At 38.0% G+C, this 130,339-nt stretch overlaps 10 protein-coding genes across 29 annotated transcripts; 6 read left to right on the top strand and 4 right to left on the bottom strand.

Moving 5' to 3' along the window:
* The first annotated feature begins 10,142 nt into the window (after nucleotides 1-10,142).
* Nucleotides 10,143-16,713, top strand: amigo1 (adhesion molecule with Ig-like domain 1). Of its 3 annotated transcripts, none has more exons than XM_056773312.1 (2): nucleotides 10,143-10,269; nucleotides 10,983-16,713. In XM_056773312.1, the coding sequence occupies exon 2, from the start codon at nucleotides 11,092-11,094 to the stop codon at nucleotides 12,568-12,570; it is 1,479 nt and encodes a 492-aa protein (XP_056629290.1). In that variant the 5' UTR covers nucleotides 10,143-10,269; nucleotides 10,983-11,091; the 3' UTR covers nucleotides 12,571-16,713. The 3 variants fall into 3 exon arrangements, with proteins under 3 accessions (XP_056629290.1, XP_056629291.1, XP_056629292.1); XM_056773313.1 differs by lacking the exon at nucleotides 10,143-10,269 and adding an exon at nucleotides 10,386-10,494; XM_056773314.1 differs by lacking the exon at nucleotides 10,143-10,269 and adding an exon at nucleotides 10,467-10,558.
* A 187-nt stretch (nucleotides 16,714-16,900) lies between these two features.
* atxn7l2b (ataxin 7-like 2b) lies at nucleotides 16,901-22,097 on the bottom strand. Its single transcript, XM_056773528.1, is given in 11 exon segments — nucleotides 16,901-17,017; nucleotides 17,393-17,960; nucleotides 17,963-18,120; nucleotides 18,667-18,788; nucleotides 18,961-19,132; nucleotides 19,232-19,509; nucleotides 19,584-19,615; nucleotides 19,927-19,991; nucleotides 20,077-20,386; nucleotides 20,473-20,541; nucleotides 21,804-22,097. Coding segments are annotated over 11 exon segments (1,992 nt in total). The 5' UTR covers nucleotides 21,931-22,097; the 3' UTR covers nucleotides 16,901-16,926.
* An 813-nt stretch (nucleotides 22,098-22,910) lies between these two features.
* On the bottom strand, nucleotides 22,911-25,745 carry sypl2b (synaptophysin-like 2b). Of its 2 annotated transcripts, XM_056773379.1 has the most exons (6): nucleotides 25,680-25,745; nucleotides 25,323-25,397; nucleotides 24,538-24,656; nucleotides 24,198-24,402; nucleotides 23,549-23,734; nucleotides 22,911-23,331 (listed from the first exon to the last, which is right to left on the bottom strand). In XM_056773379.1, the coding sequence occupies exons 2-6, from the start codon at nucleotides 25,389-25,391 to the stop codon at nucleotides 23,221-23,223; spliced, it is 690 nt and encodes a 229-aa protein (XP_056629357.1). In that variant the 5' UTR covers nucleotides 25,392-25,397; nucleotides 25,680-25,745; the 3' UTR covers nucleotides 22,911-23,220. The 2 variants fall into 2 exon arrangements, with proteins under 2 accessions (XP_056629357.1, XP_056629356.1); XM_056773378.1 differs by lacking the exon at nucleotides 25,680-25,745 and having other exon boundaries at nucleotides 25,323-25,519.
* Nucleotides 25,746-27,528: 1,783 nt separating this feature from the next.
* sort1b (sortilin 1b) lies at nucleotides 27,529-41,962 on the top strand. Its single transcript, XM_056773251.1, has 20 exons — nucleotides 27,529-28,126; nucleotides 29,263-29,322; nucleotides 29,677-29,750; nucleotides 29,875-29,977; nucleotides 30,566-30,727; nucleotides 30,941-31,014; nucleotides 32,397-32,443; nucleotides 34,719-34,870; nucleotides 34,958-35,102; nucleotides 36,092-36,247; nucleotides 36,936-37,042; nucleotides 37,190-37,292; nucleotides 37,527-37,698; nucleotides 38,020-38,207; nucleotides 38,306-38,495; nucleotides 38,626-38,742; nucleotides 39,090-39,198; nucleotides 39,456-39,568; nucleotides 39,651-39,771; nucleotides 39,902-41,962. Exons 1-20 carry the CDS (start codon nucleotides 27,875-27,877, stop codon nucleotides 39,914-39,916), a joined length of 2,460 nt encoding a protein of 819 aa, XP_056629229.1. The 5' UTR covers nucleotides 27,529-27,874; the 3' UTR covers nucleotides 39,917-41,962.
* Nucleotides 41,963-42,031: 69 nt separating this feature from the next.
* Nucleotides 42,032-43,728, bottom strand: ngrn (neugrin, neurite outgrowth associated). 2 transcript variants are annotated; one of them, XM_056773368.1, is made up of 4 exons: nucleotides 43,658-43,728; nucleotides 42,925-43,146; nucleotides 42,739-42,849; nucleotides 42,032-42,644 (listed from the first exon to the last, which is right to left on the bottom strand). In XM_056773368.1, exons 2-4 carry the CDS (start codon nucleotides 43,143-43,145, stop codon nucleotides 42,050-42,052), a joined length of 927 nt encoding a protein of 308 aa, XP_056629346.1. In that variant the 5' UTR covers nucleotide 43,146; nucleotides 43,658-43,728; the 3' UTR covers nucleotides 42,032-42,049. The 2 variants fall into 2 exon arrangements, with proteins under 2 accessions (XP_056629346.1, XP_056629345.1); XM_056773367.1 differs by lacking the exon at nucleotides 43,658-43,728 and adding an exon at nucleotides 43,457-43,591.
* Nucleotides 43,693-50,397, top strand: nfyal (nuclear transcription factor Y, alpha, like). 8 transcript variants are annotated; one of them, XM_056773326.1, is made up of 10 exons: nucleotides 43,693-43,948; nucleotides 44,592-44,677; nucleotides 45,092-45,175; nucleotides 45,898-46,044; nucleotides 46,837-46,968; nucleotides 47,117-47,216; nucleotides 47,339-47,493; nucleotides 48,023-48,196; nucleotides 48,283-48,390; nucleotides 49,532-50,397. In XM_056773326.1, exons 1-10 carry the CDS (start codon nucleotides 43,723-43,725, stop codon nucleotides 49,592-49,594), a joined length of 1,275 nt encoding a protein of 424 aa, XP_056629304.1. In that variant the 5' UTR covers nucleotides 43,693-43,722; the 3' UTR covers nucleotides 49,595-50,397. The 8 variants fall into 8 exon arrangements, with proteins under 8 accessions (XP_056629304.1, XP_056629303.1, XP_056629309.1 ...); XM_056773325.1 differs by having other exon boundaries at nucleotides 47,339-47,511; XM_056773331.1 differs by lacking the exon at nucleotides 45,092-45,175.
* A 278-nt stretch (nucleotides 50,398-50,675) lies between these two features.
* Nucleotides 50,676-67,155, top strand: ahcyl1 (adenosylhomocysteinase-like 1). 7 transcript variants are annotated; one of them, XM_056773294.1, is made up of 17 exons: nucleotides 50,676-51,157; nucleotides 58,117-58,231; nucleotides 59,412-59,555; nucleotides 60,134-60,234; nucleotides 60,313-60,415; nucleotides 60,518-60,612; nucleotides 60,698-60,804; nucleotides 60,923-61,039; nucleotides 61,170-61,233; nucleotides 62,475-62,563; nucleotides 62,925-62,995; nucleotides 63,630-63,724; nucleotides 64,344-64,442; nucleotides 64,590-64,658; nucleotides 64,766-64,844; nucleotides 64,923-65,043; nucleotides 66,199-67,155. In XM_056773294.1, the coding sequence occupies exons 1-17, from the start codon at nucleotides 50,975-50,977 to the stop codon at nucleotides 66,203-66,205; spliced, it is 1,659 nt and encodes a 552-aa protein (XP_056629272.1). In that variant the 5' UTR covers nucleotides 50,676-50,974; the 3' UTR covers nucleotides 66,206-67,155. The 7 variants fall into 7 exon arrangements, with proteins under 7 accessions (XP_056629272.1, XP_056629273.1, XP_056629270.1 ...); XM_056773292.1 differs by having other exon boundaries at nucleotides 50,677-51,157; nucleotides 58,114-58,231; XM_056773296.1 differs by lacking the exon at nucleotides 50,676-51,157 and adding an exon at nucleotides 54,414-54,589 and having other exon boundaries at nucleotides 58,114-58,231.
* Nucleotides 67,156-68,325: 1,170 nt separating this feature from the next.
* On the top strand, nucleotides 68,326-70,213 carry hspa1b (heat shock protein family A (Hsp70) member 1B). The gene is given in 7 exon segments (XM_056773349.1): nucleotides 68,326-68,374; nucleotides 68,377-68,811; nucleotides 68,814-68,903; nucleotides 68,906-69,304; nucleotides 69,307-69,630; nucleotides 69,633-69,933; nucleotides 69,935-70,213. Coding segments are annotated over 7 exon segments (1,701 nt in total). The 5' UTR covers nucleotides 68,326-68,340; the 3' UTR covers nucleotides 70,053-70,213.
* A 551-nt stretch (nucleotides 70,214-70,764) lies between these two features.
* On the top strand, nucleotides 70,765-88,329 carry kcnc4 (potassium voltage-gated channel, Shaw-related subfamily, member 4). Its single transcript, XM_056773279.1, has 4 exons — nucleotides 70,765-71,979; nucleotides 80,957-81,893; nucleotides 82,335-82,529; nucleotides 86,430-88,329. The coding sequence occupies exons 1-4, from the start codon at nucleotides 71,380-71,382 to the stop codon at nucleotides 86,495-86,497; spliced, it is 1,800 nt and encodes a 599-aa protein (XP_056629257.1). The 5' UTR covers nucleotides 70,765-71,379; the 3' UTR covers nucleotides 86,498-88,329.
* Nucleotides 88,330-95,241: 6,912 nt separating this feature from the next.
* Nucleotides 95,242-115,364, bottom strand: slc6a17 (solute carrier family 6 member 17). 3 transcript variants are annotated; one of them, XM_056773263.1, is made up of 12 exons: nucleotides 115,187-115,364; nucleotides 110,271-110,692; nucleotides 107,928-108,085; nucleotides 104,753-104,879; nucleotides 104,194-104,375; nucleotides 103,667-103,777; nucleotides 102,577-102,818; nucleotides 102,247-102,439; nucleotides 101,921-102,113; nucleotides 101,651-101,810; nucleotides 101,374-101,536; nucleotides 95,242-101,269 (listed from the first exon to the last, which is right to left on the bottom strand). In XM_056773263.1, exons 2-12 carry the CDS (start codon nucleotides 110,563-110,565, stop codon nucleotides 100,901-100,903), a joined length of 2,193 nt encoding a protein of 730 aa, XP_056629241.1. In that variant the 5' UTR covers nucleotides 110,566-110,692; nucleotides 115,187-115,364; the 3' UTR covers nucleotides 95,242-100,900. The 3 variants fall into 3 exon arrangements, with proteins under 3 accessions (XP_056629241.1, XP_056629240.1, XP_056629242.1); XM_056773262.1 differs by lacking the exon at nucleotides 115,187-115,364 and adding an exon at nucleotides 113,892-114,212; XM_056773264.1 differs by lacking the exon at nucleotides 115,187-115,364 and adding an exon at nucleotides 113,892-114,212 and having other exon boundaries at nucleotides 110,271-110,588.
* Between the last annotated feature and the right edge of the window lie 14,975 nt (nucleotides 115,365-130,339).

Genomic DNA, 130,339 nt, shown 5'->3' with positions numbered 1-130,339 from the left:
CCACATGATAAAAACACTGCATGCCTTTGGTTACAGTAAGGGATTTAGTAAGAGGAACTCAAGGAGAAAGCAATGAATTGTGACTTGACTGCATGTTAGATGAACTGAACTCTCAACACAACTCTGAAGGCTACTGTAAGTCAGTCTTGTGGAGAAGTTTGCTATACACATCATTACTTGAAATGTTATTTTATCGGCAGTATTTTTTAAGTTGATTTTTACAAATGCAGTGGAGGTCGTACCAATGCATACCACACACAAGTAAATTTCTTATTAAAAACCTTGACAAACGTTTTAGATATTTTATTTTTATTCAATATAGGTTAAGATTTACTGTGCGTTGAGTCCATTCATAAAGCCTTTATGATATGATATAATCGGACACCTTTAAAGTATATCTTATATTTAATACTATAATAATATTAGATGTAGATTATTATTTGGATAATGTCAAGGTTTGGATGATTTGTAACCTTTACTTCGCGTCATGTTAACATACCCTACAGATAATATGTGTCTCTCTTATTGAAATAACAGGCCAATCTCAGAGCTACAGAGCACAGACACATACGGTTTTAATTTTTCCAATTGGAGCCAAAATGTTTAATAACAAATACTATTCAGATATTACAAAATGTAAACGGTTAACAAAAAAAAGCATTCCAATTTTGTTCCAGCATTTGACCTTGTATAACATTGTGTTTTGAAACTGAAATGTGAGTGTATTAGAAGTGTTTTGGAAAAGAGTATTGTTGAAAAAAAGAGAACCCTTTATCCAATAACATAACAAACATAACACAACATAGCATAACATAATATAACATAACATAACATAACATAACATAACATAACATAACATAACATAACATAACATAACATAACACAACATTATGTTAGAAACATGCTATTGGCTGTCTGTTATGTTAACTTAACTTAACTTAACTTAACTTAACTTAACTTAACTTAACTTACTAACTTAACTTAACTTAACTTAACTTAACTTAACTTAACTTAACTTAACTTAACTTAACTTAACTTACTTAACTTAACTTAACTTAACAGACAGCCAATAGCATGTTTCTAACTCAACTGCTTTAAGCAACACAAATGTCACAGGTTTCATTCCCATGCTGACAAAATGTACTCCTCAAATGCACCGAAACTTTAGATAAAAGCATCTGCCAACAGCATAAATGTAATAATGTCAATCACAGAAGATTGACTGTCCCAATAGAACCAATTACGTGATGTAAAACATCCACATAATGCACAACAAAATTGCACAAAAAAGCGCTGCACATTTTATTGGGGTGTGTGTGTAAGAGAGAGAGACAGCTATGGCACTTTTCACTTCAGACGGATGTTTGCTTGCTTAATATAAACACCACACCAGCAAAAGGTTTGAGGAGACCAGCTGTTTCCTCTCAGGACAGCCTGCCTGTCACATCCATGAATGTTCTCTCAGACCATAAATAAGGACATTGCAGAAGAGTTTATGTGTCTCTCAGAATGTGCCTCTGTTTGACAGCTGTACAGGACATAATAAAAAGATTAGTGTGGAAGAAAGGATGTCCCCAAAGCCCTTTAAATCTCACCGCAAGGCTGTGTGACCGAGCACAAGATTACTACAGCTGAATAAGAGCTTTGCTTAACACCATGAAATGAATCCGTTTAATATAACTGAGTGGGTCGATGACAGAAGGAATCATGCCATATTTCCTTCCATTTTCCATTAAGATAAACAAGAAGTCATAGTTTGTTCCAACAGCTGTAGTGCTGCATTCTGTCACTTCGTCCGAGTGCAACGTCACACATTAACTTTCTCTGGTATGATTCACACTTCAGGTATCATAAACGTTTCAATATAAATCTTTAGACCATGCAATGTTTTTTTAAATAAGTGTTTATCATGGCAGTTCCGAGCTTAAGCAAATCTGTATCCTCTGTTTGAGTTCTGCTAAATGATTATGTGGAGGCATTGCAAGCAAATAAATACTTCAGTGCACAGTCTGTGTTCTGCTTATATAATGTCAGTTGCCGGGGCCTTCAGAGACACACAGCCATCCATCACGTGGAGCTCGATCTGAACGGACTCTATTCTTGAGTTAAGAGCTTTTATGCCCTTCTAAAAGATAAAGTCATCCATTTCTTGCCTTTGTGAGAGCCTGAAGGAAACGTTGCAGAATAACTGTAAAACCAAAATGAAATACTTGTGTCATTTAACAATATGCTGCAGTGTTATTTTGTGGAAGAGATGTTTAAATTAATTCAATTAAAATATTATTTAAATTAGTCTAAGAGGGTATAAATCCAACATTATCTTGTCAGAAATTTTACATTTTACAAGGTAACTAATTCATATTAATTATTTTCATCTTATCTGTAAATGTTATTGCTATTTGGTTTTAGGGGTGGGATAAGGGTGGGGCTTTAGTATTGCTTTATTTCTAATAATTGTATGTTTTTCCCAAGTTGATTTAACCCATTGTTGGGTTAATTTAACCCAAAATCTTGGTTTTGCAAGTATGTGCTCTACAATATCAGCCTTCCGGAGCCGCTGCCGGTCCAAGCTCTGGTCATATCAAGACTGGACTACTGCAATTCTCTACTGGCCGGCCTTCCAACCGATGCAGTCAAGCCCTTGCAAATGATCCAGAATGCTAATGCACGTCTAGTTTTCAATCAGCCCAGAGAAACCATATAACACCCCTCCAGATTTCACTTCACTGAATGCCAGTTGCCGCCCACATCAAGTTTAAACTTTGCCCCTTTACCTTAACTTACTGCTTCAGGTCTCCATCCCCTCCCATCATCTTGGGAGATCAGCCTGGTTGTTCCATCACAGCGAGGCAACAAATCACTTGCAAAAACCTTTACTCATTGGAATGAACTTCCAGCCTCCACCTGAACTGCAGCATCCTTCACAACTTTCAACTTTCAGCAACTCAAAACATATCTGTTCCCCATTTATGTACTGTGTCTAAAACAATATTGTTGTTCATTCTCTCCCTTGCTTACTCCAGCTTTAATCCTTCTAATAGCTTGACCTTGTAAACTAACGTTACTTTTTAGCGTGTTGACAAAATGCCATATACTCTCTTACGTTCTTTGGATAAAAGCGTCTGCCAAATGAATAAATGTAAATGTAGAAAATCAATACAGAGCCTGAAAAAAGGTCTATATAGGTCTGACAATATATATTATTTTGACCTGTTTCTCCAGTTTTAATTTACTACAAATAAATGCAGATAGACAATTTTTATTTGAAATTTTGGATAAATATTGTTTGTGGTTCACAAAATGAAACAAAAATCTAATTTACATACAGAAAACTGTTTCAAGGACTCTTCATTTTTTTCAGCGCCTGAATTTTTTTATTCCGCTCCTAGTGGAGATCTGTACATATCATTGCTGCAGATGTATATGACACACTGAAAAGAAAATTCATTGTTTGGTTTCTCACACCAGTACCACATGTTTGTTTATGACATGTTCAGCATCTGCTGGATGGGCTTCATTAATCCTGCAATTGGTCGGATAATCTTGTAAATCCACAGGAATCTGAGCCATCCGTCAGTACACTGCTTTATTATGCAGTAATCAATATAACGTGTCGACTGTGATCTTCAGTCATCACACACTTGCAGCAGTTTAAATGTCATGCGTGTGAGTGATGCATGCTGGGAGGCAAAGAGAGACAAGGGCTCACTTGAACAAATATACACTTGCTCTCTCTCTCTCTCTCTCTCTCTCTCTCTCAGACACATAAGTGTAACCCAATTCCATTCACTTCTCATGAGTATTACTGGACACAGCCATTGCGTATCTGAATAAGACACACAATCATTATGTGGGGGTTGAGTCCATGTAGTCACAAACAGCAGGAGAATATCAGCTGGCTCATTGCTCTGTAACTTTTTGGCAGCAGACCATCTGCCATTGTTAAGAAGAACAAGAAGGAACGGAATGAAAAATGAAATGATGGACAGTCAGTCATGGATTTAGGGGTTATTCGACGGGTAAAACAGATTAAATCTAGAAGACGTCTAGATGAATTTTGATGATTTTTGCAGTGATGTAGTCCTAACAAAATAAGTGGTTTACTCTACTATACAACCATAAACTCAACCTCAAATGGCCATAAAACAGGGGTCAGTGTGTTTGTTTGTTTGTTTGTTTGTTTATTTGTATGTTTATCAAGTAACATATGACAATTGTTACAGTATTCAATATTTATGCATAATTCTGCACTTATGCGTTGAATATAAAGTTTTGGTGAAATGGTAAAAAATAAGTTGGTGCAAAAGGTTGGAAAAAACAGGTCTATGCCACTAGGCCTACCGTTGACCACAATGCAATATTTTTTACAAAGCATCATGTCTTTTTAACACAAATACAAGATTACGTAAAATCATATGCAAGATTTTAGAGAATACATGTCACTTTGTCACCAATGCCATCTCTGTGTCAATAATTAATCATTTAGTTGGAAGATATTATTGTATGAAGTAAATGTTGTGGTAAAAAACAGACTAAATTTAGATTTAAAATGACTGTAAACGGAATAAGGATTTTGAACGATTTGTATGTTTTTAAACAGTAGGGCTATGAAAGTGCTTTGTTTCATTTAATCGCTCGTCATTTAAAGAAAGCTAGTATTAAAAGTTGTGACAGATAGGCCTATCAAAGATGTGCGATGCACTGCAATATGTAGAGATAAAGCAGCGCAAGAGAACCCGTGAGTTCAGTGTCAATCTCTCTCTAACCGGAGGCCCAGAACAGATGAGAAGAGCCACTGCCGGTGAGCACCCTTTAAACAAGCTTCGACTAAAAGTGAGCAGTTTTATCAATGTTTCCTTTCATTTCCTTTCCACTGCCCCGACTGCACCACAGAGTTCTTTTGATGTTATGAGAAATCTAGATCCTGAACCAAAGACTGTATCATTCCTTATTAGCTTATATTTGTGTCTAGACCTATATTGCCACGTTATATTTTTCATATCAATAACCTGTTGAAAAGAATAACAACTACCCTAAGTAAAATATGAAATACCAAAAAATGATACAAAAATACCCTTTAAGATTACCAAGAAGGTGTGCAGCATGCAGACTTACACAGTATCAATTGACAGACAACCTGCAACTACTAACACCTCGCTGACGTTAGCATTGTAGTCTGTTGATTCTTCAGTAACCATAAACCCCCTAATGCTGAGTGAACGGATGAGATATTCTGCACTCTAAGACACTCCCTGCTTGTCTCAAGTTTCCATCTGTTAATCTGCCCACATCTGCTTCATTATTCAAGCCTGGTTTTAAATAAATAAAGAGCACCGAGAAACGGCGGCTAGAAACAAAACACTGAACACATGATTGAAACCATCAGGACAAAGTATCAATGTTTTTCACATTTGTTTGTATCTGTCAAATTAAGCACCTGCTGAACTCATAGAGGGTTCATACATTTCCAGTTGTTATGCAGGTGAGGCTCTTTAACCATGTGCACATGCATTGCACAATATACAAACGGATTTAAAGTACATTTGACTCTGGACCACAAAACAAGTCATAAGGGTCATTTTGAAAACAAGTTGGAGTGGTCTTAACTCGATATAACTACACAGAAACATCGTAAAATAAACCCTTGCAATTTCTTGGTCTCAAGATGCACAACAGCAATGTATTTTTCTAAGACAGTCTTTATAAAAGCCATATTAATATCTTACTTCAACTAGGCTTAGTCCTGGCTTAAGCTAAACAGTTTATGTTATACCGGCCATATATTGGCTTACCGCTGAGATAATGTTGTGAACCCTAAGCAGAAATTTTAAGCTGTATACCAAACTTGAGTGGGTAATTCCCAAAGAGCGGGCAGCAGCGAGTGAAGTTTGTAGCCGTGTTTCCTGCCGTTTGTGTTTATGATTTTGCAATCCACTCACAAAAATGAAGTTTTCATATGTTTACGTAGGAAATTTACAATATAACTTCAAGGTACACAATCTTAACGTAATATCCTAATGGTTTTTGGCCCATACAAAGTATTATTGACTATTGCGACAAATATACAGTGTGATATTTATTCGCAAAAATGTGACCCATTCTGTAAAACACTGACTAAAATCCCCAAATGAAATTATGATAAAAGGACCATCAAAATATGCATTCAATAATTAATTTTGAAATGATTTCAATCATGGACTTTAGACAATCAGACAATATCATAGAAAAAGAAAATAAAGATATCAAGAATATATTTTCGCTACATTATGTAGGATGGTTTTATGCAGAAAACAGTAAATCACAAAAAAATACTAAATCTAGGTTTTCACATGCAGAGTCACAAATGTTTTAAAGCAGCTCTCTCCACCATCTCTCTCTCACACACAAAAAATCCAGCTACTTAAAAATGTAAATAAATCCTTAAGTACCGTTCACCTCTGATGGCCAGTCAGAATTCATTTGCTTAGTACAAAATGTACAAAAGTCACGGCAGTCAGGTAGTAATATGTACTGTTTAGGTACATACAGTATATGTACACATTAAGTACCAAAAATGTACAATTGAGGTATTCTAATATGCAATCTTTAGGAACAAAAGCCTACTTTTTAAAAGGGTACCAGTGAAAGCTTTTGTATCTTTTTTCTGAGAGTGCACGATAAAGAGCATTTCACTACTTCCGAAAAGTGCTGAACATTCTACCCTGTAAATTACCAAACTAAAAGCAACAGCCTCAGCTCAGAAATATCCTCCTCATGCTGACCTATGGAGAGTGGTAGTCTGAGTCCGAGTATTTTCACATATGCTTACAGACCAACCCCTAACTGAACCAGAGATGAGTGGGAGAGGAACTAAATCTAGCAGTACGCATCTCTTTGTCAAAATGTTCTGGCATCATGTCTTTGAAGCAGCCTACTCGAGCAGAGGACCAGTGATAACAGCTAGGTCCAAAGAGCAGGTGCACAGCTCTCTCCAGCTGCTTGAACAAATCGCAGTTATTAGCTGAGGGTGGAGACGACTCTGCCAGGCGGCTGCTGACTTCCTGCTTGTCCTAACTAATGGTCCCTCATAGAGCTAATCATGCGGAAAACAAGAACAAATAAATCAAAAACAAAAACATGTGTCGACATTTACCGCTCAGCGTTTGTGCGACAGAGTGCTTATTCGTTCATTGTGCAAAAACACAAGGCAAAAAAGCCTCAAGGGTTCACCTCCATCCTGAAAGCCCTTAAAACCAAGCAGCAATCGTTGAGAAGTGAAAACTGCCGGGAGATTGGAGTACAGATAATCCATTAAGCATTTGCCATTAAGCGTTAGCTGCTCCTTGAGTTCCTAAATGCACTCTGAACCGAATCCACAGCTTTGAGAGATATGTAGCTTCAGCGCTAGTTCTGCCAGGAAGACTCAATCTTGTATCACTCATTGCCAATCAACACCCAACCAATCACCTTCCGACATGAAACATAAAAGATCGCCACTTACCCCTTCCTATGTCCGCAGTCGGAGCTATGTGATTCGCCCCCCATCCTCCCCACCACCACCAGGAGGTCCCTGTCAATATAACCCCAAGGGGGTTGGCTACGCCCCCGCCTTACCATCTCAAGGCGGGAAGTGGAGGACTTCTTGGCCCTCTGGATGCGAGCCACGGACAAGGCCTACTCCAAAGAACTGTTACCATCTTATTATATCCATATATATTCTGTCTATCAGCTGTCAAATAAATGTTGTATACTCAACTTTGGCCTCCGAGTCTTTCTGGTAGAACTTGCAAAAGGCGTGCCATTAATGAAGACGTCTCAAAAGAGCCGGCAAAGCCACAAGCTTAAACCAATAAAGAAATAAAAATCCCCACATTTTTGTAACAAATAATTCTGGATAATTTAGCAGTTTATTGACTGATCTCTCCCTTCTTTTGTGAATACTGCAGAAGGGGAACTGCCTCCATGAATAAAGCACCTGCTACACTATTGTTACCCTCGTCAGTATAATTGTGTTATAAATAACAACCATTAGTCTTTTACATAGGAGTTATGTATTATTCCCACTGTTTTGACTGTTGTTAGAATGCAAACTCTTAACAGCTAAATTAATGTAAGAACCAGAACGAGATGCACCAGATTTGCTCATGAAAAAGGAAAATCTGTTCAATAGTCTTATCTAAATAGCTGGCATTTCCATAAAAAACTCATATGAATATAAACTTATGTCACATATTTTCTCTTACACACATGGTCTAGCAAAGCTTGATTTGTTATTATACTGCAACGGATATCGAATGCACCTGTCAGAGGCCAAAGAATGTGTTTACTATGTGTGTGCCTGCCAGGTGGGGAACAGATATTGACTAAAGCTCTGTTTACCAACGTGGAGAGATCACAGGGATTCAGTTGTCGGTTCAGCATCACAAGCTATTGTTAGGGGAGTGAGTAATTGTTGGAGTGCAAGAATGGAAAAAAAGACAATCTCACAGTTCTGTATTTCAAGGCTAGTTTATAATCGAGCATCTTTTAGAGGAGTTGCAACGTTAAATGTTTCAGACCAAGTTCTTATTGTTGTCTTATTGTATGTTTTGTTGTCTTCCTTCTAAACCCCAGCTAATCAGACATCCCAACAACAATCAGAGGGCACGCAACCCAGCCGCCACGGCTCATGTAAAACCACAACAGTTGCCAGGCAACACTGTTCCCTCCACAGCAGGAGCAGGAGTCCAATAGAACATTAATAATTCTGTGCACAAATGCACTGGACTGCTGGAGTCTGCCAGTATTTTACTGTATTGGTGAAATTACGCATGAAAGGGACTGCATGAAATTCTTCAGTTCATCTGGACCAATGAAGGGGTTAATGGAGGCTCAGTCTCTGTCTGTGAGGGGGACTACGATTGGATCTTGCAGAATATTTCCCAGGCATAACTATAACATGTACTCAAATAATTCTACTGACAAGTCTAACTCTTCATGTCTGTCCTGATCTTGAGTACAAATTTCGCCTGTTTCACCTATAGGACTGACACACGAGGACAATGAAGTAGTTCTCTCTAGGTTGGAATGCATTTATTTTAGTATGACAAATTACACTTGGCAAGAAGAATGTGATGAATTATCCATTTCAATTCCTCACTGAATCTATAATCAATAAAAGCAGTTTATTCGGATTCAACTGTAATTTTAAGTAATGCGAGATTGATTTATTGAGCATCATATGGATTTTTCCTTTAGTGTGCAGCATCACTTGCCCACCCACGATGATCACCTCTGTTCTCTGGCTTGTAATTTATGGAACAGTTCAAAGGCATCACATCCACTGGAGAGAGAAACTGATACAGATAGAGCCAAAGAGAAAGAGAGAGAGAGAGAAATAGAGGTAAACTTGGGATGCTGTACTGCAGAGGTCAGCTGCTATTCTTTACTGTCTAAAACACGAATAAAGCTCCCTTCCAAACAGATGCTATCATAAATCAAACAAAGTCATACTATTGATACGGGCATAAAAAGAGGATAAGTGGATTGGATCACATCACAGTACGGGATGCAGAGCTGAAACACCCATATCAGATATCGGAAAGAATGAAGATGTGTGCTAAATTAGTCTTGCTGGATTATTGCTGAATCATTATTTATATATGGCCGTCAGACTGCATTAATGTACATTTATTTACATTCATAATTTTTATTCATATGACGTTGTTTTAAAGAGCAGGCCGACATTTGTAAAATTCTCAATGAGCTAATGCAGTCATCCAAGAGTGCAATAACAAACCTGCAGTCAATGTCGGCAGTCCGTACAACTGTTTGGGAAATAAGTTTACTGACTCGCTCAAAAGATTTGATACAATCGTCTTCGTCTAGTTTTGTGCCAGTTGAATTGTCTTTAGCATCGAAATCCACAGCATGACTTTGTATAAAGTTATATGAAGCTATACATTAACATGAAAGCGTTCACTTAAAGGTGCGCAAAAGGCGAGAAATGGATTCGGAGTGCGGACCTTTGACTCATGATCTCTGACACCAGCAAGGCTAACACACATCAGTGATGATTTCAAAGGTGCGTATGTGAGATATTATGTGCTTTCTCTTTGCAGAATCACACTTGAGTGTTTCTCTGAGCAGGTCTGCTCATGCGCTCCTGGCGGCTGATGTATATGGAGAGATGCTGCTGAAATGAGGTGCGCGCGTTGCGGCTGCTTTATTTACACCCAACTAGCACCGCATCGTCTTAGGATATGGACTTTCCAAAGGGATTGTTATTGCTCCTCGGTGATACATCTCAAGGTTAGTACTCAGACCTTGAGCGAGTCTGTTTCTTTACGTAATCTTTACACTTGCGCATTTTATGTTCTATCGGCGCGTCTGTCGTCATTTTCGCTTCGCGCTCGGGCTGGAAGCGTTTTATTTTCACCTTCGGAGACTACACCTCTTCTTCGTCGTTTCCGTTTTTCATGTTTTCTAAATGGGAAAAAAACATGACATCAGGATGTGATGTGCGGCGGACAAAATGTATGTGAGCGCTGGATTGAATTTTTGAGGTCTTAAAATGGGATGGTTCTGGGGACGCGATACGGTGATGTATTTGGCAGTTTTTGTGAATTGTGTTTTTTATCCCAATGAAATCATTGGGGTCTGCATGCATGCATACGGTAATGGTGCAATGCTACAGCGTGAATAACACGAGTCCGTAGAGGCCATAACACGGATCTCACCACTTAAAAATACTTTTCCCCGGGACGGTTTATTCAATTATCATATAAGTATTCAATTTCAATTGCATTTTATTTAAATGGGCAAAATATATACCAGTTTTACGTTTAGATTTTGCGCTGTGCGCCAATGTGAATGAACAGGTTTGAGCTTGTTTGTAAACCTTTGCGCATGCATTAGATTAAGCGCGCGCTTGTCTTGACAATACAGCATTCGCTTTCATTCATGTTATCATAACCCTGTTTGTGAAAAGTATATAAAACCCCTTGTTTTTCTTTACATTGCAGCTTTAAATGTGCAACGGGATTGTTTCCACAAGCTGTTCTTCCAAACACTGTGAAAGGATTTAAACAAAAGTGGATTTTTGTGACTTCACATTTTACCTGCGTGTCAGAAATGCCCCCTTCTAATAAATGGTGCGTCAGGTGGGCAGTTTGCTTGTCCTTTGTTCTTGCACTGATCCCCTGGACAAGGGGATCACTGAATTGTCATAAAATGTGCATATGCGCCAGTAACATTGTAAGCTGCTCCAAGGTGAACTTGACCGGAGTCCCGAACGACCTGCCCAACTACACGTCTGTGCTCGATCTCAGCTTCAATAATATAAGCGGACTGCGCGCACAATGGACCAAGCACAAACTGCCTAACCTCCACAACCTTTTACTTAGCCACAACAGGTTGAATTTTCTCTCCTCCGAGGCTTTCGTTTTTGTAAAGCAACTGCGCTACCTTGATCTCTCGTCCAACCTCCTACGGCAGCTGGACGAGTTCATCTTCGAGCCCCTGGTCCATCTGGAGGTCTTGCTGCTCTACAACAACCACATCTCGCAGATCGACCGCACTGCCTTCAGCGGTCTTAATAGCTTACAGAAGCTCTACCTGAGTCAGAATCTGGTGGTGCGATTTCCTTCGGAGCTGATCAAGGACAAGAGCCGACCGGAGAGGATGAGCCTTCTGGACTTGTCTTCCAATCGGATCAAAGTTCTCCCCATCGCGGATCTGCAGGCCTTATCGGCCTGGGTGAAAGATGGCATGTACTTACACAACAACACTCTCATTTGTGACTGTGAGCTGTACAGTTTAATGGCTCACTGGTATATCCGACGGCTCAATTCGGCTGTGGACTTTAAGGACGACCATACCTGTGTGCATCCTAGCCCTGAAAAGCGAGTGCTTCGTGTGTACGATCTGAATACTCATATGAACTGCAGCACTTTTAAAGAAACAGATGAAGAGTTTTATTTGGACCAGACAATCTCCCTCAGATGTGATACTCGACATCGGGACATGTCCAAGACCTGGATGCTACCCGGAAATATAATACTCACCCCTGGCAATAACCACAGTTACAATGTTGACAAAGATGGAAGCCTTAAGATAACATCAATAAAACCTGAGGAATCGGGTGTGTACACGTGTTTCGCCGTGAGCGAATACCTCAATGAAACGCTCTACGTGGTGGTGAAGGTTCACAACTTCACCCTCAATGGCAACAATGACTCCCTCAACACAGCTTACACCACGCTGGTCGGCTGCTTGGCTAGCGTGGTCCTTGTCCTTATCTATCTCTACCTGACACCCTGCCGCTGTTTCTGTTGTCCAGATCAAGGCAAATCGAAGAACCTTCAAGAAGACAGCATCCACTCCTCTATGCTGAGCGTGACTCCGACGCACGAGGACATGGCAACCAAAGCAGAGCTCAACAGGCACGTGGCCTTCATTGACCCCAAGGACCTGCAGGGACAGAATGGGAAGGTGAATCCAAACGGCGAGGAGGAAGTGGATGAGGAAGCCATGCAGGGAAAAGGAAAACGAAAGAAATCTGTTGCAGACTCAATTAGTTCAGTCTTTTCTGACACTCCCATTGTAGTCTAAGGAAAGGCTGTTTACGTAAGACATAGCCAACTGTGATGGATGTGAATCTCGGATGGACAAAGAGACAGATACAGTACTGCCTCAGTTTTTTGGCTGTTTCTGCAAAACCTTTCCAGCATTTTGATCTGTAGCACTTAAGTATATACTGTGAAAAGGTCTTGCCATACTAGTGGACTCTAAACGTTTAGATGTTCCTGGAAGTTTAGGCCCAACTGGCTGTAGTCTGAAACACATGAGGTCAGAAATTTCTCAACCATCAGAATGAAGAACTGCTAGGTTTCCAATTGATAATAGATTGAATATAATCATTAACATCATAAGCATGAGCTTTGCAGACTGCTATTGTTAAGAATAGAACGAATGCCCTTGTAGCTAATAGATCATATTTACCACTTGTAATGCTAACTGACCAGCCTTATCACTTTATGTAAGCCATATCCAGTTGGTAATTGCAGGAGGAGACTAATGTACTACCGCATTTGAGACTCACAAGACTTTCGATGGAAAAACAAATAGACAGTTTTTCTGCTTCTATGGCGGATTAGAAGGCCGTTTTGAAGGAGTCGAACACTGAATAACCTTTCTGGTCATTTTAAACCTGCTTGCATAAATATATCCCTTCAACTATGTAAGACACATACCCATAATTCCTTCATTCATTTGAGAATTTTAGAGAATTCTTATAAATTACTTTTTCAAATTATTTGTTGAATTAGCCTTTTAACATATGTCTATTTGCCACTATTTGACCATGACTGAAGAATCAATATTTGTTTTCTTGTGCAAGTGGTTTGGCTCTTTGAATCTAGCCTAGTATATAGGCGAGTATTTTAGACATGAACATTCATTATTATTATTTAAATGTTGGATAGCAGTTGCCATTTTAAAAGAACTGATATCTACAAGTTCAAAACCATTTTTATTGCTGCCCCTCACATGACGGGGATAGTTCACCACAAAATATCAACAAAACCTCTATATTCTACTGAACACAAAGGAAGATATTTGGAAGAATGTCAGAAAACAAAGAGATTTTATCTCCCATTTCATCATACCAGAGTAGGTAAAATAAATATGGCAGTGAATAGGAGATTTGATTTGTTTGGTTACTAAGTGACATTCTTCCAAATATCTTCCATTGTGTTCAGCAAAACAAAGGAAGTTATTCAGGTTTGGAACAATCTGAGGGCGAGTAATTCATTTTTTGGGTGAACTATCCCTTTGAACATGTCAGATCTGCTCACTCTCAGCCACTTAATCTGTCATGACAACCAACCAGTGACATATTATCAAAATGCTAATGAAATCTTTAAATAGAATGAGGTTTCCATCTGCCTGTGTTTTCTTCTCCAAAGCTAAGATGATTTGAGGCTGGATTCAAAAGCAAAAACCATTTCAGACCTCGTTTTATTTGTGCTGCAGTTTGCACTTATGTTAGTCATTGCTGAATCATCCATGGTCAAAAGGAAAGTAATTTTTCTGGAATCCATGAAGAGCCGATTTAATTTTCACCTGATGACAAACCAAATCCAGATGGAATTAATTTTTTAATTCATGAAATTCTGCAGAACACAAAAGAAAATATTTTGACAAATGTTGGAAACCGAACAGTGGCTGTACCCATTAACTTCTATCTATGGACACAAAACTATATGCAAGTCAATGCATATCACCGTTGGTCAGTTATATGTTCATATAATAGCTTCTTTTGTAGAAATCTTACAGGTTTGAAATGACAAGAGGGTGAGTAAATGATCACAGAATTTTCAGTTTTGGATGAACCATCACTTTAACAAACGTCAAATATTTTGATGAGTTAACTCCCCAGTTTTCTCTCCTTCTTAATTATTTCAACAGGCATGCAGAGGGCTTACAAAGACGCTTTATTTGCATAACCAATATAATAAGAGAATGTTATTAATCATGACTTACCAATGTGTAAAGTTTTCTGGCTGTATTTAGGGTGTGACACCCGCTAGATCCATCCCAACGACAACAGATGCGTTGTCTTAATACACACACAGTGGATGGTTTACATATATTTCTCAACCAGACCTGGTGTTCTCGGTCGTAATCCAAGAACACTATTAGACCAAACAGTGATGTCACAGGAAATCCGAGAACCATACATGGATTTACTGTAGATACGCTGTTCCATACATACATTCTGCTCTCCTAAAATGATTTGTTAACCATATCCTATTATGTCTAAAGGCTCTGGTTTGGTTGAGACAGTCTTTCTCCTCCGACATCTTTCCCTTGTTAATTACATCTTGTTTTCTGAACAAGAGAGAGATTTGGTGAAGCAATTAAATGTTTGATAGGTGGATGAACTCACAAACAGTATTAACTCAGGGAGTGGGAATGACAGATAATAACAGCTATGGCAGACTGCAGTTATGGGCAGTTACGGTCCCTTACAAGTCTCTCCAGCTGCGATCCAAAATTAGTGTAGAGAGGAGGGAAAGAACTTCCCATCACGAGCCCTGTGGGAGGAGGGCCAGAGATCTGTGCAGTCGACTCGCTAAGATCTTTCTAGCAAGAGATGGAAGAGCAGCAGCTTTCACCCCCATTGTGTGTTTTTCTAAACTGTGCGTCCTTGGCTATTTTGCTATGAGTTCTCGTGCAAGACCAACGCTCATTACTCAGCATTTGACAGTTCATATGTGGAAACAGTATTTGTTTTTACAGTGTTTATGAGGTTGTGTCCTTTTGGTTAACTTTTTCCCTCGAGGTTCCAAAGAGGCTGTATTCCTCGTGGTTCTGTGTATTGTTGTTCCTATACAGTTGTCTAGATTCCAGTTGTGGCTATATTGGTAAACAAATTTTAATGACACCGACTGTAAAGGTCTTTTTCTGTCATGTTGTATTTTGAAATCTGATCACTATTTGTCTATATGTTGGTATTTAGGGACATATGTTGAGAAGTCTGTAGATTAAAAGTCATAAAGCCAGGATACAACGTTGAACTTTCAAAATACTTAACAAATAGAGAATATTAGATATTGTGTATCCGTTCATCATGTTGAAGGTGACATGTGTAATTGTTTGATCCTAAAATACTTAAATCTCCAATATAGTCATCGGTGAGTTGATTTCCCTAAAAAAAAGTAAACATTGTTGTGGTTATAAACATGCTCCGTTTTTGGAGCATTTTGACCAGCCCAACACGGTAACATTGGCTCAACCAATAGCGTGAGTTTGGGGCGGGACTATCCGAATGACTGTCTAATGGCAAATGGGGGAAACTGCACACTTCATCTTCTGCATATGGACTTTTAGAAGATCATTGTCAGAATTGAAAACAATTGACTATAAAAACACTGATTCTTGTTTTGTTTTTTTCTAACAGTGATTATACTCTAGATTTGAGTATTTAAACCCAGAAAAAATATGTAGTTTTGTTTTGTAGTTTTTTGGAACAGAACAAAATATCCTAGAAGATGCCTGTTCTTGATATACTTATTACATTAACTGTTTGAACCATGAAAGCTTTAGACTCCTCTACTCTCTGAAAGCAGAAGGGAAACATTGTTTGTTAGGTTACTGTAAAATCTTGAATTTTTGGGTTGAAACTTGAAGAGTTTTGGGTGGCACATATTCCTGGGACTGAATGAAAATCCCTTCCTCTCAATGTAAGGTTCTTGTAGAAAAGTATTATTTATGAATAATATAAAAAACCTTAATAAAAAGTGTATTATACAAATTTTGTGTTGAATGCTTTCTGTCCAATGTCATACATTATATGTCTGTCAAACAAATTAACGTACTGACCATCAAGTAATGGTTACTACAAACTGTTTTTGCATGGAAAAATGAAACCTAAGCATTTTTTTAACAACTCTTACATTCCAATAAAAGATAAACAGCATACAGGTTTGGGACCTGAGGGTATTACAACGACATAATTTAAATGATTGGCTTATATGTACCTTCAAAGGTATAGTTTACCCCAAAATAAAAATCATTCACTCATGTCTTCCCAGACCTCGTATGACTGACTTTCTTCAGCAGAACACCAAAGACAAAGAGGATATTCTGAAGAATGTTATTACACACAAATTCATAAAGATATTTCTAAAAAATATATTTTGTTGTGTTCTACAGAAGAATTATATGCAGGTTTTCAATGAATAAATTGATTTTCCTTGTGTTGCCTATGTACAATTAGAATGTCTAGTGCCATCTAGTGGTGGGATAAATAATCTCCATTCATTTACAACGAGAAAACAAACATGTTGGACTTTAGCAGCATAAAGAAGATCATGAGGCATTGAGTTGCAGGTTACCCACCTATTCATTCACTCACAAACAAATTCAGGATACAAAAGCATATAAACAGTCCTTTATAGTCCATCATGTGCATAATGTCTGTGGCAAATACATGTCTGTAAGCCTGTGCTTCTGGAGCAGTTTAAGGCAGACTCCCTCAGTGAAGAAGCTTTGGCTGTCAGGAGAAAAGAGCAGATGGTAAGAAAAAAGATCTAAACTGAGCAGAGCCTCCGAATTAAAGACTGATATTAAACCTTGATGATTCATATTAACAGACTATCAATCTGTGACTTCCTATGCTTGCCATTTTTCTGAACACTGTATTTTCATTCTTGCTTCAAGGATTTTTTAAAAGTTTAAGACTCAAGCTTGCAAGTTATCTTTGAATTTCATTTCTCCAACGTCTGAGTAAACTTCTACCCAAATCTACCGGAAATTTTGTGAAAGGGCAACTTGCAATAAATCTAATAATAATTCTACAATGATTTAATTTAACAAACAAGGCTTTGGCCTCTAAAATAAAGTTAAATGTGGAGCGTGAAACACATACCTTCTGTGCACCAAGTTTTTTGGCACAGTGTGAGAGTTTGAACCTTGTCTGCCATCTCCACCCCAGGATACCAGACTGGAGTGAGTTTGGGATAGATAGAAGAGGATGCTGGATTTTTGGGCACATGAAATGTTTTTGGGAAGAGAGGTGCTCCTGGTCTTATGTTTCCTGCTTTTATGCTCATACCCCAGTGTCCTGTGATTCGGTCCTCATGCTTCTCCTTTATCAGATTCTGAGGGAGGAGGAGGGGTCATGTGGGTGGGCATATGGTTGGGGTTTTGCTTGATCAGCCCCTTTATTTCAGTGGCATATACCGATGGATGTGGTTTACTGCTAGGCATGTCATTGAACTGTCCATGTGGAGATGACGTCGCAGTTCAGTACAAGATTTTGCCCTGTCTAGGCAATTCCTCATCCCCTAGGGGAGATTTCTGCCGCTTACTGACTGTGGGACTATCCTGAAGCTTCCTAAATGTGGCCTGCAAAGATTGTTTGCTGGTATGGTCCACAGTGTTGCGTGGCCGACCAGGACCTGAGACTGACTGGGATTTTGTTGGTAGTCGGTTGTTAAATTTGTAGGCTGGAGTTCTGATTTTCCTGAGGCGCAAGTCCTAAGAGAAGGGTTCTTATGGCTGGGACGTGAGGCGTTTGTGGCATTATTAGAATTGTAGGTGTTTGTGGTGACAAGGGGTTGATAAGAACATAGTTCTGAGACCTGAGGCATTTTCCTGCAGATTAAAGTTTTTTTATTAGAACACACTTAATCTGGACGATTCACAGAGACAAAAGAGGAAATTCTAAACAAAATAATGTAACCCTTATATGGTGTTTATGTTTTTTGTTACTCATTTAATCCTTGTTAAAAATGTACTAATAAAGAAAATCTATCATATGGGTAAAAGACAACATGTTTATCTTGAATAAATAAAAATGTGGGGTTGAAAAAAGAATTAATCACATGTTTTTTGTTAACACCAACTCACAGACCTGAACCCCATGACAAAGGTAAAAACAATTTGTAATTCACAATTTGACACTTTAACTCTTCAGAGCTTTTTCTCAAAAATAATTTACTTATACTTTACTTACTATTTATTTATAATTTTTATATGTATATCTTTGAAAATCCTTATGATTTATTTTCTTATAGCTTTGGAAGGACATGAATGATGAAGGATGAGTAAATAAAAACTGAAATTTAATTTGAGTGGACTTCAAATATTTACAAAACTTGCTAAAGTTAAAAGCACACAAAATGTCGTGTAGCATCTTACTTCCACAGATAAGCTCTGAGGTGCTGCTCAATCATGGCAGTGAAAGCTGAGCGCAGGTGGAGCAGCCTTCTGTCGAATGCTAACATGCTACGCCCAAGTACACATGCTCCGAAGGTACAAAACTGTGTGGAGTGTGAGAAAAGGGACACAGATGTGTTCCATGTTTCAGAATGTGAAAGGCTAAATTATTAAACAAAAACACATTTTACATCTAGTTCCTGTAGCTCATTTGGTAGAGCATATAAAGAGACGTATAAATTTCGCATATTAGGACAAAAAAATAAATAAACGTACCCCTAGGGGTTTCGGGTGGCAAGTGCTCATAGGCAGATGAACAAATTCTTTACGGTTCTCATCATCATTCTCGTCACTGGAGAAACCCGCTGAGAGAGACTCCACCTGCAACTCCTCAGAGAGCATGACCTTCTGCTCCATTTCTACAGCACTGCCTGATGGAGTCATAGACCTGTAAACTCACATTTTAAGCCCCTGTGAAACCTTATAAATAACTTTAATTCATGTGTCATATAGCAAGAAAATCTTAAAATGTTGTCTACTGTCAGACCTAATTTGGCATTTGGAGTGAAAGGGAGTGCACTGAGGTCCAAGCTGAGCAAAGCCTTCTTCAGTAACCTCTTTGGGCAGATGGGGGCGCTCTCGAGGCTTTGAGTTCATCTTTAGTTCTGTCACAAGTTGGTCAAAGGCTTTGCTCCTTCCAACGACCTTTCGACCCCATAACACTGGCCCATCATTGACCTCCGACACATTTCCTAAAATATCTTTTGTGGTCATATACAAGTTTTGAATGATTTTCAAATGTATATGTTGATGTTGTATATATTTCTATAAAATGCCTTTATGCTTACATTACACGCAAGCAGTCTTGTGCACAGTTTCTTTCTCTCGGGATCCATCACCCCACAGTGCTTGTCCAAATCACAATCTTTCTCTAAAACAAACAAACAAACAAAGCTCATTTGAATACTGTTTAAATCATGACAAAAATAGCATCAAATTATATTTAACTCTATTTGCAAGATCCAAACAAACTCACAAATACAGAGAGCTGTCATGTCACCTCAATTTTGTTCCCAAAATGACTTTATGTGAGACACTTACTAAGGACATATTTGTATGTTCTGCTGTATGCTCTTGCTCCATGATGTGGACTGTGAAAGTCCAAACTCTTCTGGAGAGGTTTCTAAGCTGGTGGGGGTGCTTTTGATGGAGTGGGTCCCCGATGGTGTGGGTTTCTGGTACCGGGGTTGGAAAAATGCAAAGGCGATGCAGGATTTCCATGGAAAATGTTATCCACCTGCTGAATACTGGAAGAGGGATGACAGACAAAATGAGAGTTTAGAAATTAATTAATGTGCGTGAGATTTTCCAAGAGCTGGTTTTGCTTTGCACCTTTGTTCTTCACGCTGTGGTTTGGAGCGTCCCTGGTGGGGAGAGCATAGTGGTGGGTCTCGTGGGGCTCTGGCATCCTGGTGCCTCCTGTCCTGACCCTCACAGAGGCTGCCGTGCTGGGAAGGGGGTTCACCTTGCTGGGACCGGTCTGGAGAGCAGTTGAATGAAAGGCCGTAGAGCTTGCCGAAGGGACCATGTCGACTCTCACAATGTCTCTCAAAAGCTTGTGGTTTCACCAGCCGCCCACAATGGATACACACCACCAGGAAGAAGTCATCATGTGTTGGGCAGTGACCATATATAGACATGTCTGTAAGAGGAGTAAAATGTTTCTAAATGAGATGACACAACGTTCCATCTGTAGTTTGAGTTTATATCCTATTCTCGCTGCAGTACCCTCTTTTTTAAGAGGCGTCGTCTCCATCGTTTTCTTCACATTTTTGTCACACTCTTCCAGAAAGGTCCCTAAAATAAGCAGTGAAACAAACAGGAAGTGAAACTAGATCACACTCACATCTATGTTGAACGGCTTTCTTAAGAGTTTATTCTGTCAAAATGGAAAATGTAATTATTCATGTGTGGGAATTTAATTGTTCAGAACTGGCCTATTTACTCAGAGCTACCTAGAAGCGTTATTCATTTGAGTGAGTCACGATGTCTCACTCAGTAACTTAAGTGAGTGAAGATGCCACCAGCATAGTTGTACAGCGAGGGCAAGCTAGTTGTAGGCTAATGCAAAGTGGAACTTCAATCTAGCATTTCCTGACACTGCTATTGTTAAAATTGTACACATTTACACACGACCGGTGTCTTTAAAGTGACTGTAACGTTAGTCTATTTATTGTTAGTTTGCTGGCCAAATTAAACTCCACCTCCATGAAAGTGTCACATCACCTAATCGCACACGAACATTGAACTCATCACAACCTCACACTAATAGACATTTTCATTCAATATTTATTTAACCATATAAAACTCATAGAGATTAAAATCTCTTTTACAAGAGGGACCTGGCCAAGAAAGCAGCTTGATATAATACATATACAAGTACAACAATCATAATTCACAACAACAAACTTTCAAAGAACAAAACACATAATTTGTTAAAAGTGTCTTGAACTTATTTAAGGACAGGAGTACAGTCAACTTTAAAATGTTTAGTAAATTATTCCAAGCAAAAGAGGCATCCCGAGATCGTGATCAGTATATTGTGTACATGGGTGCCGGAGATGTTAAGGACCCTACGGCTCCCTCCCTTCTTCTCATCGGGACCTGGGGCCTCATGTATCAACGCTGCGTACGCACAAAAACGTTGCGTACGGTAGTTGTCACGCTCATTGTCGGATGTACTAACAGTGAAATTAACGTGTGAATGTGCATTTACAGCTTTGTCCGTACGCAATGTCCTGACTAACGTTGCTGAACAAGGGAGCTGATCGAGACACATGGAATGTCTCTCTTTTGGCACATTACAAATTCGTTTGCGACTCTGAAGCTTTTAGGTAGGGGTCTATATCAGTAGGCGGTGCGCTAGGACCTGGGAGATTTCCCGAATGTACCGCGAGTCGAGGGTTGAAACCCACAAGGCTCTAGGACCCGGTTGGTCCTTAGATTGGTTCCCGGCGTTCGGGGTCGGCTTATTTCGAAACAAATCCATTTCCTGTGCTCACAAGGGACGTTTTGTGATTACAGACGAAATTATCAAGAGCGGAGGTCGTTTCACTCACCTTCCGGTGTGGATAGGGCCGCTTTGTCGATCAAAGAGGTCCAGCTTTGCCCTACAAAATCAAGAATGGCAAACCGGCGATCTAGGGCAGCCATTCCCGTTTCAGCGCGTGCAGGTTCCGCCAACATCTAACTTAGAAGGTTGTGGATAGAAGGGACACAGCTACGGCCAGAAAGTGGTGCAACATCTTGCCATATATTTACAATTAATAACATCTAACGCCAACACTAAACCTAACCCTTACAATAATAATAAAATATAAGTCAACAGCGTCACAAAACGTATGCGGTGTTGAAGTGCGCATGCCCAATGGAGGTAGCTGCGTGGATCCCTTCTAGCCAAAACATCTAGAGAGGTGATCTCACATTAATTTCCGAATTCGTAAAGATTTAAACCATGCAAAACATAGCATAATTTGACAAAGAGTCCCCCATATCTAATTTCATGAGGCAATAGCAGATTGTGCCAAAACCCAATTTTATTGAAATCAATATTCATAAAATAGTATTTGAGTTTACAAGATTTAAAAATCCATTCAATATTTAAGTGTAGACATGCATACTGAAGAGCTGTAAATTCGTCTGTATGTTTCATCAAAGAAAAAAATATATCATAGACATATTAATGTTGATTTAGGAAAAAATTTATTGTGCACTCTCTCGTCCGTACCATCTCCCTTTCTCATATAGGAAATAACCAAGGAAAACCCCCACTGAAATATTTTTGAAAATAACATCATCTGTGTGTGAACTACACAGAGTATAACACAACCTCATAATTATTTCAACAAATATTAAATCCTTTATGCTTTTAATAAATCCGCTACTCTTCTGTAACTCATACAAAAAAGGATAAAACATGTTGTGCCTGGTTTGACATGTAAACATTTGAACAATTTAACGGAGTTCAAGGTGCAAACAGAAATTGCATTTAAAGCAAAATGGAAATATATATAAGATGACAAGGTCAAAGTGGAATAAAAACAGCAATGAGAATACGAGAACGTGCAACAGCAATTTCTATAAAAGATAACACAACAATCACAAAATCAGGTTAAAACCAACTTAATACCATTCAGTTAAAGGTATTAAAAACACACAGAGTCAAGTAATTTCAACAATTTAATAGTAACATTAAAGAGATGAAACGTAACATTTTAATGACAGCTGTAACAATTTACTGCGTACATACATGTTTGTGCCCAGGTGCAATTGTACCTTTAAAATATAACAATGCACATTTTCCAAATATACAGCTTTGCTGTAGTGTGTGCAAATTGTATAGAACAGTATAGAAATAGGATGACTGCTTATAGTGCTTTTGTGACATGAGTCATCTTATGTATATCCAGGATCAATCGGCAGAGGTGTGTTGCATCAACACCTGCTTGATGAATGTAGATGGGACCTGCCATTTCATTACGGTTGTCCTGTTTCCTCTTGCAGATTCACTGACTTGTGGAATGGCGTCTCTTTATAGATAAACCAGAAGTTTCCTCCCCACAGGATAAGGTTGAGGAATCCAAAAATCTAGAAATAAGCGATGACATCAAATAATAAGCAAAGCATTTTTTTAAATGAAAAGGATAAAATACAGTATACAGAAACATACAGTATGTGGATCCACTGGTGAAAACATGACTTGCATTATTAGCCTCATTTGACCTTTTATTAAATCTTAAAAATTCATTAGAAAAAGATGTATAACGTCAGTTGATAATTTTGTAATATGTCATAATTCTCTTACCACTGAGGAATCGAGACGACCCATTAGGGGAACATGCCCAGCAGTGCAACTGTTGAGTTTACAGACTTCAGGTATCGACACTAGTGTATTTGGACTAGTTGCATGTTTCACATCAGTGAGGCCTTTCCCCCAGGCAGAAGATGAAACCAGCCACAAAAACACGAAGACCCCAGTTATCAGCAGATCCTGTAAAAAGTTAAAGTGGTAAAATAAAATATAGTTTTACTTCACACAATTGGTCCAGCATGTCCTGTTATCCTTTTGTTTAGAGGCAGACGAGTTTAACCAGTTGAAATAAAGACCATTCAATGCATCTTCTCAAGCCTCAAGCTTTCAAAAACATTTGTAGCGGCTGTCAGAAAAACTCACCCCTCTGTTTCTTAATTTACACACCAATGTGAACGTTTCTCTTAACACCCCACACAAAAGTTTGCAACAGCACAGAAAAGTTTCAGAACTCAGTTTAACTCAAAGGTGGTCATATTTCGTCCCAATTTGTCCAATGCAATGGCAATATGTAATTTCCCGTACAAAAGGGTGAATCTGTGACTTAAAACAGTTTAACAGCCCACATATCATGAACACCCAGTGAAGATTTACAAAAGCAAGAGATATCTAAAAATAGGTATTGGTTCTTAAACACACTTACAACAATGGGGCCACGTGGAGACTCTCGGTAAAGGTGCTGGTAACCCAGGTACAACACAAGCGTTGCAGTGCAGTAGAAAAAAGCCAGAACACCAACAGCGACAAAAAACTCAGCCGAAGATGAATAATTTCCAATCAAATTCATGGTATCAGACTTTGTCTCATTGACCTTGCATGTTGGGACTTCGTAACTCTGGGTGTTAAGCCTGTGTAACATAAACATTGGATGAAAAAAATCTGTATATTATTGAAAGGAAATGAAGGAAGAATGTATTGGCCGGTCTCTGTCAGTGTATTCTATAATCTTAAAATCAGTATAACCCAAACTTAGTGACGCTCACCTAAAAGGGTAGCTGAAGGTAACAAGAACTTCATGGTTTCCCTTGCCTTTACACTGGATGTTAAAACTTGTGGAGCCAGAATACCCTCCTATTGTAGCAAATACAAATATGGCAAATATCTGCGGCAATAAAAGAGAAAGAACAAGTGAACAGAAAGAAATTGGTTTCAGGTTTGGATCTATGGGGGCTACATATTTTGTGGCATTTATGAAATATAGAAATCATAAATGTTACGCAATCAAACATCCGAAATTAAGCCCACCAACTAAACTTAACTGTTTTACAGGAAATACAAAAAGCAAATCATGCCTAATATTATACGGTATACAAAAAATAACACAAAGAATTATGAGCATAGTACACCAATACGTTATGTAAATATTTGTATAATAGTGAGCTATGTATTAAATAACATCATGATAAGATTAAACAAGAGATTAAATCATAGAGAGTAACAAAAATGTAAGATCTTCTCGGCAAATTATCATGATTCTTTGCTTTGTAATAAGAGTGTAACCACTTATTACAAAGGCAGGACAACAATTAATAGGCTTTTTGACTCACAATATGACTTAATCACGTATTGCACACGTTGCATCATTAAACTTAAAGATTGAAAGCTGTTTTTAACATGTTTCTTTAAATAAAGTTTTTGTTTAAGAAGCATGTGACTCAAATTATGAGTTTTGACTTATGAAACTTCTATAAAGACATGTCTAGGTGCTTTAAAAAGTAATGCACCTTTAAATGCCTTAAACATAGGCATTAACTTTTTAACTACTTACCCATTCCAGTACACGTATAAATCCCAGTGGTTCTTTCAACGGGCCGAGATCAAGTTGAAATCCGCTCATCGTGCTCTGCAAATAAGGCATCAACAAGGACACGTCAAATGATTGTTACAACTGACAGGAAATGGTGCGATAAACTCAACTGCTGTCGGAAATGTGGTGAAACGCTAAACGAGCTGTGGCGCGAGTGTCAGTCAGCACTTCGCAATTTTTCCTAAATAAGTTTTTACGCTAATTTCATCGTATCTGAATAACATACTCCGGTTGGCAGATGTGAATGAACGTTCGTATGGTGGAGAACATACAGTTAATTTCAGTGATTATAAATCAATAAAGACTCCGAAATAATACCTTGGTAAGTCCACAGTCAAATATCTAAAAGTTGTCAAAGTTTTTTTCCCCTTTCTGCTTAATGATTTTAACACGTGACTCGTGACGTACTACCCACCCAGACGTATGACCGGAGACATAGCGGAAACTTTAAGGAAATTCGTATATTCGTTTATGATCGTTTAACACGTTAACTTTTAATGTTTCTTTTAAATTGCACCATAGTAATTCACGTTCATACACATTCATTATACATCATCAGATACATAGTATAGTTACAATAATACAGTAATACGTTTATATTTCATCGCTAATTTCTAAGTAACTGTTACCTAAATCTTGTGCTCGTTTAACCAACTTTGTAGCTTTTTAAGATAAATTTATACAAAAAAGAGCTTTTTATAAATTTCATAAATTTACTTGAACTGGACACTATTAAAGAGCACGTAAATGACATATGAGTGCTACCTGTGCATACATAATTATTAACTCAAATGAGCTGACTACACTAATAAAAAAAATATGTTTAAAATACTGTACATCTTCATCTGTTGAAATGAATTTACGTCTTAAACTAAATCGACTTTGAACAGCCTTGACGTAGTATGACCATAAGAGGACGCCCTTATCACGTTGTATTTCACGAGAAGGATGCTTTGGTTAAAGGGATAAAGTCCCTCTTTTCTATGTCACATGGTTTGTGGTCATAGGATATCCCATGTGCCAGAGCCTGTGCCATTAAATCACATGTGTCTAATGTGCACCAAAAATAATACATTAAATGTGTGCTTTTGTACATAAATAACTCTTAATGTTGCTGATAAATGCAATGGTAGTATAAAGTGTCCCAGAACTGTTTGCTTTTTTACATTCTTCGAAATGTCTTATTTTGTGTTCAACAGAACAGAACAAAAATGATAAAGTAATATTTCCTACTATAGGAGTCTGTTTGGTTAAAAGCATTCTTCATAATATCGTTCTCTGTGTTCATCAGAAAAAATAAACGTATTTCAAATCAAATGTGAATAAATGATGACAGAATTGTTGGGTGAAGTATCCCTTTAAGTTGCATGTGAAATGTAATTCAATTTTAGCCCAAGGAATGCTTATTTTGTATAATCAGTTGTGCAGAATCTTGCAAAATGAGAAGGAAAGTTAGGGGTAAAAAATCCAATAATTTCTAGAACTTTCTTGGTCATTTGTTCATATTTCATTATCTTAAGTACACTGTGTAACTGAAAACATCTTTTATAATACAAAAAAAATGATAAAAAAGTTAATCTCTGTGGGAAGGTTGGCTAGACTAATTTATTATGATATGAGTCACAGAAATAATCCACAGGCGTGTGGTAAACCGTAATGCGCATCACGTGGCCCCTTTCTACTTCCATGAGTCATACTTACTGTTGCAAATTTAACTTCCCTCTGAAATCAAAGAGAATAAACTGACAACATAAGTCATGCACTTTAATACTGTGAGAGCACTTGAAAAAATATAAAGAGGACTTTATTTTGTGCAAACCTTCACATATGAAAGGGCAGGAAATGGTCTTGGGCTGAATGCAATTTGAGAATTGCATTTATTAATATATGCAAAGATAGAAGCAAAATAAAGACAACGTTGCTAGTTGCAACATGCATTCACAATAAAACATTATTTTATATAAATTAGCATACAGGACAATGGAGTTACTAAGATCGGGCAGATATGAGAATGAAACCTACAATTTTACATTTGTAATTTAGGAAGAGTTCTGCTGTTGTCTGAAGTGTGACATGTCAAACTACCTTGACTCGCACAGGATCACAGAAACCTTGCTGACCAATCAGAAAATTGCAAGTCGCTGCAGCCAATCACTAGAAGGACTTGCAATTGCAAGGTGCATTCGTTTCGCCGTTATTGATTCTCTTTCAGTGCATATCGTTATTGAAGTGGTCGGTACAAAATATTGTGTTATCTCGTAAACTGGGGTGGTCTGCGATTTTTTACGGTCTTTGAAGTTGTACAGATCACATAAAAGGGGATTGATATCGGAGCCTCTCCGTGGAGGCTGCACTAAAATGTGTAGCAGCGATATCACTCTGTCACAGCCTATCGGTTTTTGTGTTGATCGTCGGCAAGGACAGGAGGGAGACACAGCTTACTAAAGGAGTTCATGTGTTATTTTTAATACAACAACTATACTGTCGTGTTTGAAATACGTTAACAACTAGAAATGGGTTGCCTGGGACACTTGATCGCTGTGTTATTATTTCCCATGGCTTTTGGTGTGGATTTTCTTGTGGATCCAGGATCCAATAACGCGCACCGGGTGTATGTAAAGACTGCTGTATCCGCGAAAAGTCTCACCGAGATGGGACCAGATGTCGGGCTTTCTCTCATCCATCATCACATGCAGAAGAGAGATGCGGACTCGTGCAATCGTTTGGAAGGATATGAGAAAAAGTTAAACAAGAACACGAACGAAGTAAGTTCACATAGCAAACATGCATTTGTGCACAGATGCGGAACCCATAATTCTTTCTCAGTAACGTTACCTAGTTGGCTGCACTGTTCATCGTTTTTTTAATCGAAAAGTTTATAATGTATGCTGCACAAAGGTGCTATTTAGGTAACGTTAGGCAGGTGCGTAGATGTTATAATGAAGTGTAACTTGATAAGTTAAAACATTATCAAATTCGGTATTAATTACAGTAAATGTAACGTAAAACTTAGTGAACTTTTTTATGTTCTGGGTTTCTGTCATTACCCATTTTATTTAGGAAATATTTTGGTTTAAATCTAAAATCTAAAGTGTATTTGAGTTGTGTCGTTCTTAAGTAAGGAAATGTAGTTGACTATTTGGGGTCTCAGCCGTATTACGAGTCAAACTGGTATGGCAACATGCATGCTTAATGTTTTCCACAACCAACTATGAATACTCGATGCTTTTACAAAGGATATGCATTATAACACAAATAGTTATTACAATCATAATTGTAATGACGTTTTCAGTGACTTCCTTATGAAAACCCTGGTTGTTTCGTCTGAAATGAGATATAATGACAATAAGGTTCAACACCTTAACCTGTTTCTCACATCGGCTCTGTTCCACCAGTATCATCTTTAAACTCAACAGCCCCCTGATAGACGTCTTTCATTAGTCACAAATGTGTCTGTATCTCTGTGGAAAGTGGTCATGAATTCAAAAGAAGTGGCACGAATTTGCAAGAACCTCCTCACCTTTGTCAGACAACAGTAAATGCTTTGGAAACAAAGAGAGTTGCGTTTTCTGAAACTTACCTTTCAGCCTATTCACCCATTCAATTTAGGTGCACTGTGGAATTCAGTATAATATTCTATATGTGTCAAATGATGACAAATATATGCACCAGGCCTTATTTATAAGCAACAACACATGTTCTTTATATTTTTGAAATTATAAACATTGATTTGTATCAGTTTATGTTTATTATAAATGCAGTTGCTAGGTTTCCAATTCACTCTTTTGTTTGAGGTTAGCATGTGTTTTGCATAGGCTGGTAGTCTCTTTCTAGGACTTGCTGTAGAGTGCCTATTGCCCGTGGCTTTATTTGATTTGTTCAACATTTATCTTTTTTCCAGTTTACGTTTCCTCACATCAGTGGATCTGTGTCGCTGGCTTGGGTGGGGGACGGAACTGGGGTGAGTTTTACTTTCAATTTATGTATAGTAATGTTTGCACATTTTCACACGCTTGCAAAACGTTCCATTCAAGGTCGCATGACAATGTAGACAATTTTAGGTTCTGTTTTTTCTCTTTTTTTCAGGATTAAATGTAGAATTTACTGTTTCAAAACTTTGTATTGTTGTAAAAAAACAGCTCTTAATATAGCGCATAAAGATGTCATAACCAGTTTAACCTCTCTTATGCTCCTGCGGACATTCAAGGCCATTCTAGTGTTAAGAGACTCTTCCATTTTCTCTGACCACAACTAATGTGGTATTTACTGCAGTTTAAACATGACTTGTGTAGCTTACTTTGTGTCTCGGTCATAGGTTGTTTTGGCCCTGACAACATTTCAGATGCCATTAGTCTTCCTGAATCTTGGTCAGTCTAACCTCTATAGAAGGTGAGTGCTATATGATTGGATGGCTAGAATTTTAAATGTACCTTTTCTCAATATTGACGTTGTTTTACCTCCTGTTTTTCTCTGTTTCTCATTCCCTCTGTCTTTCAACCCACACGCTGTGAAGTGAAGACTATGGAAAGTCATTTCAGGATATCACAGAGCTTATCAACGGTACCTTCATCAACACTGCCTTTGGGATTGCTATCAGTCCTGAGAACTCTGGCAAGGTGGGCAGCACTGTATTTCTGACTCTATAGACAGTTTCAAAGCAACAACATAAACGTAACTACGCATGCGTGCATTTGTGACCGACACATAACCTCAAGTACACATCTGCAAAAAAGTCCCTGTAGATTATTTCTGAAAACAAGCAATAAAAAACACCTAAATTAGATTAGATAGCTAGTTAAAATTATGTCTAGTCTTAGACCAGTAGAAGAACCATTACTAAGGTAATCTTACTACAAAGTTACCCGACTCATTCAACAAATTGTTTGATTAATAAAATTAACATCAAATAAAATTAGACAAATTGTTTATTAAATGCAATTATTATACAATAAAATATTGATATTAATTGATATTATAAATTGATTTATACATAAATAGTTATGTTTTCTACTAGCCAGAATATAAACAAACATACACCGGAAGTTAACTTCGTGCCCGGTACGATCGTCAATTGAAACGGACCTCGAACAAGAACTTAAAAACAGAAGTTCGACCTTCATATTCTCTTTTAATGTTTCAGCCATACTTTTATACAAAGTAAAATTTGTAACAGCACTTTAGAGTCCTAATTTTCTATCCCTCAGGTGATCCTCACGGGAGATGCTTCTGGAACTAGCGGTGCCAGAATTTTCCGTTCAGAGGACTTTGGAAAGAGTTTTATCCACACAGAATTGCCCTTCCATCTGCAAATGCAGATCATGTACAACCCTCAAAACCCTGAAGTGCTTGTGGCCATCAGCAGCAAGGTGAGAGCCCACCAATCCGTACAGCTTTTCAGAAGCTCAGCTTGTAGAGGGTGGTGCCTAGCAACAGTAAGGTCATGGTTTCGATTTCCATTAAGTGTGCATGCAGATAAAACGAACGCACTGTGAATTGTGTTGCATAAAAGAGTTTACAATAAATGTATAAGCGTTTGTTGTAGAGATGCATGAAACAACGTAATGTCATATTGCTTTCAGAATGACCTCTGGATCTCCAAAGACTTTGGTGCAACATGGACGAAAATTCACAAGATGGTGTGCGTTGTAAAATTGTGAGTATTTTATGATCATTTATGATTGTTTAACTTTGAGGAATGAAACTTAGCATTTGAAAAGTCACACGAGGATTAGGGCGGAGTCACATATTATAGCAGGAGGGTGTGTTTTATTGTTTATTAAGTCCAGCCAGTTTGGGAAGTTCTGGATTGTTCTTTTCACAGCCTACAGCTAAACGTCCAGGATGATCACAAAAACACAAACATGCAAATATGGCCGCCGTGGCAGCAAGTTGAGACATTCTGTGCTGAGTCACCCTGTTTTTCCACACGGCTCAGCTTTCAAACATCTGAGGCCAGCTCTCCTGCTCCAGATAAACTGCTGCATCAAGCCTCCATAGGGTTCTTTGATATTCTCAGTCTGAACGCTTCCGTCACTCATTCTTAATTTCTCTGGCCCATTTTCACGCTTCAAGAGACTTGGTTCTCTTGACAAGGAAGCTGAGCGTGACTTATCGTTTCCAACTATCAATATTTGACCAAAAGAGATATGGTTGAGTGCTCTTGGGGTTTGTATGGGTATTTTTTTTTTTCATTTCGTTCCTAACCGTGGCTGGGTGTTCAGAGTTCCACATGTCCCTCAGGGTGGCCTAGTTTTAAAAAAGCACAATATCCCACATTATTTGACAAAAACACCTGTGGGAAAATAGGTCAGATTGTGCTGGCTTCATTTTAGGAGCTTGACAGATACAAAGTTTCTGCACTGGCAACGTGTCTTTAAAAAGGGTACGTCACATCCATTTAAACATGATAAACCTCTTGTGTGACCTGAGAGGTCTGGAAACCTAATCCTGGTTATCTGACCCGGATGGGTAATATTCGCAAAATTAATAAAAATCGCAAAATCTACTTTTAAAAGGTATGCAAGAGGTCTGGAAGCATGCAAAGGAAAGTTTAGGCATATATTTAGATTAAAACTTTTGTGCACAGTGACAAGAAACAGGAGGAAGAAGTCTACGGTTAGCTAACTGTTTATGATAAAGATGGATTATGTTTAAGAAATTTGCCAACATCAAAACTTCTCAACATCCCTCAAAGCTCATCTTAAAAATAATAAGACATTTGATCTGTGACATCCTGGATATCCAGTTACAAAAAAAGGCAATTATTTTAAAGCACCACGATTCTCGGTTCAACCAACTTCATGTTTGATCATTTACAAACATGTTTTTCATAATCAAGCAATAATTTCGGTTCATGTCATGTCATGAATCATGTTTCTTTCCTTGAAATCTCAGTGTGTATGATGTTTTTACTTGTTATGCAAATGACTGACTGATCTGCATTGAAGCAACCTCAGACTGCTGTTGTTTTATGAGGTCTCCAGAGTTTAATCTCACTTATCAATTCTGGCATCTCACCTCCTCTCTTTCCCACAGGGGACTAGATGCTATGTTCTTCTCTGCCAACCTTAAAGGATCCTGCTGTGAGTAATATTTATAGCATTGTTGATGTAAGGTGTGGTGAGTGAAAATCAACTGTGTGTGTACGAGTGTGTTTTGTGTGTGTCAGTTTTATACCAGTTTTAAAGCGTTTCTGTTTGTGTATCTGTGTGTACTTTTCTGTTTCATGTTAAGTCACTTGAATTCTAAAATGAAAGATCTTCAGCAATAGAAGTATTCAGCAGCAAAAACATCCACAAATGTAATGGGACCCAAACTGAACTTCAGTTAGACCTCTCCAAAGAATCTCTTTAGTGGTTTTAATTTAAAGGTGTGATGAACTGGGCTTGTGTATTGTTTTATTCTGTTGTATGAGGTCTACTTATGACGTTCGCATGGGTTTTAAATAAAAAACATCAAAATCAATACATAATAGGCTAGTTTCTATCCGGGTTTTGAGGCCGGCTTGGCAAACGATCGAGTTTAAATGGGCGTTACGCATTGAAGACTTGGAAGTAAACGCCCACTGCTATGATTGGATAGCAATCGGACAGAAGATCAGCGCGATCGCGAATCTCAAATGTTACAAGAGTTTCCATGATAAATAAACAAACAGGACACACCTGGTATGGATACTACCCTGCACCCGAAAAAATATATCAAAACACTTTCCATTATTTGCAAACGGTGGGTAAAAAATGTAATGAGCCCGCCAAATCACAGAGATGGCGATTCGCACGGGACTAATATTATCACAGGACCTAGGTGTTCATCAAAATATGGTAGGTCATTTGTGGGGGAATTTTTACACAGATATGATCGATTCACACGGGATTAAGATCCCAGACAACCTCTGCAATTATTATACAGGACAAGAGATCCCCAGGGTATACTTATCTCGTGTGAATAAGGTTATCAGGAATATCAAACGATCTCTAACAAAGTAATAGTGATGCATAGTTACTCCCATAAGGACTGCTTTTTAATTTTAGTCTCTCTGCAAATGCATCGTCGACCTCTGCCTTGTTCACAGAGGAATCCGTGGTAATGTTCTGCCCACGTGAGCTGGAACCTCTTTTAAAATAAACTATGGAACGAAGGCTATGCAGCGACTGTGTTCTTTCACTACCAGGCACTGACTGCACAATATTTTACGATCATAATATTTTCGATATTTATCTGTGGAGGCGGTGTTCAACCTTTCAATGACGTCATAGATAGGTGCATTCCAGGACCCACCGTTCACGGAACCTGGTGTCAATAACAGTTGTAATTTCAGTAACAAGGGCTTTTTCAGCCTGACAGAATGTTCGCTTAAGAATCTTATATAACAAAAGGTCTGGTAAAAATTTAGGTCTTTAATACAATAAATCAAATCATATAAAACAAATCTTAAATAAATTGTTATATATTATAAGCAAATACAGACCAGAAGTTAACTCTGTGGCAGGCACATGCGTCCAATGAAACCATCTATAAGTATTAAGCTCTCCTATGGTGATTCAGTTTCACACTGCTAACCAGATTTTAAATTCCCACCCAAAAACAATACGTTTTTTATATACGAAAATAATTCAAAGAAAATTAATTAAACTATGAAAAAAATAAGAGACAGTTTGTGATGTTTGTAATTTATAATATAAGAGGGAACTTCTGCATCTATCATGTCACTTCATGCAGAAAATCATAAACTTGTTATGAAACGACGGGACATTATCTCTTTCATAATTATAATGCAAACAGTAAGTGTAATTTGGTGAGAAACTTTAAACAGTCAAATTTCCTGTTTTCTTTGTTTAGTACCTCAGGTTTTTAAAATAAATAATAAAAACACATAAATGATGTTAATGGTTGACTAACGATTAACAAAGTTCATGAGAAGCCAGAGCATATAATTAAGACCGGCTAGCACATAAATAGACAAGGATTCTTACCTGAACCCATCTCTAAAGGATTGCACATCCCACCGGCTCCTCTACTTGAGCTTTTTGATAGCAGGACTCTGGGGGGTGAGTTCTGGGTTCAGCCGTTCAACTATCCCTTTAACTGGCTTGGAAGTCTCACACCTGCCCCCAGATGATACTTGGTAACACTACTTTTTTGCAAGTGGTATGTTCTGCAAGGCGATTGCACAAATGTCAGAGATGATGATGCAGCATGCTGAGCGTGTTGCTCATTACTAGTGTTTAAATGATGCGTACAGATGCTTTTGAATTGAACATCTCCCAGTGGAATTTGAGTCAGCAAAAACCACTGCGGTCCATGCGATATCAGCAGACCAGTTCTGGTTTAATGTTACTGTTGGTTTTGTGTTTTCAGATGATAGAGGGATGCTGGTGCTGAGGAAGACCGTTGACCTTGGCGTTACCATAAAGACGGTTGCCGAGAGAATCTACTCGTTTGGGATCGGCGGACGTTTCCTGTTCGCCTCGGTTATGACTAAAACAGGAACTGTTATGGAGTCAGCAGAGGTGTGTGACCTGCTGTGACCATAAGAAGTGTTACAGACTCCGTTTATGTCCACTATTAAGTGTGCTAATTGTGTGTTTGTTTCATAGCCTGTGATGCGTTCCATACATGTGTCGGTAGATAAAGGTGAAACATGGAACATGGCCCAACTTCCTCCTGTCAGTCATGAGCAGTTTTACTCTATACTTGCGGCCAATGATGAAATGGTTTTCATGCATGTGGATGAACCTGGAGGTCAGTGTTTCCTTTTGCCCAATCATTTATTGTACCATAATATTTGTTTAAAACAGCAAGTATGGCAATGCAAAAGCAAGCAACAGTTTGTGCTTCCTGTCTTTGTGGGCGACTTCCGCTTCATCAGCTGCTTTGTAAATAACTAGAAAAAGTAGTGTTTAATGGTGTGACATCTCACAATAACAGGATGTATGTAAACATGATACTGTATGTGCATCACAATGCTACATTATTTTATTAGATTTAGCATAGAAAAATTAAGTTTTTAGGCCATTTGAATGTAGTTTTCTTTATGTGTAGCAAAAGAAAGTCTTCACATTTAGTGTAAAATTTATTTAAACAATTATTATCAATTTATTATATGAAGATATTTTTTTGTATTATACATTTATTTAAAAAAGATTCTTACAAGAAAGAAGATTGTTATGTTGATTGTTTTGTTAGATGCGGCCTGTCAGTAGTCTGCTCACATGCTGTAGAGAGAAACCTGTACACAGCGAGTGGAAATCTTGGCAAGAAAGCGAGAGATAGAACTTGTGTGAGGAAGAGAGTAGAGAGAGAGGTCATTTACTGGTGTTTGGTATCAGTTGTTTTATTGTCCCATTTAAGAGCAATCCTTGGTGGGAACAAACCTACTTTAATTCAAAAGGCTGTAAAAGCGTTTACACTGTAAAACTATCTGAGCTCCTCAAGTGATAATGAAAATGTGCCCTAACTCATATTGTGTGCCTGCAACTTACAGCCGATTTATAAACAATTTGTAAAGAGGCTTAATAACTGGAAATAGCCGACTGGACTGAAGTTGTATTGAAAAAGTATTGTATTGAGAAGTATTGAAAAATGTCAAGGAACATAGAAGTTTCTTTAAAGGCAGCATTTCAAAGTAATAGTGTTAGAGTAGTATTGCAAAGCGATTGTTATTGTATTATATGATGTAAATCGGAGAATGTGTCTCATTGAAACTGCATTATGTGTTTGTTTTTCTTCAGACTCTTGGTTTGGCACCATTTATGTGTCAGATGACAGGGGCACTGTGTATTCCAAGTCTCTAGAACACCATCTGTTCACGACCCCAGGAGGCGAGACAGACTTCACAAATGTCACTTCCCTCAGAGGAGTTTTCACTACTAGCGTGATTGCCGATGGTACGACTACATCCTACACAAGACTTACTTAAAAACATTTGAGTTGAACATTTTAGGCATACATTAGATAGTCTGAATATAGTGAACTTGTTGAAAATGACTTCTTTCAAGGACCGTTTTACACCAAGATCGATAACTAAAAAAGATTAACAATTAATGTCCACACCAACAAACAATAACGTTATATAATGGTCGACCCTCTTTTATGCTTGAATGGATTTTGAAATGCCATTAATGTTTGTCGTTCATCATCTGGAATAAAACGCTCTTAAAGTAATCCCAAAGATATTGTTCCTCTGTATTAAATGTAATCATGAACATGACTTAGTTTGCAATTATATTAATGTTAACAGATAAAATCATGAACATGACTTAGTTTGCAATTACATTAATGTTAACAGATAAAAAATAAAAATGTCTGTTTTGGTCGGAGCCTGTGGCCGTGTGATCAGTGCTTCCGTCGAGACTTGTTCAATTCTCGGCTCGTGGTCCTTTCCAGATCCTGCCCTCTCTCCCCGATGCTTCCTGTCTGTCTATACTTTCCTATCAAAAATGGAAAAGCCAAAAATCAGTTTGACTTGTATTTAAATACAAACTGTCCTTTTAATGTAAAAAAGAATAGAAACTAAACGTTATAACAATTCTACATGATCAAAGACACTTTTTGCTCTCTCTCCCCTTGCTGTAGATGGCTCGGTGCAGACTGTAATATCATTTGATCAGGGAGGAGAATGGGCTCCTCTGAAGAAACCAGAGAACACAGAGTGCGATTCCACTGCCAAGGATCCCAAAATGGTAAGGATCACGTTTAAACCCTGTTCCAGTGGTAAAAGTCTGTTCCAGGGACTTGCATTGACTAGAGCAAGGGAACACATATTGCTAAAAACTTTGAGTCCTCGATTACCTTTGATGCTCATCTGTTATTGTCTTGTTCTCCCACAGTGTAGTTTACACATTCATGCCTCATACAGCATCGCCATGAACATGAAAGTGCCCATGCTGCCTCTAAGTGAACCCAATAGTGTGGGACTTGTTCTAGCTCATGGTAATGCACAGACACTTAATAGGAACAATAAGAACATTTATACACATGCTGACATACCTTCACATAAATTGTAAATTACAGTCATTATGCTGCAAAACACCTTGATATGTTAATAATAAGTCATGAAAAAGTAATATTAATTACACTGTTTAGCATTCTGAAACAACATGGTATTTTTAAAACATTCATATTTCAGACTTTCAAACAATGACCCGTCACACTCTTCTTTCTCAGGTAGTGTAGGCAGCGCAATTTCGATGATGACGCCTGATGTGTATGTGTCGGATGATGGCGGCTACACCTGGCTAAAAGCTCTGAAGGGTCCCCACCACTACGCCATCCTGGACTCAGGTGGTCTGCTGGTAGCTGTGCAGCACAACCCAGATACACCCATCTCTGAGATCAAGTAGGTGTCCATATGGCTTATACGTCATCTTGGGTCCAGATTAGTCCTTTAGACTAATAATACTGTTTAAAGCTGCAATACTTCATTTGAGCCACTCTATCACCATCTCTGTTTGAAACTGCAGATTAGTTATTATGCTTAAGTGGGATGACAGCAAATAAAGTCACACAAAATAATCACTTTTACATCAGTTCCACTTTTAATGAAAGCTTAAACATTGTGTTTAAATAGAACAAACATTATAACAGGCTTTTATGTTGCACATTTTTAATAGCAAGTCAGTCTGGCAATCTTTAAACATGTTTTTTGTGTCTCTTTCAGGTTTTCCACAGATGAGGGACAGTGCTGGTACACTTACAATTTCACAAAGAAGCCTATGTACTTCACAGGGCTGGCCTCGGAGCCTGGTGCCCGGTCGGTGAATGTCAGTGTGTGGGGTTATGAAGATGCCATGATCAGCCACTGGGTCTCTTACACCATTGATTTTCAGGACCTGCTGACACGGAACTGTGAGTGACTAGTTGTGGTTGAACTTCACAAAATCAGAAGCATATTGCACTTCACGTAATTCATCTCGCCCCACTGTTTTTCTCTGCCTGTCTTTCAGGCAACAAGGGGGATTATGTCCCGTGGCTGGCACACTCTGATGACATCAGCGATCCGAATGATGGGTGCATGCTGGGTTATAAGGAGCATTTACTGCGCTTGAAAAAAGACTCAGTGTGTTGGATTGGCAGGGAGCACATGCTCACCAAAGAGCCTTCACTATGCACCTGCACTCTAGATGACTTCCTTTGGTAAGTGGTTATGGTTTTATATAACATTCCTACTTTCTATTGTTATAATTTTGAAAACGACCTTTTAGTCTTATTAGTCTTTATTTTCATAAACACAAACAGCTTTACTGTTGTATCTTATGTCTTGAAGTGACTTTGGATACTACCGAAAAGAGAACAGTTCCGAGTGTATTGAACAGGCTGAACTCAAAGGTCATGATCTGGAGATCTGCATCCATGGGAAAAAGGAACAGCTACAGACCCTTGGGTAAAGACCTAATGTCGATTGCTAAATGTTTCTTGTGTATTAACGGGCGCATTGACAATAGACAAATTGTTGTGCACAAAATAACAAAATGTTATAATTTGTTGTGTTTAGTAATACATGCAGTATAGACTATTTAGAGTCATAACATTTATGCCTTTTCAGGTGCTTTCATATAAAGCTACTGACGGAACATTAAAGTATACATATTTTTGTTTTTTGTGATCCTTTGGAAGAGAAAGATCCTGCAGTTTGTAGCGCAACGCTATGCTTGCATTGTATCTGATTGACAAATGCCATCCTCATGTACAAAAAAGCATCTTTGTAAAGCGTTTTCTCTCTATGAACAGCTATAGGAAGATTCCAGGTGATAAATGTATCGGAGGGAAGGATCCACAAAGAACCATGATCGACCTGACCAAAAGATGCGTCAGCGATCAACTGGAACCTCAGCTTCTGGTGAGACCCTGTCACATTTTATTAGTCATTACCTCTCTATTGGACACCCTTGGTTTCTGTGAACAGAGATGCCCATGCAGTTTAAACCAATCGAAAGTGCTCTCTGTCTGTCAATCATATTGCACATTCAAGTTTTGGAGAGAGCATTATGGTTAAGCTTGACTAAATGTCAGAATTTATCAGTTAGTCTTGCTGATATAAACAGCTTAAACCTTCTCTGATCATTCGGATGCACTTTTTGTCTCTGTCATCCACAGACAGATGAACCTACCTCACATTTGGGCCCTATCTTTGCAATTGTCATAGCCATCCTGCTGGTCACTGCGTTGTTTGGGGCTTTTATTTTAAAGAAGTACATCTTTGGTGGAAGGTAAGTGTGTTCTCCAGACGTTTAATGGTGTAAGCTAATGTAAACGTTCTGACTAACCGAACTCTTCTGCTATATTTTGAAGGTTTCTGGTGCACAGATACTCACATTTACAAAATGATGTGGCAGCCAATGACATAGATGAATCAGACGAACCACTGGACATAAATGTAACATCTAACAATAACTCTGAGGGCTCGGATGAGGTATTAAATTCAATAAAAGTATTGTCAAAATTGAACTGGTCTTGTTTAAAAGATTTTGAAATCCTTGTGGTTGAAGATGTGCATGTGAATAACCTCATGTATTAAATGTATCATGTATTCTGTTTGGTAGGAGCCTCTGGAGTGAAGACGAGCATTAGAGTGAGCAGATGAAGCTACATTTCATGTCATTCAGGCATTGTTGCTGCTCTCTCTCCCTTCTAAAGCACAAACCAGCTGTCAGCTTTCTTAACTTAATCTGTCAGATCATGTCATGCGCCTCCTGCTTCTCGACCAATGGGAGGGAACCTTGTTGCTTCTCCACCAATAGAAGGGGATTCTCCTGATTACGACTTGTGAATGTAGCTGTAATAATACAGGTAAAATGATCTGATAAAGAGAAGGAGTGTTTAAATGACTTGTGAATGTCTTCTTTCGTTTGAAGTTAGGGTATTTTGGGCTTTCTTAAAATTCAGACTTTTGTTTGATGAAACTGTCAAAGAGGTACTTGTAAAATACTCGCTGTTGTTTTTTATGTACGTACAAATTCCCTTTCATCAGAGCTATACATATAGTTCAATCTTACCGTGATATCAGATTTTCAGCATAAGACTTTCATTAGAATTAATTTAATGTAAGCAAGCATACGCTTATTGTCCCAGAGATATACGATTTAAAATACTGTGTTTGTTACTGATCCCCAGCTGTGTTTATTTCTAAAATGTGATTTTTAGTATGTTCGCTGCAAGTCATCAGGTGTTTTAATAAATATAGCAATAAAGAGCAGAGAAACATGCAATATATGTTAAGTAAAAGGGAGAATATTCAAACGTAAGATTAATGGACATAATTTACCTGAAACTGTGCAACTGTGTAGGGATGTTATTTTTTATCCCGTGAGTTTGTGATAAAGAATGATTGTTATTTAGACAATAACTGTAGAACATGGAGAATTTTACCATTACACTCCTTGTGGTAGTTTTATAAATAAGCTTCTGTCACACTTATTAATAAGTTAAGCAAAGTTTTTTTAATGACAGATATTTTTATGAACTAAGCGGTGAGATGCAGATGCATGTTAAAAATAGTAAAGTTGTCGCTTGTGTACAACCTTGCACATTTTGCCCATATCAGAATTTTGTAATGGAAATAATGGTTTTCGTGTGACATTTTGTGGTGTTATTGTTTTGACAGCAGGAAAGTCCTATGCTATCAAGCAGATGTGTGAAAGTTGCATATAGAAACACCTTAAAGCGATTGCATAGCCAAGCCATTAGTGGCAATAATTTTGCATGTTATAATTATTTTTATTTGTATCCAGCGAACATCAACAGAGCTGCTCTTATCTAATGGCCCAAACGTGATTATGTAATTCAGTTTTGAATATTCAAATGCAATAGTCTGACTTTAGATAGGTACTTTCTGTTTGCATTGATGTTTGACGTCAAATGCAGTGGGTGTGTATTTAAAATTCAGTACAACCGTAATTTCATTGTATTTCATTTTAAGTCTCATTTCAAACATCTGAAGTATACATTTTAATTATTTAATGTAAACGACACCAAAATGTCATCTACTTAACAGGAAGACAATCTCCTTTACAAAGCCTCTTGATTCTGAGTTTACTATAGTTTATTTACTATGTAGGGGACATAAAAAACAGTGTATGATTTGATTCAAGTGCCTGGCATAAAGGCATGGTTTGTGCCTTCCAACGAAACACAATGCTCATCTTCAATAATTAAAAAACAAGACAGATCTTATTTCCGAATGAATTACCACTGTTGGTAAGATGAGCTTTAACAAAGTTCATCGGTCAATTGTTCCAACTGTCCAAAATATCTTTATGTAAACATTTTCTAATTATTAATATTTGTATACAACAAACATGCCCCAATATAGATTTAGGCATTAATGACTTCATAATTCTCTTACTTCAGATAAATGGGTAAGTTGCTGTACATGCTTGGGGTTATAATAATAATGACTTAAGAATGAAGTTTTATTATTTTTATTGTGACTGTGATTTTATTTATGAGGGGTGTAATGTTCTTCTTGCCGTGCAAAAATCAATGTACATACTGTATTAGTTACCTAGGTTCTGTACATATACAGTAATTCCAACTTGATATCTGTTATTTGCTTTGTAAATTTGGAACATTATTGTTTGTTTGAAATAAACAGATTAATTATGTTCATTTAGTTTTTTGTTTTATTTGACAAAGAGTTTGTCTCCATGGGGATTATATATATATAAATATAACCACTGACTGGTATCCATTTAAATTCTATACAGGAAGTTGCCATCACAATCAAAAAACTCGCGTCCTTTCTGTTCCACTGAACTGGGCTTTCCTGGCACTGTTAGGGCGATCCGCTCCAGCTCTTCTTCTGTCAAAACAACCCCATCCCACTCCTCTTCCAACTTTATTTCATCACCCGCATCTGTTTCAAAAGTCTTTTGCAAAGAGTCATCCAGGTCCTGTAAATTGGATGTCGCTTTTTGTACAGTTGAAAGTCTAGATGTTACTGTGGATATTGATGGGATGTTGCCACCAGAGGGCATCAGTCCTGTCTCATCCTTCTTTAATGCAAGCGATCTGTTGCTTAGTGTTGCTAGGGCACCTGTGTTTCCTGGGGAGAGCATAGCTGGTGTTTTACTGTCGGCCATTGGTAACCTGGACTGTTCTGATTTGCCATCTCTGATTGACAGCTTGCCAGTAGTGGACAACACTTTTGAGTCTTGGTTAAGTTTCCGCTCTGGGGTTGGTGTGAACGTCCCGCGAAGAACTCGGGAGATGACGTCAGAGCTTACAGAGAAAGCCTCTGCTAATCTCTCCAGAGTCCATTCCTCTGGGGATTCCTGCTTTAAATATCTGTTCAAAAAGACATGTGACTGGTCAGTGTTTGGAAAAGAAGTATGATTAAGTATGTAAAATGTTTACTACTTATGTGACCATGATACTGTACCTTATCTGCTCAATGGCATCCCAGCTAAGTCTTCTCTCGGGTGCTCCAGGTTTATTCATTTGCCTCTTCATTTTGTGGAATTTGACTGCTTTATGGTGTCTCCTCTCTTTACTGCACATGAAATAACATTAATGCATGAAGACAGTCACAGAAGCATTACTTTTGTGTTTCTGCACAGGGACTTACCTAATAATAGAGCTCAGTTTGGCTTCGACAACATCCATGTCATGGTCATCCTCAAACATGTCTTCATATTGTTTCTGTTTTGGATGCGTATCAGAACGCCTTTGAGACATCCACTCAAATGCTTTTCGGCTAGCAGGGCGACAAATCTGGCAGGCAGAAGGTCCTGGTAGACTTGCCAGTTTGCTGGCCAGCATGTGGCCCATTCTCAAGGGTGTGACCATTCTGTACAGTGAGAATAAAAACAGTGATATTTGATTTAAGACAAAGACTGCTACATTTGCAGGGTTCAATGATGTCACAAATAATAATAACATTTGTGACATTTTAACTCATTTGGATCAGGTAAATGTCTTTTATATTTTTTAACATATTTGTTTTTGATGTCTTCTAAGCAAAATCATTTTCTCTCATTTAAATTCTTCTTTATTTTTAATCAAAGCATTTAAATTGCAACGCTAGTAAGCATAATAAAATGTATTAAATAAAAAAATCACTTTGAATTAAAGAAACATTTTCAATTGTGGTTTCATACATTTGTCCCTTGCATGTCAATATTCATCTAATAAATGAATGTCCTCTAAAAAAACAAACAAAGCTTTAACTCAAGATGCCTTTTAAGAACATGAAACTCCTTTAAATGACGCCCCAACAAAACACCTTTCGAAGCTCTTAAATAGTTTAAAACAACAATATAAAATTCAAAACATAGTTCACGCATGTTATAAACACTCACATGTGTTTCTCGCTCGATCTTCCAAACCCGTGACATGAAACAGGAAGTGCTGTATTTGACCACGCATGTGCGACCCCGCCTCCACCTTGAAAGAGTCCTTCGCCTCCTTCCGGCTCAGATCGTTTTTATCCGGAGAACCTCGGGTGTGTTCGGCGATCACATGCTTCAAGCCTGCCCCCTTTCTTCTCTGTGTGGCTCATTTTGCGCCATTTTGTCCGCAACACTGTGTTGATTGGGTTTTTGAGATCAGTAGTGGAGCCAATCAGAAGGGTACCGGACAACGGAGAAACGGTAAAGGGTTGCGCTTGCTCTGAGGGAAATGGTAGCTGACAACACGGATTGGTTTGTCAGTGACCAACCAAATGACTAATTCCGCAAAAAACAGAAATCAAATCGGTTAATATAACAGGGGGGCAGCGATAAGTAGACCTGTGCGAGAGTGATGTAGCCGACAGCGAAAACAAAGACATACCTGCCAGTGTTTGTGAAATAATGGCTGTAAAGTTACTTGTTTCAGTAGAAGCAGGTTTAATTGTACACGCATGTATTTAAGTTACCAAGGTTTCTCTCAACTTGGAGGAAAATGGTTTGCCAAACCAAACGGACTCGTTTAACGTGACATGCGGCCATATCATTTTGTAAATGCAAAATATGTGAGATCTGCTAAATTATGTAACGTTAGAGCCCTGATGTGAATTTGCAGTTAAAATATCAGATGTGCAGTTTGTAGGAACGTTATTACATTTGCCTAATGCTCGATGTAAGCTTTGCTAACACTTGATGTAAACACGCACTTGGCCTCACGCCCGATCCGGGAACTTTCGTGTGCAAAGGTTGTCCTTGGATTTTTATTTTATAGATATCCACTAGGTGTGTTTGTACTTTATATTTTGTCAATATTCCTCATTGAAAAACACGTGTTTTGTCTGATTAGGTGAGGAGGGAAAGATGGAGCAGTATACTACAACCAGTGGGGACCAAATTGTGGTGCAGACTTCTAATGGGCAGCTCCAACAACAGGTAAGATGTGATTCACAGTGAACAGGTTTGTGGTTGGTCAGTGATATACTGTAATATACTGTCAAGCAAGACCATGCATGCGTTCAGTATTTCCTTGGATTTTGCAAATGTTATTTAGCTTGTACTGTAGGCAGATCTTTAAGGATTAAGGGGGAGCATCAGTCAGTGTTATTTGATGCTACCTACAGTGTCTGCTGGTGAAAGGAATTGCACACCAAGATTAATGTGGCAACATATTTGCCATGCATATAGCTTGATTTGGCCTATATACTTAATTTTCAAACAACCTCGCATTAGACAAAAATGCAAGCCTGCTCGATTTCACGCTAAAAAATGACAGAATATCCCTTTGCAGTCTGGAAAAGAGGGTTTAAGTAAACGTATGTGCAAGTTGTGATGTGAAATTATCCACAGGCTCAGGGTACCGTAACCGCAGTACAGCTGCAGACAGAAGCACCTGTCGCTACGGCAACGGGCCAGCAAGTACAGACTCTCCAGGTAGTTGTGTGAACTCTTACTCTGACCCGAAGGGTCATCGTGTTGCATTGTCAGATGTGAGCTCATCCAGCATGCATTGCATTTACTTTGAACACATTGTGATCAAAATCAAAAAGTGACCTTCCATGATGTCGACCATCCTCCATGTTGCCGTGGTACCAACTGGTCATGACACATTTCTCATGTCTCTGGAACAGAATTTCAGGAGCGGATCTTGGAAAATTCGCACTCCTGTTTTTGTCTGCAGTGCGTGCTGCATGCTGTAAACACTGTACAGTATGTGTTACAACCAGATACCGTTGTCTTGGATGCTTCTGGAACGTCATCATCACCCACAGGATGTTATGTGTCTCTGCTTGGATGTCGTGCTATAGGGATTTGAATAGAATGCATGGTTGTCTGAATATTATCTCTCCTCGCTAAACATGTTTGTGTACCAAACCAAACATGTGAAAATGCTCATTACTGTCATTATTACCTGTCCAGAGCTTTTACTGAAAAAATAAGGGCCTTTTAGATCATGTTTTTCACGTATCTAAATAATCAAAGCAATGGTAATGTATATGGTATAAAATCTTGATCAATGGTGGCAAAGGTTGTTTTGCACAACACATCACTAAAATGTGTCCCATTTATTGCTTCGAAACAGCATGCACAGGTCTAAGATTCTGCTCATTAGACCTTTTGGCCCCCACATTAACTCTGTCTGTGTGTATGCTCAGGTCCAGGGCCAACCCTTGATGGTGCAGGTGAGTGGCGGGCAGTTGATTACATCCACGGGTCAGCCCATTATGGTGCAGGCCATGTCTGGTGCTCAGGGGCAGACCATCATGCAGATGCCCGTTTCTGGCGCTCAGGGCCTTCAACAGGTAAGAGAACCCCCAATACGGTATATAATTGTGTAAGTCTTTAGACATTGTGTTTTTTTAATAGCACAATTTTTTTTATCCTTAAAGCGGGCGTAACACAAAGGATTTCTGCTAATCTCATATTAATCCTGAGTACCTATAGAGTACTAAATTATTACTAAAGAACTAAAGCACGTGCACCCACTGTCAACAAAACACAGACATCAGTTTCACTCACTGCATGTCTCGCATCTTTAAGTGCTGGGACGGTGCCATATATCAGTTTCAAACGATCTCCAAATCCAGCGTTGTATCCATAGTTTATATAACATATATCACCCAATTGCATTCAAACAAACAGCTGATCTTCGGAACATACGCTTTCTCTCTCCTCCACTCAAGTGAAAAAGACGTCTGCACATTCTCCTGCTCTGGGCATACCGCATGCTTTTCCGGGAGAATTGTCCGATACGGGTCTGAGAAAAGTTGTTACAAAACAGTTTCAGATGTTCTAAAAAAACTTTCCGAAACCTGTACGATCACTGGGGGAGTATATCGAGCACAGAAATACTGCGTTATACGCCCAACACTATTTGACAAGTTGACCATGCTAAGCATGAGAAGACAGCACGTTTAACATTGTAAAGAATTCAAAATGCATGACACATTGTTGCACGGCCCCTTTAAGGATCAAAATGGACAAGTGGTTCATAACTATTATGATAAGAGGACATTTTTATGTTTATTATTGCAAATGTGATTCATATCTGTTGGTGTGGTTCATGATTCTGTGTGTTGTATGTGTTTATGTAGATTCAGTTGGTTCAGCCGGGTCAGATTCAGTTGCAGGGAGGTCAAACTATTCAGCTTCAGGGTCAACAAGGTCAGACTCAACAATTCATCATACAGCAGCCTCAGGCAGCCATCACTGCTGGCCAGAACCAGGTCTCGCACACACCTTTCACTCCTCTGTTAAAATTATTATGCATATTTTATCATACGTGTCATACTCAAAGTGTGTGCAACCTGTACAAGACAGGATTGCTTAATAAAGCATGATGTACTGATTATAAATGTCTTCTGTGTTTTACAGGGGCAAATTACATTACAGGGACAGCAGGTTGCCCAGACAGCCGATGGACAGACTATTGTATACCAGCCTGTGAATGCTGATGGCACAGTTTTGCAGCAGGGTATTAAAATCTGCTTCATATCAGATATACTTTTACCGTATTTACTTTAATCTATGAAATACCAGCATCATCAGGACTGTCACTTGAATTAATGGTACCTGGAACACTTTTTTCTTCCACAGGCATGATCACTATCCCAGCAGGCAGTCTGGCGGGAACTCAGATCGTCCAGGCAGGGGGGGGCACTAACACTGTCACAACCAACAGCGGTCAGGGAACAGTGACCGTTACTCTGCCAGTATCTGGCAACATGGTGAACGCTGGGGGAATGGTCATGGTAAGACCTTCTGATGAGGTACCTAACCAAGCGTTTCCTTCATTAACTGTCACAGGTGGAGGGATTGCATGCTTGCTTATGGGACTCGCCATTTCAGCCTACTGAAAATGTATTTAATATGTTTAGTAATGTCTTTAACTTCCTAGTGTCTTCCAAGAATTTGATGATTTTTACACAGGCACGTTGAAACGGCTGACTTCCCTCTGCTTTGTGTTAATCTTTAGCACAGATTAAAGTGTAACGGTGATATATATCAGCCATCTCATCACAAATGATCCACTCGGCTGTTCTCTGGGTTTCCTTTTCTCACGCAAATAGCGTGTCATCATGATTTCAACATTTCCTGCACATATTAGATAAGCTGCTGTATAATCGAGTAATAAATTAATATATGGGTGCTTACCTAGAATTGATGTTTAATTGATAAGTGTTTTCGTAAGCAGATACAATTCATATATTGTTTTAAAATGGATGACTAATTTAATTAACTAGATTAATTTGTTAACTCTTCTTGTACACGCTCTGCCAGATGATGCCAGGCGGTGGCTCTGTGCCCGCTATACAACGAATCCCTCTGCCAGGTGCCGAGATGCTTGAAGAGGAGCCGCTTTATGTTAATGCCAAGCAATACCACCGGATCCTAAAGAGGCGCCAGGCCAGAGCCAAGCTGGAGGCAGAGGGCAAAATCCCTAAAGAACGAAGGGTGAGTTATTGTTTATCTCTTGAATATCACAATAGTGAATAGAATCATTTCTGATAACCAGACTGATTCCCCGCTGTCTCCTGCAGAAATACCTTCATGAGTCACGTCACAAGCACGCCATGCAGAGAAAGCGCGGCGATGGGGGGCGGTTCTTCTCGCCTAAAGAGAAAGAAGAAATGGCCTTGGCCATGCAGGTGAGAGAGCAGGGCTATGTCAAGCAAGAAGACCTCCACAATGCCACTGAACTCATGAGCTCCCATTGGCTTAACGAGCACACCCAGTCCCTCGCATAGACGCTCATCTCTGCCCTCATTGAACTCCTTCCTGCTATGATTCACTGTTGGTGGCTGCTCTCGCATGCTCATGTTTCCTTGGCTGCTTTACTCTGGCTTGTTGGCGTCTTGAGTCGGTGTGTTGTCCCATTGCTAAAGCATTGTTCTAAGTGAAACATTTCTGCCAAAAGATTCAGTGTCAGGCCTGCTGTGGTCTGTATAAATGATGTGGTATCTGTTTTTAATTCTGCAGAATTTAACAAAAACAAGAGAAGGTCTTGCTCATCTCAGTCTTTCAGGATAAAATGTTCTTTAACATCTTATATTATTACAAGCTGTATAGACCACAGCAGGTGGAACAAATCATTGTCACAATGTCCGTATCATTTTTGTATGAAATCACTGCCTGAAAATATTAAAATGAATTCAAGGGACAAGTAGTTCAAAAAATGTTTTTGTTTTATTTTATTTTGCTGTCCTTTGGTTATTGTTCTTATTGACAATACTTTTTAGTTTGATGGATGAATGCTTTGTGTTGTCCTTCGCCTTGCTTTTTGTATGCATGCATGTTGTCTCTGTTTTTGGTTCATGCCTGTCACACATTGTGATTTTTATGGAGAGTTAAAAATTCTGATTAAAACCATACTTTTGTTGCGACTGACTTCCAAAGTTTGGAACCAAATTAAACTTTTGCTTTACTGTGGATCATTTATTTGTGCATGTTATTTTTGTTTATCAAATCTTGCCACCTTTTTATTAAACATTCGGGAGTTATTTATAGATTATTTTCTCATCTGCTATGTCTGGTAATGTTAAATAATTGTGTGGGTCAAAGTCTGAATGGCAAAATGTGAGTGCTTGGTAAATATAAACCTTTTCTTACCTTTAACTTGTTGCTGGTTATTCAGTGTCATGCTATAAATCACCGTCTTAAGTGCAGAGTAGACAGGTATGAAATACTTGCTAGGGAAATGTGTTATAGAGATGCTGAGTTAAGCATATCTGAAATAATGAGCAAGGATAATGATTGATCACTTTCATTCCTTCCCTCATTTCTCTGCAGGAACAGCAAGAGCAGAACCAGGCGGAAGATGACACTGTGACTCAGATGATCCGAGTCTCATAGCAGTGAAGTGAATCCAAAGGCCTAAAAAGGACACCTGTGTGAAAAACATCCAGCCTCCAACTCAATACTAACAGACATACTCATAATTCATGTTCGTCAAGACTATTTCACCTTCCTCGTGTCTTCCACTATAAAGGAGGGGGCTGTTTGTTTTCTCTCCCAGGTCTGATGTTTCTCTAGAGAGGACTAATATTGAGAGCCATTACTGCTTGTGCAAAGCGTAATGAATTTAGCTCGCAGTTTTAAAACCTATTAACTGTTAAAGCAGAAATTGTCCACCAGAGAGGAGTCCATGCACGTCTAAGTGCTAACCAATGGATAATTTAGTGACGTGACTCAAAGGTGGGAATAGAATGAAAAACGGGTACAGTTTGTAAATGAATGCATGAAAATTGGGATAATATATTTGGTTTCAAGTTTGTTGTTTCAAGTCGGTGGTGTAACCACACATGTGGGAAACTAGTGTATTGCACAAGTGCATGGTAGTGTAAAGTGTCTTACATGTTTGACATTGTAAAATGAAGGTTGGGGAAACCAAGCAAAAGGGCCACATTTTTTGTATATCAGCCTTCATCGCCAAGGGAACTCTGGACTTCCTTGTCTCCTTAGCTTTTGTACACTTTTCACTCTTGAATTATTTTTAACATTAGTGGTTTGATGCCAGTACTATAACTTCTTATTGGAAGTGAATTGAGAATTTGTGGCTGTTCCAAGTATGGATTTATGGCTATGGGAACTGTTTGTTCATAATTGTTTGAGTTTTGTCTTGTAACATGTATTTTCATTAAATTGTTTGAAGTGCATCGCCAGTGTGCTTTAATTTGGATGAACTATCCCTTTAAGCAGGTCAGCATTTTGCTTATATAAATGCGTTGAATCTAGATTAAATAAAGGTTGTTAAGCTTCTTCGTGTATAATAAATAACATTAATCCGTATGAAATTGAACATACATGATTTACAAACCACAAGAACAACAGCTCAAATGACTAAAACGTCCTAGAATGGGCTACGCAGCATGCAGACACGTTAAGCCGCGGTTCTCCCATAACTTCCTCTGCGTGCAGGTGTTTGACTCTACGCCCCGCCCACCGCAGATGCTGCCGCTGACCGTCAAACGTACAGCCAGATATTTTAATCTGTGATCCATTGAGGATAGTGCTAAAATGTCGTTGTTGTAAACTTCAACCGTTCGCGTTTGTTTCCTTTTCTTTCACTTGACAGTTTAGCTCCGACTGTTTGCGCAATCTCCCCTTCCGCTTTCGAGACACCCGGAGCATTAACGTTACAAACGCTCCGGCAGCGTAAAAGGACGAATCCAAAGGTTACGCTAACGGAGCTGCCGCGAAAAATCATCCACAGTCGCGTAGATTCACACTGCCATGACAGACACTTGCGAGGATGCGAAGGTGGAGGCGAAACAGGCCAGTAAAGAGTTTAAAGAGAGCGAGAACGTTGCTGAGAAATACTCCGCGATCACGGGCACCAAGAACGACGTGAACATGAACGCCGGCGAGCTGCCCGCCGCATTCACTGCGCTCCCGACTCACAAATCTGTCAAGAAGGTAAGAGGGGTTTACTTCGCTTAACGTTAGCTGATATGGGGTAAACACGCATCGTGTGTGTATTGAAAACATCGCATAATGCCGCACTGGCTGGGAACATGTCACTCCCAGGGATCACGAGGAAAGATTATCCTTGACAAGAGTTGAACTAGTTGTGCGCTTTAGTCTGTCACGTGATATATAACCTGTCTCTGCGCAAGTATACTGTTAGAATTTGACTAATTCTCAAAAGCACGATTCCCAGGCTAATTTGCCATATATGGGCTGGAAATATATCTTGCCTAACAGATTCTCATGGTAGCCTATGTGAAACCGTGGAAACCATCACAGAATGTCTAATGGATTTAATAGGAATCGTATAAAAACTGTGATTTGTGTCTTCTAATCATGTGTTGGGGTCTATTAGGTTATGGAACCAATGGACACCATTACAATCACAACATGTAAAGGAGTTTTATAATGGTTAAATGAAAGAATTAATACTATCTTTTCAGCAGGACAATGATGTGAATTATAGTATGGCACAACTGTAACAGGACTGACATACAATGTGTTGAGTCAAGGCACAGATCAAAGAGTGATTATCTATCGTTACAAGGTAGGCAGATAGATGGACTGATGGATAGGCATGACCGATGATCCAGGCCAGATTGTGAAAACGGATTCGGTGTGGCCCTATGAAGTTTGTGTGTGTGGGTGGCAAAAGAGGCACACAACTCTGCCCACTCTCATCAGAGTTGTCAGCTGGTTATGCAACAGAGCCAAAGGCTGTTCTTCTGCTTCTCTTCAGCTGCATCCATCGAAAAGCCAGATACAGTCACAAAGTTCACATTGACTCTTTAATGTCTATAATCTAAATTTGGCTTCGTAGCGTTGCAGGACAGGGTGGCATGGAAATATATGCATTAGTCAGTGCTTTACGTATTATATTGCATGAAGAATTCAGGGCGATTATTTGAGTTATCTACTACTGTTACTGCTGCAGTGTGTGGAACAATGTCTGCATTGTTACACCAGCAGGACACAGATTCTTCCTTAGTTATACATGCATCATTAAAGAGGTCACCCAAAAATGACAGTTCTGTCATCATTTACTTGTGTTTAGCAGCACGAAGAAATTCATACCGGTTTGGATCAATCTGAGGGTGGATGAATGATGACATCATTTTATTTTTTGGATCAAATATTTCTTAAAGGTTGATTCACCCAGTAAATGACTTTACGTCTTGTCACTCGCAACCACTCGAGTTACCCTGTCACAAATCAAATCTCTTAGCGATGAACAATGGTTGAAGTATCAGAACACATTCTCTTGTAGCGTGCTATTTTCCCTTCTGATCTTGTGTATTTCTCTTTTGTATGTGCTGGAAGGCCTTCCTCTAGTATTCACAGTTTTCAGTGCAATCGTATCCTTTCTCTTCTCACAGTTTGAGAGTGTGAGAAAGTTTCGTTCTTAGTACAAATGCTGGCTTTGAAAGAGAGGTTCCGATAACATGGTGAAAAGAGGCTGCATTGACTTTGAGAAATATGACACACGTCTACTGAGTCACTCTGGAACATTTTCTTCAGAGTTTCTCAGACAGAATCTTGGCATGGGGCCGCAGTCGGGTCGTACCTGCTGGGAGACCCGCACTGATCTTGAGTTCTTCCCATTGTTTTTGTTCTCTGTGTTTTCTCTTCAAACATACACTCTGCCTCGTGTATGACAAAAACACAAAATGAAGAATTTAGATTCTTTGTCTTTATGAAAAGATCTGTTTCTCTCACACAGCATTTAATTTCACTTGCTTTTGTGAATTTTTTTGGTGGTACATTCCTTATAGGGAACTGACTCTTTCTGCTAGTGCAAGGACACAGAATTGCTTTTGTTCTCTTTCTTCTTCCTGGCTTATTATACTATATGTACATAGTTCTGAAGATTAGATCCAATTTCAGGAAATTTTGGAAAGTCACAGCTTGAACGTCCAGTTCTCTTCAATGGACGTATTGAAGGTTTCAACTGATGCTGCTGAGATTTTCTTGTCCATTAGAGTCTCTTTAGATTACAATGATTAGTCATCTGAGAGAGCTTAAGATCTCATCTCATTTCATTTATTCATGCTAGAACATCTACACTTCAGAGCCCAATTATTTCATTCACTCGAGGGTTTTGTGCTGGATGATCATTTTTGTTGAGGGGGTTGGTGATGTCTTTAACACGATTCGACCAAGAATGTAAAAGTAATTGTCATTTCAAAACCTGTATTTTCTTTCTTCTGCAGAACACAAAAGAAGATATTTTTGAAGAATGTTGGTAACCAAACAACGGCGATACCCATTGACATCTTATGTAGGGACACAAAACCAATGCGAGTCAATGGGAAACGTTGTTGTTCGGCTGCCAACATTCTTCAGAATATATTTTGTTCTGATCTGCAGAAGAAAGAAAATCATACATGTTTGTAATGGCAAGAGGGTTAGATAAATGATAAAAAATGATAAAGTAAGGACTTAAGGCAATAGTTCACCAAAAATGCAATAGATATCATCAGTTACCAGGCTTTGTGCTTTTCAGAACCCACAGGAGTAATTTAAAGGCCAATCCCAAACACTATTCCCATACCACAAATGATTATCTATTGTATTAACTATCACTGGGTCAAAATCCCTGTAGAGGGAGTATCTGTAAGGACTGTTGACATATTTGTTTCTGTTGACAATCATTATGAGAGTAAGGTACATTGTGTGACCTCGGCCTGGGATTAGAGACTGTGGCTGAAGGCCAGGATGGTAACATTAGGAATACAGTGGCAAGTTTTGGACAGAAACATTATAAACGGCTCAGTGGTGTTCTTACCGGATTGGGTCAGTTTGAGCTCTAAATCCGAATGATAAAGAACTGTGTGGATTTCCATGGCGTGTGTGTGTTTGTTGCGAAATATTTTTAGTTTATTTAAGTCTCGGAATAGAGTTGACCTGCGTGACCTATAGTGGATTCTGTAGGAGTTTAGAGAAACAAAGTTTAATTCCCCACAGATCCAGTTTTTATTATGCGATCTGGGTAAACTCAGCTGGAGAGTCGCTTCCTTACGCCACTAGGAAAATCCAGTTGGATTAAAACGCTTCAGGACAACAAATTTCCTAACTTTATTTTTTTACTGCAGGCAAGTCTACGGCGGTTTTTATTGTAGCTGTAGAGAATAGTGGACTGTAGAAATAGAGAGAACAAGGAGGCTGGTCTGATTGTAAGTGGTTGATTTATTGGTTGCCATGTCACCTCCCATACCCTCATGTCTGCTGTAAGAACTCCACCAGTCTACATAAACCTCCCCCTCTCCACCCTCCCGTGGGTTAAACTACGTCAAAACTCAGGTCGCAACAATGCACATGCACACAGGCCAGAGGCTGCCGCCACAGGCAGAGACCATGAGCTATGGCTATGACTTTCCCAGGGTAAGTTCCATACTGTCTTCCATCCTTTACAACAGGACATTGCATAATGATTTTTTAAATGATGATATTGGGATTCATATTTTTGGTGGTGAAAATCAGCTGTTCAGGAAATATATTGATGTAAGTACATTTATATTTCTAGTATGTTCGAAAGTTTGATTTATTATAGCAGGAGTTTTCAAACGGGGGCCCGGCCCCGCCAAGGGGCCTCCAGAAGATTTTAAGGTGCCCCCTGAAAGTCTACTGAACATTATTTGTTTCATTTTCATTCATATCTGTATTTATTTCCAAGTGTTTATATTTACTTTCATGAGAAAACTTTTCAGAATGGCTTATTTTGTACCTTTGTAGTGAGCACAATAGTGAGTTTAATAGTGGTCTTTATTTCATTCACTGGGGTTTGTAAGTAGTGTTTTTTGTAACTCTATCATGAAACGAGATTTATTGAGAAAGTTTCGATAGTACAAATTTATTTAAACGGGAAATGTTTCACTGTATGTTTATACCTCCAAGTGTATATAGATATTTAGATTTGGAAACCATATGTTGTCATTGTAATAACACTATTTATCCAACAAGCATAACATCTAAAATGTTACTTCATACATAAAAATATATAGATAGATATGCTTTTTAGAAAGTGGGTCCCGTACAAAAGGTGGTCCTTGGCATCATAACGTTTGAAAACCCCTGGTTGTATATACTAGTGTAATTTTGTCCTAATTATTATTATTATAATAATAAAACAATAATTGCAAAAAACAAATAATGGCTTTTTATAAAACTCTAAAAGCTATTAAATGCTGTAACTTAAACTCAGTTTATCTTTAACATGCGTTCATACTTTTTAAGGGTTATCACCCTGGGGAAAGTTATTTAAGGACATGTCAAGTTAGTACTTAATATAATAATGTGTTTTGCTGTACCTCATGTACATTTTTTGAACAGGAATCACTGCCAACATGTTGATACACTGGAAAATCTGAAGGAAATCTTTAACAATATTTAGTATATATTGTTCTCAGTTCCTTTTTCTTTGTGTAGGGAGATTTGAGACACCATGCTTCCAAATGACTGATTAAGCCTAGACTTAGACTAAAATAGACCAGCAGTGAGCACAAAGTATGAAGGTAAAACCAGAGAATCCGACTCCTGCTGTGTGCACATGGAGTATTTGGTGTATGGTCAGTATTTAATAAAACAAACTTTGTCAGAATCACCAAACCGGTCATTTATTAAACTGAGTGTTTGTGACTTATTAGACTATCCTCATATATAACTTTGCTCATGCATTAGATCTTTGATTTATCATTCACAGCACTTAGGATTATGAAAGTGCATTGCCAATGTGTTAAAAAATATGCAATTTAATAATTAAATGGAGTGGGTGATGAAATGAACCTCCTGGAATGTTGATGCCGTTTTGTATTTTGGTAACTCAACTGGAAGAGTAAAGCTCCGACTAATGGGTTTGAGACCCATGCACTGACTGAAAAAGTAGCTGATTTTTTTTGAAGAGTGTTAGCCGAATACATAAATGTAAATCACATCATGTTCCAACAATGTCTTTTTATTTGTCATTCACCTCAAGAATATCAGTATACTGTGGTCATTGTCAAGTTATTTCAAGCACTTTCAGTTCAAAGCTCTGCCTCAGGTCACAATGTCGCCTCGCAATGGAATTTTATCACTACAATTTCCTTGAAACATCATGTGCGTGTTGTGTCAACTTCACCTGAATGTCCTGGAGTTTTGTATACAAACACAGCTAAGCTCACAACTTGTGTGCTGTCTGGGAAATCATGTTAGATAACAGATTAACATATCTGCGGGGAGTAGATGAATTATTTGGTGATCGTAACTTCGATTGTTGACTTTTTTGAGTTCACTCACTGAATATCAAACTGATATCTGAATGTATCTGTATGGACTCTTTCGTGTTTTAGGAAAATCGTCCTATAGGAAAGGTACATGCCAGATTACATCTGTTTTAATATCACAGTTGCTTCTTCTACAAGGCACTAAGATCAAAATGAGACTTGTTTTGGTCTCCTGTCCGTGAAAATGTTCCTAATATTACATGTTCTCATAAGAGAGTTCAGCAATGTCACAGATGGGCCAAGGTACAAATATTCCCAAAGTCAATATGAACTAAGAAACATGTTGTTATGGCATATATTAATCTGGGTCTGATTGTTGCATGATTGACAGTTGTTATTGTGATACCTTGTGTGCGTTTTGTGTGTGGTGAGGATGATGTTTTGCTTGGGGAAAGGATCAGATTCATGAGCGCTGTTGAACTTGTTTAATCTTACACGGTATGTGCAGGACTGTTGAATTAGGATGCTTCATGATGTCCCCAAGATAAAATCTCATCTTTTTATATACTTCACGGTCATCTCTATCTGTCTCTGGGCTGTGCTTGGACAATAAATATTTTACAGATGATCTGATAATTTCACCCCTTGTAAATGCATACACAAATAGCCCTTTTTGTGTATGTTCTCCCCCCTCTTGAATTCACAATTAGATGTCATTCGTGAGGGTCACGGGGCAAAGTTTTTTTAATGAAAGTGCGTCTGCCAGGAAAATGATAGAAGAGTGACAGGAAGGAGGTTAGTGCTGAGAACAGACGTTCACGCTAGACTTTTGGTTACATATCAAACCAAATGGGTTTGTAATGATAAGCTCTGTTTGCTAAAGGACAGCCATAGTCATGTTCCTGTTCCCAGTAAATCTGAGTCCTCGGATGCTTTGAAGCTGAGCCAATCGTGATCCGTGGAGTCAGATGAGACATCTGTGTATGAAAGAAGCATGAAAAAGGAGTGCCGCAGCTATGCTTAGTGATTTATCTGCATATTACTGTAAAAATCGAATAGTCCAGCACCGATGCCCTACCCTTTTCCTCTTTTACTTCACATTACAGACATCATCAGTCTGTCACACGTACAGTGCTCTAAGCTATTATGTAAAACAGTTTTTCCTTTACAATTCCATCAATGATTTTGTCGCACTATGTGTGCTGTGAGATTGTAACCTCCAGCCGGATTGCTTTGAAGGAGCATGTGTGTGTAGACACAAACACAGCAGTGCACAGAAAGCAATCACAAAACATATAAATTATGGATGTGCATTAATAAAAGTGAATGAAATAAAAGTCCCCTGGTGATTTTTGTTATGTAATTGTAAAATCTGTCAATACAGCTGGGAGCAAATGTTTTTTATAGCTCCCTTTTAGACTTTTCATGTTTGAAGCTATGCTGTTCCCCAGAGTATTTTAGTGTACTTAATATTCTGTAATTTTGTTCTTAAGTTATATTGTACCTAAATGGTGTAAATCACAGTTTGATTGAATCTGTACTGCTGGAAATGACCTAGAGGTGCAGAGTCCCTAAGCATATAGTGTTGTTGTATGATGTAGTATTTGCGGTGAAGCTTTACAGTTAAGTAGTTATAAATTAAGATACAACAGTAACACATCTCTCCCCCATTCTGTACTTTTCTATACCTTTATCTTACTGCAGCAGATTCAGTTTGCCAACCAAGAGGAAAAACAGGAGTTCAGCAAGTTCCCAACGAAGACCGGGCGACGTTCTTTGTCTCGCTCCATCTCTCAGTCCTCTACAGACAGCTACAGCTCAGGTCCGACCCACATCCACCCTTGTTGCAAGCCAAGTCGAGCTTAAACGTTCATACACAAACACACACAAATATACAATCAAACCAAATATTATTCAGACATATTATCCTTCAACGTTTCTCACATTATCACAGTTTATTGGCTATGGTTTAGAAAATGGTAATAGAATATGACTAGTTTGTTCTGACACTCGGAGTTCATCTTGATAACTTGAAAGATATGTAATGGATTAGGTTGAATAGCTGTCAGCCGTTAAATTTAAGTACACAATTAGATGACACCATTTACCAAGAATTCCAAAGTGTAAGTTAGCAATTAAAGAAAAACACTAAAGCAAAACATGGTAATGTCAAAGTGTCTGAATAATTTGGTCCCAAATTGGTAAATACTGGAAGTCCACTGTAGGAAGATTTTTTTTAGCTAGAATATGGCACACTTTACTTTATTTTGCTATCCTCACTTACATAAATGAACTACAGTGTCCTGCACGGCTGCACCCACTAGTAAAAAATATAAGAAATGATATCTGGTGTCTGAATAATTTTTGGTTAGGCTGTATGTCAAATATAACATAGTTCTGTAGTAAATGCATTTACAGTAATAAAGGTTATGTTGTTTGAACTGTAAAATCAAGGCCAAAGAAACATATTTACTGTTTTAATGGTTTATTTTAAGTTCTGTTAACAAGAGAATAGTTATAGCTGAAATTACTCTTTGCTTGTTCATGTTAGTCTGTGTTTTGTGTAATATAATCCCAGACCAGTTTAAACAGAGAACTACAGACTTTTAGCAGCATCGGCTCTAAATCAGACAAATTCACATGCTTAAATCTTTCATTATATTGAAAAAGTAAGGGATAAACATTCTTGCATGTTTGTGACCGCAGATGGATCCCCTTCACTCCAAACAGATTGCGCCAATACTTTTTCACTTTATTTGCTTGATCAGAATAAAAAAAGTCCTTTAAAGCACATGGCATGAATAGGGTACAAAATATAGTCATATTTCGCATTCATAAAATGGTCCGTGAAAGAATGTTCCTTACTTTAAGATCAATTTTATACAAAAGGGTTTATTTCTGTTAATTTTATTTGAGGTTTGCAATTGTGATATGCCGTCATCAGTTGTGTGCACAATTTTTTTTGTCTCCAATTTAAACTTTGTGTCTCTGTGATATTATAGCTGCCTCATACACGGACAGTTCAGACGATGAGACGTCTCCCCGTGAAAAGAGCCAGGTCAACTCGAAGGGCAGCAGTGACTTCTGCGTCAAGAACATCAAGCAGGCCGAGTTTGGCCGGCGGGAGATTGAGATCGCAGAGCAAGGTTTGGAATTGCCTGATTTGTACCTCGTGTCAGGTTTTCTCAGTCTTGGCATTAAACGGCACGTCCACAGACCACATGCTGTCTCGCTGCTGACTGTCAGATGGGTCTTGCTCACGAAACTGGCAATGTCTAATCAGATTGTCTAGGACCAGACCTTAAGTCAAATATATTTTGGTCAAAGGTCTGGCTACATGGGGCGCCTCCATCTGCGTGGGAACATTTGTGCTCCCATGTTATGTCATAGTTTGCTAAAGCATTAAGATGGCTTTTACAGTATGCAGAGCATTAGATCTTTTTCAGGTTAAACACATCGGCCTAACTGGAGATTAACCATTATTTTGTCATCTATTGTATCTCTGTCAGCTTTTGTTATTTAATGTTAACAGTATACGCAGAGGACTGTTGACTCAGGGCATCAGTCTCAAGTTCTTGATTTTCTTTAAGGAATAATAATCAGCGTTGCCACCACAATCCGCTCACACCAGTCTGTTCACAGTTTTTCCCACTTAACTTCATTTTTTGAACATGCTTAATCCTGGACTTGAATGTAAACCAACAACACATTTGCCCATCCACAGATATGTCTGCACTCATTTCCCTACGCAAGAGAGCCCAGGGGGAGAAACCACTCGCTGGGGCTAAAGTGGTCGGCTGCACTCACATCACCGCACAAACCGCAGTATGTTGTACTTGTAATATTATAAGCACATGCTTATGCTGCAACTACGGTGTTTGAATTGAAATTGGTTTCTCTCAGGTCCTAATCGAGACACTAGTGGCTCTGGGCGCTCAGTGTCGATGGACTGCCTGTAACATTTACTCCACCCAGAATGAAGTGGCAGCTGCTTTGGCCGAGTGCGGTAACCGAACTTAAGCTGTCTAATGATTCACCATGTGCAATCTAACTTGACGATAATTCGGCGTGCTCATTTCTGAACTCATTTCTTATTTACATTTTAAAGGCGTGTCTGTTTTTGCCTGGAAGGGAGAATCAGAAGATGACTTCTGGTGGTGCATCGACCGCTGTGTGAACACGGAGGGCTGGCAGGCAAACATGGTATGCGCAGCTCTGTGCTGTTGTAATGAGATTGAGAGTTTGTAAGGATCCCTGTGTGATCCATCGTGACTTTTGTTTCTCATAGATCCTGGATGATGGGGGAGATCTGACCCACTGGGTGTATAAGAAGTACCCCAGTGTGTTTAAGAAAGTGCGGGGGATCGTGGAGGAGAGTGTCACAGGCGTACACAGGTAAAGGTGGACATAAACACACGCACGTAAAATGGTATATTCATGTATTCCACCGTGATCTTGTGGGGGATTACAACTTTGAAAAGACATGTTCTCACAGCAAACTTTTTTCATTTAGGCTGTACCAGCTCTCCAAAGCCAGCAAGCTCTGCGTCCCTGCTATGAATGTCAACGACTCTGTGACCAAGCAGAAGTTTGATAATCTTTACTGCTGCAGAGAGTCTATCCTGGATGGGTATGAGCCTGTGATGTGATTTCCTGTTTAGATTAGCATGTCACATAATCCTCTGACCCATTATCATATTTGACTCATGCTTATCTTATTAAGAGTAAGATCATCACACATTTCCTCTTTTCTCTTTTAGTTTGAAGAGAACAACAGATGTGATGTTTGGTGGGAAGCAGGTGGTGGTCTGTGGTTATGGAGAGGTCAGTCAACATGTGGTCTTTTTTTTTAAATGTAGTAGTTCATCTGTATCATGTAACTCTACGCTTCCAGACCTCAAAGTTTGAAGACATATGCTGTATGAACAGCGGTCTAAATAATAACTCACAAAAAATATATTTTTGTCACCTACTTACCCTCATTTTGCTCCTAACCTACATAATCGTTTTAACCGATACAAATTTAGCAGATTTTCCTTGCTTTTTTCCATCAAAGAAAACTGTAACTGGGGCTGTCAAGGACAAAGGATAAAAAGGTGCTATAAATGTAGCAAGGATGCACCGATATGAAAATTGTGGCAGAAACGATAACTGATAATTATTTAACATTGGAAGTCGATAACCGATATATTGGCCGATATAGATTATCTAAATATTAATATAAAATTCCCCTACGACTGAAACAAAAGGCAAAAAGTGGATGACTGCTTTTATATACAGAAAATAAGGTAACCATTGGTTCTCATTTTTTCCCTCTGAAAATCATGTACCTAGCCAACTTTACACTAGTAAACGATTCTTTAACCTTCAAACTTTTTTGGTATATGTTTAATGTAATAAACAAATTACATAGAAGATGTTCTTCCAGAGCAACCCAGAATTTTTTTCATAATAGCCACATATCTAACAGGTCAGAGAGGATTTAGAAAGCATTTAGACAGCAGTCTGATTCAAACAATATGCTTTTGTACCTTTAAGTAAGTGAATGATCATGACAGAAAACAATACTGTACTGAATTTTAACTGTGGTTAAACTTCATTAGCTGCATGCTGCTCAGAGGAAATTATTTATAGGCTATCAGCTATAATATATCGGCCTACATTGTATTATCAGCCGATAACATTAAAAATGACCATTTATCGGCAGATACCGATATGGTCGATAATTTATCATGCATCCCTAAAATGTTATGAATATAATGTGCTTGGCATTTAAATATTGAGTCAAATTGATTAACTCCAAATTTTATAGTTGTTTAATTGTCTTTGGTGCTACTTTAAAAAAATGTCTTGTCTTGACTTTATTTAGAGCTTGACTATTTACTGTCTTTATAGGACAAAAAAGAGCAATGTTCACATAAATTACTGTTGTGTTTCCACAGAAAAGAAATAAAGTAATTTAGATTGAGCAACATGATGACAACATTTTCATGCTGTTCCTTTAAGGAGAGATTTTGAATAATTTTTCATATGTAATTGTTCCCCTTGTATTGGCCCTGGTGTAGGTGGGAAAGGGTTGTTGTTCTGCCCTGAAAGCGCTTGGAGCCATCGTGTGTGTGACAGAGATAGATCCTATTTGTGCTCTACAGGCTTGGTAAGACACACACACTGGGAAACAATAAGATTACTTGAATCAAAAAAAGAGTCTCAGAAGCCCTAAACAATCAATTGCACACAATACAAAATATTTCATTTATCAGTTTAATTTATTAAAACCTTTAAAAATCAGTAGAAAAGGTCTCATTAATAGTGTGTTTTTGTGTCGAACAGCCTCCGTATACGAAACTCTTTAGGGACATGCACAAATAACATTAGAGTTCCCCATATTGACCTACCATTTGCCCACAGGAAGATTGCAAACAGGCTAAAGTGCACATTTATCAAGAAGATATAGACACATTTTCACTCGCTGTCTAATACGAAGTGAATTTGATCTTGTTGTATCTCCTCAATAGCATGGACGGCTTCAGAGTGTTGAAGCTAAATGAGGTGGTGCGCCAAATGGACATGGTTATCACCTGCACAGGTGAGTCTGGTTACGGCTGGCTCAGTCGCATCTTAAATTCATTTCATAGTATACCCTTGCATACAGAAATTGACACCTGCTGCTGAGACCTGCTGGGAAAACCAATGGCCCAAAGAAGTGGGCCGGGAAAACCAATATTTGCTTAGCGTGTGATAAAATATGTGTGTCTTAATGGAGAGTTGATGGGGTTGTCTAAGAGTTGGGTCAGTCTTTATACGGCTTGTGAAAGGCACATATGCATCATTTGTTTCAATATGGTCCTCAAGACCAAAATAAAAAAAGGGATGGTTAACCTGAACATAAAAAATATGTCATCAATTATTCACCCCCATGTTGTTCAAAACCTGTATAGGACACTTTCTTCTGTGGAACACACAATACAAAATATTTTCAGTTTTTTGTGTATATACACAACAGTAGTCAATGGGTGCTAGTTTTGCTTGGTTACCAATGTTCTTCAAAATTGAATTTGTTAAAATCGAGGTTTAGAATTTTCATTTTAGGGTAAACTATCACTTAAAACACTTATTTACATGCATACATTTTCCTCTTAACAATCCTCAAATAGATTTTCTGCACACACATAATATGTTATGAGGTGAAACGAGATTAAAACCAATTTCTGTTTATACAGGGAACAAAAATGTGGTCACCAGGGAACAGTTGGATCGAATGAAGAATGGATGTATTGTCTGTAACATGGGCCATTCCAACACTGAGATTGATGTGGTGAGTTATTTAAAAGAGCCATGCTGACTTCAGTGCTAATATTTTTGTGGTTTATATGAAGTGGTTAGCTTGTTTACATCTAATCTAATTTTAGGATAGTCATTTATGCTACTATATTAATGGGATTGTTCACACAAAATGAGATTTTCTGTCATCTTATGGTTTTACTTTGTTTTAAACCATTATGACTTGACAGCACCAGGCATCATTGTCCTAAAGATGCAATGAAAGTGAATCGTGACTGGGACTCTCTGTCCATCACTACTTTGTGTCCCATAAAAGAACAGAAATCTACAAGTTTCAAACAGAAAATGATGACGGCATTTACATTTTTGGAACTGTCCCTTTAATTTTATAGGTGAATGCTGGTAGTCTAGTCAACAGCTGTAGATGGTACACATGAGCAGCAGGGTCACTTAATCAACTTGAAAGCCTCTTAGCCGGATGTTTCTGACAACACAGTGAAGTGTGCTTAATGTGTACCTAGAGAATGTTAGGTGTGTGTGTGTTTAGACAAATAGCTTGTGAAAGGAAAAAGTGTCTATGTGTGCGAGTGTTAAATTATTTGTGTGTGGGCAGGTGTGTATGTAGCCAACAGGCTGTTCTTTCTCTGTTCTAGGCGAGTCTGCGAACTCCAGAGCTCACCTGGGAGAGGGTGCGCTCGCAGGTCGACCACGTCATCTGGCCTGATGGGAAACGAGTCATTTTACTGGCGGAGGTGCTTTCACTCTCTTATTTTCATAATTGAGTCCTAGTTTTCTGCTAATGTAATGTGCTATTTGGTCTCACCGTGATTAATATCTGTCCTTTGTGTGTTCTTCTGCTGCATTTTGCTGAGTCTTTTCACTTGTGTGCTGTCTTTTAGGGTCGGCTATTGAATCTGAGCTGCTCGACGGTACCCTCATTTGTGCTGTCAATCACAGCCACAACTCAGGTAATACCAATGTTAAAAAATATAAGTAGAGTACTGGGTGCTGCAGAAAAGCTGTTTTATTATGGCCGATTTAACATCTCTAATGTGTTTTGTTCTTTTAATGTTAGGCTTTAGCCCTGATAGAACTGTATAATGCACCAGAAGGACGCTACAAACAGGATGTGTACCTGCTGCCTAAGAAAATGGGTAAACATCACTCAAACCAGTAATCATAGGTCAAATAAATTATTGATGTAAGTTATTTACCTTGGTTGTGTGTTTCAGATGAATATGTGGCCAGCTTGCATCTTCCCAACTTTGATGCTCACCTAACAGAACTGTCAGACGAACAGGCCAAATATATGGGTCTCAACAAGAACGGACCATTCAAACCAAATTACTACAGGTAATAAAGGGACACTGAAAAACCTTATATGTGACCCTGGACAACAAAACCAGTCTTAAGTAACACTGGAACATTTTTAGCAATCGCCAAAAACACATTATGAGGGGAAAAATTACAGATCTTCTTTTTGGATTTAATCATTAGGATATTAAGTAAAGATAAATTTCCTACGGTAAATGTATAAAAACTTTCTTTTTGTGAATGGATGGGCTGCTACATTGCTTCAGGTTTACAACTTCAAAGGGAATTTTGTCAATATTTAGCTTTTTATCAGTGTTGGGGTTAACTAGTTACTAAGTAATTAGTTACTGTATTTTAATTACTTTTCCCTTGAAAAAGTAAAGTAAGGGATTACTCATATGTTTTCTGTAATTTAATTAGTTACTTTTGATGTACTTAGACTAAATACTTTATACTTTAATATATGCGTGTACAATAGTGTAATTGACATCAAAATTCAAAGTCTTACTTTAAAATCTGTGCTCACATTTGTAATACTTTGGTCAGTTAATAATATTATTTATTTGAAGGAATTAAATAAGCCATTTCATGTCTATCCTTGAATCACTAATCAAGGTCGATGTAGGATATAGAAAGTAATTAGTAATGAGTAACTAAATACTTTTTGGACAGAGTAATTTGGACAGTAATCTAATTACACCATTGAATATGTAATGAGTAACTAGTAATTAATTACTTTTTCAGAGTAACTTACCCAACACTGCTTTTTATTTACCCTCATATTCCAGCTTTGTGAACAGTTGTTGTTCCGCCAGAAAGTGTCCAAAGCATATATCAATAGAAAGCTTATTCCTTAGGTTTCAGATGATGTAAAAATCTCAATTTGGAAAAATTGACCATCAAGACTGGTTTTGTCGTCCAGGGTCACTCACATATTATTTATTGGAAAACAGTGGAAATACTCAAGAACAGTATATTTAGTCCGTAGTGCCCTCTGCTGGCTACCATGATATTCTCGCGATGACAACATACAAATTAAATCTTAAATTTTTTAATTTAATTAATTGCTAAAAATAGTTTGTTTTTGCTGAAATTATTTCAGTTACTTGAAATGAATAAAGTGTGAATATTATTAAACATCATAATAAACATGTATGCCAAAAATGTATTTGTTTTCCATTTTTTTATTTTCAGATATTAGTGTGACTGGATCAATTCAGCCTTCATCACAGATGGACCTGCATTAACCAGTGAATAGAGAAATTTATTTTCTATTAATATTAATCATTTCGTAAAGTGAAACTTGATTTTACTGAATGTTACTCTTATTTAATAGTGTTACCTACATCCTGTGACAAAATATGTTCATGTCACTATTAGAACTTATGTGTGTTGTTAGAATTTATGTATTATAACATTTGTTGTAAATCATCTTTTAACCTAAATATGAAAGGATCACTGTCTATGTCTCTAAATTTGTGCCAAATCGGTTATAGTTACTGATCTTATAGGATAAATAATAATTTTTATGTTACGTTTTTACATGGTTATTCCGTTCACCCACTATAACGAATGAAACGTCGTCTTTGTGGCTTGTTAATATAAAAATGGTAGTCATAGCATAATATATCTTTTGCATAGGAAAATATTACAGCATTTAAAATGAATGTACTGGGAGGTACTGCTGAAAGCTAGTAAAAGGATGTGTTTTCTGGTAAATGATACACACCAGTGTGTGTAGAAACTTCTGTGACCCAGTTGGGCCTTCTGCTAAATATACCTCGATAAGAGGATTTTTCACCAATAGGGATTGTTCTCCCGTTCTCGCACACTCATCTCTGTGGCCTTTACAGATTCTAATTATAAAATAGCATAGAGCATTTTATGCTCTGTAGGCCAGTCTTAGATGAGAATAATGCAATGTGTTAATGAGTAAGGTAATATTTTGAAATGTTCACACACATTTATAAGATCACTTCTGAAGGACTATAAATGTCTTATGGAAATATCACTGTGAATGCTGTCATTAGAATATTTTCCTCATGTCCACTGTTTGTGATTGACAAATGTATTTCCTCAGCCTCGATGTCATCCACTTTTCATGTCTGCATTTGGAACAATATTATTCGATTAAACAATATTCCAAACGTTTGTATCATTTTCTAGTGAGTTTTTGTAACACTGACATAATTTAAACAAAAGAGAATACTGTTTTAGTAATAGGAAACCACTAAGCAGCATTTAAATCTGTGGAATTATTTATTTTACTGCAGACTTTTGTACTTTTGTAAATGTATTAAAGATTAGAAGATGAGATGGGCTACCAATCGAAATCCGACCATGAATATTTGTTAAAACTCCTGTATTCACAAACGCCTGTGTTTTTTTTTTTTTTAACAGCGGTCAGAAATGTAACAGACATAATGGCTTGGTTTCACATATACGGTTTAGGTTAAGTCAGGACAAAGCCTTAGTTGAATTAAGATAATTATGTCGCTTTTATAAAAATCCCTGAGAAGAATACATTACTGGTGTGCATTTTGAGACAAAACAATGGCACTGGTTTATTTTAAGATATTTCTGTGCAAGTTATATTGAGATAAGACTCGTTCATTTCAGTTTGGGACTAGCCTTAAGCCTTGTCTGTGAAACCGGGCCAATGTGTAGCCCAACACGTTGTTTACGTGACTTCAACACCGATCTGTCAATTTACTCTTGAATCTTTCATATTAATAATTTGAATGAAAGAACAAATAAAAACATGACACTAACTTATAAAGTTAAAAAGATTAATTTAAAAAAATTGTTAGTCGTACCTTACACTCTTACAGCGTAGAGGGGACTTTTATTTCAATTCCATTTTTGGACCTGCTACTCCTGCGCCAGTCGGTATGTGCGAGATCATCAGTGCACGTCTGGAAAGTTCAAGGAGGGTCAAGAGAAGTTTAGTGTTTCTAGAAACAACATGGAAGGTATAAAAAACCCAAAGATCCTCTCTGGCAGAGGCAGTCGAGTACAGACAACTCAAGCAAACTGAGAGGAAACTCAGAAAGAAAGCTGAACTAAAGAGATCGGTAAGCCACTCTTTAAAGCATACTTTTTTGTGCGTTTGTGGTATATAATATAATATCATATTATAAAATAAAATTATTTTAAATTCAGAATTCATTATACTGAAGTCGCATTAAAAATGGACATATTTAATGATTTATTTTTTATTTATCCTTACCTCTGAATGCATTTTTTATTTTTACAAACAAGACGTCTAAAGGTTGGTCCATTGGCAGTGATCTAGGAACCAATTACTCTTGTGTGGGGGTGTTCCCGCATGGCAAGATGGAAATCATCTCTAATGATAAAGTAAACAGAACCATCCAGGCTACGTTTCCATCACAGAAACATTCATTGGAGACGCCGCCAAGCATCAGGTCGCCATGAACCCAAACAACACCATATTTGATGCCAAGCATCTGATCGGAAAGTTTGACAATCCCATGGTCCAGTCGGACATGAAGCTCTGGCCCTTTAAGGTCATCAAGCAGGATGGTAAACCAAAAGTTGAATTGGAGTACAATGGGGAAACGAAAACATTCTACCCTGAGGAAATCTCCTCCATGGTCCTGGTCAAAATGAGAGAAATTGCCAAACCCTACCTGGGTCAGAAGGTTAATAACGCTGTCATTACAGTCCCAGCGTATTTCAACGATTCGCAGTGGCAAGTAACCGAAGACGCCGGGGTAATCGCTAGTTTAAATGTGCTGAGAATTATCAATGAGCCCACAGCGGCCGTCATCGCTTATGGCTCGGACAAGGCAGAAGAGGAGAGAGAAATGTCCTGATCTTTGACCTGGCTGGCGGCACCTTTGACGTATCCATCTTGACGATTGAGGATTTTAAGGATAGGCTAGGGCAGGGGACATCCACCTGGGAGGGGAGGACTTCGACAACCGGATGGTAAACCACATTGTTTAGGAGTTTAAGAGGAAGCACGAGAAGGACATCACTCAGAATTAAAGAGTGGTGAGGAGGCTTCATACGGCCTGCGAAAGAGCTAAAAGAACCCTCTCATCTAGCACTCGAGCCAGCATAGAGATCGATTCCCTGTTTGAAGGCATCGATTTTTATACTTCCATCATCCGGGCTCGATTTCAAGAGCATAACTCGGAGCTCCTCAGAGAAACGCTAGAACCGGTTGAGAAGGCATTGAGAGATGCTAAAATGGACAAGTCCCAAATTCACGATATCGTTCTGGTCGGCGGTTCCACCAGGATTCCCAAGATCCAGAAGTTTTTGCAAGGCTTTTAAACGACAGAGACCTCAACAAGAGTATCAACCCAGACGAGGCAGTGGCATACGGGGCTGCAGATCAAGCTGACATCCTAATGGGCGACACCTCAGAGAACATTCAAGACCTGTTGCTTCTCGATGTAGCGCTGTTGTCACTAGGTACTGAGACCGCTGGAGGAGTCAAGACTGCGCTCATCAAACGCAACACCACCGTCCCCACCAAGCAGACACAGAAATTCTCCACCTATTCTGACAACCAGCCAGGTGTCTTGATTAAGGTGTTTGAGGGCTTGAAGAGGGCCAAAGATAACAATTTTCCCGGCAAGTTTGACCACGCAGGTATCCCCCTGCACCACAAGGCGTGCCCCAGATTGAGGTGACCTTTGACATTGATGCAAATGGCATGCTCAATGTATCCGATGTAGACAAGAGCACCGTAAAAGTAAATACAATAACTATCACCAACGACAAAGGTAGACTCCACAAAGAGGAGATTGAACAGATGGTGCAGGATGAAAAGTTGAAAGGAAAGATTAGTGAAGATGAGAAAAAGGTCTTTGATAAGTGTACGGAGGTTATCACTTGGTTGGAGAACAATAGGCTGGCAGAACGGGAAGAATATGAACATCATCAGAAGGAACTGGAAAGTGTGTAATCCAATCATTACTCGGCTGTATCAAGGAGGAGTTCCCACCACAGGCAGTTGTGGGTTCCAAGCCCAGTCTGAATCACACTGTCCCAAAATTTAAGAAATGAATTAAAGAAAGAGACAATTCTGCCTTGTTTTTATCATATCAATAGTGAAGTATTAAATTCTATGAAAAATATGGTTACCCTACTTCGTGACACTATTAGGTTTATATGCAATATTATATTTTTATCTTTCTCAAATGTGCCTGAATGTAAATAGGTGTCTTTCTCTCCTAAAATATGTTTTATTATATGTGATGTATTTCTTTTTTCTAATAATGAAATAAAAATTACAAGTATATACCAAAATCTAGTCATTTTGTCTTTAAAAGGAACGAAAAGGAGACTAAAAATGACTTTGAATTAATGAAATTATTTAAAAAAACGGCTCTACCTTCATCTGCACACTAGATGGCGCTGTATGACAAATATCTATACATTAATCCTAGTGTTCATACCCTACTATGAAGACTTTACCTAAAATACTTATATCATATAATGTAAGCATATTATTATTATAATTATGTTTTGTTACATATTGAAATGAACAATAATTATATAAGTAAACGAATTGCTACCCGTTGATTTCCTTTATACCAGAAAAACATTTTCTTTAAAATGAGGATATAGGCACAACTACTAAACCCAAGATTCTCCCCTATGGTTTATTGGAAAGGAGCTCACATGCAAATGTAATTCAGCGCTGTAAGGGTTACTGCAACCCTGATGCATCGTCACCCTCATCATCCTCTTGGATCGTATCGAGGGACGCGGATACTTCACAAGATGCAACAGATCTTTCCCAACAAACTGATTGAGACGATTTTTACCGACGACTCGTGCTTAATGTGATCATGTTACGATTAACGTCGCAAAGCGTATTTTGACGAGGTCTGTTTAACAAATAAAACTTGTGATCATGACGTGCGCGCGCAGATGTCTGATCGTTAAGAATGACTGCTTCAACGAAATGATAACGAGATATATTAATAAGTGAAATAGGGCTTATTTTTTAAACATGCTTGACTTCTGTTTTTAATTTCATCGAGCTGTCAAATCGCGGAGCACATGCACGTTAAATTGCTTAAGCGCTGAATTGTGCCGTGAAGGTCGCGCTCCTCATTTGGACTTTTTCGTTTATGGAGGCCTGTTGATTTGTTTACTTTTTATGTTTACTATCATGCCAAAAATCTCGTTGTTTCACACCCACAGACTGAGCATCCGAGAGTTTCTCTTATAACAGGTGGTTCCTCGCGTCTCCAAGGCTGAAGGATCATGTTGACGGCGGAAACTCTCTCCAGCTGTTTGACTTCTTTAACATATGACAACCGCAACACTATAAGCGCGGGTTTAGCAAGCCAAGAGAGTTACTAAAACAAAGCCTCTCCATCCAAATCTATGATCAGCTCCGTGTGTGTTTCGTCGTACCGCGGGCGCAAGTCGGGCAACAAACCTTCTTCCAAAACATGTCTAAAGGAAGAGATGATCAGAGGAGAAGATTCGGAAAAGATCATCATCAATGTCGGCGGTACGCGTCACGAAACCTACAAGAGCACCCTGAGGACCCTACCGGGCACGCGGCTCGCATGGCTCGCAGAAACCGACCTCCCGGACGCTGACACGGGGCAGACCAACGAGTTCTTTTTCGACCGGCATCCTGGAATATTTGCTTACGTGCTCAACTATTACAGGACTGGCAAGCTCCACTGCCCGGCTGATGTCTGCGGCCCACTTTTTGAGGAGGAGTTGGCATTTTGGGTCATCGATGAGACGGACGTGGAGCCCTGTTGCTGGATGACCTATCGCCAGCACAGGGACGCAGAAGAGGCGCTAGATATCTTCGAACCCCCTGATCCGGAGGATGCTGAGGATGACCAGGACGTGCCCAGGCGCTTTGGCATCGAGGACAACCCTGACCGCTCCAGGGGATGCTGTGAAGTTTGGCAACCAAAGATATGGGCGCTCTTCGAAGATCCATATTCTTCTCGTGCCGCTCGGGTGAGACACATTGGCTTTCTACATATTTTATATTACCAGGTGGAGCATGCCAACATGTGATGCATTATGGTAAATAAATAGCAGCTACATTATTTAGTTTTGGATCCCCTTAAAATCTTTGTTTTGGATATGATTTTGTGCGTGTTGCAACTGGTTGAGATCACCCTTTTTCTGGTTACCAATGGAAACACAATCATCACAGCTGTTTATTGAAGTGCACCTGTCTCGCGCTGTGGCAAACAGATGCCACCTGTTCCAGTGTTATTGTGTCACACGCTTATGTCAGACGTGTGAAATCAACTCTATATCTGTGATGGATGAATGTCACTCTCAGAAGTTGATGCCTCAGAGAACGAATTGTTCAAATTGAATAACATCATTTTATCAGAAATGTTCAAGTGTCAATCAAAAGATTTGTAATATGTGTGTGTGTCTGCTTTACAACATTATAATCAGTAGAATAAATAGAGACGAGGGATGTCTTTCTTTAAATATGTCTTCATTTATCAGTCGCAAGTATGTCGAATGATAGTGATATGATAGACATCATAGACTCTCCGATATTATCGTGATGCTGTTAGTATGCAGAGTTTTATAAAGTGTCACCGCTTACCTTCTGCTTGTTTTCTTTTTGATTGATCAGGAGAACATTGTAGACGTCCATGGAAAGCATTATGGGTACTATAAACCTGCAGTACATCAGATGCACATATATAACGTCTCTCTGTATTTTATGAAGGATTTTTTCCTCTCTTTATCGACTTTTCTAAATTTCTCAGATTTTGTTATCACACTCATTTGCTTTCAGTTTGCATTTCACAGCATAGCTTCTGCTTTCATATATTTGCCAGCAAGTGCAACGAGGCATATTTCAAGGTTGGATGCAATTTTGTGAAATTACACCACACTAACCCGACTCAGAGAACCGTTGTCACAGCATACAGTCTTTGCTTTAATGTGCTGTTTACGCTGGTAATGTGCAAGCTTGTAGACTTTAAATCTGTTTCAGACGACAGAGACATTTGCCATTGAACATTGTGGCTATATTAATGGAGAAATGTTTACCTCCCCTTAACTTATAGAAGTAAATTATTGCTTAAAATTAATTGGTTGTGTGGTTCAGATGTAAAGTTTATAAGTGATTTTACAATGTGACTCATTTTATTACACAATTTCTTTACATTTATTCTCTTCCCAAGGGCCTTTCCTTTTTTTTATGGATTTTGTTTATTAACTGAGCTGCTTTGGTTGACAATGACTTCACTTGACAGGTCAACATTCCCATTTCTTTTAGATAGCTGTTTCTCCTTTCCTAATTCATTTAAAGGGCATCCCACAAACAAGTGAGCAAGCAGAGAAAGGGGGTATAAGACGCCATTAAATTCCAAACGCTCATAAATGGCGAATGGTTTGCTTTCTGGTGTCACGTTTCTCTTCAGCTCTCTCGATCTTCTTTGCCTTTTAACTCCGTAGAGCATCATGGCCCACAGGGCTAATGTTACGTTACTGACGGCTGTTTGGGCCGGCTAATGTAGTTAGAAAGAAGAAGGATCCATGTACTGTATGAGAGCTTTTATTAATCACAGGGTACAAATAGTTGAGAAAAAACAGAGAGAGAGAGAGAGAAAAGTGTCTGGTTTTCATAATCAAGGCATGAAAGAAAATGCACATCTTTGAGTATGCAAGTCAATAATCCGACTGTTGATACAGATGTTTATAGTTTAGTTTTTGTTTCTTCATCATTAGTGGCAGAAAATGAAATTGCAGTCTGCTTTTTGAGGTCTGGCCCTGACTGCGCCAGACATAACAACACGCTTGGCACATAATTCTATGTCCTATTTCCTCACTCTCATGTTGTTCCAAACCTGTTGCTTTTCTATGGAATCAAAAGTACCAAGAAATAAAAAGCCGGCAGTTCATAATGACCACTATGCTCTGTAAAGACTACCAAATAGCACCTTAACAGTACTCCACTACTGTGAAATACAACCTAGTGGTAATTTCTTTATTCATATGTATATAATATGTCTTCTAATAAATTATTATTGCGTGTGTTGCTTAGACAATATTTTGTGTTAGGCACAGCAGTTATACATTTAAAGAGGGAATGGGAGAAAGGATGCTGGGATTTTTTTTTCCATTTCTTCTGAATATGGCAATATTGCAACCTTCAGTTTTAATACATCACCAATGTCGCTTTATTTCTTGCTTATTTGTATTAAAAACGCTATAAAGCCAAGATTGATTTGATTGACAGTTCTGATATTTTGTGAAATCATGACCTTATTTCTGTGAGCTGTTATGTTGCACAGTTTTGTATGTTTTGTCTTCTGGTTTGTTTTCGTGTGTCCGATGGTTAAGCTTTACCTCATAATCATGGCATTACGTTCTCACCGTCATGGTAATTAATCACTCACCGGGTTATTGAGCGAGGGCAGACGCTGTCTGGATGTGTGCCGTGTTTGGCATTCTGGAGGGACTGCTTGGTTGTGATATTAAAAAGCCCTTAGAAACGCTCTTCGGTTATGAACTTGCTCTTAAGAGATACAGGAGCAGAAATTCCTAACATGAACGATAGTGTTATGTTCAATGAATTTGTGTTATAGTTTTCTGTAGCTTTTCTTGTAGAGCATGGTCAGCAATGCCAAGGTCATAGGTTCGAATCCCATCGTACTGATAAAATGCTTTTGATAAACACTTCCACTTCATGTGCATAAAAGTGTGATATGAACAGTGTCTGTGCATTTTAGAGCTCTGTCAGTCACATACTCCAAAAGATAATGTTCTCTACCCATTAACAAAGATGTAACTGAAAGATGAGCTAATGGAAGGGTCTATATACCGCAAGAACATTTCCGGTCACTAACAACAACTTAACGATAATCCATTGTGTATTGTAACTGTTAAAGTGAGGCATTTTTCTCAATAATTATTTAAATGGGTAGTTCTTCTACAGAACACAAAGAAGATCATTTGAAAAATGTTGGTAACTGAACAACCTCAGTAACCATTGACTTGTATGGGTTTTGTGTCTGTACTATAGAAGTAAATGTGAACCACCATTGTTTGGTTACCAACATTCTTCAAAATATCATCTGGTGTGTTCTGCAGAAGAAAGAAAGTCATAAAGGTTTGAAATGACAAGAGGGTGCTGTGCGTTAATGATGACAAATTTTCATTTTGGGGTGAACTATCACTTTTCAAATTTTCCAGGAAACATTACCATAGATAAAAGTAATACTTTTTGTTCTGAATACTTTTACAAGTCCTGAATTTGAGAAATAACTGTAATATTTTAAAAGAAAACTTGCACACTACAGGAGTGAAAATGGGTTTTCTGTATTGCACTGTGGATGTAGTGGCTCTCAAAACCACAGCTTTTGCCCACTTCTCATAGGTTCTCTGTGGGTGGATTACATGACCCAGAATGATTTATTATTGAAAATTATATTGTGAAGCCCAGTAAGAGTTGAGGTAAAAAAACATTTTGTGTGGAAATAACTTTGCTTCTTTCAACTGTGTGTGATAAACACCCTTGTAATTTTTACAATTCTTGATTTATTGTGATATGACATCCTGCACCTTTTTAAATGTGTTTTCCTCAGTCTATTAACATACAATATAACATATACACTGAGCAGTGATTCCTCCAAGAAGCATTTTACAGCCAAACTTCATTCAGCCAAAATTCTCAGTCGTAATTTATATATCATGTCAAAGATTGTGAATATGAGCAGATGCTTTAAACATCTAAACAGAGACTCAGAGACATTCAGTTCTGCTCATCTCTTTCTAATAAACCTTACATCAGATTTATACCTGGGTAAGCTTGACCAAGAACTGTATATAATGTGCAACCGCGAGCGTCTTTAGCGTTTAACAGAGTTATGTATCCATTAATCCATTCATCATCGGAACAGTGTATGAACAGGTTTCCCCCTCTGTTTATATGTGCAACAAACCATTTGAAGTTTAAATAAACTACACTGGCTAAACTCACACAGTTGACTCCTCTGATGTTTAAGGCAATAATTATTTCATGTTATTCCTTATTCAAATAGAGAATGTTTGTTAACATTTTAAAGAGTAAAGTTAAAGTTGTAAATTCCTCACCGTTATTGTCAACAAAAGACATAGCAAGTGTGACCCTGACCCAAGTGCAGTTTCCCCTTACATGCTGCTACAGTAAGACAATGTGCTTTGTGATTTGGTTCAAGCATTTGCAATGAAAACTGTCCTCTGTGTTTTGCTTGCGCTTACAAAAGAGCATTCATAAACAGACACACACAAAACTAAACCAATTCATGGGAAACCTTCAAATGTACAAACACTGTTCATTAATGAAACAGACAGTCTATTGAACTGTCTCTTTGGAGAAATGCTTGGCACACCAGATCATAGGCGTTTGGCTAAGAACTCAAAGTTATTTCACAGGCAAAATGATGCTGACTTTATTTATCCCTTGTGTACTGTATGCTATTGCTTTTGCTTTCTTAGCCTGCTTTATCAGCTTATAGTATTAGCAAAAATACAAAGCACAGAGCGAATATAATTCTGTTCAGTCAAAGCTATAATCATTTCAAGGTTCACCTGACACATTGCGAACAATTACTGGTAATAGTACTACTGCATAGTCTCAGAAGTTTATCTAAAGCAAGCAGTACCGGATTGGGGGTTAGTTCACCCCCAACATACTCCGATTTTCCTTTTAATTTATTAATTTATTATTAAGTATTATTTTTAGATCTTTTAATTTGTTAGTCCAGTCAAACAAAAAAGCAAATGTGAAGTTATAACCGATCTCTGATTCGGCGACTAGCATTAGCACTCCTGTGAGGACTGAGAGTTTTTATTGTATATTTTGAGTCTTTCGAATATCGAATGTGTATTGATATTGTTTTCCGAGTGACAGAAAAGGCTTGTATTTTTTCCATGGAAAGTTAATTTTGAAACAATAAGGTTCATTCTGGTGGAGTAGAACGTAACAGCTGCACTATGTGTGTGTAAATGTCTCTATCACATGCAACTAATTGTGAAATGAGCCGGAGGCTGTTGTAGTGAACAGCTGGTATGACAAACAGGCCACGGATATAGATATAAGCACTTCTTAGGAGGTTATTCTTATTTTCTTATTTTTCTTATTCAAGCTTAATTAAGATTGATGTTTCAGGGCCAACAAAAGATGTTGAGCCAAGAAGTGATGTTGACCCAGAGTGATTGTTTTGTTTTAATTATTTATGGACACATGGACATGTCATGGCTATAATGGGGTACTTAACTGTTTTTGCTGACACTACTCACTAAACAATCTTAGAAGTGGACCACCCAATTAATAATTGATTAAAAATAAAAACGACACATCAGCTCTGTTGAAATCAATGAAATTGCAGGGTAACTTCTGTAGGAGCAGGGGTGGCGCTAGGGGTGGGCTAAGGGGGCTGAAGCCCCGAAAGTTTTCAGTAAAGTCCTGAATGTTTTATCACCATGCAGGGGCCATTTACGTTTTCCGTCTAATACGCATCTACCCATGGACGTGGCTTTAGTCTCTCAAAGAAAACAAGCTCATATAAATGTTTATGAAACACAATGATATTATTTTTTTATGTATTTAAGGATCTGGAATAAGCCTGTTTTTTTCCCCCACTTTCAAGTGTCTTTGAATTTTCTCTGTCTTTCACATTGCTTTCGAGTGACTTGATGTCATTTCGGAGGTTTGTTTCTGTTGAAATGCTGGTTAAAGGCAAACATTTTAAAAGGCAAAAAAAAAAGGCAAAAAAAGGTTAAAGGCAAAAAAAGGTTAAAGGCAAAAAAACACAATCCTAACCGAGACATTGTGATGGACTCGGGGTCATTCGGAAAGTCCGAAAGCAACTCGCCAAGAAACAGCACACAGAGTGACACGTGCCCCCTGGCCGCTGAGGAGAACATCGGAAGAAACCGATCAGGTAGACCTTCAGTTATTATCGTCAACATTTTGTGAGACTAAAGGAACAGTTCACCCAAAAATTGAAAACATTTCTTACTTGTTTGTTTGGCTGTAGGTCGAGATGCTTTTTACTTAGCGCCAACATTATCAAAAACTCTTCAGTGTTGAATACAAACTGTTTAAATGGAGTTGTAAATGGCTGACCAGATGGGTTGTTCTGAACATTTCTCTGTCGGACTCTTCTCAGGAACATTATATCACTTGACAGGACATAGATTATCGAAATCTTTTTGCAACAGTTTATTAGGACTGAACGAAGACTTGATTTAGTTTGTATTCATTCATCCATTTGTTTTCATTCTTTATTCACAATATTTATTTAAATTTGTAGTGACTAGAAGTATCAAGATGATAAAAACACAGTGAAAGTTCATATGTGCTCCTGTTTGTTCCAGGTCGTTGTATGGCAAGAACTGGTTAAAGATTCTTCAAAATATTTCTCCTTTTGTGTTTCATGAATTAAAGAAGAGGAGGTATAACAGGGGTTCTGAGTTAATACTGATAGACCTTTCTTTTTGTTTCTTTATAATCTTTAAAATCAGCCTGTCAGATCAATGAATTGTACAAATGTTTAAATGTTTCTGTCACAGTAGTCCTCATTTACAGTTTACTACCCTGTGAGGATGCGTCTAAACATAAATATAATTGATCACATCGCTCTGGGAGCTCTGTACTGTTGCCTGTGCTTGTACTGTATCTCTCTCAGCATGACGACATGTCTCCCACAGTGTCGAGCTGGCGTGACATGGTCGTCATGGCAACCCCCCTTTCTCTTCCTCTGCCTGCTTTTCTGCCCTTATACTCACCTTCATCTGCACTGACCCAAATCCTTCTCTTTCACTTTATTACATTATTTTAAAGTATCACTCACACTGAAAACTTTGTCACCCCTAAGTCATCTTACTGGAAACTTGCTTCCCCTCTGTTTCATTATCTGTAAGTTTAATCGAAGGTGTTGATGTTGTCTTGAGATAAAAGCTCACCTGCTGGTTTCCACTGAAGTCCACTTGCGCGATTGTTATAGATATTGGAAATATGTTTGCACACAGCAGGATTCAAATATACTTGATACAACTTTGATGCATTTGATTTGGAAAACTCATGGGGGATGTGCCTTTATTTGAGCTAATTAAGTAATTGATAATAAATTATCATCTATTATCTAACATCTATTATTGATGAAGTCAAATGAAGTTTTTCTGAAGCAGGTCTATTCAGCTGGCAGCTTGTTTGAGATTGAAACTTAAATGGCAATGCTGACCATAATGGAAATAACATTAAAGTATATGAGGATAAAAATCTAAATACATTTGTAAAGAAAATTAAAGTCTTATTTTGTTTTCCTCACAAGAAGATAGGGTGGAAGGGCAGCAAGCAAAACATTACGTGACAAAAGAATTAAAAAAGATACAGGACAAGCTAAGAAGACAGAAATACTAAAGATAAACTATTCACAAAAACAATTTGTCAGTTTACAATATAAGAGAACCTGTATGCAATAGAAGCAGTTTTTAAATAAACAATTTCATAAATTGTAGTTTTGTAATATAACTTTTCAAAATATGATGTTGTGCAATTAACCAAAGTATATTTTATTTATTTGTTGTAGAATTGTGACGTTCACCACCTAGCAATAACACAGTCAATGTGCCTTAGGTCTGTCAATCGTTTCGTTTAAAATCACTGTGATGCTTTTGCATCATTTTTTCACCAAGTCAAGAAAAGAAACAAAGTATACAACGAAAATAGTTTTTTGTAGCATGGACTAAAAAAGTACTATACTTGTCAAATCTACTGAACCCAGCAAGTACATGACCAATATTTGTATTATTTAACAAGGCAGCAGTGAATGAATGTGTTTAGAGGCACAGCTCATTTTCAGCCTATTTTTCAAAGCGGTCAAAAATAAATCACCATAATCTATTTGTTGCTTTGGCACAGAGCTGGTGTTTGTGTAGCTTGAATTCTGGCTAGAGAAAGGAGGCCTTTCACAAAGTGGGTACTAAAGTCTGTCTGAGGCAATTCCTTTTTATTTAGTCATTACAGATGTTAAGCCAATTGAACTCTTGATAGATTAATACACCTACTTATTATTTGTCCTGAGTGTTGTCTAAAACAGTTAATTAATTTTTAAAGCTAATTGCCCATTTGGGGGACAAATTATCAAAGCACTTGGTTCATTTAACTGCAGTAAATTTGCTGGAGCATACTTAATGTGCACTTAAACTGAATGCAATGATGTTAAATGTATATTGCTTGAAAAAATGTAATGTATGCGGTTAGTTTTTAAAATAATATAGCTTATGTCAAAGAACTGTTATATTTAAGGGCCAAGTGGTGGTAAAGGATGGTTGAAGGGATAGTTCACCACAAAATGAAATTTACTCGCCCTCATGTCATTCCAGACCTGTGTGACTTTCTTTCTTCTGCAGAACACAAAAAGCAGATATTTTGAAGAACATTGGTGACCAAACAACACTGGCCCCCATTGACTTCCATTGTATGGACACAAACCAAAATATCTTCCTTTGTGTTCCACAGGATAAATCATATACATGTTTACAACCACATGAAGGTGAATAAGTGATGATGAAATGTATATTTTTGAGTGAAATATCCCATTTAATAGGCTTGTGATAAAGATATTTGAATATAAATGCTATAGATTTATACTGCATCTAAATGTATTAGCCATTACGTTACAAAGAAAGGGAACAAATCACAAAGCCATTACATTTGTGCAACCTATATTTAAATTGTGCAGCAATACATAAATTAAATTACATTTGCATAATTAAAACAATAAGCCATGGGTAGATACATATTTGTGCTGTTTGTGAAGCATCAACTTTCTTATTGTCAACTCAAATTGCGAAAATGCTTGCTGTGCAAATATTCATTAAAAATACATCGCTCCAATGCACATTGATCCTATAAAATATGTTCTTATTTACTGTCCCCTCTGATTACATATACATTTATCTCTTTCAGATAATTGCCTTCGTCTCCCTGTTTTTCATCTTGGTGTCCATCACAAACTTTTGCCTGGAGACCCACGAGGCCTTTTATGAGCTTCACAATCGCACGGATGTAGTAACAGAAGGCAACAAAACTGTGACCAACATCGTCCGAGTGGTGGAGACCAAACCAGTGCTCACATTGGTGGAGGGATTTTGTGTGGTGTGGTTTACCTTCGAGTTCCTAGTGCGGATCATATGTTGCCCGAACAAGATTCTCTTCATCAAGAACACGCTGAACATTATCGACTTTGTTGCCATCCTGCCATTTTATCTGGAGATGAGTTTAAGCGGGCTCACATCTAAAGCCGCCAAGGATGTTCTGGGCTTTCTGCGCGTTGTCCGCTTTGTCCGTATTCTACGGATTTTCAAGCTTACCAGACACTTTGTAGGTCTCAGGGTTCTCGGCCACACTTTGCGGGCAAGCGTCAATGAGTTTTGCCTTCTTATTATCTTTCTCGCCCTCGGAGTCCTTATTTTTGCCACCATGATCTACTACGCCGAACGTATTGGTGCGGATCCCGATGACCCTAGTGGCAGCAACCACACCCATTTCAAGAACATTCCCATCAGCTTCTGGTGGGCAGTAGTCACCATGACGACGCTAGGTTATGGAGACATGTACCCTCAGACGTGGCTGGGGATGATGGTTGGAGCATTATGTGCGCTAGCGGGCGTGCTAACCATTGCCATGCCGGTGCCTGTCATCGTTAACAATTTTGGGATGTACTACTCACTGGCTATGGCCAAGCAGAAGCTGCCCAAAAAGAAAAAAAAACACAATCCTAACCGAGACATTGTGATGGACTCGGGGTCATTCGGAAAGTCCGAAAGCAACTCGCCAAGAAACAGCACACAGAGTGACACGTGCCCCCTGGCCGCTGAGGAGAACATCGGAAGAAACCGATCAGGTAGACCTTCAGTTATTATCGTCAACATTTTGTGAGACTAAAGGAACAGTTCACCCAAAAATGAAAATGATGTCATCATTTTGTTTGCTCTGATGAACACAGAGAAAGGTCTTTGGAAGAAGCATGATCAATAGTTCCTTGACTACCATAGTAGGAAAAATAACTTTAGAAATGTCTTTGTTCTGTTGAATTTGTTCTGTTGAACGCGAAAAAAGATTGTTTGAAGAATGTAGGAAAGCAAACAGTCCTGGAGCTCTTTTGACTACTATGGTAGACAATGATGGCTGGAACTGTTCGGTTACAAGCATTCTTCCAAATACTGTATCTTTGCTGCACATGTTGAGTAGGTGTTTGTCAGTAATTGAAATGATATAGAAAATTCAACCAGGTTGATGGCCGACTGTTGACACAGTGTTTTTGTCCTTTTTGTCGAATCATCAGATTCAAAGCAGAATGGCGACGCTAATGTGACTCTTTCAGAAGAGGAAGGCTGCAGTCTGACCCAGCCGCTCTCGCCGGGCGATAGATGGACCCTGCGATGCTCACGTAACAGAGACAAGTCTATAAAAGAGGCGACATGCTTCCTGCTGACCTCTGGAGACTTCTCCTGCAGAGCTGAACCCACCATCCACACAGGTAATCTGAAACTAAAGATTTTGTCATGTCTTCAAAGGACAGTTCACCTCCGTTAAAAACTTTCTGTCATCATTCACTCACCCTCGAGTTGTTCCAAATCTGAATACATTTCTTTGTTCTCTTGAACATAGAATAATATATTTGGAAGAATGTAGGACAGTTCTGGGGCACTTTTGACTACTGTTGTAATTTCTCCTGCCATGGTAGTCAGTGGGGGTCCAAGAAGTGTGTGGTAACAATCATTCTTCCAAATATCTATCTCTGTGTTCAACCAAACAAATACATTTTAGTGAGTAATTCATGACAGAATTTTTATTTTTGGGTGAACAATCCCTTTGAGGTAATCTGCACAGAAAAGTTTTTTCTTTGGTAAGATACGCTTATTTCTAGGAAGCCAGTAGGAAGCAAAAACTTAATATAAGATATTTCATATATTTATTAAAGATGAGGTAACACACGCAGTTTCTGCCAATCTCATATTAATCTTGAGCACCTATACAGTAGTATTGCATACTTCATATCTTCAAAGAGTATTTAGTTTGATCAAATTTTTAAAAGAAAGATACAGCTGTACAATTATTCCCGGAAAAAGACGAGTGCCTGGAGGCATGCAGGGGGGGGGGCAGAATTACAGCACGTTTACATTATGCACGTACACGCTGATTGGTAAGAAAACACAGACATATGATTTAGTTTGACTTACCACATGCGGTTCATGTACCTTTTCTGCATCTTTTAGCGCTGGGACCAATCCATCTATCAGTTTCAAACGATCTCCAAATCCAGCGTTATATCCAACGTTTATATAACATTCATCACCGATATGCAGTGAGCAAAAGCAAACAAAAAGTAAACTTCCGTCAGCCGAGTGAAGTGGCATTGATGGGCGTGCTCTTTCTTTCACTGGCTGATGCAGGGGCGTGCTTTTCTGGGAGAATCGACCCTTCGCAAAAATCCGCCCCCCTTCGTTCCTGTTGCTATGTCTGACCCCATGCGCTCGCAGTGTACATGTGTACTGGGGAAATAGTGAAGAATTTCTGGAGAAATGACACGCTGATTTCAAACAGAAAAGTCTGCAATATGCATCCGAGGGATACATTCAGGATTTGAGATAACTGTTCCAAAACTTGCGTGATTCAGTAGGCTACTACTTTCACACAAAGCTTGTTGCCTTAAAACACCACTTTGTGAAGGGTCAATTGTTCATGAACCCTTGTTGCGAAACAGGAATCTGTTTTTGAAAAAAATGTTCAGAATCCTGTACGAACCCTGGCGGAGTAAATTGAGCACAGAAATACTACGCCATACGTTCAACCCGTTTTTTGACAAGTTGACCATGTTAAGCTTGAGAAGCCAGCATGTGTAAAGAAGTCAGACTACATAGCATGTTACCTCTGCTTTAAACACATTTTATAAAACATACTGTATATGCATACATACTAGCATAATTATCATTAATATTGATGATCATCTTGATGTTTGTTGTATAATGTCAGTATTGTTATTGTAAAGGATAATATACAGTCAGCCACTCCTTATCTCAAAATAAATCCAACAGGGTGATGGGGTCTTGAATTCTTCTTCATTATTTTGTGATAATGACCAGCTGACTGTACATAGTCCTGCTTTTTTTGTGGAGCTTTACAACATAAATACAGTATTAAGTTGAAAAATGAAGAGATCATTAAGTTACACAAAGAAATGACTAAAGATTTGTAGGAAACTTTTGGACATTTTGGAGGTGATTACACTAAAATATTTGTCTGTAATACTGACCAATTACAATCAAGAATTCTTAAGAGTATTTTGGATTTGTTGCGTATATCATAGCTGACACTCCAAAATGGTAACAATCAAACAGGGTTATAACAGAGCAAGCGGCGGATGACGTTAGACAAAGGATTCCACAAACCCGACATGTTTCATTACTGGATGCTGTCAAGTCAGACTTCTTTTCTTGCCTGACTGACTTGCACCTCAGCCCCCAAATTCCCCGAACCTCTGACAGGTTGCTGGCAGTCTATTTCTGGAGATAATCGCTTTATCACGGGCTGCTTGAACAAACATTTCACATTTTACATTCTCCATCTTCAGATGTAGAAGCAAGAGGAGCCCTTTAATCAATGCTGCTGATGTAAAACAAGAAGTTTTCAGCACCTGTTGCTGAAGCGAGACAGCTGATTGGTTAAAAATCATTACCTGGAACCCTTAACCGAACAGTAGGCTATAGCAGAAAGCTTTGGGAGACTGTATGTTACAATAATGCATCAAAATCTGTATTTTTGCCATGGGTTTTTTATTCTGTCTCCGCTTTTAATAGTATTGTAATACGACTAAAATTATTTAGGAAAAATATTACAGCAGTTTAGATCTTTTTCCAAATTACAATTTCCAGAATTTATTCAATCTTGTGATCTTGTTTATGTCAGATTTATGAAAGCAAGAACTCACAAAAAGAAGAAATACAAAGAACTATTTGAATTACACCAGAAGCACTTAAGATGTGTGTTTGTTTTGTTTTCCCCTCATTTTGAGAAAAACTCAAACAAAGGTCATTTCAGCCTTTCAGCCAATTCTGTGACGGTTGATTTGTCATTTGTATGAAAAGCCATGCAATTTTTCCGCCCTGATGTGGAGACAGATGCACTTAGAGAATCAATGAGGGGCAGAGCGACAATGACGGCAGCAGCTGCGGTCCTGTCAGAAAATGAGCGGTGATTACAGGCAATAATTCCCTCACGAGACACAGCAAAGATGCTGCAGCCGTGGAAATGTCATCGCTGATGTTAAAAATAACAATATGAGAAAGACCTGTAGTCCGCAGAGTCATGGCATTTCTTCTGTTTGCTGTGGAAGAATATGATGCAGTACCTTTCAAGCACAAAAGAAGGTGAAGCAGGCAACAGCATTTGAAAGGAAGCCTTCTTTTATCTCATCTAATCAATTTAGGCTTCTGTTGTGGTTAGCTGTAAACAGATTAGCCGGGGGAATCGCTCCTCAATATATTTCATTAGTCCAGGTGTCAACGCTTGTTCAACAAATAAAGACTGAGGACAGAAAGTAATCAACCAGAACAACAAATAAAACTGGAAATGTAAATACAAAGTTGTCATTATTATCATCAAAGGTATTTGGACATTGCAAACGATGATTTTCAGTATACAATAGCAGTATATTTAGTTAATCAAAATTTTTATCACGTTTATTACGTATTCTAGTATCAAAAATCCAATGGAAATATTTCTCTCATTTAATAGTAAACGTCACTAAATGTAGTAAGATTTATGTTTAAAGTGTTTAAAATTATTATTAAATTATATATATAAAAAACCTCTATTAATAAATATATTTCATTTATATTAATTGTTTATTAAAATAATTGCAATATTCTCTGCAAAAAAGCCTTAAAATTTACATCATATTTTATATTATAATATCTAATATTGTCTGTTATTGCTTTGTATGTATTACCATGTATTCAATATACAATATTTCATAACTTTACTGTTTCCCTAAATTTCCCTTAAATGTCCCTACTGTTTGTACTATAATGTGTTTTCTGTTAAGCTTCTTTGCAAAAATGAAAACCACTATAGGAATAAATAATTAAAATGAAATCGACAAAATCCTGAAATGCAGTAATACAGACTATATTGTCTACAGCAGTCCTGATGTGAGTTATTAATCTGCTTCTGGTCTCAAATGGCAACTAAACTTAACTGCTGCTAATAGGTTTCCATTAGCAACATGTGTAGATCCACAGTATCCCCAGAGTCTCCTGGTTCATTACAGTGCCTCTTAAGGCCAGAAGCTCTCTTGTTTTAACCAGTCAGGATGTGTTTCTGAATATATGTATTAGTATGTATATTTTATCTCTCAGTGTTGTATATTCTTTTTCAGAATGCTGTAAAGATGCACTCACATCCCCTTCGAACTACACTCAAGCAGAAGTCACCACACTGACCTGAAGGGGTTTGCAAATCGGTTGAGATCCTGACTGGATCTCCGCTTATTCCCCAACAGGCATCTCCTATGTCGGTCAAGATGGCGACCCAATGACTAGTAGAATGCGTATGCTTCTAGTCATCATTATGCACACATCTGTCTATTTCCAGTCCATTTGCATGACAGAGCTTTGACTCCTTTGGTCAAAATGGAACATTATAGCACTTTAAATTTGGGGTGCATCAAATCTATTGAGTATTACTTGAAAGATATTGTAAAAATGTTGACATCATTGTCGAAGGCCCCAGTGCAAATTGACAATGCTTTTAAAATGTTTCTGACCAATAAAATGCTCTCTAGAATGAGACTGTCTGCCCCAACACCTCCTGCCAACAGAGTGAAAAATTCTGTCATTATTTCCCCCATTCGAGATGTTCCAAACCTATGTACATTTCTTTAAGGTATTGAACACAAAGAAATATATTTAGAAGGATGTTTGTTACCAAACAGTTCTGGGGCACAATTGACTACCATGAACTCCCGAAAACTCCTATGGTAGTCAATGGCGTCCCAAAACTGTTTGCGCATTCTTCGAAATATCTTCTTTGTGTTCAGTATAACAAATACGTTTATACAGGTTTGGAACAATTAAAGAATGAACAAATGAAGACAGAATTTTGGGATGACTTCAGTAATTTCTGTTGTTTGAAACATGTCCCATTATATCTTCTTGTTTCAACAGACAATGTGAAAAATACGGTGTGTGCTTTTCACTCTTTGTAAGTCGCTTTGGATAAAAGCGTCTGTTAAATGTAAATGTAAATGTACACCATGTCATAAGGTTGTCAAAGCTTGTATTCATTTTTCCCTCAGTGTGTTAGCAATATTTCTGTTTATACACAAACGTTTGTTAAGACTGTCTTTAAATGTGCAATATCAGAGTGACCATATCTTTTACAACCATTGTGTCATAATGAAGTGAAACCGTTATATGTTTAGTTTATGATGATGTAATGTGAAACGTTTCTGTTGGATAGGTCAAGATCATTTCTCTCTTCATGATAATGGGAGGCCTGACTTTATTTGGAAAGAAGTAGAAACCGGGCTGTGTCTGTACAGTGTTATACTAGAGAGGCCACAGACCAATAAACATTACTGTAAGAAGGACCCATGTGTCATTTTAGAAAGAACCTTTGAGACAATTTTGAAGAACGTTTTTTTGTAGTGGCTTTAATAAGTAATGTCAAAGACCAAGGGGAAAAGAATTTTCAGTTTTTTTGACAGCATATTCTACAAAGCAGCTGGAGGCTTTTCCAACCATCATTTTCTGAAACTCAATTTACATGAAGTCCTACTCCATTTAATATCATCAGCCATTGATATTCATAGCAACGCTGGTTGAGATGGGACCAAACTCAGATTTTCTGTTCCACAATGTCTGTTTACTGTTTTAGTAATATGTCCAAGTTGTGCCTACTGTCTTGTACTAATAATTGTTATACTAACTCTATCAATACAAAAAAAACTTTGTTGTTCTCAGAGAGGCTCATTTTGGTAAGATGTCAATTATTTTTGCAAACAAGAATTGTCTGTATGACTTTTTCTGCCATAGTTGCCTTATGTTTCATGACCACAGAAGTGCAACACATCGTATTTAGATCAGAAAATGAAACCATGTAAATAACAGTTTTATTATATGTAGCAGATTATCACAATTGAGCAACAGATGCATTTAGTGTGTAGTTACACAGTTTTCATATCATTCTATGGTGTCTGCTTTTAGCCAGTATCCGTGCGTATGTTTGTGTATTTCAGGGATCTGTAACATACTAAAAAGATGCTCTTAGATTACATGGTACAGAACTGTAACTCTGAAATGAAATTGTGTTATATGTCTAAAGAAGACACAGTTCATATAATGTATTATGTACGCTGTGTTCATGCATTTCTGGAGGAGTACAAATAAAATCTAAATATTATAAGCAAGACACTGTTTTATCTCATGATGACCTCTTTGCAAAGTGGTGCCCAGCAGAGATCTCTGGTACGGTACATTTTGGAGTTTTGGAACATAGTCGTTGTGTTTTGTATATTTGATTTGAGAAACAGGAGCCTATCAGTCTGATGGCAGTCATGAGCTTGTGCCGGCTCCAGCTTTAAACAGAGAGAAATATACATCCATCTCCATGGCGACAGTGAGAGATAAGCCCCATTAATTATTGTTTAGCTCCTTCGCTTCTCTCTTTTCTTTCTCCCTCTCCCCTTCCTTCTTTTCCACATGTAAATGTAAAAACATTCTTTCCACGCAGATCTCTTACACAACTTCAAGTGTGATAGCCTTAGTCTGGATTTTTTCCTGATTTTTTTATTGCCCTATGAAAATAGATTCAAACTTTTTACATACTTTTTAGTTTTACATTTGAGTGAAGATCTAAATAGGTGACAGTGATATAGTGTCACCTGTAGTCTCCCCAAAATGTCCAATCTAGTGACACGAAAGGGTTAAAGATGAAAAGTTTTACACCTGTTAATCATTTACACCCAAATATGGCCTAGATCTCGAAGGCTGTATTCATACCCAGCTGTCATATTCATGTTTTGAGAGAGCACAGATAACATTCTTTTCCAGAATCCATTTACTGAAAGAAGTACCAGCAGCGCAGGAAGTGTGTCTGTAATTGACTTAATAGGCACCATGCAACATACTTTTGTGTGGTACTGTGACATACTGTGTCTGGGGTCTTGTGAGAATGACATACAGCGTTGGGGCATGGAAAAGGGTGGTACCACTTTAATATTTTCTGTCATTCATTCTTAGTCCAATTAATTCTATTGTATTTCTTTCTCTTTTGTTGTCTTTTCTTGCCCCATAAAAGGGGTCGTCATGGCAATCTCGACCACAGTTACCATGGAGAGCTGCTCATCCACCACTTCAGCCGGGTCATAGAAGTGGCCAGCTGATAAAAAAGCAGAAGGGGAAAATGCATAAGTGGCCATTTGGTTTCTGGCTTCGGAATAACCCACCGGGTTTTTTACTTGATGGAGCATTTGGTTCCCTGGCAACGAATGTTTATTATTGAGGCTAATAGATGTGATAGACTTTGTGTCCGAGGGGCTTGCGACCCACAGAGAGGTTCAATCCCTACATAAACACATCTGAGAAAGCAATATTTATATAAAAGGCCTTCACATTCTTGTAGAAGATTACCGTAAAACGACCCAGTTGCTTTCCTAAGTTCTTTATGTTGTAATAGCATAAATTAGACAGGCACGCAAGTTGAACCGCTGGCTTAACTTGCCACAAAACATCTGGCAACATTTATCTCATGGTCATCATGAAAAAATCTTAAAGGAATAGTTCATCCAAAACGGAAAATTATTTTATAATTTACTCACTGCTGGTTTGATGTCAGGCCTAAAGTATTGATCCAGTACTGTCTGCCTTGTATAGAGGTAAAGTGTACAATTTCTGCATCACATGCAACACCAGACAGAATGGCAAATGAGTTTGACACTGGATATGGCCAAACTGTTTCATCATTTAGCCATTTTTGTACTGCCATTGCTAATGCACACTCGCACATTGATTTACGCTCACCCACTTTTACCCCTGTGATAAAAAAAGATGCCATGATGGGGTTGTCATGGTAACGGTGCTCTTGGGTGTCTTCTGTTCCTTTCCCCGTTCATCATCTTTCCAACGCTGGAAATGGCGAGACAGGTTTTGGGTCATTATCCCTTAAAGTCAAGCTGTCTGGAAAGGTCTCGCTAATGGCCCATTCCTCTTCTCTGCCCTCCTCTCTCGCTTCAGGCTCATCTGATGTCTCTTTGGCAATTTTAAAAGGTGCCGCCCACTTTGATTGTGTCTGTAATTCTTTGTGCTTTAACTTTCAGGTTTGTATTTAACATTTTTTTTAGTTTTTTTTAGTATTTCCAGATTTCCATTTCCAGATTTTTCTTGAGGCTATTATAGGATATGAATAAGATGACTCATCTTAAACTTTACGATACATTACAAATAATAATTCTGCAATGGATATGAATGGAACAAGTGAATCAAGTGACCGACTTATGGCTTTACACGTTTCAACTGATATCAGCCGTTTAATGGCTTTTAACGGCTTAATTTAAGCCTAGGCTATACATTTTATGGTGACCATCATGACACTTTTGATAAAAGGCTACAAGACAAAAAACATCTAGCGAAAAGACAAGGAGCGGGTAAGAGACACGTAACTTGGTTTGCATAGTTATAATATATAAATGTATATTTTTAACATCGTAAGGTTGTTTTTCCTTTGCTGCCTCTACCATCAAAAATGTAGCAACACAGAAGGCCCCACATCTGCAAAATCTGGGTTGATTGACAGCTAATGTGCTGTAAGAGGAGTGAGCATTTATCTTTTGAAAGCTCAGGCATTTGAGAGGCTTTTATCACCAATGAGTGGCTAAACATGAAGCCATTAGAATGTGACCAGGGTTTTTAATGGCGATGAACCAGTAAAACAAAGAAGCCACTGTAGCCTACTATGAATTGCAGAGACCCACTTTCATAAATGTAGGTCTCAAAGCATTAATATTTATATTGTTTGCATAATGGCACAAAATCGCTCTCTGTTTCTAGCCCTCTTGTTTGAGTTTAACTATATATTTTTAAAGGTAGAGTTCACCAAAAAATGAAAAAACGTTATTTACTCAACCTGAAATTATAAGCAGCTGGACTAGACGGTGATCCTTGCGACTTTCCTTTACAAATGAATCAGTTGTTCCTGGACACTGAAATATTTCAAGGAATTGCATTTCCAGATATTGTATGCAGTCATTTTGCTGAGTGTTTGCCCCCCACGGGGGCATGCTCACGTGGTGTTCACGTGGAAAAGTGACAACACGTACATACCCTCTATTGAACCTAATGGAAATCGCACATTTTGCTGGCGAAAAAATATTCTTCTTTAGAAATAACTGTGAAAATGAAGCTCTTTAAAGGTCCAGTGTGTACTTTTTTTGAGGATTTATTGACAAAAATGCAATATAATATACATTACTATGTCTTCATAGGTGTCTAAAAGAGTTTACACAATGAAGCGTTATGTTTTTATTACCTTACAATGAGCTATCTACATTCTATCTACATACATCGCGGGTCCCCTTGCATGAGCTTTCCTGTAGCTCAGTGGTAAGAGCATTGTGTTAACAACGCAAGGTTGTGGGTTTGATCCCAGGGGGTTGCAAATACCTATGTAAAATGTATAGGATAAAAGCAATGTTAGTCGCTTTGGATAAAAGCGTCTGCCAAATGCCTAAATGTGCATGTAATTCGGCATGTTCTGTCAGCCGTTGTAGTTTTTCAAACGGGAGGAGGAGGGGTGGAGTGAGCAGTTGGTTGTAATTTGCAACCTTGCCACTAGATTTCACTTACTGAACCTTTAATGCAAGTTTATCACATCTGAAAATAAATCTGGCCATTATAATTAATTATTATAATTAATTTTGTGTTTGTGTCTACATCCATGTAGAACGGATTTAAGTTCAACAACAGTAATGTTAAATACTGCGGACTCCTTTGTGAAGTTCAGAATAGAAAATAATTAACTATACTGATTGTCGGGTGCGATTGACTTTCACAGTTATTTCCAAAGAAAAAAAAATTCAGCATCAAAATGTGCTATTTCCATTTTGTTCAATAGCATTGTTTACGTCGTTCAGTGCCTCCAACATGGCCGACTTCAGAATTGATGATGTCCCTGTAATAAGTGCACTGTAAGTCGCTTTGGATAAAAGCGTCTGCCAAATGACTAAATTAAATTAGAACAGTTGAAAAGTGATATCAAATTAGAACTTGATGTATCCTGGTTTTATTTCTCACTTGGACCTAATATTTTACTGTTCAGTGAAGCTGGTTTTGGTTGTCAAGTTCCTCTCATCTCTAGTGTTGAAGCAATTTTGGTAAAATGAAGATTAATCTCCTGGCGGTGCTTTGTCTTCTCAGCAAATGATTTAAGTTTATTTGGACTTTATCACAATTTATTTTTAACAAAAATATTTGAGACAAATTAGAAATGAACATCCGACCTTTATTAATGATCAAATACTGCACATTTCTTTGTAAAATAAAAATATATTGTATGTCAAATAACAAAACTACACTCCAATTTTTAGACAAATTCCAAATCAAATAAAAAATGAATAAAACAAATGTCTCTTTAATATAAACAAACTAAGACTTGGTCCGTGCTCTTCTTGGATTTTGTAAACACAGCGTCCCTGCTGTTCAAAACGTGTATTGCGATTCATTCGATCTCAGCCAACTTGAATCGTCACATATTATGATCGATTTTCAACTGGCTCATGATAAATCGTCACATCCCTTTGTTTCAAAGGTTTAGAGCTTGTTTGCGTTCTACAAAACAGGTGCAATTGTTCCAGAAAAACAGGATATACTCTGTATGCAGTACTTATACAGGAAATGTGTATCTCTTAAAAGATAACATCTGGTAAGACTGAAATACCTTCACCTGCAAATCATGTTTACGAATACTACTTCCTTTTGTACTTTTCTCTTTCTCTAGTCTTTTACAGGTCGGTTGAGAGACTTGGTTGAGAATTGTTCTATTCAGATAGAGGACATTTCATTATGGTCCAGCAGTGGTCATTTTACGTAGCATATGATTGAGAATTTGTGTCCTGTAATTTTTATTTTTCGAATCTGTAAAAGTGTGAAAAGATATGAAGGAGTGTGAAGTGTTGGGACCATTGTAGCACACATTTTTGGATCTAGCTTCTTTTCCTTAATTGACACAACCCAAGACCATTAATCCCCAGGGTTGAGGAAAACAATGGCCCACCGGTCATCACACTCTTCTTCCAGATCTCTTATGTGGAAAAAGTCATGCAGCATCCTCCAAAACAGACATTTCATTCTTCCTGTTTCACCTGTTGTTTGCCATAGATCAACGGATGGGGATGTAGCAAGGCTCATTTATCGAGCCATGTTTTAATTATTTATATAGAAAGCCAATTTTTTGTTGCTTATACATTTATTGTATGTCGATTTGAGGATCTGATTCTAATTCAAGCAGAAAGCGGTGGGAAAAAAGGAAGCTGCATCTCGGCCAAGTAAACATCTACTGAAGGACATCTACATCCTCTTCTATAATTAAGAATGTCACCGCAAGCTACAATATAGCTCTGCTTTTGTGTGGGTGTGAGAAAAAGAGAGCAGAAAAAGAAACAGATGTTGAGTACTGTGACGGAGGAAAAGTCTGTTTACAGGATATAGATCAAAGAGAGAGTAAAGTGGATTGTGTTAGAGGTCGCCGTGACTCACCCTAAAACAAACACTTACTTCAATCCTAGTGTCTTCCCATGGACAGACACGTATCCTTTGATAGAGACAGCAATCTGTGATATAGGTCAGTGTGTGGTAAAAACGGTACAATTTGTTGGTCGCAAAGTAGTGTTTGTTAAATAACCATAAATGACATTACAGAATCAGCAGCTCAGATGGGTGATGTTGCTCACACAGTAGATAATAACACTGGTTTTGCCACATGACTTCATCACATTCTCACAGCTGACATTACCGAGTAAAATCAGGTTTCGTGCAACTGTTCAATGACCCGGTTGCATGGATGACATCCAAACATGCTCTTGAAAGACCACTCTGGTGAGGCTGTTTTTCACTTATTTACTTAATATGCTAAATGCACTTCCAATTCAATAGTAATGTTGTTTGAGGGGGGAAAAAGGGCAAGGAAATGAAGTGCAGGACAACATTTTTGAGGAATGGAAAATCAAAAAGTACAGTAAGAAAAAAATGGTGCTATATAGGACTAAAAGTGGTTCTTTGCTCGTAATCATAGGGGAACCACTTTTACTGCTATATAGCACAACATCTTGGTGCTTTTGTGGTTCCTTAGAGGTTCTGTGGGGTGGCCGAGGTGATAGCGTTTCCACGTACATAAACTTTTTAACCCCTGTAAGGTTCTTCAGGGGTTCTATATAGCAGTCATCCCAGAGAACACCTGAAGCATCACTGAAGCATGGTTCTGTAACGCATTAAAGGGGTTCCCATATGATTACTAGCTAAGAACCACTTTAAGTGCAAAAGTATATAGTGTAAAGCTAAAGAGCATTATAATGCTGGTGTTGTCTCTTTACCTGTGTTTCAATAAATATACCTGTCTGGCTTTAAACCTCTTGTCCCGAGTCTGTTTACCGCTACAGTTTGATTGTATTTCGAAAATAAACTATACAAAAATAAACATTAAAAAAAACTGACATTTGTGGGAGCTGGGGTGCCAGAAATAAATCCTAAAATATATGTGTATTTCGTATAAATGTATAAATTTTAAGTTTTTGACCGTTTAAAAAAATGACACGAATAACCTGTAAAAAACATTAAAATAGATTGTATGTGGAAAATCAATGCAGACAGATTGTAAGTCAGGATATCCATTATAAGACGTCAGGATATCCATGAAGTCTATCTCACTTTATGAAGGCTTTAGCTCTCTCACCCTTGAATTGTCATTTAATTTTACATAATTTGTTGTAAAGTATGATCCCTTTAAAATGTTAAAGGACTCTTAACTTTGTATAGTTTGTTGATCATTCAAATCATCGGTTAAGCTTGTCGTAGTGTTGACAATTTGTATGATTTAATCTCAATTGAGCTATTGTTATTATTAGTTAAAGAATGAGAGAAAAAACGTATTTTCGAGATAGGAAATAAAAAAATGCAAAGAAGAAATCAGAGACATTTACCATGTGAACCGACTTTTTATTGTTTGTTTTTATAATGGTCCATATTCAATATTCATAACTCAGCTTTTTTCCAAGTGTATCGGAAATACTGTACAATATCAATGACATTGACTAAGAGACCGTAGAATAGTCCTTGTATACAGTAGCAAACAGTATACTGTGGCTAGTGTTCTGAATGTGCTCTTACCCAACAGAATAGGGTTTGACAAAAGTATAAGAGCATTGCTCTTCTCCAACAGTGAGGCACGCTGATGCTGCAATTCACAAAGTAACAACAGTCCCTTCTATCCAACATCCAACCAAAGTAAATGCCTGCAAAAATATTGCTTATAAATCTATGACTAGCACAGCACATAAGTGTAGACTTCATACGGAGGGTAGTAGTGCACGTTTCATCAGTGCTTTTCTTCCTAAATAACTTGAAAATGATTGTTACAGTACTCTGGGGGATGAAAAATACATTTACATTGACATCAAGTATATTTCTAATGATTAAAATAGCACTTCCAGAGTGCAAAAGTCTATTTTTGACCTCCCTCCATTGTACTTGTATACGTTCAAGTCAAGGAGTGGAATGCCCCTGCTATGTGTGTTTTACAGTAATCTAGCACTACTAATAATGAATGCACTGAATCTAGACGAAACCTATAAGTGTGAACATTTCGACTTTTGAAAAGCAGCAAACAAGAACATCACAGATACTAAGGCCGATGGAGCAGAAGGTGCTGATAAGCTGACATCTCTCAAATTTAATCTGACGTTCACATTAAAAGCAAAGTAAAAAGTGCTTTAACAAAGGAGCGTTGCAACCCCAACACAGTAGGTCGAGACAAAAAAAAAAAAACTTGGGGTAAATTCGAGGAAAGTTAGGAACACAAAACATCAAAATAGCAAAAATAAACAGCTTTTTTTACACACACGCTTAAACACAGACACTACCCCATACACAACAAATACACGAACACACACAATGTACAAAATATTCAGATATTCTACGTTTGAACTGTACAACAATATCATACACATCAGTGTTACAAGAATTCACCTGTTTGCCTTTCATATATTTCTTGATATTCATTTAACAAAATTTACACCAATATTTACAGATATACTATTCAGAATCACATGTACATAAATATACAGTATAGCACATTGCTCACATATGTTATGTTATGGCATCCAGCACCTCTTGAAAAGGAAGAGATGCTTGGTGTACATTTCATAAAGTTGCAGTCAACTAAACAATGGCTTAGCGTTTAAAGGCCTACAAGGACGAACGGAAATAAAAAGAGGTCTCAGAGCTGCAGAAATATATTTTTTAAAATCAAACTAAAAGTGCTTAAATTCAGGAACGACTTTGATCTCTCTTACAATCAAGTCTGTGCCAAGGATTAAAAATGTGCCTGTTTGAGATTCATGTCCCATGCATTCTTGTCTACAACGCTTAGTGAACTATCCCCTGTTGTCTGATCAATATCTGTAAAGGTTGTTGTGACTTCTTAAATGCAACTCTACCAGAAAACATTTGAAATTATGTGTTAAAGCTAAGCAGTTTTGTAGCGAGAGACCGCTAATTTTAAGCTCTAAAAGGGGAAAGATCGCACCATCCTCTTGAAAGCCACGCCCGCTTATGTAAAATGTCTCATTTATAAGTGTGACATTACAGTTACAGCACATGCACATTACAATAATAAGTAACATGCACAATAATAAGTAAGCCGTACTGTATTGTATGTCCATTAGCTCTGACTAGTACATGTGCTTATTATCTCAATGTAAAGTGAAATGTTATTATTGCATCCCAACAAAATTTCATAGTCAGCAGTTTTTAACTTGAAACTCCCACCCTATGCTCCCCAATGCATGTTTCGATACTTGTAAATCTTCTGCTGAATGTTGTGCTCGGCCTGTACTAATGCAGCCCATTAAAGGTAATATTTTGTTTAATTTTTATTTACATGTATATAAATAACCTACTGTTGCTAAATATTTTTAAAATGAGGATATGAGACTCCTTTCTTACAGCTTCAAAACATTTATACAAATGTTATGTGGGGTGGGTACACCAGTGTGGACTGCCATGTTGCCATTTTTTGCTTTTATGCAATAATACATTAATGCCATTACATAACGCCAGGAGCATGTCCTTAATTTTGCTTGTTCTGCTGGTGAGAGCAGTGTGTGCTTTGATAGTTTATTTGTTCTACGTGTTTGTCCTACAGTACTTTATTGTCATATTCTATCCAAATATTTGCTGATTCCGTGCATTTGAATTCATTGTAGAGACATTTGAGCTGCCAAAAATTTGTAAAACGAATCACTTGGTGTTACTGGAACCTTTATCTGCATATGAGATGTGGTGACTCCCAAAAATATTTTATCCTTACATTGGGAGTGGTGAAAATCTGTCAATTAAAAGTCAATTAATATTACATATGTGTGGAAGCAATTGTATATCCTAATTGTTATAAACTGTACTTGGTTGCACTTTATTTTGTAATTTCACTAGATCGAGTTCAATATATATGTATATATAATAAGTAAAGGCCAGGCAAGACCCGTTTTCATTTTAACTTGCTGAAAGCTTTTGCCAAATGCATAAAAGTCATTGCAGACATAGTGTTACATTGTGCTTATGCGGTGCAGCTCTGGGACCTCTTGTTCGGAGAAGATAAAGTGCACAAATTCTACTGGTAAATAAAAAATCAAGCAATATTTCGTTCATACTCATCATTAAATAAGTCTTTGAGATAAAGAGAGGCACCAGCTGTGCTAAGCAGGGGTTGTAATGTTCATCTCAGAGAGGGGTCGCCCCTACATAGACATGCATATCCAGTTTTTTGTCACTGGTGCCACCAAATTGGGGAGGGCACTGCCTTATAAATGCATGTGAATGTGAGAGCTGCATTTTTCTGTCAAAAAGCACATTTGATGTTGAAATTTATTAACCAATTTGTATAAAAATGTATTGTCAGAACATTTTTTTTTTTGTCAGGAATTGCATGTCAAATATTGAAATGGGCTGATTTTGTCCAGAAAAAACACCTATGTTCACTTGTCTGGCGCTGTCCAATAGAGTACAGAAGAGATGACATATCTTTGTACACAAACCCTGGAAGAGAATAAGCATTTTAGCTTATCCGGTTCCATCGCCCCATATAAATCTTAAAAATAATGCGACATGGACACAAATCTCATTCACTGAGCAATTACTTACAAGTGAACATGTTTATAATAAAGTTTGGCAGATGTTATATTCATTTGTAAGATTATCTTGAAACACAAAACCACATGAACCTTATTTAATACAGATATTTTTGCAATCTTCAAAAAAATGCATAGGCTTTGGATCGAGGGAACCAGTGCGGCGCACACCTCCGGGTTGGCCTTCATGTCATCTCTGAGGTACTCTATATGGAGGCAGCAACAGGTCAAAGCTCTCAACGCAGTTTGTCTATGGTAATGCAGAGGCCACACCTTCAACTCACTAATCAGCGGGAAACAGCGACACCCTGTGAACATATTGTGCTACTGCAGGACAACATTGACATTTTATACTTCACCACTCGCTGCACAAGTACACACTACAAACAAACACACTGCGTGTAAAAATCTGATGCCAATAAAGTTACTGTGCTGAGTTCTAACCGCTCTATGTGCTCTATTGACAATCTCATCTGACTATGTTAAACAGGCATCCTGAATAAAAAATGTCTATTCTGGAAGAATGGCTTCATATCTCTAATGAATATTTCAAGAAATGGCACTACAATCCATCTTGTTTTAAGTGCGGGCCAAAAAGGCAGTAGCTTGTAAATAAATTGTCCCCTTTTTGTCATGAAAATGGTTGCTAGGGATACCAGAGAGCGCTTATATGACCATCTAGAAGCCTCTCCTCAACCCACACCCACCAACCCAAGGTCTCATTACCATGCAGCCGCGCTGTCTCTCTGCCACAGGTTCCCCTGGGTAACCGGTCTGTGTCTATTTTTACCTCCGCACCTTTAGTGACAGACGCAAAAGCTGGATGATCAAACGCTTTGCTGTTTTATACATCGGCGTTTCATTAAAGAACACATTTCCTCTGCTGCTCTATTATTCGTATCCTTCCTCAGCTCTCTGCTCCCCGAATGGATTTTGATGGGAATAAATACTAAGGTGAATCTCTTTCAATGGGAGCAGAGTATCAATAGGAGCACATAGGCTTAGCTAAAAAGAAGAGTATTGTTTAGACTAGGCAGTGAGCATTTAACGGCAGCAGTTTACGTTTACATTAGGCAGTCTTCACTGTATTCACTCTAAACAACACGTAAAGGAACGACACATTACGCAAACCAAAACCGACTAAACTTTGGTTCCTCGAGAAAACGGATCTCCCTTTTCTACATTAGTTTAATATACATTAACTTTTAAAAAGTATTTGAACATCTGTATGTTCCATGGTGTCCAGTTTGTTAATGAATAGAGTTTATAATAATAAACAGAAATGATAAATCTTGGATAGAATTAAAATGTTTTTGCAATTAAGGTAGTGTGCAGGAATCCGTGTTTTCCATTTGATTTGTTGGACAGTGTTAAACATGGGCCAAATTATTCCCTGTGCAGTAAACCTGATATAAATAATAAAACATTGGCATTTGTAAACCCTGTAAGCAAACTAACTTGTGAATACAGTGGTTTAGGTGCCATTCTATCAGAAACGTGCACTTGCTGTCTTCATGAGCAATTTCATTGGGAATAATGTTATCCTCATTGAGTATTCTCCACCAAGCATCACATTTCCAGCTTAGAGACTCAATACCAGCGATGCCTTTTAGGAACAATTCCATTATTGCAACTGCAGACCACTACATAACATTTTTGGTCAAAAAATGTAAGCTATTGTGCTTGGTGGAGTTTACTTGGCTTAAACTGTCCCCCTTATTGCATCCTTAAAACGACTTCAATTCCTCTCATCAGGCAGTCACATTAGTTTCGTTTACAAAAAAAGTATAATATACTCTATTAAGTTAAGTTATTACACATGACCTGACCCTGACAATGATACTGTATATATTTGATACTGCACTGAGACAATGTGCGTTGTGTTTGAAATACATATGTCGCCCTCTTGTGGTAAAATGTGGACGTGACAAACTGTTGTGCAAAATCTGTAAACTCTATAACACTGAACATACGCTTCAGTCAGTAACAGAAATCACAGCTATCGATACGCTCTACTGTCAGGTGGTCTGTATTTAACAGTGACGCTCGAATACCCATTAATAAGTGAAAGTTGAGATTCTCTGAGCCCCCTCTGAGTTTTGTATGACTCTAAAAGTGGGTTTAAATGAAAATGGCATCACTTAAGTAGAAGTATTGGTAACACCTTAACAGTGAGAACTATTAAGTTGAAAAAACAAATGATGTTGTATATGAGAATATTACCTTCAGACAAATAACTCACCAGCTCACCAAATAAACCATCCTACAATCACTCATGCGACTGATACGGTAACCCCGGGATTCTTTTATCTTCAGATTGACATCTTTAGTCCAAATGAATAAATGGATGCTGCGACTGGATGGTTTGGGTTAAGATGTGACCAACACTAAGACCTTCTTCATTCGGTATGTTTCTCACTCTTTACATCTCAGTCTGTGGTCGGCGGGTTGCAGGATCATGACTCAGATTTGGGTGGGGCCGGATTGGTCTGGTAACTGCTGCCATAGCCGCTGATGGAGGTAGAGTTGGTGATGAGTTCCACAGGAGAGGAGCTACCTGGGCCCAGATAAGCCCGGTGACCGGGCATGGGAGAAGGAGCTTCGCTTGGGTTCTTCCCCAGGATAAACCTGGTCTCATCTTCAAGGTTGGAGGCCTCCTTTGCCAAGCTTTTGCGGTAGGAGACGGAGAGCTTGTTGGAGCCATCGGGGAGCCAGTTATAGTGACGGGCGATGAAGACCAACGGAAGAGGAAGCATGGCCACAAAAATGAGAGCAAAACACATCACTAGTGCCCAAGGAGGATAACTTTGAAACCTCTCGGCGGCCTAAGAAGACAGAGAGATAGAGTGAGCGACGTACATTTTACACACCACTTCTTTTTTTAAACCGCACAAATATTTTTATTTAACTTTTGTAAACGTCAACTGACCAGTTCCTGCACCCATGCGTTGTATCCTGGAGCGGTGATGGCCATCTCCACAACGGTGGCGGAAATCAGTATGAGCAGACACACCGGAGACACGTACTTCCACAGGTAGAAGTAAACAGCGTAAGGTCTGAAACCCAGCATGTCTTCCAGATCCTGCATGAATCTGATCAGCCAACACAGATGTATGGTCAGAAATAAAGTAACACATTGATCGTATAGTGAGGTGAGTCTGTTTCCTTAGAAAGTGTGAAGTAACCTAACAAATGATCTTGCCCACCTCTTGGTGCCATAGATCCAGGCTACAGATATATTTTCCAAGATCACCACGATGGTAAGAGGCAAACCAGCGGAGTAGTCATCGAACATGGCTACAAAATAGTTCCCTGAACGCTGGACGAACAGCAAGCCGCAGAAAAATGCCACAATACAGCAGCCCACTGTGAAAAGAGTCATTTTCATACATATGATGACTGACCAAGAAATGACCACAAAACACAGAACGTTTATATTGAATTATTAAGGTGTCACGAACCCCAGGAGTTCTCACCTGTGAGAAATTCTTTACGGATTTTAAAGGTATCCAGAATGGGTGTGGTGATGCCAGTCATGGTGCCAATCATGCTGCCCAGGCCAAGGTTAATTAACATGAAGAAAAACATAACAGACCAGAACGGAGAAGCTGGGAAGTGGGTCATGGCCTCTGTGAAGGCAATAAAGGCCAATCCAGTGCCTTGAACCGACTTTGAGGGGATGGGGGGTTGAAGACAGACAGAGAGAGCGAGAGAGAGAGAATGTGAAATAATACAGATCACTATCAATTGAGAGAGGTTGAGATTATAGCATTTTACATTTATTGGGACACCCAACACCTGCCTTATTGAGCTCATCCTCCAGCAAACACTGTTCCAGTCCCATCTGCTCAAAAGTGTCTTCCTTGACGATCTTGATCACGCCGTACATTTCGGCATAATCAGATGAGGTGAGATGGGAGAAGTTCACATGAGGGGGAATGAGATCTGGACTCAACACATTTGAGTTCAAGTAGCCTAGAATCTTTTCAGCGTTCCTACAGGTCGAAAACACAGACATGAGATGTTTGATTGGCTCTGCAGGAATGGATCTAAAATGTCGTAGCCTAATCCTATAATTATTTTAAAAACTCCTTTCATAATGTTAAAATATATGTGTAAAGGTCATACATACTCGACCACACATTTTTCGTTCATGATGTTAGCTTTGAAGCCAAGCACAGCGAACACCACCAGTGTGGCCAGTATAGAGGTCATAAAGTTGATGACGGACACAAGAACGGCGTCGAAATGACAGTTGTTGTCTATTTTGTTGTAGCTGGAGAAGGCGATGACGCCTCCGAAGCCCAAACCAAGAGCAAAGAAGACTTGAGTGGCAGCCTCCCGCCACACCTGCGGCTCCAACATGATCTCCAGCTACAATTAAACATCGGTCAGTGTTTTATAACATAGGTGAAGAAAGAAAATTAAAAACTTATTGATTTTCGACCTTCGATTACAAAACAAATCGTCGCTGTAGATCTAAAATCGCTGATGTCCAAACTCACAGTTTTTCAGAAAGGGAGAAAACACTGCAGGCCTACTTTTTTAAAAATTACATACAGTACTGTGCTGTCAAAGTTGACAAGCACTTTTTAATACTTTTTATACGTTAAATATTTGCAAAAGCCAGTGACAAATATAAAGGGGGATTAAAAATAATAATTAATGGCAAAGAAATCACAAAAGATGGAAATATGAGGTTATAGAAGGACAGCAGTGAAATGCATATCAGCAGTGGACTTCAATTTGTTTTAATTATTTGATTAAAATAAAGTTATCTTCCTGTTATGTACATATATAAATTTCACATTTAAAAACAGTAGTCCTATTTGTAGACTGTTAAATACATATTAAGCATTGACACTTATTAATAATAATAATAAACAATACATTTTTATATTATTATTATTTATTCTAATACAAATTTCATATTAACTATTTCATGGTTTACTATTTTTATAAAATTGCTCAATATATTAAAAATGTATCAATATTTATTCATATCATTTGTCAAAGTTGAATAAATACAGCATCTTCACCACTAGGGGGAGTCTACCAGTTAAACATACACACACAACATTCAGCTGCAGAATGGACTCACAAATATTAAAGCTTTGCTTGCGCTGCACAAACTGTCTCCCCTAGCTTCCAAAAGAATAAATCCTAAGTCATCTGGACAGCGTGCATGTGTCTTTAAGAGTATGTGCACACACTCAACCTACCTTGGGGGTGAACATGTGAGCGATTCCGTCCACCGCTCCTTTAAGAAACATCCCCCTCACCAGAAAACAGAAGAGGACCACATATGGAAACAGAGAACTGAAGTACATCACCTGCAGAACAGACAATGAAACAGAGTTAAGAGGTTTTATTGTTAGTAGTTTGATCTGAATAGGTGGTGTTTGGCTCATGCTGGCCTGAAAAGAAAAAGAGATTAATTTATGTAAATGGATATTTCTGTGCAAGAATCACATTTGGCCCATTCCTACAGGTGCTATGTAGCACATTTTCATGTTCATCATTAAACATGTTTGTTAACATTAGGAAAACTATCACATTTTGAATTAGATTATTTTCTTTTCTGAAAAGAAAATAATCGTGATTATCCATCGTAATTGTCTAACTGTGAAAATGCATTTAATTAACGCAGCATCTGCAGAGAGACGTTCTATAAATGGATGTATTTCCCAGTTCTATTGACTCAATTGAATCTCATTACATTACTCATGCAGTTCCAGGTCTGCCTTACCTTCCCAGAAGACTGAATGCCCTTTATAACAGCCAAACAGACAATAAACCAGGCAGCCAGCAGCGATAGAGTCATTCTCCAGTTCAGACCCCCGCTGTCTGCAATTGTGCTGGTGATATTCAGGGTCTCACGGTACCAGAAGTATGTGGTCGCTGAGCTCTTCTCACACTCGGGTTCCACAACTAACAGAAAATAAAGGTAAATTGGGTAAATATCTCTCTTTATTAATTTATACTGTTTATACAGATCAGTTTAGCATATCCACAGCATGCTTGATAGAATTGTGTGAAAATATAGATATTGTTCAAGCATTGTTCAATCATTGCAGATAAGCATGCAGAGCAACTTTACTAAATAACTCCCATGCATTGCTCAATTTTATTTACTATACTTGGTGCATCTACTAGACTGAGTGCATCTCTCTGTTTGGATCTGTTTATTCTTTGGCCATTAACAACCGCAAGGCATGCTGGGATGCCACAAACAAACAACATGTCCTGGACAACACAGCTTATGAAGCATTACAGAAAATGTGACGATGTAATTGCAGAATTCTCACTTGTTTGGTTGCCATTTATTCTGACGGGACATTCACTCCAGGGTAGGGGGTACTGAAACGACTGGAAGAAGTAGAAGATGCTCCAGGCGATAATCACGTTATAGTACAGACCCACGAAACCACACACCTGCGGAATGTGAAGATGGTATGAAAGAAAATATGCATAAAGAGCATATGTTTAGTTTAGAAGAACAATCATTTAAAGGGACAGTTTACACCCAAAATAAAAATTGATCATTTACTCATATTCAAGTTGTTCTAAATCTGTATACATTTCTTTGTTCTGATGAACATAGAGAAACATATTTGGAAGAATGCTTGTATCCAAAGAGTTCTTAGCCACCATTGACTACCAAAGTAGGAAAAATTACAAAAGTAGTTTAAAGTGCCGAAACAAAAAAGTTTGCTGTCCTACATTCCACTAAATATCTTCTTTTTGTGTTTCAACAGAACAAATAAATTTATAAAGCAATCTTTCTATTTTCATTCAAAATGGAGACATCACTATGCAAAGCCCAGCCCTAGGAGTGTAGGGTCCTTCATTTATTCTCAATGAATAATCACATTGAAAGATGTTAAAAAAATGAACTCAAAGAACTTCACAAGTACTTTCTATTAAAAAAACAGCCGTGTATTCTAATAAAATAAAAAATCTTGCAAGTACCTGAAACAAATGTTGCACTAATGGTTGAAATAGATGTAATGAAGAAAGATCGATCACATGAATGTTATGGCTTAGGTGATTGGTTTAAAAAAAAATTAAGTGCCCATAACTAAGTGCACTTCTATGGTGTTAATTCAGACCCAAAACTCGCGCGCATGATTTCAGCGCGTTGAATAGTTCCGCAAGCGTTAATACACCCTATAGCATTATGCTCCGCGAGCACACAGAACAGTACCCGTGCTCAGAAAAGAATCCTTGCGAGAGCGCTCGCAACTGCTCAACACTTGCTCGATCGTCGATTTGACTTCTGAGACTTTGGGGGCTGGACAAAGGCAGTCTCCTCCGATGCTTTGATTGGTAACTTTTAACATGCACTCACCTACAGTCTCCGACCTATATCTTTCCCGTTGTAAAGAAACGTAATCATTTGGCATAACACAATACTTTTTTCATATTATAATCTTTGTTTACAGTGTTATGTATGCCCTTGGCTTTGGATCTACATATTTGGCATCTTAACAGGAAGTTAAAAATTAAATAGTTTGGTATGTGTATTCATAATTGCTTTTGTAATTTTTAATAATTTTCGTGAAATTGTTATAAAATTAACATAAATAAATGGCTACAAGAGGATAATTCAATGCACTAGTTATTATAATATACAATATGATGTACTCTTTAAAATGCAATTTCAATCAATTATTTGTTTTGCTTAACTTGTTCTGCGCAATCGTGGCCCATTTATGCGCACTCGCAAGGGTGTGTTTACGCTCGTGGAACTGTTCTGAACGCTAAAATCATGCGCGCGTGTGTGGTTTTCATGTGCGCAAGTTTTGGGTCTGAATAAACTCCATACACTTCCCTCAATTATACCTATTTGTATCAGACTTTATGCTGATCCTTAAAAGTCTGACTCAAGTTAAACTAAGTCTCTTTTGATACTGTATATGATCTCCTTAAACTCAATAGCCTTAGTAGCACATTTATTCTGTTTAAAATAGAAGCAAAACTAAAGAAGACGAATACATGTCATGTCTAAACAGCAGAATGCCAATGAGTGTTCTGGGTTAAGGGAAGTGCCTGTTGGCAGCAAATCTATCCTTGCAGTCTGTGAAACAGGGCAGTGATGGTGCTGGTCTACGTCACAGGTCCACAGCACATTAAGTTAGTGAATAATTCAAGCACATTCTTCCTGCAACCTACACAGCTCTAGATTCATGGGTATAAATAGCTGCAGCAGAGTGTTTCTCCACAGTCACTTTCTATGACCCATGGTACCAAAACAGCTTTCTTTACATGTTTTATCAGTGCATGCTCCTTCAAATTGGTTTATATGACTATTTGTAGTATATAATAGGGGTGCAAACATCTGAGACCTTGTAATTTTCAGTAAACCTGTAAATAAAGCATTAAAAAATAGTTCAGATCTTCCTGACTCCATTGAGACACATTTACACATTTTGCAGACGCTTTTATCCAAAGCGACTTACATTGCATTATCCTATACATTTTTAGTTTTTCTAAGTATGTCGAATCCCCTCAGATCGAACCCACGACCTTGGGTTGTTAACGCAATGCTCTTACCACTGAGCTACAGGAAAGCAAAAGGCAACTGTATCAAATGAAAAGAGAATATATTTTTTTCTAGTCGTCTTAGATGTTTGACCTCTAACGCTGCATATTTACATTGTAAATGACTATAAATAATAAGAAAGCTATTCCCAAGAAATTGCTGATGAAACAGCATTCATGCTATAGCAGGTTTCTGCGCTGGTGCATCAACTCATGGTATCCTCCCAAAAGACTTGCTTGCTGACTTGCAAAATTTTGTCCAAATGTCAGCTAGAAAATTAAACAAAGTTCAGGTGCAAGTGGAAGGGAAAATAACTAAATCTAATATTAAGCAGGAGCAGTTCAAACCCCATGTAATAGACCGCGACTCTGTCCGCTTTAGGCTGGTCTGGGTAAATTGTAATGAATGACTCAGCACAGAATACTTGGTGGATTAGCACTTTTAGATCAGTTAAAATGATGAAGTCCTTTATCATAACTAAGGGATGCAAGTGAAAAATGCCAATGGTTCTGTGGGGCATGTGATGAAGTTGCTAATATTACTGTTGACAGCTCATCATTTTGTTAGGACCCTTTTTAATTCATTAGCACCTGCAACTAGAATCCCAAACACCATCAATCACCCAGTTAGTGGTGACATGAACCATATGTGCACAGTTGCTAGAGTAAACACATTGTACTGTATTTATATTGCTACATGTCGACTTGTTTTTCCAACTACTAATAGGAAACATTGAGTCAGTGTAATTTGTATGAATTTTTAAGTGAAGAAATATAATAATTAGATAGATTTGCGAGGTATAGCAAATCTATGTATTTGTAAACACCATATGCACTTTCACACTTGACTGCAAACTATAACTTGCAGATTTGGAGCATTTAATTTACATAGATACATGCATAAAGTTAAATGCTTGGATGTACTTGTCATTCACTCACCATCAGGCTGGACACTCCGATACCACCGAGTCGTGGATAAACGTAATTCCACACGCCGATGCTCCCGCGACGGATCCTTTGGCCAACCGCCAGCTCCAAGAAGAACAGCGGGATGCCAATAAGGATAAGGAGGATGAAGTATGGGACAAGGTAGGCACCTACAGAACAGACAAGGATGCTTATAAACAAAGAGCGATGATCTTAGAGTCTTTTTAACCAACGATCAAAAGGCCAACATCAATCAAGCTACTGCAGAGAAGTTTTTTTCCTTTGGAGTTTTAACATGCTTTTTTATACACATATATACATAGAGGTAATAGGAAAGTAATTTCCTATACTGATATTTCATTAAACCTCTGTATACTAAGACGGTCAGGAAACTAGTTTTTAAGTTTTAAGGTTATATAAAACAGAGTTCTTTCTGAAGTTCATTGTCAAAAGTGTGATGCTATTTAATGCAACAGCTTCCATAACAAACAAGTAAGCAAACCACAGATTGACCTCGCTTTATAAACCGTAATATTGTGATAAAATTACATGGGATTTGTCAGATAACACTGTGTGACAAATGCTGTTAAAAATAAAGAGAACAGAACATTCATTTAGGTCAAAATATTGCAAAAGTAGTCCAGCCGACTTTACTGGTGATTTCTATTTGTAACTGCAATCTACTTGGATCAGATTTTTTAGCTTTTTTTTTAATCTGTACAATAATAATATTTTGAGTATATTTTTTTCTATTTATGTTTAACTAATTTGATTTGATAGTAGGCCTAAATGGGATAAAAGAGCTATATAATATATTTTCAAAGTAAATATAATCTGTATTATTATTATTATTATTATTGTAGTTTAGTTTGTCTATATCGACTTACAAAAATAAATCAATTAGTATATCAGGACTTAACTGAATAAAAACATAGAAGTGCAAAAAAGCTTACAAAGTGCTTTGATTTATTTTTGTATTTCCAAAATTGTCCAATATCCAGGTGTTATATTTAGCATGAATGAACGGACTGAGGCCTTGCACAACACAATAAAACAGCAAGTCATGATGCTAGGCCTTGACGTCAAGCTATAGCTCCATGGTGACGAAGAGTTTAGTCTGCGCTGAGCAGCTACACCCTAATTTTATTCGCCGGCCTGCGTTTAAATTCAAAGAACACTCTGAAAATAGCTGCATCCATAGACAATAATCTCACAGGGAAGGCGGGTGACCACAAACCCATCCTCCTGGGAGGTTATAAGTGTAATCAGAGACACAGATGATGAGAGAGCAGATCTGGGTTAGGACTGAGATGTACCAGCTATTATTTTGATTGCAGAATGTCCGATGTTGCTTTGAGGGGCTTTTTGTCTGGATTTTAAACGTATGCGTCAAATAAAAAGGAAAAAGCAGATTTTGCACAGAAGAAAAAGAAACAGAGAGAGATGAAACAGAAGATGGAGACGGTGGGGTTGCATGAAAGAAAACAACGTCCCCTGAGAAATATCCATAGTTGCTTGCTAGACAAGCAGAGACAAGATATGGCGGTCTTATTAAAGTGTCTTCTTACACTTTCATATAACAACTATCAGAGTTTTTCCATATTGGTTTATTTATTTGACATATACATATGAATTGTAGGAGAGATAAACTACTCTAAGCTGTTTCAACTGTAAATTATTTTCTGTTGTTGTCGAATGTAATAGAGAAGCATCTTCTCTGAGGTGCTCTGGTTTCGTGATTTTGCAAATGTACAACTGATCAGGTTACGGGTCACCAGCAAGTAAGAATGATACCATGTAAAATCCCAAATCAACACCATACTGGACTTTCCAGTTATAAACGGCATGTAGCATTGAACGTTCTATAACACTAAACTAAAACTGTTGGCTCAATAAATTTAGATGGAGCACAAGACACTCAGCTGACCCAAAATAATCTGTCTCTGAGAAGTTTTTTTCAAGAGAATAATAAAGAACAGTGTTAATTGAAAATGGCAATCTACGTTTAAATTACAAATCACTGCTGAACACAAGAGAGGAGAAAATTATTGACTATAATAATACCAAAATGAAGTTGTAAAACCATTTTATGGCTTATTGTTAAACATCACATCACGCTGTCAGCATAGTAGCCTAACTGCCTTAAAAAAAACTAAAGAACTTTATGATATGAAAAACTAGTCAACCCTCAATTCCTAACTAATCTGTGGTTCAATATTCTCAATGCTCTCATTTTCCACATCCCTGGGGACCAATAAGCAAAATCTTCACAATAAACATCATTCAAGAAGACCGGAGACGTACTCCAACCTCTTAAAAATCAAGAGATTTGATTTCCAGCCAACAGACACTCACCTCCTCCATTCTTCTGGCAAAGGTAAGGAAAACGCCACACGTTGCCCAGGCCCACCGAAAAGCCCACCTGAGCAAGGATATACTGCAGCTTACTGTTCCACGCAGGACGACCATCCTCCAGGTCCGGAGAGATGTCTGGTTTGCCTATGGGCGGAGGACCTCCTCCTGCCATGTTCATGCTCATCTGGCTGGTCTTGTAGTCCATGGGAGCCTCCAGCGCCAGAAGGTCAGCCACAGACTCTGTGACATGCTCATTACTGTGCTCGCGCTGAGTCACTTTGCTGCCTTTTGGCATGGTTGTGCCGTGTTGTGGTGGTCCTGACAATTAAAGGTGTGAAAGGAGATCAGGGCAGTGTACAGAGGACACAAAAGCTGCCCTTTAGGTTAGGAAAAACAGCTGTGGAGAATGAAGACTTGTGCTCCTGTGGAAAGAGCAAAGAGGATCAAATATGACCAACGGGCCAGTATACTTACTGTAGTAATAGTCAAAATTTTGGAAACATTGGATCATTCTTGATTTAGATTTTTTTCAACAATTGTAACTGTTAGTATCATGTTATGACTTATAGCATCTAAAAAAAACAATTATATTTAGCATCTGCTTAATAGTAGTTTACGAGCACTGTTTACTCATTTTGCATATTTAAGCGAAACATGTATTAACTCAAAGTATAAACTACAGTCACGATGCTCACGGAATCTCCAAAATCAATAATTGAATAAATTATTTAAAATAAATTGCTTATAACTTTGTTATGAAGATAAAGGTTAGGATAACGGTTTTCTATTAGCATTTTGTTTTGTTTTTGAACTTTTGGACTCAGAAACAGTATATGATAATACATATATGGTGGTGCGTGACGTCAGGCTTAACAAGCCCATAGAGTACCGCAGAGATGATGCAGTTTCAAACCCCGGAAGAGACTTATTTTAGCACTTTCGGTTCCATCTCCCTAAGCGTTAGCTCTTTACTCTTTGTCTTTAGACTTTAAAAGTAACAAATGTTGTGTTCATTTGATTATCTTGATAGACAAAACATGTAAACATCATAAAGGACTGTTTAGTCTTAACTATGAAATGATATTAAAAGATCTACTTAAAACAAAAGCAGCCACTTAAGTATCCAACTAATGTAGCTTCTCAACAGATAATACACATTTTTACTTATGGCAGAGGTGATGAAAGAGCTGCGAATGACTGCAGAACGTACAGACAATGGCACAGCTTTGCTCTTCTCACCTCTGTTTATCTTTGGTAATGAGAAGAAGGAGCTTTAGCCACTGAAAAAATCTATACAGCTTATCTCGAACACAAGAGGACACTGAACGATGATGCTGTGTTGCTAGGCGATGCCCACCCACCTTCCATAACAACCTACACACACTGCATTCCAGATTGGCTAAAATAAACACGTTGGACCATATGGGGAGAACAAAATCGACTCGATTCAGCTAGTAGCTACTACATAAAATTGGTAGCATGTGCATTTATTTCATTGTGTGGTTAATTATGTAATTTTGATGACCATCAAAAAAAACATCACACATCTAACTTTTTCACTCAATGTGAAATTATGTGTTCGAGTCCAGCCTGTCCGGGACACACGCCAGTCCGTTTTGCGTCATTATTATTATGGAAAGGATTATATTTCGGTGAGGAGAAACAGAATCTGATGGCTATGCATTAACTTTATGAATGCTGATCATTCGGAATATGTGACATCTTCTGTGAACACCAGGCTAAAGCCTCAAAACCTATATAGCTCTATAGCATCAAAGTTTGGTTTCAACCATTTAATTCACTATGATTTCAATCTTTGATGTGGCCTTATTAAAGATTTCAAGGTTATGCTTTCACAGAATGCTATTTACATGTAGAATGAGTTAACAGTAAATCACAAAAAATGACTCAAGCTAGGTTTTCACACACTGGGTCACATGTTATTAAAACCATGCATGGTCAGCTGATGCTAAGGATTCTGAGCAGCCAGGATTATAACCACACAAATCTTAACTTCACTTGATAATACATTTTTCTTCATTTTTACCAAGAATATAAAATGTTGTGATCCGAGCATAGCTGGGGTTCTCTTAGCAGTAACACTCCTCAGATCTTAATATCCTGTTGGTTCAATGACACATCATAATGGGAAATGCAAGTATTTTATCTGACTGGGTTGCTAAGCAATGGCGCCTGATGAATTTCTCACATCTCTGCTTCTTGTGAACCGACATGCTCTCTATTTCAGTGAGTGACATCTCATTTCTCTAGTATTTGAGCCAAATAAGAGATCTGGTTTGATCACAGACACATCCATCAGTGAATCACATGTAGTCAAATCCTTGAACACATGGGTTGGGTCACAGCTCATTTCATATAAAACAAGCAATGTCTTCCACTTCATGTTCAGAAAATGAAGCACTTCAAAAATGATGTGAGTGCATGTGACTGCAGAAGGGAATTCTGACTCATCTTATATATCCAAGAACAGTTTAGTTGTTTTTAATTATAAGCCTACATTGTCAGACATAATCTACTGCTGAAGTTAAAGGGATAGTTCACCCAAAAATGAAAATGCTGTGATCGTTTACACCCTCTTGTTGTTTCAAAACTGTATGACTTTCTTCTGTAAAACCCAAAAGAAGCTATTTTGAAGAATATTGGTATCCGAACAACGGTGGAACCCATTCACTTCTATTGAAACAAAAACATGGAAATAAATGGGTTTTTTACCAACATTGATCAAATATCTTCTATTGTGTTCTGCGAAAGACAAACAGCCATACAGGTTTAAATTGAAACGAGGGTGATGACAAAATGTTCATTTTTGGGTGAACTTTCCCTTTAAGGCCACAGAAGACCTGTATTCCCTATAGTCCTGATGCAAACTTCCATTGCTAAATGTTAAGGATAAGTTAAGTTTTCACATCTTTACTTTGTGTTAACATTTTGATCTTGGTTAATTCACGTTTTATAGTAAATAAAGTACCCTTGTGTAATGAAATGAATTGAAATATCCCCTCAAGTTTCTATTTCCAGTAACTCTCCACAGCTCGAGCATCACCTGCGGATGCGCCTTACTGCAGTCATGGAGAATAAGGATGCCGTCAATCTTCTCAAATTTACTCATATTTCAATACTAACAGACACGAGCAACATGTTCACGTAAGTTTAAAAACACAAACACGTGGACTCTGTTTAATTGTTTTTAACAGGGTACCACGTGTCGTGCAGCATCCTCAAGGTCAAATATTTGTGTCACCGCTGTCCGCGCATGATATGAAACGACACAAGCCGTCTATAACCCACAATCTACATGAAATTATTGTCGTCGGGTATCGATACGAGGCGCATGAAGGCTGATAAAACGCGCTATGCATGATCGGAATACAAAATAATAAGATGGCACAACGCAACAATCGATACAAAAATCTCGTGCGTCTTTTAACACAACAGCACCTAGTGATTGTAAAGGATTCCAAATATGATTACATCTGAAGACACAATTCCCTCTGAGACCGAACACGAATGACATTATATCATTATGTCAATAAAGCAAAACGTTCTCAATATTAAATTAACTGTCTTTACAAAGGATGGAATAAACGCGTGCGCACTCACCTGACACGATGTCGAAGAATTAGGTCAAATGTGCTCATAAATGTCTCGAGGAGTGAAAATAACGAGCCTCATCAATCGAACGTTTTATTATTGAGACACTTGATGTGACGTTTCCGCGCTCACGACTGAACCTGTCCAGAAATGCGCAGAGCGAGTCAGCGCGCTGCTTGACGCAAAGCTCACCGCGCACTATTTTGTATTCTTCAAAAGCCCGAAATAGTAACTTTGGGGTCAGACAGACACATCGGTGGGCGTTGTCCGCTGTAAGACTTCTTACACTCTTTGATTTGTTCTCCGGCGGTTAAAATTCAGAGCGCAACTTACTTCTTCTTACACGATTGGTAGAGAGAGAGATGACCATAGGTGTGCGCGTGAGTCACGAACGCACTCATACGTCAGCAGACGCGTTATTTGCACATCCCATACAAATTCTGATGAAATCGCCTTTTGTTGCACCGTGCTGTGCTTACCTCTTGCACAATATACTATCCAGACTTCCAAAGCACTCTATATTTCTTTGATTATGTTGTTTCCCACATTTCAGATCAATTCATTCCAGTATTTACCCATCAAGCAGTGAGAGATGACACTGTCTAAAATCTAAAGCTCTATTGATCCCTCTATATGAGAAAAACAGTGTCTGCCATGAGGATGGCAATCTTTTCTCACCTGCGGAGGAACCGGATCCCTCATCCTTCTTCTTGACATGGGGGATTTATACTGTCCTTGATTTTAGGTGTGAATCAATTGCGTTTCTTTACAATTTTCTTGTGCAGATTGAGATGGATAACACGTATCGCTGATTAATGTCTGTCAGCAGTTGTATTTCGAAACCGTGCTATTATTCACAAGCCTTTAGTCTTGTCGAGATAAGATCAAATGCATGCCTTCAATAAATAAATGCAGAAGTGTCACATGCAATGACACGGTCAAATTAAAGTTACAGTATGTATGCGACGGCTACGATTTTGCAGCATGGAGGATAGTTGTACCACTTAAACTCGGCCTGTTAGGGTTTAAATCGAATAATGTCAACAGACGAATATAATGGTTAGTTTTAGGACTGGGTAGTATTGTCTTATTATGAAAGTCATTGCGTCAGTGAGCGATTCACACTTTTATAAGTCTGTGTTTACAGGGTAAACTAAATGTTTTGTCTCCTGGAAGAAGGATCAGTGCCCAGACAAAGTGTTCACCTGCAGCTACTGTCTGTTCTCTGGAACAACAAACAGGTCGCAAATAAGCTGGATATGTGTTTGTTTGTATATGTGTGCGAGGGTGCGTGCTTGGCTTACCTCAGCAGATGTGGCACAGCAATGTGGATGTCAAACACATGATTTTAAGGGGCAAGCCTTGTGTACGGAGGCGGCTTGAAATACTTGCTTATCTGCTTTCATAATGTTACACATAAACTGCTCCGTTTTGAATGTGGTATTAAAAATGTTCTGCGTACAAACGTGCACAAATGCATCTAAAAATAGGTCTGAAGTAGCTATTCCCTCCCTGCGTTGTGGTCTGTAGACCTGGGCACGCAGGAGCATCCTCAGTTTTGCGGTGTGTGTGTTTGTGTGCGTGAATCACGAGGCTCTAGCTCTTTGGGATGGTGTTCTTCACCCTTCTCATGTGACTCACCTCGCCAGGGCCCACTGCTGGGATCTGTTGCTATAGCAACAGCAGATCATATGATTCTGACTCATTCTCCCAGCGCGTGGTTGTATGAGTACTCGAGATTATACACTGGTGGCATGAATGGACAGCGGTGGCACACGCATGTCAGATCACACAACTGATTATTGTCAAACATGGGTGCCTGCCTAGTTGCCATTTGTATAGATGCGCATGGAGCGTGTGACTTCAGTTGCATCACCTGACATAAGACTGTTCTGTTTGCCCAAACATTGTACAGTTCAAATTGTTAGTTGAAACATCACTTTATTTATTCACCCATAATAGTCAAATCCCTGCAGGAACAGGTTACAAAAGCCACAACATCAAAACCCCAATTCCTATTTGCGAATCTATGTTTGCTGTCCAACAATTAGTAATATGCAATTTTAGCAGATATAAACAGGTTGTATAAATTCTCTCTTCTTTTTTGCTTTGTCTGTTTTAGCACCAGAACATGCATCACTCTTTAGAGGCAGCAACGGTGGTCCCAGAGAGATGCTTTAATAATTGAGAAACTGCCTGCGTCACAGTGACCTTGAATGAGGTGGATTTGTGTGGATGCTCGTGTACCAGAGATGCACTGACGTGCAGAAATGGTATTGTGGCATTGAGTTCTTTTTTAATAAACAATGACAGAGGAATTCTTTAAGAACCAAATAAAAAATGTTTACCCTTTAACAAGTTGTCTAAAAGCTGCAACTCACGTCTGTCACTTAAATGCCTATGAGCTCAGTGTCCCGCCCCTGGTATGTTAAGACATTGCTCTCACGGCCTCATTTGGACATACGGACTTCAGAAGGCCGGCGGAGGGGATATTTATCACTGGCTTAATGGGGCATGATGCAGCAAGGCCTGGATTTACAACACTGCCGCACGGGGCATTTTATCCGGGGAAATTATTACACGACAGAGAGTGTAGGGAAAGAGAGGGAGCTCAAGGGAAAACGTGCAGTTATTTAATGACACATTTAGATATTGTAGTTTAAATAAAAAATTTAATTTTGTCATTTCCAGTATTATCTTTCTTCTTCCTTTAAACAAAAAACCAAAGCCTCATAAACTTTAAAGTGGCAGGGCCCCACAAAGACATGCCTTTGGTAGTAGATGTCTTTGTAGTAAAAATATATACGGACAGAAAATCTTTTGTAAACAACCAACATTCAGTTCATGTGAATCATGTGCACTCCCATATAAAAATATTGTAGTTGTATATAGCAAACTGTAGTAAAATATTCTGTAGTGTTTTGAACATAAGTAAAAATGAAAGTATACTACAGTTTTCAATTTACTATTGTGATAATAAGGAATATTACACAGTCATTATTCTATACCAAAGTTAACTTTTGGTCTGTGTTTGTTTATCATTCTGGATACTATATTTTAATCACTTCATATTAATATATTATTGTATAATATTTTATTTAATAAACAATTTGTTGAATTGATCGTGAAACTTTTAAGTCTAGCGAAGTAACTGTTCCTCTACTGGTAACTCAAAAGAATACTGGCTAGACATTCTTTTAACTTACTAGCTAATGTAATTTACTTTTTAAGAGGTGGCTAATTCATATGAATTTGTACGATCTGAATTGTACAAAAGCATAGGATTATTAAAAAAAAGCAATACTGAAGCCCCACCCCTAAACCTAACATCACTGGCGCAAAAGAAAGTCAGACTGAAATGTACAAATAAGACTGTACAAATTCCTATGAATTAGTCACCTCTACAAATAGTTTTGAATTGCAGTGAGATTGTGTTAAATTATATTCTGGTGAAGGTAAAATTATCTACATCATAAAAAAATCTGCATACCTACAAATGACATCAAAGTGTGTAAGAGAAGCTACATTCGAATGTTTTTTTGCCGTTAAATGTATAACTATTTACATTTTTAATAATTTTGATGTAATGTAAGCCACGCCTCCCTGCAATACTGCTGCAACCCACAGTTTGGGAAACATGTGCAATATTAAGTTACTCTTTACACACAAAAAAGCACCATAAAATCATCATAGTAAAGCCCTTTAGACAATGAGGCAGGATGTGAATTTGCTGTTAAATCCACCAAATATAATCCATAAAACCACAGCAAATCATTCTGAAAATAACTGCGAGTTTAGCCCTTAATCGAACCCACATGATGGCAAAATTAAGCTTTTAAAAACACCAGCCAAGCACTCGGGAGCACAGCGTTAGATTCTGCATTGCTGCCAATCTGCCTGCGATATGTCAACAGCTGTGAGCCAAAGATGTGCTGCTCCTCTTCAGTCACTGTACCTGTGCTTTCTGACTTCAGATGCAAAGAGAAAGATGAACAGAGTGTGCAGGCAAAAAACATCAAATAGTGTTTGGGATGTGTGATATGTGATAGTCTATAGTTTAATGGTTAAATCCTGATTCTCTGGGGGCAAGATACAGCATATAATCCGACATGCTTTGTCATTATTAAAACACTAGTGTGATAGTATTTAGGATTTAAACTCTACCACCAGCGTATGATTTAATGGCCCATGTAGGTTATCTGCCTCTTTGAACCATTTAACTGGGTTACATGAATTTCCTAAGCCTTGTATCCGACACAAGTAAAACCGGGTCGTGACAGATTCAGAAGTCTTGGGAGGGTAATTGTGCATTCAGACCCCATCTATCTTCTCCTGTAGAAAAGTCAGACCTATGTGTTTACATGAGCTGCCTCGTTAATGATACGCACACAGATACAATAGACAAGATTAAGTTGTAATTCAGATCGTGACTCAGGGTGTGTCTGTACACTGACAGTATATGAAGCACCGGACATATTTCAGGCCGAAGCTGATCTGAGCACTATAAAAAGCCTGCTGTTAAAGGCTGTTTTACGTCATAATCCCCTGCTGCAGTATTACGTATCATTAACAGGATGGAGATGCAGTTTTGGTCTGTGCCAGAGGTAAAGATACAGGGACATGTCTGATTTTGAACGGATTTAGGATAGCACATAGGTTTATGATTATTCTAGGAATAGTTAACAGGATGATTTATGTGTGTTTGGTATCCATTTTAATAGCAAGGAAAACAAAATGGTAAAGATGGGAGCTTGGATCATGTTGTACTGCATGGTGGGAAGGAACGACACCATCTGTATGACAACCTGTTTTTGAGAGGGTCGTTCACAGCACAGGGGCTGTTATCACACTGGAGAGAAAATAAAGTAGAAAGAATGAAATATCCAAACATAATTGTAAAAATGGCAAAACTTAAAACAATGGTATACTACATTTTTATATAGATTTTTATTTATTTCGTTTTGTTATGCTGTGTAGGGTTTTGCAGGGATACGTTCATTAAATGATGGAATTTTAGAGGACAGGCAAATAGTGGATTTGTCTGAAGACCTATTTAAATAATTTTCATTATCTGTGTAAACCCACACACTTCATAATAACGCTAACAGTGCATTTTGCATCACAGATATAACATGAAAGGATTAGGCGTTTGTCAAGCATGAGAGAAAAAGAGAGAGTGACAGAGCACCAGATATCTTTCAATTTTATCGCAAAGGCTGGAGGAAATAGACAAAAAGACACTCCAAGCTTTCTGCTGCCAAGAATTTTAATGAATTCTTTGTCACGGCCTAATTCGTAAAGACAGATCCCAGAAAACATGACAATATTGATTTTTTGGCAGAACAGCTTTGTTTATGTCTTTATGTGTTATAGCTCCAACTTAATATACTAAACCTTTAATCAGATGCTATATAGACCGTTTCATCTTACGAATGCTCCTGGCCTGAAGTGAACTTCCGGTCTGTCTTTACAATCTACAAATTTAATTTATATTAAAATTTAATGGTATATTAATTGTAGTATTTATATTAAAACTACTTTTATTGTGGTGGTCTACCGGAAGTTAATGTTGTTGCTGCCAAAACCGTCAATAGCCTTTATGTGACTTAATTAAGATGTGGGATTCACAACTTTACTCTTCCGCATACCACTGGCTGAAGAAACCTGATATCAATTATTTGTTTTGCTAAAATCCCCCTGGGGTTCTTAAAATAAATAGCAATAAACACCATCAGCACAATTGCGCAATAGCAAAAGAACAGATTTGATGTGACTTGATTATTTAGTGAAATATCTTTACAGTATACTGTAGATTTATCACATACATAGTTCATTTAAAGTGACAGTTCACCTAAAAATTCACTTCTATTGTATCGACTCAAAACCAATGCAATGAGCCCTGCTGTTGTTTGGTTACCAACATTTTCCAAAATATCTTGTTTTGTGTTCTGCCGAAGATAGTCATACACGTTTGAAATGACTGGAGGGTCAGTAAATGATGACAGAATGTACATTTTTGGGTGAACTGTCCCATAATACTGTGATGGTGTGATGATTGATTTGATGAACTAAATTACATGTTGGGAAAATCCTGTCTCAAAGTAGAACTGTGCAAAACAAGACAAAGCATAATCCCAATCCCAACCCCCATCTTTGGTCACCCAGCCATCTTTGATTTAGTCATTATTAATATGTTTCTCTCTCTTACATAAGGCACTATGGGCAGTGATGGGAGAGGGTGAAGTCACTGCTAAACCTTCATTACAGAGATAGAAGTAGGTGTGAGGACTCAACAGATGGACTTAGAGTCTAGGAAATGCCTCTCTTTGTAGCAAGTGTCTTTTGATTATGTACATACATTTCTTTGTATGATTTATAGATTGGCTATATAATTAAATTTAAACAAAAATGTTATTTAAATAAACAACTTGTTCAAGGGCCTGATGTGGAGACGAGTCAGATGTTTTAATCCACTTTCATTGATGTATGTTCAGGAATAAATCATGGTGCAGAACATCTCGCTTAAACGGTTTGGTTTACTGACTCCCCCACCCCTATAGAAACACACCAGCTTTGTTTCAACCTACAGAGATGAATCACATGCATTTTAAAGAATGTGCCTCTCTCTATCATGCAAGGTATTATTGTATTTCTTACAGTAATGCCATGGAAATAAATCAAAATGTGGAACAACAGTGTATCTGCTAAAACTCATAAGCCTCATAAGTGCATATCACGACTGTAATTTTCATAAGCGACAATACAGTTCACTCATAATCTGCAAATCAAAGACCTATGTGGTCACCCATCAGTTTAATGACTAGATCTTTACACATGGAGAACGCTTTTATAAAGGCACGAAGATATTTCTCCACTAAAAAATTATCTATGTGAACCAAACATACGAAAGATTAAGTAGGATTTAAATAATGTGAAGCCATACTGTGCCAATGTCTTTTGTTTGACATCCCGCAAAAATGGTTTGCATGGTTTTAACAACAAACACCCCTTCAAATACAAAAAGTATTCTGCCTGTAGCAAGCATTCTAGAAAACATCAAGACAAAGTCTCACGTCCCTGTTTAACCAGTCTGAAACAAGGCATATGCTGAAGGTGAGAGACAATTGTCTCTACGCTTCAGATATCTTATTTCCATAAAGATTGAAAATGGACAGGTGTACATTTGCTCACATTGACGTAAAGCCCCAGCAAGCAGAACTAATATTCTACAGCAATTTAAAACCCCATTATCATTGTAAAGGTTTATTTTCACAGTGTCAAAACAGTGCCATGGTTAGGTGGTCTTAAAAATCAACAGAACTGAAACATTTTGTACAGAAATCGGGACACTGGGCGTTTTGTCAAAATAATATTCTAGAGCAGTTGGTGTCCTGAATCCTGGATTCTTACCCATCATTGATCAATACGTGCCCGTCAGCACGGTAGTGCAACAAACTTGTGGATATTCAGCACCCTCTTGTGGCGAGAACTGACGTTGAATGAAGTAAACCCAGACATGAGTATGAAATTATAATTAGGCATCATTGAGAAAGTGTTTTTTTACTCCACAGATGAGATATACACCCACGGAAAAATATGAGGAGATAATTCAAAAAATGTATTTAATCGGTGTTTCTAGATTTACAAGTAATGTGGGCATTCCAGTCTAGCATCTGTTGAATTTCACCGAAATCAACCATCAGAAGTGACAAAGTCATCCAACAGCAATGTGAAAAAGTGACAGCATTACAAGACATGAAAACTGTGATAAAAATCCCTGTTTATCATGTGAACATTTTTTTAAACCTTAAATGTACAATTATTAGTGTCATATTGCTTAAAAGTGAATTTTGTTTCCTTTGCAGTGTTTGAGGTCTGAAAAAATACAGAGAATCTTCTCTGTTATTTTGATCTGTTTATTTAGTTTTCATTTTCTGCAAACGAATGCAAATAGAAACAATATTTTTATTTTTAAATTTGGTTAGAATATTTAGTTCACAGTATGAAACAAAATTGATAATTTTACATAAACACATATCTACAAATAGTACATTTTAAAATCTGACATGTTGAAATTGTCTCTTATTTTTCCTTATGTGTAAAGGGAAATTTCACTACCGTGTAAGTTTTAAATGTAAACATACACTGAAGACTAATAACATATCAATGTGTACCCAAACACCAGACCTTTACTGAAATCGAGTAAATGTAAGATTAATAATCAAATTAAAAATTTATGAGACCATAATCATAATTTCAAAATTCCATCTGTTGGTCTAAACTGCTGGATTAAAATATAATATGTGAAGACATTTGGCTCATTTGACTGTTAATCTTCAATTTTCGTCCGTTTTTACGACCAGCCTGTTCTCTGCCGTGCTATTTTTGCTTCCAATTTCAGAATCCATCTTTCTTTCCACGCACACACACTTAGATACAGTAGTGACAAATGAGCGTGTCTCAGACTCTACGGTGTGGCCAGCTTTATGTCTCCCCGTCCTGACCGCCTGTCTTTAAGCTCCATTGCATTATTGATTCCGTGCACCTCTTCATCAGATAAAGACATGAATACTGTCTGCATGAACAAGGCCTCACCCACACAGCCATAGGGCCACTTTTCCAGTATTAGACTGAACAAAATAACCTAAGATTTCATGCTGCCTCTGATGATCCATGAAAATATAATCTCAGTGCTTTAAGCAACAGAATATTCATTCACAGCACAGTTAACCTTCTAAATAACTCTCTAAAACTGTGTTTACCAGTGTATTTATTTGCAAAATGATCCTTTGAAAAGTGGCATTTAATGAAGTGTGGTGGGATCTCGCAGCAGCCGATGGATGTGGAATATAAAAGGGATTTTGGTCATGTTTTTCACATTAGACCTCCCGAGCCTCCATATTTTTGAAAACTGGCAATATTGCACCATCATACCCATAACTAACCCTGGCCTGAGTCGAACTTGCTGGAAGGGGCCGTAAAGAACCCTATAGTCTGTTTGCTTGATATACAGTTGTGGGCGTTTTAAACTCACTGTCAAGTCTCAGACTTCAAGCAGTCTGGTCATTACAAGAAATGAGTATGGCTGTATTTCTCAGGTCCGGTGCTCTTGTTTTACTGTTTGAAGTTGTGTGTTAAGGTCAGTACTGAGTTTTTCCAAACGCATGATTATAAAGGCAGTCCAGGGTAATGGGCTATATATCATAAACTGCTCGGGCAGTGCATTTTGTGTGATTTTCCAGGCTCGCAGGACATTCTGCAGGCAAGAAATACATCAGGTTTCCTAAAGAGTACATTAAACAATGGTGAAGGTTTCTCATATTAGTGTGCAAAGATTTAAGTTTTATACATTTCAGGAGCCATTTTTACCTAATCATGATCTACACTGACTGACTTTCTCAGAGTCCTTTTTAGAACTTCAGTTCTTCATTTAGGTATAAACAGAAACAGTTATCAATGGCTAAATGAGAAAAATGTTTTTTATTTGTTACATGAAATTGTTTATTTAAAGTCACTTCATGTCATTCCAAACCTGTTTGACTTTCTGTATGACATATTTTGAAGAATGTTGGCGAGCAAACAACATTGGCCCCCATTGACTTCCATTGTGTAGACACAAAACCAGACATTTATCTAAATATCTTCTTTTGTTTTTCACAGAAAAAAAAGAGTCATATTCAGGGTTTGACTAGCATGAAGGTGAATGATGACAAAATGTATTTTGTTGTGAACTACCCCTTTAATTAAAGTACAGACTCTAAATGTAATTCTGCTAAAAGCAATATACATATAAGCTTAAACGTTTTCTAGAAATATCTACTTTAGGTGATTTTCATACAGAAAAGTCAGAACAGGGTCCATAATACAGGAAATCACATCATTCAGAGGGTGATGACTTTTTTAACCACTAGGTGGTGCGAAATATTGCATGCTTGATTTCTGCTGAAAGGTCCGAAGCCCTGATTTGTGTACCAATGAATTGTATGTGGAAGGAAAAGTATGGCAAAAATAGTGGGTTTGAACATACTGTAATTTACCTTAGAAACATATTGCAATACATGCCACTTAAATGCATGTTGCAATTATTCCCTCCATATTTGAATAGTAACTTACTGTGTCTGATCTGAAATATGATCATCTCAGCCAAGGAACCAATAAGGAAACTGAAGGAACAACCCGAGCCACATATTTTAGATGAAGCTGTTATCTGAAAGCACTATGTGTGTGCAGCTGACCCTTGAATGAATTCTCTGAACAGATCTGGTTACAGCTTAAATCTCCCCGTGTTTATCTTGTGGCAGAGGGAGGGAGCCCAAATGCTAGAATGCTCTTGTCATAACCTGGCAACATTTTAGGGTCAGATCATTTGGAGGAAGACTCATTTAAACACAAATCTGTGCCAAGTGGAGAGTTTGTATTATTCTCTGGTGGATACAAAAGCTGAACGTTTATGATGAGATGTTGAGACAGATCCTAAACAACATAACCACATGTTTAGTCCAGCATCTGTCATTACGATTGTATGTGGACCTTTGGTCGGGGCTTGCATACACAAGTCTGCTATCAGGAAAAGTCTTGACCGCACAATCTCAACATGCCCTTTTTAATAAAACAATAAACATGGGGTATGTCTCACGGTCCACCCCTATTTAAGTTGTCCAAAAAAACAGGGGTCACCCCTGAGCGAGGCTTCCTTGTTTCCCATATCAACAAATGACAACACAAACACACACAAGTTTGCTACAAATGTCGATCGCTTTTTTAAACCATTAATGTCACACAGGAAAAGATGTTAAATATTTCCACTCATACCTGGGCATTTCAAAAGAACCACAATAAGCCTTTATTTACGCTTAGTTCTCCCTATGCGATGTCCCAGAGTGTTTGAAATTGAAGCCCTGCCACGGAGAGGGGGCTCACGTGGTCGTAGACACCCAATACCCCACGCGCTGCAGGCTGGGTTTGAAGACAGAGAGCACAATTGGATTAGATACCAAAATATAAGCGGTGTTTGTTTTAATCAGTCTGGTGACACAGGGAGCTTTTGAAAGCGTTGGGGAGAGGACGTTTGAGCGGAGAGAGAGGGGAAGGGGAGAGGAACAGCTGTCTTTTGGACCTGATGCTGCTTTGGAGACAGGGGGCTGCGGTCTGGGGGCTGTTTGGACATGGAGGGTCACAGCCAGGACTGAGATTGGGGACCTTTTTGATTGCATGTGTGTATATTGAGTGGATTGTTTTGTGCCAAAACAATACCATTATAGGAACAAACGGTGCCATCTGTATATGCTAAATATGAGATACCCTAACCTAACCAATCCTCCATTCAATTTATCAGATTTTAAATATACCTCCAGTACAGTAGTTGACGCACAAGAATGAACGTTTTTGCTGGACAGTCTTCTCCTGTGGATCTGATTGTTTATTGTGAAGCACTAGAAGTCAAGTTGGGTGACACTGGAGACGCTCAAATAAAAAAAGAACTTGCATGAAATCCTATTTGGTTTGCTGTATTTAGCTGGTTTATTCTGGTTAGTTATTTAGTGTTGTGGTATTTTGTGTCAGTAGAACAGTGTAGTCACCACATTCACCATATTCATATTGTCCTTTTGATACTGATTTACAAAATAAGTCTTGATATGAGTGTTAAATTGTTGATGCTTCAATCATGTATAGTCATTACCAGAAATATTTTCATTCTGAAAATACCACATTGGTGTTGGCTGGATGAAAGTGCAGGGTGATGGCTGATGCTCTGTGGACTTTACCCAGAGGCTTAACCGTCTCAGCAGTCCAGAACTCCCAGAATTTCAGTTAAGGTTCCGATGGCTGTAACGTAATCCTTCTCTTGGAAGTGCAAATGCAGCTGCTGCAGCGTTTCCACAAATTAGATTTTCTGCATTGCTTGAGGGATGTAGGTCTCCAGAGCAATGTTGGGCTGCAGTGTCTTTAATATTACTGCCATAATGATTCAGGTAGATTTGGTTGTGTATACATGTATTGTATGTGATACCTGCATCTCTATATTTAAAGGGATAGCTCATCCAAAAATGAAAATTCTTTCACAAATTACTCACTATATAGTTGTTGTTCCAAACTTTTATAAGTTTAGCTGTTTGCAACCAAACAGTTCTTGGACCCCATTGACTGCCATAGGAAAAATGATGATGGTAGTAAAAAGTGCACCAGAACTGTTTTGCTGTTGTGAACCACAAATCTTATATCTATGTGTCAGAACTGGAAAAAGTTATGCAAAGGGACGCAACCAAGACATACTTCCTTTTTGGTGTGATGGACTCAAGACATTGTCATTCTGTTGATAATATAGCCCAACTAGTAAATGGTATCTTATTTACAAAGCGCTTTGGATAAATGTAAGCCTGAGAATGATAATAATAAAGTGCTTGGTCTGTGTTCTTAATCATTAAGAAATCACAATCTTTAGTGGATACCTTCAAAGTTTATTAAACCTCTCTTTCAATTTCCCACACAGTAAAACTTTGCTGTAGTTTTGCAGCAGGATTGCCAGTTATTTACTAGATTTAATTTACAATTTTGTTGTAAACATAAACTTAGATATTTCTTATATGTTATGTTATGTAAATGTATCGTAATTTAAGAAGTTTAAAATATTTTTACTTAAAATCAAGACAAAAAGGCTTTGGAAGAATGTCATTTTTGCAGTGTTCCTGTGCTAATGCATTCTATTCTTGCTCAATTTAAATATCAAAAGTCGAGGTGTTTAATTTTGGTTAAAGTAAAGTTTAACTCAAATTGAAAACAGTACTAATAGGAAAGTAATTAAATCTACAGTAATTACCGACAAACCTGCTGCAATACTACAGCAAAGTTTTAAATTGCAGTAATAATTTGATTCTGTGGATTCAATAAGTACTTTGAATACTTGTGGAATATTAACTTTCTAAGAGTATTTCTATACTGTTTCGTTGAACCGTTTTTGTTGAGCATGATGGTAAATACACTTGTTTCAGGTTTTTGTGTTTTTTTTAACTGAACAGTTTCTTTTTCTACTATTTCTTTGGCTTTGTGTGAAAGACCTTCTGTAAATGGAGCATTAAAGATACAGTTCACCCCAAAAGGAAAATTCTGTCATCATTTTCTCATCTTCCGTTCATTTCAAACCTATATACATTTCGTTATTCTGTTGAACACAAAGAAAGATATTTGTAGAAATGTTAGCAGTTCTGCATCATCCACTACCATAGTAGATAATAAATATGATATATTTTTTGTTCTGTTGAACACAAAATGAGACATTTTGAAGAATTTATGAAAACAAAAAGTTCTGATGCAACTTTGAGTACCATTTTATTTTCCTACTATGGTAGTCAATGATATCCCAGAACTGAAAATTGCTTACATTCTTAAAAATATCTTTCTCTGCATGTGTTCAGCTAAACAAATTTATTTATACAGGTATGAAATTACATGAGGGTGAGTAAATGATGACAGAATTTTCATTTTTGGGTGAACTATCCCTTTAATGTAATGTTGCTTCTTTGATCGACATCTGCTTTATATTGCTTTAGGTGCAGACTATTTCCAACAGTTTAGGTTTTGATTCCACAAGTGTCCAACTCAAGGTTGTCTGCTGTCTTTTAAAAGAAGGATTGAATTCACATGAAATGCTAGTAATGGGGCTGTTAGATTGTGTGATGTGGGTTCATCATTTTCTCAGTCTCTTGGAAGTGGGAGTGGGTGCATTTGAGTGTTTTCGTCTGCATGTGGCTGTATTGCTGTTAAAAGAGCTTTGGTATTAAAAAGATATGTCTTTATGTCTTTCTCTTTCTCTATGCTTGTATTTGAATAGTGTCACAATCCAGAATGGGAGGGCGTGTCCTTGGTGTTTGCCTGTGTGCTTGGGCCTGTGTATGTACACATGTTTCTATGTTATTGTGAGTGTCTGTGCATCCTTTGTAAGAGAATGAACCTCAGTTCTGCGGATGTAAGAATTGGATACTCGCACAGGAGATAGACATATGAAAGGTTGCATTATGACAGTGTCTGGGTGGTTCTGTGAGGGGTCAGGGCGCGTGTCCACAGCCTCGGGCCATCAGGATGAGCTCCGGGGTGCGTGAAGATGACCCACACCGTTCTGCATGTGCAGTCGCTCACGCAGCTGCCGCGTCTGGCATCCAGACTAGCCTGTGTGCCCACAACCGAAGGCCACGGGCCAAATGTAGGTCATTATCTTCGGTCTAGATTAAATGGCGCGTATTAGTTTTACCACATTTAGTTGTTCATATTTATATATTGTTTCTTGAATTCAATAAAGTTGTGGAAGGGAATATTGTGACAGAAAATGTATAAGCAGTGCCCCGTGAACTACAAACAACGATAATTATTTAACATTTGTCAAATTAGTGCAACAGGGAGCACGTTACGACAATATTATATAAACTTAAATTACGCATTGGAAAAAAAAGTTAACTGGCGCAAATGTAATATTAAAGAAACCTATTTGTACTATAAGTATTTGATGTTTACATAAATATTACTAAGATTTAGAAAAAAAATTAAAACATAAAATATGAATGGCCTATTATATTTGTACATAGGCGTATTATTAATAGCCTATAAACTCTTCAAATTTCCTTTTTTGAACTTACATTTTAGAAATATTAATAGGTACAGCATTTTTTCATCTAAAATGCCTTGCTTCAAAACATTGTAAATATAACCTGGTTATACAATTTCTGTAAGAAGGATAAAAATAAAATGTTATTGTCCCAATAGTCCCTACTACAAGACAAACGTCTTAATTCCTTATTTTTCGAAAGGCCTAAAAATAAACTCTTGTACATTTACTTCATAGCATATTCAGATCCTTATAAAATACAGATCAGGCAAGACAAGACCCTTTAGCTAAGGACATGTACGAATGATGCGCATGAATTTAACCATTCGATTTGGTTATAAAATAATGCAAATGTTTTTCTTACAAAATATGAAAAAATGTGAAATATTGCTATGAAATGTTAAATATTAGCCTTGATTCGAAGAAGATTGTTCTTTAAAAGCAGACGCATATATTGCTGGATCATTTTGAAAAAACCCAAAACTGCTAAACTATTTTTTCGATATTTCTCATTTCTTTAAATATTCTGGAGTTGGTTGTAAAACATTGACAGTAAATCTGATTCCCAGACTCAAATATATTATTTTTCTACTCGTCGATAGGCCTAACTCACAAAATAGACAGAAAGTTGGCATGGATTTAAAGTAGCTTTCAATCGACATGACCACTCATTCGTTTTTCGCTGACAATTAAAAATGCTCTTTCTTTTCTGCGTACGCATGATTTATAAAACAGGCCCAATGCTTAGCGTTGTGTTTTATTTAGGAAACCAAACATCGAGAGGGAAGGCATCATTCCACCGTCGCAAAACAATAAGATTGTATTCTTGTTTTCTAGACCACGGAAACTTCATGGTGTTACTTTTGGAACGATCAAAATGATGAATCTTGTGTTTGCAACTCAGATTTGCGGTGCCAAATCGATGTACCTGGGTCTTAAAACGATAACGCGTCTTCAGAAAAACGTATAAAAAATTCAGATTAACAAATGCAATTTATGGTAGCCTATGTGTCAAAAAGGATGTTAGTAGCACAGACTTCAAACCTTCTTATTTTACCACGCAGACAGCACAGATAGCCTATGTCATGCAGTGGGTCTTAAAAAACAATGATTGTAGGCCTACATTAATCTGCACTGTTAAAAGTAGAGTTACTTAAAAGGAAATAAAACCATATTAAAGACAAAACCGGAATAACATGTTTGACAGGATTTAGGGATTTAGGGAAAGCGCAGTACAAATTGCAAGCCAGAACAATTACATTTAGAGAGACAGATGACACTATGCTTGGGTATTTTTTGGGCTCTCAGATGGGAAATAGGAGAGGTAAAGTGGGATGCTTAGCCAACTCTGTGTTTAGTCATATATAAAAAGATGGTCCTTGCCCCAGGCTCCAGCTAATGAAAATCCCATGGCCGAGCATCTGAGCTTCAGAAACTTCATGGTCATTGTGTGAGCACCTTTAATTGAATCAGAGCCACAGGTCACAGAGACTCTGCGCCACCAGCTCCCCCTTCAGTATAAACACATTTAGGGATTATTTATTTTTTAGCTGTGGCGTGCGTCCACAGCAGCCAGGTCAACTGATACCCAGATGGTTTCGCTGAGGACCCTGTTTACGGATTCCTGCAGACAGGGAGGAGAAAAGCGGGGACCTGTCTGTATGTCGCTGATTAGAGTTACTCAGCCCTTCATGAAGACTTCACTGTCTTTTCAAGTTAACTTGTATTCAGTATAAAACTACAATGTTGTTTAATAAATATGGACATACCACTTATTCTATAAAGGGCCTTATAATGCCTGTATTCACTTTCAGCATAATTGTTAATTTTGACTTGACAGCTGCATATTCGTTTCCATCAT

This window comes from Triplophysa dalaica, chromosome 18, assembly GCF_015846415.1.
Source record: "Triplophysa dalaica isolate WHDGS20190420 chromosome 18, ASM1584641v1, whole genome shotgun sequence".
NCBI lineage: Eukaryota > Metazoa > Chordata > Actinopteri > Cypriniformes > Nemacheilidae > Triplophysa > Triplophysa dalaica.
The sequence above is the reverse complement of the archived record's forward strand: the minus strand, read 5'-3'. Positions and strand labels throughout refer to the sequence as shown.

What these genes read in the sequence shown, in the direction of transcription:
- amigo1 (XM_056773312.1), top strand. Translation starts at nt 11,092, where the DNA reads ATGCCCCCTTCTAATAAATGGTGCGTCAGGTGGGCAGTTTGCTTGTCC.
- sypl2b (XM_056773378.1), bottom strand. Translation starts at nt 25,412, where the DNA reads ATGCCTTATTTGCAGAGCACGATGAGCGGATTTCAACTTGATCTCGGC. An exon ending in TTATACGTGTACTGGAATGG is followed by an intron (nt 24,657 to 25,322) that starts GTAAGTAGTTAA and finishes TTATTGCCGCAG; the next exon opens with ATATTTGCCATATTTGTATT. An exon ending in CTCCACGTGGCCCCATTGTT is followed by an intron (nt 23,735 to 24,197) that starts GTAAGTGTGTTT and finishes AACTTTTTACAG; the next exon opens with GATCTGCTGATAACTGGGGT.
- sort1b (XM_056773251.1), top strand. Translation starts at nt 27,875, where the DNA reads ATGGGTTGCCTGGGACACTTGATCGCTGTGTTATTATTTCCCATGGCT. An exon ending in GGGACTTGTTCTAGCTCATG is followed by an intron (nt 37,293 to 37,526) that starts GTAATGCACAGA and finishes CTTCTTTCTCAG; the next exon opens with GTAGTGTAGGCAGCGCAATT. An exon ending in ACTCTAGATGACTTCCTTTG is followed by an intron (nt 38,496 to 38,625) that starts GTAAGTGGTTAT and finishes TATGTCTTGAAG; the next exon opens with TGACTTTGGATACTACCGAA.
- ngrn (XM_056773368.1), bottom strand. Translation starts at nt 43,145, where the DNA reads ATGGTCACACCCTTGAGAATGGGCCACATGCTGGCCAGCAAACTGGCA. An exon ending in AAACTGAGCTCTATTATTAG is followed by an intron (nt 42,850 to 42,924) that starts GTAAGTCCCTGT and finishes TTTCATGTGCAG; the next exon opens with TAAAGAGAGGAGACACCATA. An exon ending in GATGCCATTGAGCAGATAAG is followed by an intron (nt 42,645 to 42,738) that starts GTACAGTATCAT and finishes CTTTTTGAACAG; the next exon opens with ATATTTAAAGCAGGAATCCC.
- nfyal (XM_056773323.1), top strand. Translation starts at nt 43,723, where the DNA reads ATGTGCGACCCCGCCTCCACCTTGAAAGAGTCCTTCGCCTCCTTCCGG. An exon ending in GCGCTCAGGGCCTTCAACAG is followed by an intron (nt 46,045 to 46,836) that starts GTAAGAGAACCC and finishes GTGTTTATGTAG; the next exon opens with ATTCAGTTGGTTCAGCCGGG. An exon ending in AAATCCCTAAAGAACGAAGG is followed by an intron (nt 48,197 to 48,282) that starts GTGAGTTATTGT and finishes TGTCTCCTGCAG; the next exon opens with AAATACCTTCATGAGTCACG.
- ahcyl1 (XM_056773292.1), top strand. Translation starts at nt 50,975, where the DNA reads ATGACAGACACTTGCGAGGATGCGAAGGTGGAGGCGAAACAGGCCAGT. An exon ending in AGTGTCACAGGCGTACACAG is followed by an intron (nt 60,805 to 60,922) that starts GTAAAGGTGGAC and finishes TTTTTCATTTAG; the next exon opens with GCTGTACCAGCTCTCCAAAG. An exon ending in ATTTGTGCTCTACAGGCTTG is followed by an intron (nt 62,564 to 62,924) that starts GTAAGACACACA and finishes TCTCCTCAATAG; the next exon opens with CATGGACGGCTTCAGAGTGT.
- kcnc4 (XM_056773279.1), top strand. Translation starts at nt 71,380, where the DNA reads ATGATCAGCTCCGTGTGTGTTTCGTCGTACCGCGGGCGCAAGTCGGGC. An exon ending in ATTCTTCTCGTGCCGCTCGG is followed by an intron (nt 71,980 to 80,956) that starts GTGAGACACATT and finishes TATCTCTTTCAG; the next exon opens with ATAATTGCCTTCGTCTCCCT. An exon ending in TGAACCCACCATCCACACAG is followed by an intron (nt 82,530 to 86,429) that starts GTAATCTGAAAC and finishes ATTCTTTTTCAG; the next exon opens with AATGCTGTAAAGATGCACTC.
- slc6a17 (XM_056773263.1), bottom strand. Translation starts at nt 110,565, where the DNA reads ATGCCAAAAGGCAGCAAAGTGACTCAGCGCGAGCACAGTAATGAGCAT. An exon ending in TTGCCAGAAGAATGGAGGAG is followed by an intron (nt 108,086 to 110,270) that starts GTGAGTGTCTGT and finishes TCTGTTCTGTAG; the next exon opens with GTGCCTACCTTGTCCCATAC. An exon ending in CTCACATGTTCACCCCCAAG is followed by an intron (nt 102,819 to 103,666) that starts GTAGGTTGAGTG and finishes GTTTAATTGTAG; the next exon opens with CTGGAGATCATGTTGGAGCC.